Raw genomic sequence first — 144179 nt, forward strand, 5'->3', positions numbered from 1 at the left:
ACCAGGTACACAGGCGCAGAGTACAAAACAAGACCGTGGAAAATATGTTTGACATTTAGGTGGTGAGAATTAGAAAGCTACTTCTGGAGAAGAAGAAAATGGCTTCTTAGGCCCTGCTAAGCAAACAACCTTCTGAGAGAGACAGGAAACCTGTTAAGAAAGGTCAAAATGCCATGAAAATCACGTTGGAAAAAATAAATAATGCGTTGACACAATGTGAGCCATTTTCTAAGAACGCTCATGTTCTCCAACTCAACACATTTGTCATCCTAATGATTTATATGCTTAATGAATAAACAAAATCAATGAATATTAAATGATCACTGACGTATGGGAACTATGTCACCGTCACAGCCTGCGCTTGAACTGCACATAAAAACACTGAGATCTACTGTAGCAAACCCCTGATTTCCACAATGTGCAGAGTGTGATAGTAGATCTATGAAGTTTACTAGCTCCATCCAGTGGCTACTCACAACCGTTACACAGAGGGCCCTATTCTAATGGAGCTGCTGCACACAGAGGGCCCTATTCTAATGGAGCTGCTGCACACAGAGGGCCCTATTCTAATGGGCTGCTGCACACAGAGGGCCCTATTCTAATGGAGCTGCTGCACACAGAGGGCCCTATTCTAATGGAGCTGCTGCACACAGAGGGCCCTATTCTAATGGAGCTGCTGCACACAGAGGGCCCTATTCTAATGGAGCTGCTGCACTGCCTATCATGTGTTATGATAATGGTCATTTAGTATCAAATCAATAAAAGTGTTTTGATGTTGAAATAAAACTGATGATTTCTTTTTTTTAAACACATTCTCTTTCTGCACAGAATGTGGTTAAAGTGCACACAGTAAACGTCAAAATACCAATTGTGATCAAATAGGGCTTTCACCCTGGTCCTGAAGAAAGGTGGTAGGATGACAAACTATTACCATCTCATCCATTTAAATTAGGAATTATAACTTGTCCTGAAATCTATTTGATTTTACCTTCTGGCCTGGACTGAATGGACTTGAAATAGAATACTCTTCAATTTTGTATGAGCACTTTCATAAAGTTTGTATACAAATATATTGACAGTACATATGGTATAATATTGCCATTACCCAATTGCTATTCATTATTACCCAATAATAGCAGTAACTCAAACCCTAATGTTGTTGTGGTTTGTAGTCTACTGTTTAGCGTGCTTGTAGCGTTTATATGTTCTAAGGAATAAGCCTAACGGTACATCTCTGTCAGAACATGTGGCACCCTCAGTCAAAGCACGAAGGCGCCACTTCTCTACAGATGCCACCAATAGGTTTAAAGTTCCAGAAAATACCCAAAGTTGCCACATTATTTCCTATCAAATACCAGGTAAATACCAGTCAAAACAGCAGTGGTGGATAAAGTACCCAATTGTCATACCTGAGTAAAAGTCAAGATACCTTAATAGAAATGACTCACGTAAAAGTAAAAGTCACCCAGTACAATACTACTTGAGTAAAAGTGTAAAAGTATTTGTTTTTAAACTATACTTAAGTATCAAAAGCAAATATAATTGCTAAAATATACTTAAGTATCATAAGTAAAAGTATTAATAATGTCAAAATCATTATATTAAGCAAACCAGACTGCACCATTTATTTGTATTTTTATGTACTTACTGATAGCCAGGGGCACCCTTCAACACTCAGACATAATTTACAAACAAAGCATGTGTGTTTAGTGAGGGATGACCAGGGATGTTCTCTTGATAAGTGCGTGAATTGGACCATTTTCCTGTTCTGCTAAACATTCAAAATGTAACAAGTACGTTTGGGTTTCAGGGAAAATGTATTAAGTAAAAAGTGAAAGTAGTCAAAAATATAAATAGTAAAGTACAGATACCCCCAAAAAACGACTAAAGTAGAACTTTACACCACTGCAAAACAGTACTGCTCATTTTTTTGTGCTACAGATAAAATATGCCTACTCTACACATACAGAAGGTAGAATCATTGAGATATGATGCACTCATTACTCAAGCGCTAATAATTCATTGATATCAACAGGAAATGTGTCATTTCATATTTGCATATCTCAAGTTGGGATTGAATAGTACACTAAATAGTGTGACATGACAGAGTATGAACAAAACAGAGAGGGAGAGAGCAAACCACCCACAGGGCATACACTGGTTGAATCAACGTTGTTTCAACGTTGTTTCCACATAATTTCTATGAAATTTGGTTGAACCAATGTGGAATAGACGTTGAATTGATGTAAAGGACAAACTTTCATGTAGTAAACATCAAGAAAACCCAGTTCTGTCAAGGGGAACTCAGGTAGGTCACATCACAGACATGCTGAAAAGAGAGAAAGGGGGGGTGTTCTCTGATATGGAATGCACTGGATATATGGAAGTGTTTTCGATTCACTCCCCCCTCCTGTCCCCAGTGAAAGTTGTGCCCCTGGATATTTTGAATGATAAAACATTTCATTGCCTTGAAATGAAATGTAGGTATTCTGGAATAACTACCTTCTCTGTTATAAGGATCCTGATGCATTTGGGCTCCAGATCCACTAAAACTCAAGTAAGCTTTATGCAGAAACAGCATGAAGTTATTCAGTTTATGTGAATGGAAATTGCATCACTTGTAATTCTCAGAAATGCACCCCTAATATATTTAGATGACATCAGTGTTTTCCCAGGAAGATTGCATCAAATGGGCTTCCAACAACTATTTAAATGATTCAATGATTTTTTATTTAACCTTTACTTAACTAGGCATATTTAACCTTTACTTAACTAGGCAAGTCAGTTAATTAAGAGCAAATTCGTACATTTACAATGATGGCTCCCGAATGGCGCAGCGGTCTAAGGCACTGCAACTCAGTGCTGGAGGGGTCACTGCAGACCCTGGTTTGATTCCAGGCTGTATCACAACTGGCCGTGATTGGGAGTCCTATAGGGCGATGCACAATTGGCCCAGCTTCGTCCGGGTTAGGGTTTGCCCGGGGTAGGCTGTCATTGTAAATAAGCATTTGTTTCTTCACTGGCTTGCCTACTTAAATAAAGGTGAAATAAAATCTAAATTAAAAAATAAAACCCGGGTCTCACCTGGATGACGCTGGGCCAATTGCGTGCCACCCTATGGGACTCCTGATTACAGCCTGTAGTGACGCCTCCAGCACTGCGATGCAGTGCCTTAGGCTACTGAGCCACACGGGAGGCCATTCATACTGAATATTTCTGACATTTACCCCAAGCACATGAAGTGTCAGTGACTCAATGCGTCAGTTTGACATTTTCTGTTCACTTACTTATGGTTACAAAGCTAGTAACCGGAAGGTTGCAAGTTCAAACCCCCGAGTTGACAAGGTACAAATCTGTCGTTCTGCCCCTGAACAGGCAGTTAACCCACTGTTCCTAGGCCGTCATTGAAAATAAGAATTTGTTCTTAACTGACTTGCCTAGTTAAATAAAGGTAAACAATTAAATAAATGTGCTGCTACACTGCTAATGTTGAGAACCTTAACATTGGACTGACTGAGGGAAAAGTTGGTTTCAACAGTTACATGTATTACTTAGTTATTACATATTAACACTTACAATCACCTGTCAACGTGCCAATTTAACACACATGTACGTGTTGTAACCTGTGTATGTATTTAACAAAACTAGGGATCAAATACTGTAGCTACTAGCTGGAGGTGACAAAATACCCAGGACATGACTAAAGGGGAGGACTGAGTCTTGGGAAATTATAGTTTTACGTTCCATTTTACAAACATTCTATACCAAATGAAATACAATGAGTAGACTGAAAGCAGCTCCAAGTCCCTCGTTGTTTACAGATCCCATGAAACCGGATAGGTGTAAACAATATGGCAGAAGCTCCCCAAAGCCCATTGAAAAGGCTAGATGGTGCCATCACCATTATTGCTTACATTTATACGGCTCCTTCAGATCTGTTAACACAGAAGGGATGGGGGCTAGGGGTTCAGGTCAAACATGTATGTCTCATACATACAACTTTTATGAGGGCCTGATTACACAATTGAGTTAGAGTTCTCTGCACAAGACAACACAGCCTTAAAAACGGTCACAGATTTTAGTCCATCAGAATCCTTCTTCAGATACTTCACTAGGTTCCATCCTGATGCTACATGTCTGTACAAGTCACATTTAGCTGTGGTATTACATTATACTGTGATCACGTAATACTCACAACAACCATAAAAACATTGAACTCTGGCCTTTGTCTATAAACATGTAGGTTTGGTACAGTGACCATTCAATTTGACGTGCTAAGTCACATCTGGATGTCAGTTACCTTGTCATCGTTGGGAATGGGAACCTACTGTAGTTAAATATGTCCCCTCGAGAACTGTCAGTGAGGGTGGGAACCTACTGTAGTTAAATATGTCCCCTAGAGAACTGTCATCGGTGGGAGTGGGAACCTACTGTAGTTAAATATGTCCCCTAGAGAACTGTCATCGGTGGGAGTGGGAACCTACTGTAGTTAAATATGTCCCCTAGAGAACTGTCAGTGAGGGGGGGAGTGGGGACCTACTGTAGTTAAATATGTCCCCTAGAGAACTGTCATCGGTGGGAGTGGGAACCTACTGTAGTTAAATATTTCCCCTAGAGAACTGTCATCGGTGGGAGTGGGAACCTACTGTAGTTAAATATGTCCCCTAGAGAACTGTCAGTGAGGGGGGGAGTGGGAACCTACTGTAGTTAAATATGTCCCCTAGAGAACTGTCATCGGTGGGAGTGGGAACCTACTGTAGTTAAATATGTCCCCTAGAGAACTGTCAGTGAGGGGGGGAGTGGGAACCTACTGTAGTTAAATATGTCCCCTAGAGAACTGTCAGTGAGGGGGGGAGTGGGAACCTACTGTAGTTAAATATGTCCCCTAGAGAACTGTCATCGGTGGGAGTGGGAACCTACTGTAGTTAAATATGTCCCCTAGAGAACTGTCATCGGTGGGAGTGGGAACCTACTGTAGTTAAATATGTCCCCTAGAGAACTGTCAGTGAGGGGGGGAGTGGGAACCTACTCTAGTTAAATATGTCCCCTAGAGAACTGTCAGTGAGGGGGGGAGTGGGAACCTACTCTAGTTAAATATGTCCCCTAGAGAACTGTCAGTGAGGGGGGGGAGTGGGAACCTACTGTAGTTAAATATGTCCCCTAGAGAACTGTCAGTGAGGGGGGGAGTGGGAACCTACTGTAGTTAAATATGTCCCCTAGAGAACTGTCAGTGAGGGGGGAGTGGGAACCTACTGTAGTTAAATATGTCCCCTAGAGAACTGTCAGTGAGGGGGGAGTGGGAACCTACTGTAGTTAAATATGTCCCCTAGAGAACTGTCAGTGAGGGGGGGAGTGGGAACCTACTGTAGTTAAATATGTCCCCTAGAGAACTGTCATCGGTGGGAGTGGGAACCTACTGTAGTTAAATATGTCCCCTAGAGAACTGTCATCGGTGGGAGTGGGGACCTACTGTAGTTAAATATGTCCCCTAGAGAACTGTCAGTGAGGGGGGGAGTGGGAACCTACTGTAGTTAAATATGTCCCCTAGAGAACTGTCAGTGAGGGGGGGAGTGGGAACCTACTGTAGTTAAATATGTCCCCTAGAGAACTGTCAGTGAGGGGGGGAGTGGGAACCTACTGTAGTTAAATATGTCCCCTAGAGAACTGTCAGTGAGGGGGGGAGTGGGAACCTACTGTAGTTAAATATGTCCCCTAGAGAACTGTCAGTGAGGGGGGGAGTGGGAACCTACTGTAGTTAAATATGTCCCCTAGAGAACTGTCATCGGTGGGAGTGGGGGGGAGATCTCGGCAATCAATTCCTGTCCACTCCATCACCTCAAAGGATGTGAACACGCTTTTTAAAGGTTTATTCCATTACAGCCTAACGCTAAGATAAAAGTGTTTTCTTTCTAAAAATGGTGTCTGCAAGATATAGCAGTTCTCTTGCACTGTTTCGAGATCATTGATGGATAAAAGAGCCTACTCATCTCAAATGCATATATACTTAAATGAACATACAACATCAAGAGAATGAAATGTAGGTCTTCTAGTTGAATGTCAATATCCAAGTTAGTTCAATATATTAATACCAGCAGTAACATATCAGTCCCTTCCTTACCTTGAAAAGCTCTATTCACAGTCACACCTGCAAAAATAACTGAGAACAACAATAGTATATAGGTCACGGGAGGCTTGGGGCTAGAGCTGGCTAGTCCCCAGACACTGATCAGGGTCGACTTTGGCATCGTTGTCTGAATGCATCCATTCAACCTGCATATAATACATTAAGAATACATGTACAGTCAGTGTTCGCCCTGTTATGATCATTCATAATAGCGCATGGCACCTTATGACAGACTAGGAGCCGGCAAGTAAGCATTTGGATGGACAGTGTATACCATGTGCATCCTGTAATAACATTATAGATCCATGAATGCCTACATAAAGCATTTCACACAGGTGTTTCACAGAATGTATTTTGTTTTGAACTATTTCTTTATCTGCAAGTTCATATGTATACAACTTTGACATAAAGAAACCAACTACTGTTTCCATATCTATCCACACAGTAGGTATAACATTAAAAAGCAGTCTGATCACTGTTGTGAAATAACAGGTGTTAAAACTACTTTCATGTATGGATTCTCAATGCGAGGTTTCAATATTTGGCATTTTGAGAACCATGTTACAAACAGTCCATTTTGCATGGTGTAGTCTAGTCCAATGAAAGCCTGGTGGAGCTTGAAGGACACACCCTGAATGCTACGCAACGTGTTCTTCGAGGACCTGCTCCAAGGCCCTGCTTCCATTCTTCAAAATGCCTTCTATGGCTGCAGCGTCCATTACTGGGTGCTTTGCGCTGCATTTGTGGGGGTGCTCGCCCTCCGTTTCGAGGAAGGCCACCATCTTTCCACCTTTGACCCTTTTGTCCGCGAGTTCCACCTCTCTGGGGTCTGCACAGAGGAGCATGGCTCGCCCGCCGCACCCACCAACGCCCCCGGCCTTTCCACCATGGCAACAGCAGGGAGTGAGGTACAGGTAGAGGAGCACCAGGACGATGCTGACCACACAGGACGCCAGCGTGGTAAATGCCGTGTTAAAATGCTCCCCGCCGCTGCTACGTTCCTCCCCGCTCTTGCCCAGTCCGCTGGGGTTACCTACGGAGACGGTGACCTCCAAAGTCTCGTTGGAGCTCCGGTGTCGCCCGCGGACTGCCACGCATGAGTAAGTCCCTGAATCCTCCAGGAGAGCCCCTCGGATCTCCAGGGTACCGTTGGTGAGGACCGTGAGGCGGCTGCTCTGACCGTCTGTTACGCCCAGTGCCGGGGATCCATCGCCCGGGGTCAGCCAGAACACCATCAACCCTTCCCGGAGGGGGAGAGAAACGCCAGGGCACGGCACCATGAGCCAATCGCCAGGCTCTGCCTGGTAAGACACTTCTACAGTTCCATGGAACCCACCCTGAGGGTTAGCAGAACAATTCAGCCACTCCTCCTGACCCAGACTGCATGGATACTCCTCCCTGAAGTCTAGTAGGGGACGGTACTGCCTCCTCTCCCAGTACTCCAGCATGGCGCGCAGGGCACAGTCGCACACCAACGGGTTCCCCTGCAAATAGATGCCACCCTGCTGCCAGGTGGCCAGAGAGAGTAGGCTCTGCACGGGCACCTGCCTCACCATGTTCATCGACAAATCCAGGAAACGCAGACATGGCAGAGCCCCATCTCGCTGGTAGAGCTCCAGGGGGAAGGCAGTCAGTCTGTTCCCGCCCAGATACAGCCTTTCCAGGCTGCTCAGCCCCTTGAAGGCTCCCGCCATGGTCTGACTGATGCGGTTTCCAAACAGAAGCAGCACTTCCAGTTCCCCGAGCCCATGAAAGGCAGATGCGTTGAGCCGAGACAGCCCATTGGACGAGAGGTCCAGGTGGCGAAGGTGAGGGGTGGGGGCGAAGGTGTCCGGTGCCAGATGGGTAATGGCGTTTTGACTGAGGACCAGCGTGGTCAGCCTGTCCAGACACCGGTCTGGCCAATCCAAAAGCAGAGCAGATAGGACATTGTGACTGAGGTCCAATCGGGTGACATAGCCAGGGAGGTCAGTGGGAACGGTTGACAGATTGCGACCACTGCAGGAGACGATGTCGCTGGCACACAGGCAGGGTGGTGGGCAGGCGGCCGTGAACGTCATACGGGACAGACACATGGACAGGAGGAATGCCAAGGTAACCCTAAAGCCATGTAAGTGCCCGTCAATAGACACACACAGTGGTTGTGGCACAACGGGACACATTCTACTGTTTGATGGCAGAGTCTCAGCTTGTTGGTGAAGAAGTTGCAAACATCTTATGAGCCACTCTTAAGCGTCCCATTCAAAAAGAGCTGAGAGAGAGGAGAGACACACAGAGAGGGAGAGATGGGTATTAGCATCCGATAATGTCATATGGCAGTGATTAACTTGTTTTCTCTGCAAAATAACCTTAATGCTAGAGTCCTTAATTAAAACAATAAAAAGCGTCCATCCCACTTCTGTTTTGGTAAAAAACTAAGGGATGGACATGGAGAAATGTAACCACTCTCAAATCATAGACAGAGCTGTGGATGTAAGGACTGATGATCCATTATATCAGAATTATAGTTTAACCACGTTTTGAGGCTTTACAGTGTTTGTTTACATTGTTTACAAACATTGGAGTAAAATATGCTTACATTTTGGGTTCTGATGGAGTTATACAGTTGAACTAAACTCATGAGGGATTAGCTATTAAATTTGATAACCATCTGGTTTATGCTCGTTTAGAAGGCAATTTACAGTGGAATTAGCTCGAACCATCATGTAGTAGTACTAGTGAAACTGTTATTTTACCAGCTGAAAATTAGGCTATAAGGGAATAGATTGAGTCTCATAGAAAATACTCCCAGAGAGCTGCAGAACAAAAGGAAAGGTCCAAGCAATAGAACGTTTAAAATAACCACTTACATTTCCAAACGATGAAGATCCTCACAATAATGCGACATCGTTTCTTCGTATTGTGACTAAAACCCATTAACGTATTTCGCTCTCTGGAACTGTTTTCATCTCATACAAGATGCCTAGGCTATATTCCGTTATAAAAAAAAATGGAACCAATACTTCATACAATAAAATACACTTTCTAGTGTATTGTCATCTCCAAACAGAATCCAAAAGCGTCCAAATGAAAGCAGGGCTTGCGGTTGCTCACAAAATAAATATGGCACATCGATAGTAGGCTAAGGCTATTAAACCAATTAGGCGACTTGTTTCTTCGCGTCCCCGACAAATTAAACCGTTGCTTGGATGCCACGGTGTGTCTGGGTAGGTTACGTTATTGCGCAGCATCAGTTGGTCTACAACCCTGAATTGATTTTTATATATATATATATATATATATATATATATATATATATATATATATATATATATATATATATATATATATAATATATATATATATATATAACGTGTGTAAACACAGAATTTGCAAATAAACATGTTTCATTTACAAATAAAACAATGGATACTGTCGGCTGATAGATGGACCTATTATTGATAATCAGGCTGCAACAATTGCATTATAATATTGGCATTAGCGTTATTGACTGAAATGTACAAACATATAAACGCCACATGTAAAGTGTTGGTTACATTTTTTATGAGCTGAAATAAAAGATCCCAAACATGTTCCATAATGTACAAAAAGCTTATTTCTTTCAAATTTTGCGCACCAATTTGTTTACATCCCTGAAAGTGAGCCTTTCTCATTTGCCAAGATAATCCATCCACCTGACAGGTGTGGCATATCAAGAAGCTGATTAAACAGCATGATCATTAAACAGGTGCACCTTGTGCTGGGGACAGTAAAAGGCCACTAAAATGTTTTGTCACACAACACAATGCCACAGATGTCTCAAGTTGAGGGAGCATGCAATTGGCATGCTGACTATAGGAATGTCCAACAGAGCTGTTTCCAGAGAAATGGATGTTCATTTCTCTACCATAAGACGCTGCCATCATTTTAGAGAATTTGGCAGTACATCCAACCAGCCTCACAACTGCAGACCACGTGTACCACGTCACTAACACATCCAGCTTCTTCACCTGTCGGATTGTCTGAGGGGAGGGGATGGGTGCTGAGGAGTATTTCTGTCTGGAATTATAGGGGGCTACTACTACCATATTTTCAATTTTTGTTCCTAAAGGCTAATCAAATGTCATTTGTAACATACAAGTCTAATCAAGAAATGTAGGCTATGAAAGCAAAGAGATCGTTACAGATATTGATCAAATCCATAATCAGTAAGTGCAATCGAAGGTTTTTTCTTGAATTATGTAGGCTACATCCCACTGGGCACAGCTGTCAGTTCAACATCTAGTTTTGATTTATATTTGGTTGAGTTGTCAGCTAAAGTGAATTCAACAACAACAACAAATTCACCATGTCATTGGATTTAGGTTAAAAGTTAGGTGAAAACACCCCGATATACCCTTATGTTGATGACTTTTGGAAAATCCAATCAGTATTCAACTCAACCAGTTTTTGCCCAGTGGGATGTTTCTTTGGCCAAACATGTTATTGCATGTTGTTCATTGAAAGGATCCTGTGTTGACACAATTAGGTGGCCTATCCCATATCTCTCAAGTCTCCACTTTTTAAACCTTTGTTTAACTAGGCAAGTCAGTTTAGAACAAATTCTTATTTACAATGACAGCCTGGGAACAGTGGGTTAACTACCTTGTTCAGGGGCAGAACGACAGATTTTTACCTTGTCAGCTTGGAGATTTGATTTAGCAACCTTTTGATTACTTGCCAAATTAACCACTAGGCTACCTGCCGCCCCACTTATAGGGCCAATCCTCTGTTGAAACAATAACAAAGCGTCAACCCTGCCTCTGTTTTGGTAAAAAGCCAAGGGTTGAGCCTGGAGAAATTTAAACATTCAAATTCATAGAAAGACGACTGACCATACATTACATCAAAGGTGTTGTTTTAACCATTAATATCATGTTTTAACTAGGTTTTGAGGCTATACAGTGTCGAGGCAATACATTTACAATGTTTACAATCATTGTAGTAAAACCAGCTTATATTTGGGTTCAGATGGGGTGTGACAGTTGAACTGAGCTCATGAGGCATTAAGTTATATTCTTCAAGAATGGGTATATATAATTCATTTATGAGTCCAAGAATGGATGCAGCAACTGCAGTTTGCCCCTCGTTCTAACCCTGAGCAAGGCAGTTAACCCAGTGTTCCTGGGCGACGATGACGTGGATGTCGATTAAGGCAGCTCCCCGCACCTCTCTGATTCAGAGGTTGGGCTAAATGCGGAAGACACATTTCAGTTGAATGCATTCAGTTGTACAACTGACTAGGCATCCCCCTTTCCCTTCAAGTCATATGAAGACAGTGGCCTATTTCAATGGGAATAGAGAGTAGCATGGTTATGGAAATCACCACATGTCTTCTACCACAGTCTTTAGTGGAGAAGAGTTTCAACAGACATCCACTGTAACAAACTGGTGCATTGAACTGTATTTGGCACCTGGAAAAGGGAACAATAGATTGATTGTATAAGAAGATAATTACAGGCCTACAGTATATATTAATACCAAATAATCAACACTTATCTACTTTGGCTAAAACATAATATATTTCCTAACTGAATATGAAGTACTCTTACTGTCACAACAAAGGACATACTGTATGCCGTGTCTATTGAACAGCAGTTATTAGGCCTATCTGGCAACGTTTCAAGTCTTTTGGGACAATCTAAAGGCCATGGAGCTTTAAATTCAGCCCATACCCCTGACTCATGTTCCTCATTTCCTGTGACTGTGTGCTTCGAAAAGGTCCCGCTGACATGACCAATGCCTGGTGGTGTTATATTGATGTTATATGCCTCCCACGGGGTAGTATTACCCACATATCCTATTAGGAATAACATTATATTAACACATTCAGTGCATGGTATAAAATCTAACTTTGAAGGGTTTGATCAGCATAGCCAATATGAAACACCTCACCCACCTAACAGCTTTTAGCATTGAATATAAAATATCTGATTAGGTAGAATGATACAACCCATCCTACACAGATTCCCTCCCTAAATATGACATGCTGTGCAGTGGTGTAGTGGTTCCTGGAGAAGTAGATATACTGTGAAAGAAAAATAAATCCAAATGGCCCACCCGGCAACGGAAAGGCACCCTGTGTGAAAACTTCTATGAGAAACAGTGACAAACACTCTGAATGACCTAAAATTATTTAAAAAAATAAAATAATTGGAGGTTCTAAGTCACATTTGTCAAACTCATTCCATGTAGGGCTGAGTATCTGTGGGTTTTCGCTCCACCCTTGTACTTGATTGATTAATTAAGGTCACTAATTATAATAGTAAGGAACCCCTCACCTGGTTGTCTAGGTCTTAATTGAAAGGAAAAAACTAAAACCTGCAGACACTTGGCCCTCCTTGGAATGAATTTGAACCTCCTCTTCTAAGTCCACAACAACAATGCTTAAACCACATCAGGAGACCACCTTTGAGGTCTGAGAAAAAACAAAGAAATTGTTTTTGAGTGTAGTTACCCTTTTATTCAAGTGTGCAAGCACATAGCACTGTTGTTTGGTTAGCGGTGCTTCTATTGCACCTGAGATGGAGTTTTCAAAACAAATGGCCACTGGATTGATGCAAATACTCATGATATCATTCAGTCAGGTAGGCTACTTTGTAGCCGGTTAACATTTAATTGAGAAGGTTTTGGGAAAGCCTTTCCATATACCAGAAGGTGGTTAGTCCCATCAATTGGTAGCATTTACTTTATAAAGACTTCCTCATATGCATACTCCTGTTCTATTGGTTTTCTTTAAACTTCCTTTCATTGTCTTGCCACCAAAGGCATAATCCTAGTCATATTAGCAACCCATGATGTTGCATCTTTAGATCTCCTCTCTTTTAAAATGTCTTACGGATATTTAGATCTCTGTCCATGAAACTGCTCACATGTGCGATGGGCATTTCAGAACAATGTTTTCCCGCAAATTGCATTTTGGAACATTTGCGAGTAGGCCTACCCCCATGTAGCCTCTGCTGACTCCCCTCAAAACTGGACATCTGGTTGTTGGGAAATAGAGCCTGGGATGCGACTTTTGGATGTTAACAAGGTGACGCTCCAGCTTAACTCCTCCTCCGCATGAACTGGATTGGTTGAACAGTACAGAAGAGAACCTTTCCCAACAGATTTTGTCCTTCTCGTCAAGACCAGTATCTAGGGGATCTAGTTTCAGGCATTTCTTTTACGCCTGCTACATTAGGTTAAACTCTGTGTGCACATTGGTGCACTTAAAATGTGAAGAAATAATAGTTTATCAACATTTTAAGATAAAATGGTCTGTTCCATCAGCCTCATTAATTTATACAGCGTACACTGTACCTCCACTACACTAGTCCTACTTTGATATGCATCGTGGGGATTCAAAAGTGAGTATACGTAATGCCCACTGACAAATAAGTGGGTATACGGGCTATACCTGCGTATACCCTCCACTACACCACTGACTGTAGGTTGATTTTTACCCGAACAGCCAAGACAAAATCTCCCTATGTGAAGTTATATCATATAGCTTTGTTTAATCCATCACATTGCCTTTAAATGTCAATTAACTTTGTAGCTTTCATTGCTTTCCATAATGATTGTCTTAACTTTTCAGAGGTTTTGGACAATGTTACAAAGAGTTAAGGGTGAACTCCTTGCCTGCTGTAAACTTGAATGCAGCCTACATCCAAATTGCTGCTAGCTTGCCGGGCAATCAGATCAGATATTCATTTAGATCAATAGCAAAACAGATCCTACTATATAGGTAAACTGGGAGACAAATTGTTTGAAAGCAGGCCTCCATTTTGGATGAAGACAAGTTTAGTCACGACACCCATTGCATGTGCACCGGCGCACCTGACACCGTTGTAGTGTCACAAGTGATGCTTTAGAAAGCAGTGACAATAGTACCTGATAAAACTACAGAGCAGCTTGAGTCCATTTAATTCCCGCACCCAAAGTGAAGTCAATTCCATTAGCCATATGGGAATTGAATGGGAGGCCTACAGGGTAATCCAGACTTGCTCTATAATCACTATGCACTTGTAATTATGAGCTTCCCATCCCGGACACCATGACATACACACTCTGCCTTAGGGACGGTTGTCATGGAAATCATCATCAAAGGGGATGGTCTCGAGAGCTCTGCAAAATGTCCAACCACCACGACACATCGAGGATTGAATGACAGAAATGGGATGATTTGCCCCAGACACCTGCTGCATTTACAGTCTGGTCACACCGAGGGGCGTCTCGATGATCTGAACCTGTATAACTTATCTTTTGTCAGATATAACAACTTTTTGGAAGCCTTGTTATTTCAGATGAAGTTTTATCTTCTGTTTTTCAAAACTTTGGTGATGCTGACTGTACAAATATGATTGAATATAAGGGGAATCCTCATTTTTGACTGGACAGGACCTGATTCAAGAAATCTGTTTCTTAGTTGCCCAAAGAAAAATAATTATCGCTGCCAAGCGGCATTCAGCGTTGTTTTCCACCTCACTCACTATCTTAGCAACAATGAGTACTTGGGTTCATATACCTGTTATTATAAATGTCAACAAACTAAACAAAAGTCTTGGCACATGGACTCACCGACTCTGACTATGGATGAATCCTCAGGTTGGGTGAGCTCTGTGCTCTGGCTGCAGTAGTGGGCCTTTAAAAACAAGCAACAATGGCATATGCAATGTTCTTCCTTCAGCAAATCCACAGAGTACGTACATGTACATGGAAAAGTCAATGAATTGGACTTAGTTGTGAGGAGTTCCTCCAAAGGAATCGCACTAGCTACAGTAAAACATGGGTTTTCCATCATGGCTCACATCAACACCATCATCCCAGACACCCTGGACCAACTCCAATTCGCATACAGCCCCAACAGATCTACAGATGACACAATCTTTACTGCACTCCACACTGCCCTTTCCCACCTGGACAAGAGGAACACCTATGTGAGAATGCTGTTCATTGACTACAGCTCATTGTTCAACACCATAGTGCCCTACAAGCTTGTCACTTAGCTTAGGACCCTGGGACTGAACACCTCCCTCTGAAACTGGATCCTGGACTCCCTGAAGGGCAGCCGCCACGTGGTGAGGATAGGCAACAACACATCCGCTACGCTGAACCTCAACACGGAGGCCGCTCAGGGTTGTTCTTAGTTCCCTCCTGTACTCTCTGTTCACCAAAAACTTTGTGGCCGCACATGACTCCAACACCATCATTAAGTTTGCAGACGACACAACGGTGGAAGGCCTGATCACCGACTTTGATGAGACAGCCTATAGGGAGGAGGTCAGAGACCTGGCAGTGTGGTGCCAGGACAACAACCTCTCCCTCAACGTCAGCAAGACAAAGGAGATGATCGTGGACTACAGGAAACGGAGGGCCCAGCACACCGGGTTCACATTGACGGGCTATAGTGGGGCGGGTCGAGAACTTCAAATTCCTTGGTGTCCACGTCACTAAGGATCGATCATGGTCCACATTCATGAAGAGGGCACGACAACGCCTCTTCCCTCTCAAGAGGTTGAAAAGATTTGGCATGGGTCCGCAGATCCTCAAAATGTTCTTCAGCTGCATCCCCAAGCCATAAGAATGCTAAATAGTTAGCTATATGGTTAGCCAAATAGCTATCTAAATATATATATTGACCCTTTTTGCAATAACTTTGACTCATTACATAAGCTGCTGCTAATGTTTATTATCTGTCACTTATTTCTAGTTATACTATATGTACTATATGTACATATCTACCTCAAGTTACCTCGTACCCCTGTACATCCACTTGGTACTGGTGCCCTGTGGATATAGCCCAAGTTGTTACTCACTGTGCATTTATTATTAAGTGTTTTACTTTACAATTATTTCTCTAATTTTATTTCTCTCTGCATTGTTGGGAAGGGCCTGTAAGTAAGCATTTCACTGTTAGTTTACAAAGGATGTGGTGACTAAAAATGTATTTGGTTTATGCTGCTAACCCTTCCGATGCTTATGGTCTCCCAAGTTGTCCCTCTTTAAACACTTGACCAAATACTCCGTCCCTCCGTCCCATGAAAGTGGCCAAATACTCCTTCCCTAAATCAAACTGCCCACCATCTTTCCCACCTGGCTCTCCTTCTTCTTCCTGTGTTATCGTCCATGCCAAAGAAACCAAAAACGTCAATCAAGCCCGATTGATTACACCTGCTGCTCATTCCTGGTACAGAGTGATTAAAGTTAGTAAGGAGCAAGGGTTCCATCCAATACATTTCCCACCAAACTGAATTGTTGTGGATAAAAATCAGTGTGTGATGATGAAATGCACAGAAAATGTACCTTTTCCTCTCAGGTTTTCATGTACCAAATTCAAATCTAATGTCCAATGTATTCCATCACATTTTCAACTTTACCAATAGTTTTGTCACAAAAGGTGTTGCGTTAAATAAACAAAGAGCCTACTCTGGTCTTGGCACGTGCGCTCTAGCCAACAGCTGTCACGCCCTGACCTTAGTTATCTATGTTTTATGTATTATTTTGGTCAGGTCAGGGTGTGACGAGGGTGGGTATGTGTGTTTTTGTCCTGTCTAGTTTTTTTGTATGTCTAGGTAATGTAGGTCTATGGTGGCCTGAATCGGTTGTTTATCATTGTCTCTGATTGGGGATCCTATTTCGGTTGCCATTTTTCCATTTTGGTTTTGTGGGTTATTGTCTATGTGTAGTTGCCTGTCAGCACTCGTGTCTTATTAGCTTCACTGTTGTTGTTGTGTTTGTTTAGTGTTCTTTGTGAAATAAAAGAATAATGTATTATCACGCTGCGCCTTGGTCTCCTCGTTATGGCGAACGTGACAACAGCTGTCAGATTCTGTGCGGGTAGGATCTGCGGGTATGTTAGTCTGCAATACATGAGATTATTATGGATAAGAGCGAGAATATTTGTATTTGTCAAACAGCAGCCAAGCATTGATTGGAAACGCGTTTACTGTTATGAATTGCAACACTGTCATCTTTTTCCATATAATGCTGCATACTGCACCTCTGGGCTCCCGAGTGGCGCAGCGGTCTAAGGCACTGCATCTCAGTGCTACAGGCGTCACTACAGACCCTGGTTTGTTTCCAGGCTGTTTCACAACCGGCTGTGATTGGGAGTCCCATAGGTTAGCGCACAATTGGCCCAGCGTCGTTAGTTTGGCCGGGCTGTCATTGTAAATAACAATTTGTTCTTAACTGACTTACCTAGTTAAATAAAATACAAATAAAATACAAAAAAAACAACTTTACATGGGTGAATTATCATAGTGAAACATATGGAAGATTTTGAAAACACAGAAATACTGTCAGATTATGATAAACACCTGACTGCACGTGTACAAACCCCTAAGGTAGATGCTGGGTTAAGTGCCTGTGTGTGTGCACTTCTGTGCGTGTGTATTTGTATGTGTTAGTGTTCATAATACATTGGGTCTGGTAAGTAGTGTCTTCTGCAGGTCACGGCTGTAAGGGGATGTGCTACTGGGTTATTGGTATTTCATACATCCCCTCATCCCCTGCAGGTCAGGGGTCACCAAGGCAATGACATTAGAGGTGTAACTTTAGCCCACCCTTCAAAGTTCCCACCTAACTTTGCTTACGACCTATGGAGTGACAGTGAGAGGAGAGACTGTGACATATGTACAATGCACAGGACTTATTTGTGGAGGAACGTAGCTGTTTTTCTGGTTGATTTGTGATGTTTTATTGGTGCTTCCCATGACTGTTTTTTTTGTATTTTAATGTGTGTGTATAATGTGTATATTTATGTTGTATTATACAGGGCACATCTTCCCTGTTAAAATAAAGGTACAAATAATAGTTTAAAAAAAACATTCAGCAAGAAGGAGATGTACGTTCGGAAAGTAAACAAGTAAATGAACAGGTTCGTTTAGCAGGAGATTGTGAAACCGTTGTAGACAAATACATTAGAGCTATAATGGGTCTGCATTAGCAAATTTAGCCAGATCTATAATTTTATATTTATTCACTTAGATTGCTTACATGCTTCCTCTGAAAGCTTTCACGTTTGACATTTGACCATAATGTCTAAATGACATTCAGTTACATGTGCGAGAAAGGTCAGACATGATTGGCTATGAAACTATTAAGCAGCATTTCAAAATGTTTGACTGAGAGAGACGCAGCACACACTATATTATTGTTGATTTATTAACTATGGAACTCATTTCATAATTCGTTTTTTTGCATCAATTTTTAACAGTACCATGTGTTCTTTCAGAATGAAAGAATTTGTACGGTCGGTGGACCTATAAAAGTGAGGGGAATAAGACTCTTGTTGTGACACTATTTCCTAGAACAGGACTGGTAAATGGTGCCATAACATTTCATATAAACAGAAATGGGTTCCATGGACAAGTCAATAAATAGAATGTGGTACCTTTGACCCAGTTTCTTGTGTGGGGAAGGTGAAAAGTGAGGTACTATTGACCTAATTGCCACTTTCACAGGGACAAGCGCCGACAGATTTACCCTTAAAAATGGTCCCTTTCAATGTATTGGGTGCACGCAGCAGGTCACGGTTTGGACAGGATGAGAGTAGCTTTCCACCTCATCAACCGTGTTATTAGACTACATTATTATCTATCCGCTGTTACAAGGGTTGTAGACGCACTTAAGTGTGTGTGTGTGTGTGTGTGTGTGTGTGTGTGTGTGTGTGTGTGTGTGTGTGTGTGTGTGTGTGTGTGTGTGTGTGTGTGTGTGTGTGTGTGTGAGATGGAACAGGCTGCTGTGTCGCTCCAGGCAACCAGTGAGTGGTTCTTTCTCTCCCTTTAGCAGGGACAGAGGAAGACAGTCATACATCTAATCTGTTTGTGCAAACAGCCTGCGAGGAGGGCTCTTTATCAGCAACGTTAGGGCCGACAGCTGGGGCCCTGACATTCAAGGACGTGCACCATGGCACTGTCGCCACGGGAGTGCTGAAATCATTAATGACACATGATAAAAATACAAGACCATGTTAGAAACCAACACACATCAGTTGTGTGTTTCTGCTTTCTGTTGCTCAAAGGGCCTATGCATTATTCTGGCAAAGTTCTCACTGGGGTTGGGAAATGCCTGAGGGACCATTACTGTGATTCAGGTGTGCTTGAGCTTTTTCACATTGACACTGACAAAATATTTTTTACCCGTGAGCCTTGATCTTGGGGTACACAAATTTGACCAGTATCAAACCTAAGTTGTCTGTGGTAGCCCACCAAGCTAAAGCCTTCGAATTAGCTCTAGGAGCTGACATGGGTTTTCAGGTATCAGGCATGGTTGATTGTTAGGCAAGCAAAATTCAAGGAACCACACAAAGCAAGGGGGTCTCTTCAATTAAAATCTGAAAGTCTATATTTGAGAAGAACTCCTATTAAATGCTATTGAACACCAATAAGTCTGGGTATAACATTATGAGACATTGTGTTTGATGTCTGAATCGTGGCTGAGACAGACTGGAGAGGCAGAGTAGTCCTGCATGAAAAAGTATTAGAAAATGAGTTAGAATGGATTGATTAAAAACACTAGAGAGGGATACACATTTGAAAAAACAAACAAAAAAAAACAGACGGGTCAAGGAACACTGGTCACCGGTCTGAACGAAATGGATGAAAATTCAAATGAAGTTTTACAACCCCATCAGACAGTAGCCTGGACATAGAATGAATGTATAGATTATATTTCTATTTGACATAGCTGCCAAAATACAGGATATGAGGCCATGGCTGATATGACTGCAGGATAGCCTTACGCAACTCAAAGCCGGTGTCAGGGATAATCCTCTTAGAGGAGAACATTTGCCTTAATAGAAAACAAACACGCCATGTTTCCCCTCTCCTGTTTTTAATCATCAAAATGGAAAGTTTACGTGTGGATGTGCACCCTGCGCTAACTCCTCCACCACACCACAGTAACCAACCTGAAGGACATGGCACTGGACTACATAGAACTTGCAGCCTCCAATTTGTAGTGATGTGCATCATGTATAAGCATTTTGTTTTTACATCTGCACTGCAGATTACAAGCATTTTGCAAGGGAGGATTAAGCATTTTGCAAGGGTCAGGAGGATTAAGCATTTTGAATATAGAAAATGGAATAATATGGACAAGTTCTAAAGCTAAAAACAATGTAGAAAGATGCCCTTCTGGAAACGGTGGTTATTAGATGATTGGTACATCCATGTATTATTAAGTAAGCTACATCTCTGACTCAGATGCTGATGTGATTTCCAACAGCTTCCAGCTCCACATGTATCAGTTCCAGTCAAGGTCAGACCGTTAGACTAAGAAGGGATACTCTATGTAACCTCAGAATGGCTTTATAATGCTCACACAATATGACCATAGACAACATACTGTAAAAGTGGTTTTCATAAAACATACAGAATGGTTTGGAACTTCCCAGTGGCATTACAAAGCCCTTTTCTCAGGCTTCCAGGGTCAAGAGAGTTGCAAGATGGTTGTGATTCCGTTGGCAAGACAATCAACTTCCAACCAAAATGCTGTCTCTCTTCAATGACATTCAGCCAAGACATTTCCCCCCAACATTTATCGTGTATTTTGTGCTCAAACAGGAACATGCAATTTCTGCTTGAATCCAGCCCTGTGGTTGCTGCTGAAAAAGCCCTTTCAGTGTGCTCTGGTTGCCAACACGACCTTGACTGGCCACTTCAGCCATCTTCTTGTTTTGTCTTATTAGACCCCTGAACCTCAATCATGAATAAATGACATCTTATCCTCAATTATCCTCAGTTAAATTACATCTTATCGTCAATGTAAGTGTTACCTATCACAGAAAGGGATAACAAGCTAGTTGACCTTGATAGGCTGTTGTATTTGTATTATTCCATGTGTAACTCTGTGTTGTTGTATGTGTTGAATTGCTACGCTTTATCTTGGCCAGGTCGCAGTTGCAAATGAGAACTTGTTCTCAACTAGCCTACCTGGTTAAATGAATGTGAAAAAAAATAATAAAAAAATAAAATTGTAGCGCCAGAAGTCTGACAATTCCTACGGATATGAAAGGAAGTGGTCAATATTGAGGCGGTGTTTGGGGAACCAACTGTTGCCCTTGGCAAAATGTGTATTCATATTATATAAATGTACAGGAGAAAGCTGCCAAGCTGTACATATTTGACAGATATTTTATACCAATAATGGTGTAAACCAAACAAGAATTCCACCAGGAGCACAAAAACACTCTACAATGTCACCGTCATCATTGTATTTCCCCTAAATAAATGAAGACACTTCTCAGCATCAGAACATGACTGTGTTTATCTTTGGACACCTGACAAAAAAATGTGAGAACTAACTGTACACCTATTCCCCTCTCTCTCTCTCTCTCTCTCTCTCCCATTGTTTTGATGCCTGTGGCTGCATCAGAAGATAGGTGTATTGGCGCCCCTTGGTGGCCAAGTAGGGAACTGCAGAGGGGAATCAGGTGTTACCACACTAGACACTAGAGGCAGACAGTGGCTGCAGTTACTTGGTGGGCAGCCTCTAAACGAGCTGGAGGAGACATCAGTGTTAGTGATGCATACTGTGTTCTGACAACCTGACCTACCCGCTAAGGATGTGCTAACCTCCATGGAGATTCTCATAGTGGCACATTCTGTCAGATGGAAACATGTTGAGATGGTTTTAAAATGACATCAAAGTGCACATGGGACAATTACAAAACTGGTTTGTAATAAATATGAATTTTTATTAGTCTTGTTAGTATCCATTGTAAAGGAAGGCATTGGATGTTTGAGCAGTCTGTGTCCACTAAACAGATCTGATGGAACATCGTTTCAAAATAACATCTTATTGCAGCACACAATGTAAGCAGAGAACATGGCTGAAGGTTCACAACCTTGTGAAAGCAATTGATCATGATTTCTCATGAGTTTTGTCCTCAAAATAAAAAGGCTAGGATTGTAAACAGGGTTTGTCATTCAACCGCACGGATGACATAATATTTTTCTAAGTTGTGACAATAGAACTGCAAAAGATTGTTTTTGTGTTTCTTTGAAATCTACATTCAGGTTTTGAAGAAATGTATAGTTGTGAGTCCAAAGTAGAAGGATCAATCTGGAAAAAAAGTAGTAAACCCATTGTCAAATGTTCCAATGTATGTCCTCTTTTTTTCCCCTCACCCACTGGCCTCTCGGATTCAGAATGACGTACAGTACGTTTGAACACCATGGCGAGGAGCATGCTGACGGTCCTCTTGGGGGCGCTCACCTCGTCCAGTGGGAGACGCAGACAGGCAGGACAGTCCCTGGCGTGCATGCAGCCAGTTCTCTGTCATTCCCACTCCCTACACCACCGAGCAACAGTGGACACCAGTATGACCTGTGGAGTCATAGAGAGAGTGTCAGTAGATAATCACAACAGTAGTGGAACCTCTAGACAACAGGAACAAAAAGGACATTACTTATTTCACTTCCTTGCCCAACCTGGTCCCTTGTCGTCCCGTGCTTCAATTGGCAAATCTTACTTCGATAACTGATGTGTGTTGAGCATAAAATGACAGCTGTGCTTGAGTGGTGCAACACATTGGTCATGCAGGCGAGTTATCCTTCCTATATATAAATGTAATTCCAATGTGCCACACTCTGCAGCCTGCAAACTGTTATAGATTGTCTGTCTGTATTCCGTGCTGGTCCCTTCAGTGCAGTGTAGTTATTTATCACCTGCTTGTGCATTCAGAGCAATGCGTTATGATGGGCCCTGGAATTCTTCTTCTTCTCGTTCTTCTCCTTCTGCAGTCTCTCTAGCTCGGCCTCGTACATCATCTCCTGGATCAGGTACTTCTCCCGCCGCATGCGGTCACGCAGGTCCTTGGGCAGGTCTGGGATCAGGTAGGCGATCAGGTTCTTGATGGTGAAAACCATGTGCTACAAAAGAACACAACACCAATAGTACAGAAATTACAGAAACATCTCGGCTGAATATTGTGTTACAGTTTTTTTTGAATGGAATGAAATGTACAAACTAACCTCGAAGACTATGATGAAGGCCAGCCGTGCGGCCAGGACATGCCAGAACTGCAGCGTGTAGGAGTATGGTTCACCGGGCGAGTCCGGGGGCTCTCTGTAGTCACGGTACCTGGGGGGTCAAACACAGGGTCGAAAGGTCAAAGGCTATAACTTTTGTGTTCAAACAAGCACAACCATACCAAGACTCTCTTTGGTCACCAAACCTACCTGCAGTACTTCACTGCTTCTCCAAACATATCCGATCCATCTGTCCTGGGCACCGAAGTGTTCTCAAAATCAGACACTCTGAACATCGATAGACTGGCGTTTACATATCCCATCATGCACCTGGAAACAATAAACAGGAAATAATCAAATGTCAGTGCTTTGACATTGTGATGCAGGACAATGCCGCTGCCCTCTATTACTAGCCATAATAATGTCAAAAGTAGACACTTTGCCTTTGTGGTCACTGTGGTCAGGCTCGCTCACCTCTCCCCGGCCCGGCCCTGCCCGGCACACGGGCCATACTTGTATGCGTAGACAAGGCGTGGGATGAAGTCGGAGGTGACGGCGATGACAAAGGCGTTGGTGATGACGGACAAGATACCGATGCCCTCCAGGATGCCGTACCAGATCCCTGGAGAGAAAATAACATGATGTTCTTGCTCCGATGCAAATGATTTATTACAGTTCACCAGCAAGCAGCCCGTCAGGACTTCTTCAAAGAATACTTAGAAAGGGGTTTGAGAAGGATTCCAAAAGTATAAAGCATAACAGACTGGTCGGCTAAAATTGTCTGTCTGTGCTGAAACTAATGAAATAGGGTTCCATTGAATGAAAATAGTTGAGGCACGATTGTTGGCGTAGAACAATTTTGTCTATATGGCATGTTTTGCGTTCCTTTGAAAATGTCCCTACAGTAGGGGATTGTCAGACCGGAAGTTGAGCCTAACCGATGTCTTTGGCTTGAGAGGGCAGGGGTCTCCTCCACTGGGTGACAAACTTGTAGGCGTCCAGGCGGATCTCGATGATGTTGTTGAGGAGGGCCAGGAGCGGGGCCAGGGGGAAAGCTGCCACAAATATGGTGGTGAAGCCAAACTGTAAGACTGAAACACACAGACACAGGGAGTAAAGCGTCACCAGTAGTCCTATTCAAAACCCCATTCAAAAACCCCATTACATTTTGTACAGATGGCCACCCCAAAGCCATATTCACTCAGAAAGGGCGATATGATTTGAGGTTATACCATTCAATGTCACAATTGTTACTGTATGTCAGTGCGTGTGGGCATTGCACAGGACAAAGTTAGCCATTAGATTTTGTGCTTCGTGAAGAGCCTCGCCAAGGAAGTCACAGATGGTAGTACATTGAGCGTAATTACAAATGAGCATTCAAAAAGCCTACAGAGACACCACATAATGGATCTATGCAGCATGATGGGTTAAAATAAACAGTGACACATGCATGTGGACATAGCTGCATGCTGTGTGAAACCACGGAATCCTAGCCTAAGCGTTGCACTGATCTGTCATTGTCATAAATGTCACGGTCATCTGGCATTGTCATACATAAATCTGTCTACACCAAACACATGTTGGAGAAATGCTTCAAGTAACCATTGTGTGATTAATACCTGTCATGTGCCTGCTTTATGTATATCTCACATAATCATACTTAAAGGACAACTCCACCCAAAAATTATCTTTTGGAATTTGTTTAATTAGTCCATTGTTGACATAGTTCCAAATGGTTTTGCTTGTCAGCACTCAAGTTTTCAAGATATGTAACTTTCAAAACACAGAAATCATCCCCGTATGATGCAAAACGCAGCATCATTTAATGCAAAATGCATCATACAGTGATGATTTCTGTATTTTGAAAGTTACGTATCTTGAAAACTTGATTGCTGACAAGCAAAACACTTTGGGACTATGCCAACAATGGACTAATTAAACAAATACCAAAAGATAGTTTTGGCGAAGACTTTTCCTTCAATATGCATGTGGAAAATCTATGTCGACATTAATGATTCACATTGCTGGTAAATAAATGTAAACATGATATATACAGTACATGGCATGTATATAATGGTTTACATGAGCAAACCCAGTATGAATGCTAGTTTATGGTTGACCTTCGACCTCCAGCTCCCATTGGGGGCAAAGAGGATAAATCAGTCATGTAGATCAACTTATTCTGGAATGTAACAACAGCAGGTTAGAGTCCTTTACTGTCCAAACAAGTTCCGTTTTTTATTCAACAGTTCTTAAATATTAGACTGTATTAGAGGATTATAAAATAGTGAAATATTGAAATTGACATTTCAATAATGATCTCCCCTAGTTAGTGAAGTTGGCAGAGGCTGCATGCCATTTTAGAGGATGTCATTCCTGTACAGGTGAAGAGCTTACAGATTGATATGGACATTTCACATGGAGAATTACATAGCATTATACTTCAGTTAACTATGAGAACTTTTCAATAATGACATCATACAAGGGTCCTAACCACTCATTCTTACACCAGTCTTTACTTGGTAAATTACATTCGAGTCATTTGTAATACTGGTATAAATTGTTAGAAATTCTGTATTCTTATGACAGGTGTTTTCAGCCTTATGTGGGCCCTGTGACGTTTAATCTATGAACTGGCCATTTATTCAAGTAGGCTGTATTTCAGTCTGGAATCTCTCAGACAGAAAGGTCATTTCCACCACCCAGAAACTATCCAGGTTAATCAACACCCTCTGAGGTGATCTATAGTCATCAATAGACTCTTGTCAGGTGTGTTATTGTCTTGGCAGCCTGGAGAAAAAGTTGCCACTAACACCAGCACTTTGCCCACTGCAGAACCACCCGCAGCCCCTCATAGGACACTGTTTTGCCCAGTGGAAATCTTTTTTTCTATAGAAGTAATTAGGTCCTAAGCTAATATTCATGGCCTTTCTCCTCTCCATGTGCAGTTTGCCTGGCAAAGCAGAATATGATGGCAAGGAGCGCAATAAACATATTTGGCACATGCATTCATGACCTAACTAGTAAACAACATTTTTTTTCTACAGTACCTTTCATGTTCACTGCAAGCAATCAGGCAATCAGGGAAAAATGACAACGGAGTTGGTGTCCCACATCTGACCAATAGGTTCTCTCAACTTATTAACAAATTTCATTACAATACTCTTATTACTGTTTAATTACTTTTGTAAGCAGTGCAAAAATAATTGTAATTAGTCATTGCTACACTGTACTTACCGTTAGTGTAACTAATGGTTACGTCTAGGTGCTGCTAGGGTTAGTTGTGCTGCTGTAAGTTGGAGTGTAACAATGAGTAATTCAAATACTTGTGACACTGTACTCACAGGAATAATGACACTGTACTCACAGGAATAATGACACTGTACTCACAGGAATAATGACACTGTACTCGCAGGAATAATGACACTGTACTCGCAGGAATAATTACACTGTACTCACAGGAATAATTACACAGTAATAAGAACCCCATGTAAAGTGTTATCCAAATTGTTTAAGGAAATGGTTCAGCCAATTTACACATTGTATTCCTTGCGCTGTAAGAAGTCTAGAGAAAAGGTTAGACATCAATCCATCCTTTGGTTTTATATACCTGACCAGTGGCCACAATTTCCAAATGCTAACATTGTTGTATTTTTGTCCAAAAACCAATGTAACTCAATATCCCCAATATTGGCATGTTTAGTATTTCATGTCCAAATCTTTCCAAAGTGTCTACAATTGAGCCATTTCTAGTCAAAGCGTGTGAACATAACAAACAGAACAGTATAAGCACCACTGATGGGAATGGGACAAACAGAAAGAAGAGGATCTATCGATGACAACACCAACACATTTTTACACCCATCTTACATAGAGGAGTTAGCTATGTTTTCTGCATTTATGTATTAACTGTATACAAGATGATGACTTGTGTATTAACTGTATACAAGGTGATGTCGGCAATGATTCTCAGTGCTCTCAATGCAGAGCAGTGGCTTTCTTGGTTGCTCACTCAGGTCTCACACAGGTCTATATGGCTCGAGCCACACTGATTTCTTCTGATTGGTCAATTGATTTATAGTGAGATAGAAATTATTTGCGGTTTAAAGTAACTGTCCAGTGTTCCAGATTTCTATGGAATATAACTTATAATTAATTACAATACGAGATACTTAATTTTCATTTTTTGGAAGGAAAAATATTTATGTTAGAAGGCAGCTTTTCTGTATTGGAACGGTGTAGCCCAACAACAGAAAGGTGTGGGTGTACACTGGTAAAAAAAATATGTAAAGTAAACCACTGATTCTCCAGCTCCTCCCTCTCAGGAGGATGACATCATCCTCTATGTGGAAATAGCAAGCATTTTTTAAACAGTCTATTTGAGGTGTTTTTTTCTCCTCTTTTTCTCCAATGTATGCTTTGGCCACAAATACAAGTATAGGATGAGTCAACAACATTATTAGGGTATGAGTTAACATAATATTAAGTTTTATATATATTTATTATTTAGTGAGATTTCCATTGGACAGTTGCTTTAAACGTGGCCTCAGGTTCAAAGGGCACATACTCATCTCCAGGTATTCGTCAAACAGTCCGTAGGCATTCATGGGCTGCAGGTTGTAGTCCCTCTCCCACTGCGGGAAGCTGGCCTTGGCGTTGGGGCCGTGCTCCTGCCTCAGCCTTCGCCGCGTCCACCAGTTCTGGATCAGCCTGACAAACAACCAATTATAAAGAGTCACGGGGGGTGACTGGTGGAGATGACACACTAGGCACTAGTTGCGTCTAATTGGCTAAGCCAAGGCCAAACTCACGGGTAGCCCAGCTCCATGAAGTTGTTCCAGGTCTGCTTGAGCACCATGATGATACCCATCTGCATGCAGAGATCTATCAAACAACCACTGGGATGGCACTACACAGAAAGGGGAAACAGTGCCGACACTTTATTCAATCATAACTCCTCAACTAACTATCCAGTAACCCTAGTTTTCTGGTTCATAACACAAGAGGTTAGAGTGAGAATACAGTGTTCCAAGCTACTTTCCACTTAATCTGGGACACCCAGAACTAAAATGCTGGGTATTTGCTGCATAAACTCAATTCAGTTCTGGGCGGAGACGTGTTAGGAAATATACTAAAGAGACTACTGAAGTCTCCACCCCTCTAAACTGAAACTCTCAGACAGTTTCTGGCAAGTCTACGGGACAAAATGTCCCCTCCACTTCCTAGATTTGCACCTGCGAAATTGTGATGTGATCAGCGATGAAAAATCTATGTACTGGAACAAAGTTCCTAATTCGTTGTGGCATCCCACAGTCGGTCGACAGATGCTACATCCATTTATGTTACGTGCATCTGTCCACGAGAGTACTTTTCACTAGAAATGTTCCACGTTGAACACATTTGAAAAGCCTCATGAAAGTTCACTCACCTCTTCCAATTTCCAGCGGTTAATGAGGCGGATATAAGCTCCTGGCCGGCCAGTGAACCTGACAAAGGTGGTCACATCATTTTACTAACTAATCTCTATGAAATATAGTGTGAAATATAGCCGGGTATTATGATTTAAACCATGAAGTAGAGACGTTTCCACACCTGCCCAGGAAAAAAGCTATGTAGAAGGTAGAGCTGTTGAGATTGACAAACTGAAACAGGAACATCTTCAGGGTGAAGCTGTTCTCCCACTCGGACTCAGTCCTCGGCTGCTCTGTGGACACAGAGCCAGAGGGAGAGACAGAGAAACAGAAAAGAGAGAAAATAGAGAATAAGAGAGAAAGAAGAATAAAGAGAGGGCGACGGAAAGAGAGAGATTGTGTATAAAACGACAGCCCCGGCATTATATTGACTGTAATTACCTCTGAGGATGGCATGTTACAGCATGATGACAGATGGAGGAACAGTTGTAGCTTACCTAAATTGGTGAGCAGAAGGGCAACTTTTTCATACAACTGAAAAAAACAAGGTTACAAGTTAATAGGGTTTGTTTTCCATGATTCTCTTGATTCTCATGCTGTTGTACCTAAAACACGATACGCCTTGGCATGTTTTCCATGATTCTCTTGATTCTCATGCTGTTGTACCTAAAACACGATACGCCGTGGCATGTTTTCCATGATACTCTTGATTCTCATGCTGTTGTACCTAAAACACGATACGCCGTGGCATGTTTTCCATGATTCTCTTGATTCTCATGCTGTTGTACCTAAAACACGATACGCCGTGGCATGTTTTCCATGATTCTCTTGATTCTCATGCTGTTGTACCTAAAACACGATACGCCGTGGCATGTTTTCCATGATTCTCTTGATTCTCATGCTGTTGTACCTAAAACACGATACGCCGTGGCATGTTTTCCATGATACTCTTGATTCTCATGCTGTTGTACCTAAAACAAGATACGCCGTGGCATGTTTTCCATGATACTCTTGATTCTCATGCTGTTGTACCTAAAACACGATATGCCGTGGCATGTTTTCCATGATTCTCTTGATTCTCATGCTGTTGTACCTAAAACACGATACGCCGTGGCATGTTTTCCATGATACTCTTGATTCTCATGCTGTTGTACCTAAAACACGATACGCCGTGGCATGTTTTCCATGATTCTCTTGATTCTCATGCTGTTGTACCTAAAACGCGATACGCCGTGGCATTGAAGGGCGTTAGGATTCATTTTTATCAACATTTTGAGCGCAACTGTATTTAACTATATCAAAAAGTGCCACATGACATTAGGGTTTCACCACTGATAAGACATTAATATACACTGAGTGTACAAAACATTAAGAACACCTTCCTAATATTGAGTTGCACCCCCCTATGCCCTCAGAACAGCCTCAATTCATTGGGTCATGGACAAGGTGTCAAAAGCATTCCACAGGGATGCTGGCCCATGTTGACTCCAATGATTCCCCCATGAATTGTTGGTAGTGGATCTCTACTCCATATAGTTTGTTCCGTCTCATCCCACATATGCTCAATTGGATTGAGATCTGGTGACTGGGCAGGCCACTGCATTAAGCTGAATTCATTCATGTTCGTGGAACCATTTCTGGACAATCCTAGCCTTGTGTCATGGGGCATTATCCTGCTGTTAAAAATCTATTTGCAGACAGGTACACTGCTGCCATGAAGGGATGCACCTGATTGCCAATGATGTTCAGATATCCTTTGGCATTCAAATGTTGCTCCACTTTTATCAAGGGGCCTAATGTGTGCCATGAAAACACACCCCACAACATCGCACCACCAGCCTGCAATGTTGTTACACATCAGTGTGAAACAGCAGGAACCAGGATTCATCAGACCAGGCAATTTTTTCCAATTCTCCAGTGTCATCGTTGCTTAGCCCACTCCACTGCAACCACAGATTCTTGTTTTGAATGAAAGAAGTGGAACTCTGTAAGGTTGTCGGCTGCCATTCCCCATTCGTGTCAAGGTACGAGGAGTTGTGCATTCTTTTATGGGTTTTTGGGCACCAATGTTGTACTGGACTGCCAGTTGATTAACTGTAGCCTGTCTGTTGCTCTGCACAATTCGTGTCAGCCTCCACTGTCCCCTTTCATCAATGACCCGTTTTTAACCGCTGGCCTGCTGGTGGCTGGATGTCCTTTAGGTGGAGCAGGTGTTTCTAATGTTGTGTACACTCAGTGTGTGTGTGACGTTTACATACACTTAGGTTGGAGTCATTTAAACTTGTTTTTCACCCACCCCACACATTTCTTGTTAACAAACTATAGTTTTGGGCAAGTCGGTTAGGACATCTACTGTGTGCATGATACAAGTAATTTTTCCAACAATTTATTACAGACAGATTATTTAACTTATAATTCACTATCACAAATCCAGTGGGTCAGAAGTTTACATACACTAAGTTGACTGTGTCTTTAAACAGGTGGGAAAATTCCAGAAAATGATGCCATGGCGTTAAAGCTTCTGATAGGCTAATTTACATAATTTGAGTCAATTGGAGGTGTACCTGGGGATGTCTTTCAAGGCCTACCTTCACACTCAGTGCCTCTGCTTGACATCATGGGAAAATCAAAATAAATCAGCCAAGACGTCAGAAAAAAATGTGTAGACCTCCACAAGTCTGGTTCATCCTTGGGAGGTACCACGGTCATCTGTACAAACAATAGTACGCAAGTATAAACACCATGGGACCACGCAGCCGTCATACCGCTCAGGAAGGAGACGTGTTCTGTCTCCTAGAGATGAACGTACTTTGGTGCGAAAAGTGCAACTCAATCCCAGAACAACAGCAAAGGACCTTGTGAAGATGCAGGAGGAAACAGGTACAAAAGTATCTATATCCACAGTAAAAACGAGTCCTATATCGACATAACCTGAAAGGCCTCAGCAAGGAAGAAGCCACTGCTCCAAAACCGCCATAAAAAGCCAGACTACAGTTTGAAACTGCACATGGGGACAAAGATCCTACTTTTTGGAGAAATGTCCTCTGGTCTGATGAAACAAAAATGTAACTGTTTGGCCATAATGACCATTCTTATGTTTGGAGGAAAAAGGGGGAGGCTTGCAAGCCGAAGAAAACCATCCCAACCGTGAAGCACGGGGGTGGCAACATCATATTGTGGGGGTGCAGTGCTGCAGGAGGGAAAATTATGTGGATATATTGAAGCAACTTCTTAAGACATCAGTCAGGAAGTTAAAGATTGGTCGCAAATGGGTCTTCCAAATGGACAATGACCCCAAGCATACTTCCAAAGTTGTGGCAAAATGGCTTAAGGACAACAAAGTCAAGGTATTGGAGTGGCCATCACAAAGCCTTGACCTCAATCCCATAGAAAATGTGTGGGCAGAACTGAAAAAGAGTGTGCGAGCAAGGAGGCCTACAAACCTGACTCAGTTATACCAGCTCTGTCAGGAGGAAAGAGCCAAAATTCACCCAACTTATTGTGGGATGCTTGTGGAAGGCTACCTGAAACGTTTGACCCAAGTTAAACAATTTAAAGGCAATGCTACCAAATACTAATTGAGTGTATGTAAACTTCGGATCCACTGGGAATATGATGAAAGAAATAAAGCTGAATTAAATCACTCTCTACTATTATTCTGACATTTCACACTTAAAATAAAGTGGTGATCCTAACTGACCTAAGACAGGGAAGTTTTTACTAGGATTAAATGTCATGAATTTAAAAAAAAACTGAGTTTAAATGTATTTTGCTAAGGTGTATGTAAACTTCCGACTTCAACCCTATATATGCCACTTTTTTTAATCTCATAATCCTAAATGCATTTCTCAACAAAGCCCTTACCACATTGAGGAGCATGATGATGCAGAAGTTGATGCACACGGCTGTGCCGGTGGTGGCCACCTGAGAGTTATTCCTGATGAGAGCCCAGCCGAAGGCGGCAAAAGTGCTGACTGTGATCACGCGGTAAATCACGATGCCGAAGACGGCAGCGATCACCACCAGGATCTGTGGTCAATAAAACATTCTGGTCAGACACACCGATAGCAACAAGGCAAATCTGATTGATAGCTCAATGGCTTGATTTGGCTTCCTTGCAATATCACAGTTATGGGTTTGATTCCTGCATGGGCCACTTACTGAAGATTTGAATAAATTCAAACAAAAACCAGTGGGAAACTGGTTTGACAAGCAGCAATCATGAGGCAACATGCAAACCATTTTAATGAATCTGTCCCTACTCAAATTAATTTATTATGAAATATTCACTATACCTACTCCAGGGACTTACCATAAAGAAGATTCCAGAAGCTGAGACGATGAGTCGGCTGTACTTGTCTGTAAAGGCCTGGTACGGCTCAGGTTTTCCAGATATGGGGTTCATCCTCTCCTTTTTTGAATATTTGGCCTCAAACTGGGGACGGATTTCCTCCTGCAGCACACAGAAAGCTGTCTGAGCCACAAACACTCCCAGAATGTTCTGCAAAAAATGTTCTAGGAACATGATCATGACACGTCTCCTTGGCTTTCTTGAAACAGCTGTAGAACACACAACTGTGGGTATTTCAAGAACACAGCAGAGTGTCCATAACCAAGGTTGAAAATATTCCTGGTATTTTACAAATGTTCCATCCTGAGAATAAAACCACTTTTCTCCCGGGTAACCCGGTATTTCCCACTAAAACTGGAAGTGTCGTTCTAAAGTGTTTAATTTTTGGAGTTTGGACTGTGTCACTGTATTATATGGACATCGCTCAAACCATGAAGCTGGGAGAGAAGCTGTTATGCTGGTGCAGGACATGCAGCCTACAAAGCTACAATTATAGGCAAGTGAATTAGATCATTTTTTAAATGTAGTTAGGCCTATTTTACATGAATTAGTAGACTTACACCTATATATACATCTTTCATAATATTTCCCATAATGTTGTGCGACGTGTGTATTAGAGTATCTCCTCGCTTGGGTAAGATTTAGATATCTGCAAAACACATTTGGAAGGAAAATAAGTGGGCAGAATGTATATATTATTGTTATTCAATTAAAACACACATTTTAGAAAGGGGGTGTTTATAAAAAAATATATGATATCAATGTACCTCAACATTAAAAAGAAATACAAAAATACAAAGTTCTGTGCTCCATACTGAGACGGGCTGTCTGTCCCCAACGTGAGCGTTGTTGATTGATCGTGCAGATATGCGATAGCATAGAGAAGATTTAGACATGGCATATCATAAACCAAATGGGAATCTCAAGGCAATGCTTCCTTTTGTAATATGGCAAAGTGGAATGTCCCTCGGACCTTCATGGCATGATTGATCTTTTAAGAAATGTTTTTTTTTTTTAATCTGAAAAGATCTTCTTGCAACACAAACACATGTTATGCCTGGGAGATTATTTCTAATTTGATGATGATCATAATGAAAGTATATTTACCTCCTCTTCCTCCCAGTCAATGAGGTCCCAGTCATATGCAAGGACCGCTCGCCGCCTCTTCCAGAACTCGAGAAACACGGTTGCTAAAATACACAACCAGGTTAGTGTTTGAGGGTTGTTATGGCTTGGTGAGTATGTGTCATATTGAATGTGGGACAAATATGTACACTTGTGTTCAAACTATAAAACAATGTTGGCAATGTGTTACAAACAGAATCATTTAAATTCAACCATCTCTTGCATTGCTGCCAAAAACAGGAACCATTTCAATTCAACCATCGCTTTCTTAGTTGAAGGAAGGTTGTTTTGCATGACTCAATGATTCAATTATCACTTCAAGTAGTTCTCCACATTCAGATTGTAAGGTTCTGTATTTATTTTCTTAGTCAACCTTGTGTTCTGTTTTGTTGTGTTCTTGAACGTAGCCCTGTTTCTTTGTGTTCTTGAACATAGCCCGTCTTTCATTTTTGTTCATTGATTTCACCTGTGTTAGTTACTCACCTGGTCTCATCAGCTCCTTATTAGTACAGTTCATTCTGTTTGTGGCTTTGTGAGGTATTGTTAGTTTTGACTCTACTAAGCCTTTTCCTAGCTCGTTTGTGAGAACCAGTTATAGCCTTCAGTCCTATTTTGATTTACCTACCTGTTTGCCTTTACCTGTGTGTGACCATGATTCCTGCCTTCTGCAAAGGTGAAATAAACAACTGCCGCGCTCTGCGAGTAAATCTACACCTTTTTCTACCTGAGTATTCATTACACAGATAATACAATTATTTTGCAATAGTTGTTGGGTGCCAGGATTCATACTGTTACAGTTGTCTAAAATAATTCACTATTTTAGCTATTTAGGACAGACACTGTGCAATAGGTCATTTCACCAACAAGCCTCTGCTGCCTTTAAAGCACTGGAGAGAGAGGGTAGGTTCTCCTGAACAAAGTCCTTGGCAATGGGTAACCCATCCAAATCTGTTTACCAGTGTGTCACTTGACAATCAGAGCAGAGGCTGGACTAAGATCAGTTTAACTAGTAGCTCTGAATGGAAAGGCACATGTTTTAGTAGTTCCAGACAGTTCCATGATGCCGGCCAGTGACTAGCGGGCTCTTTTGGTGGAAAGGCATGTTTCTGCAGAGATAGCAGCAGGGGAGCACACTTCAGGGGAATGTTAATGAAGCGATTTCAATGGGTATTCTACTGTAGGTGAATGCCAAGAAATAGTCAGTGTTGGACAACAGCAAGGCCCTGCAGCAAGATCCCCTGCTCTCCAGACAAACCCAAGTAGGTTGAGATGTATACTTATTTACTGGCAGTCCAACGATACTGTATTGCAGGAATCCTCAACTAGATTCAGCCTTGGGCCAATTTTTTTCTTGAGCGGATCGTCAGGGGATCAGAACATAATTAGAAATAAATTGTAGACTGCAAAAAGACGGTCCAAACAGATGTTTGACTAAAACATAATCATTTAAAACCTTGCTTGCATTAGTATATGATCAAGTCATGTCTCTCTATTATGCGTGGGAATACTTGGGAACAGATTCCTTAAATTTAAAAACCTCATAGCTGATTAACTGTTCTTTTTTTTACAGTCTTTTCTGTCCAACAAAATCCCCCCCAACATTGTTTTGCTCAGAACTTTGGGGGCCAAATAAATCCACCCTCGGGCCAAATTCGGTCCACAAGCCACCAGTTGGGGAACTATGCAGTACTAAGTATCTTAGGACCTATGCAGTTATTTAGCCTCGATTAATCCCAAATGTATTTTAAATGTTTTGCTTTACTGTCATAATTTTATAGCTGTGGTTCCACTGGTATGCACCTACATGATTATAAGTGGGTCTGGATAGTGTCAGATAAAAGACTAAAATGTAAATGTGAATGTAATTGCACTACAGAAAATTCTTAGAATCTACCAGTTGAATGAGCACTGAATGCAGTTAGGTTGTTTATCACTTGTAGATTTTCCATAATTTGCTCTAGCAACAACTGTTTAACGTTTTCAGCTGATCTACTTTGTTGTATGCATTTGACTGAAGCACAGTTCACGCGATAAATTTGACCTTTGAAGTACTGTACCTTTGTAGCAAGGAGATACCATTGCCAATTTGTTACTGATTAAAGGCATGGTTAGATAAAACATTTTTAGTAGACATTGCACTCAAGAGAATGATGAATTGTGGAGATTTAGTGTAACAATGGCCTGCATTTGACCACATTAACCTATATCATGAACCTCGCTAACACATTAGATAACAAGTTAGATAATACATTAGGGAAGTGATCTGCGATAGGTGAAACTGTATCAATGGACATCCCACCCGCATTTGTTATTGTTTTGAGGAAATGAGCATCCAGCATCATGGTAAAAGTACATCGTAGTACATACTCTGCAGTTCTCTGGCGTGTGCAATGATGTCCGAGGGGAAAAACAATTAGTTGTTTGAAGTAACGTCTTTGTTGTTGTAATATCGCAAACGGATGTGGCAGTTTCACCGCTGGAGTCCAGCTTGAAGTACACATGAAGCCATCACCAACAACCACATGAAGCCATCACCGACCACATGAAGCCATCACCAACGACCACATGAAGCCATCACCAACGACCACATGAAGCCATCACCAACAACCACATGAAGCCATCATCACCATGAAGCCATCACCAACGACCACATGAAGCCATCACCAACGACCACATGAAGCCATCACCAACAACCACATGAAGCCATCACCAACGACCACATGAAGCCATCACCAACGACCACATGAAGCCATCACCAACGACCACATGAAGCCATCACCAACGACCACATGAAGCCATCACCAACGACCACATGAAGCCATCACCAACGACCACATGAAGCCATCACCAACGACCACATGAAGCCATCACCAACGACCACATGAAGCCATCACCAACAACCACATGAAGCCATCATGAAGCCATCACCAACAACCACATGAAGCCATCACCAACAACCACATGAAGCCATCACCAACAACCACATGAAGCCATCACCAACAACCACATGAAGCCATCACCAACTACCACATGAAGCCATCACCAACAACCACATGAAGCCTACGTAAAGCCATCACCAACGACCACATAAAGCCATCACCAACAACCACATGAAGCCATCACCAACAACCACATGAAGCCATCACCAACAACCACATGAAGCCATCACCAACGACCACATGAAGCCATCACCAACGACCACATGAAGCCATCACCACCACCACATGAAGCCATCACCACACCACATGAAGCCATCACCAACGACCACATGAAGCCATCACCAACAATGAAGCCTACGTGAAGCCATGAAGCCATGAAGCCATCACCAACGACCACATGAAGCCTACGTAAAGCCATCACCAACGACCACATGAAGCCATCACCAACGACCACATGAAGCCTACGTAAAGCCATCACCAACGACCACATGAAGCCTACGTAAAGCCATCACCAACGACCACATGAAGCCTACGTAAAGCCATCACCAACGACCACATGAAGCCTACGTAAAGCCATCACCAATGACCACATGAAGCCTACGTAAAGCCATCACCAACGACCACCATAAAGCCATCACCAACGACCACATGAAGCCTACGTAAAGCCATCACCAACGACCACATGAAGCCTACGTAAAGCCATCACCAACGACCCAACGTAAAGACCACATGAAGCCTACGTAAAGCCATCACCAACGACCACATGAAGCCATCACCAACGACCACATGAAGCCATCACCAACGACCACATGAAGCCATCACCAACGACCACATGAAGCCATCACCAACGACCACATGAAGCCTACGTAAAGCCATCACCAACGACCACATGAAGCCTACGTGAAGCCATCACCAACGACCACATGAAGCCTACGTAAAGCCATCACCAATGACTACATGAAGCCTACACCAACGACCACATGAAGCCTACGTAAAGCCATCACCAACGACCACATGAAGCCTACGTAAAGCCATCTCCAACGACCACATGAAGCCTACGTAAAGCCATCTCCAACGACCACATGAAGTCTACGTAAAGCCATCCCCAACGACCACATGAAGCCTACGTGAAGCCATCACCAATGACCACATGAAGCCTACGTAAAGCCATCACCAACGACCACATGAAGCCTACGTGAAGCCATCACCAACCACCACATGAAGCCTACGTAAAGCCATCACCAATGACCACATGAAGCCTACATAAAGCCATCACCAACGACCACATGAAGCCATCACCAACGGCCACATGAAGCCATCACCAACGACCACATGAAGCCTACGTAAAGCCATCACCAATGACCACATGAAGCCTACGTAAAGCCATCACCAACGACTACATGAGGCCTACGTAAAGCCATCACCAACGACCACATGAAGCCTACGTAAAGCCATCACCAACGACCACATGAAGCCATCACCAACGACCACATGAAGCCTACGTGAAGCCATCACCAACGACCACATGAAGCCTACGTGAAGCCATCACCAACGACCACATGAAGCCTACACCAACGACCACATGAAGCCTACGTGAAGCCATCACCAACGACCACATGAAGCCTACGTAAAGCCATCACCAACGACCACATGAAGCCATCACCAATGACTACATGAAGCCTACACCAACGACCACATGAAGCCTACGTAAAGCCATCACCAACGACCACATGAAGCCTACGTAAAGCCATCACCAACGACCACATGAAGCCATCACCAATGACTACATGAAGCCTACACCAACGACCACATGAAGCCTACGTAAAGCCATCACCAACGACCACATGAAGCCTACGTAAAGCCATCTCCAACGACCACATGAAGTCTACGTAAAGCCATCACCAACGACCACATGAAGCCTACGTAAAGCCATCACCAACGACCACATGAAGCCTACGTAAAGCCATCACCAACGACCACATGAAGCCTACGTAAAGCTATCACCAACGACCACATGAAGCCTACGTAAAGCCATCACCAACGACCACATGAGGCCTACGTAAAGCCATCACCAACGACCACATGAGGCCTACGTAAAGCCATTTTAATTTTTTTACCTTTATTTAGTCAGTTAAGAACAAATTCTTATTTTCAATGACGGCCTAGGAACAGTGCCTGTTCAGGGGCAGAATGACAGATTTGTACCTTGTCAGCTCGGGGGTTTGAACTTGCAACCTTCCGGTTACTAGTCCAATGCTCTAACCACTAGGCTACCCTGCTGCCCCATCACCAATGACCACTGATCAACACGTGACCATTTTAAACAGTGACAAAATCATGACTCATGAAGAAGTATGCAATCAGTAACCATAGGTAACTAACTTACACTGCAGAAACATGCATACCCTACTGTCACAAACTCTTATGAAAGAATTATGACAGCCTCTGTCAAGTCCAAAATGTTATCTAAAGCAATCTGTGGTTAACACTACATGCTAATGTCCCCGTCTTGTCTAGACAGGCCCTGGTCCTGTGTAAAGGAGGTGATCGATGGGCCATCCCCAGAATGACAGCTTCTCTCTGGACCTTTCCCAGCCAGACGTCTGGGTCTGGGACACAGAACCTAAGCCAATGGCGGGTGAGTGAATCACATTCGTTGTGGTGACACACGCATATAAATCAAGTGCTATATTTCCATGTGAAAATGGCCTAGAATGCACCTTGGACTATTGCTCCATTGTGTGTGTTGGTTAATTCATTCTTCTTGGTTAAACTGAATCTAAATAGTTGACTTACAGTACAGTATTATATGTAGTGTTTAATGAATACCCGATCCAATGTATGTTGAAGTTAAATCCCTCTATACCATAAATTGCTCACCATAAAAAATGAACGACAGGGACATTTACTAGAGTGGTTTCCATTAGCCCTGAAGACAATGTCTGAATTTGCAGTGCAATCAATAATTGAAAAACTAAGAACTACAGCTATTTTAATGAGTCTAATATGAGTCACAGTCTGGCAGAGCTCACCGCCTGAGATTTGGAAGTTACCAAGCTCTCTGAGAACAATAGAAGATACATCACACAACTTGTATTTCTCATTTGAACTATCTGGAAAATAGAGAGGACTGGTAATATGGATTAGTGTTTGGGCAGCTTACAGTCCGGTATCTACAGTGTATTAAAGCCATAGTTCATGCCTATTGTTCAATTGTGTACATTTCTGGAATACAGATGGAAGAGGACTGGTGTGGAAGAGTAAATTAGATTTGCAATCTCATATGACCTGTTAGACACTGGTCATCCTGTTCTTCGTCTTGTCTTTAAGGTTGTTCTGTTCCCTGATATGTAATATAACCAGTCTGTTTTAGAACTGTTTCTAAACTGCCCTGTTCTAATTTCATGTCAATATTTCATGGTTCTTGTTATCCAAGGATGTATGGGGGAGTGGATATGTCCTTGATATGATTGGTCTTTCTCAAGGTCCACTATCTGTGGTGATAAGTAGAAGTACCGGACGCATTTGAAGGGCATGTGAAACACCCCATCCATCCTTGGTCTGTATAACATGTCTGTGGAGAACAAATGGCGAGTCAAACTGGTTTTCCCTTGCATGCATGCTGGTAATAAAGCTTTTTATATTGAGATCGGACTGCCTTTTCCCACCACACTGGTTACAGTCTACAACGTCTGTATGGTTACTGTGCTATACGTTGCAAAGGGCTTGGCCCTGGCCATTAGGAGAGCTTGTCCAGAGGTGCTTGGTCTAATCCAGGTCCATTTCCCCAGGGACATTTTGGATAAACTGTAGACATTTGATCATCCCTTCCTCCATGTCAGTCTACCAGCTTTGCTCTCTTCCTTTACCTCACTCACTCTTTCTCTCCCTAACTCTTTTCCCCCACCTGTCTTCTCACACAGCCGCCCAGGTCTTCATTTGGCTGGCGCTTCTGTTGGCCTTTGGCCTGCAGTTCTACCTAGCTGTGTTCTGCCTGCTGAAGTGCTGGAGTTTTGACACGAGGCTAAAGCAGGCTCTTAAAAACCTGCCCTCTACGGGGAAGCTCCTCACAACAGGTAGGTCTATTCCAGGGATGTTGCCTTGACACAGTGCAGTGATCCATGAACTGACCATGGCAAATATGTAGTTTGACAAAAACTTTTGTTTTATCAAAACCACTGAGCACTTTCGATCGCACTACATTCTGAAAACAAAAGTTAAGCAGGTTGAAATGTGACCTTTCATTCGACTAAACAGGAGGCAATGTTAATAACACCTGTATTCCATGTTTCAGTCCCTTCCTCCATCATTCAACTTCCAGAGGACTTGAAGAGTGTGAAACCACCGGCTTACTGTCGTTATGACGTAGACGTGGCTGAATCCTCCCTGCCTAGACCCTGCTGCTATGACGATGAGGAGGCCGGGCCCTGCACTAACTCTCCCTATACACCTTTTGCCTGGGATCTTGTGCAATGCTGAGGAGGACCCTGTAACACTTCACTGTAAATAATGTAACTTCAATATAGTGTGCATGGAATCCTGACCCATTAAACTTTTAAGTGAGTTAATTCTTAAACTTTATTTTACAATAAAATAAGATTTGTTTTAAATTGAACCTATACTATTTATACTAAATGATAAAAACTCACCCCACACAGCCATGAATACAGCAAAGAAAACTGTTGCTCCGTTGTCAAAAAGATGGGTGACCTAAAGCCAAGAAACAGATCAATAGCAATTGCTTAGAGAAATGATTTCTGAAAACATGAATTAGGTACAAACATACAGTAGTCACATTTGTATAGAAAGATTACAAAGGAGGGCTGTTCGTTAGATATTTTCCAGAGCAAGCTCACAAAGTAGTCCTGTTTAAGCTCAGTTGGTAGAGCATGACGTTTGAAACGCCAGGGTAGTGGGTTCGATTCCCATGAGGGACCAGTATGAAAATGTATACATTCACTACTGCAAGTTGCTCTGGATAAGAGCGTCTGCTAAATGACAAAAATGTAAAGTAAAAAGATTACCTTGCTAAATGTGTTAAACTTATGTTACTGTGGCTTAGCTCTGGAGTAAATGTTTGTCAAAAAATGCAATATTTTTCTAAAAAAGTATGACAATCACTGTTCCTGGAGAGCTGCAGTGTATGCAGGCTTTTGTTTCAGCCCAGCTCTAACGCAAAATAATTGTGGTCTAAATTTATGACCATTATTAGTTAATCATTTGAATCACACCCAGTGGCTCTCCAGGATCGGAATTAGCCACAACTGCCCTGATGTTTGTCAGCAGTGCTCAGTCTGGGGCAAACGTTTAACATGGTAGTACGGAAGTCACCTTGGCATAGATGCAGCTGTCTGAGAGTCTCAGGTAGGGGCAGTACTCGTCACATATGGGGCACATGATGATGTCAGTGGCCTGGCAGATTTCTTTACTGGAGAATCACAGACAACCTTTAGCCTGGTTCCATACACTCATCAATTCTTAATGCATTTATCAGCCTGTGTCAGTGCTGCCACACGACTAAGGCATTGATAGCATTGGTAATAGACTTCTACCAGACTAAGGACAAATTTACACCAGTGTAAAGCATGTGTCCGTTTGGTATTTTTTCTAGTGGAAGAACACAAGACCAAACATAGTGAAGGATAAAATATGTATAAAATACTAAGATAAAACAATGAGGAAAAACCTAATTAAAGAAGACCAATGAGTATTAGGTGAGCTCACATTACCTGACCTGGCAGTGGTCTAGGGTGAACCAGCCGTAGAGGAAGACCATGAGCCCAACCAGCGCCGCAGGGAACAGCATCCCAGTGTACCAACCCAGCCAGGCAAAATAGAGACCAATTTTCTCCCCGAAGTACCGCCTGACAACACCGCCAGGAGACAAACATCAACAAACAGGTCATTATGTACCACCACTGCAATGATGTGGCTTCATACGTTTTTAATGATCTAGTAAATTCACTCCTTCAATGATTAATTCATGTGGCTTTAATACATGTGGCTTGTGAAGTTGTATTGCTTGCAGGTTCTAGGGACAACCTGCAAGGTGCAGATAATACATTGTATTAGACCTGTGATGTCCTTATAGAGCAGGAGTGTTAACACAGTGTTGTACCTTATGAGGTCCAGTGGCTGGTACTTGTACCACACACCCCACCAGGCCCAGCATTCATACAGCAAGTGTCTGTGGTTCTCTGCCCCATGCGTCCGGATGGAGTTCTTACTTCTGTAGCTCCCCTGTTAACACACACACACACGTAAAGTACCATCATAACTACAGATGTAGGATCTTAATTTGATCACTCTTTGTTGCTGACAGGAAATGCAAACTTGTAGTGTATTTGAGTTTTTAAAATACTTCTAAATTTTGTAATTTCCACTTTGAAATATCAGACTTGATTTGCCCGAACGAAAAATGTATCAACCCCTACAAAAATGTCAATTAATTATAAACCACATAATTCACATTCCCGGTTGCCGCAGGATCATTTTCCTGCTGTAGCGAACTGGCTCAAATGAAGACTCTACACGTGACATTTCTCTGCCAAGCCAATGTGTGAAGTGTCAGTGCATTACCTCATGAAGGGGAAAAGCTGCTTCGTATGAACTATTGCTCAAAAGACGATTCAGCCCTGGAGCATAAACAAGAACATGAAGACACCGTCAATAACTCTACACACCAGAGACATGCTGTATCTCAAACGTGGGACACATCTATCAGTGGACTTGTACTACTTGGAGAGCTGCCAGGTAGCCTAGCGGTTAGGAGTGTTGGGCCAGTAACTGAAAGGTTGCTGATTCGAATCCCTGAGCCGGCTAGGTGAAAAATATGTCAATGTACTCTTGAGCAAGGCACTTAACCCTAATTGCTCCTGCAAGTCTCTCTGGATAAGAGCGTCTGCTAAATGACTACAATGTAAATGTATTAAACAGAGGCCATTTGTAACTGTGTTAGATGATGATGATGACAATCTCACCCATTTTGTCTTTGCCCTCCTCATATTTGACCCTTTGCAAGATATGATGGACGATGCGACTCCTGGTGGCGTTGTTGAAGAACGTGTCTTTGTTGTGAATGGTGAAACTGGAACATAATATAGATACAGAAAAGGATCCAAGATCATATTTCTTCTAGATCGTTGCATTTATTGAGCTTTTGAAAAGCACACCATTTTGGCCTGATGTCATCTCAGTGCATTCTATATCATTTTGCCTCGACGGGCGCTTGTGAGCCCCCCATAAAGGGCCCTAAAATTAGACCTCACCCACAAGGAAATTTAGTTCATTTGTTTACATTGCAAAAATGTGGTACCCTAAAACTAATAATTGTGGTTTAAAGATGGAAGACATTGATTCATCTTCACCTTTGTGTTAGTAAGGAAAAAACATATACCAGACTGGTGGTGGTGGACACACACACACACACACACACACACACACACACACACACACACACACACACACACACACACACACACACACACACACACACACACACACACACTCACTGATGTATTCTGGAGCGACTGAAGGGGGCGGTAAAGCTTTCATTCTCCTCCAGGTCAGGAAGGGTGTTGTTGTCAAACTTCATGGGTTTGCGAGGCAGCCATCCTCGAAATCTGTTGATTCTCTTCTCCATCCTGGATGGTGACAGAAAGACCTCCAAAAATCACACATCACACACAGCCAGAGAGCATTAACATTAGTGTTGTGCCCCAAAATTCAATCAATAAATCAATTAGCACTCACCTACTCATGAACTTGTACCGTCGATGCATGTAATAGATTTTCCTCCTGAAAACCCCCACAACATTATCAACTATTAAACTATAAAAAATCTCAGTGCATTAATGCATTGCAGTGGCCTGGGCGGTCTAGCAGTCTAGGTCACTTATGCCTCGGGAACACATGTACCGGTGCTCACATGTTAGAAACGGACCCCTCTAGAGGCCTATCACCATTCTACCTAATAAAAGTGCATTGCAAATAACTGTAGATTCACAGTATAAGAGAGAGAGAGACAGAGATTGAGAGAGAGTGAGACAGATCGAGAGAGTCAGTGAGAGAGAGAGCAAGAGAGAGTGAGAGAGAGAGACAGGCAGGCAATGTGTGTGTGGTGGGAACCTGTCTGTCGATGTGATTTATGTGTGTGAGTGTCCGGAACTACAGAGGCTGTGTGTTCGTCTCCCCACCTGAACGGCATCCGAATGTTCATAAGCTCTGCGTAGCGACACAGCACCTCCCAGGGAGCATGCAGCTTCAGGAAGATCACATCACTGTTGCACACAGACAACTGTTTAAGGGGAAAAGACCCAGCATTAGAAGTATTATGTCCTGTTGATACTATTTCTTAGAAGAGTTTCTTAGCACATACAAACATTTGAATAATATAAAATCTAATGTTTTAAATAAAAATGTTTCTATTCTAAATCATGTTGCCACACATGTATCCAGCTTCAGTAGAGAGGTTTATGGACTTCATAATTGGGCATAAAGAGGAAAGGGACAGTTGAAATATTGATTTTCTTTTCTCTCTCATCATTTCCTGTGACATCAATTTCCTGTGACTGATCTCAGAACAGTTAACAGACATTCGCTGTCATGGCCGCGGAATAGTTTTTACTAGGATCTTTAAAAGATACCAAACTATGTGAGTTTGATTTCTTCAAAATCCCAGTAGCACAGTTATATAGTCAGTACTGCATTCTCTGATAATTTCCAGAAGAATTCTACCTTGCAACTTGCTGTCATCATAAGCAGTCTGACTATACAGTTTGTAAAAGAAAAAGCTACCCTCGCAGGACCTAAAAATAACAAAGCATCTCCATGCAGGAGAGAAGCAAATGATGATGTTAAAAGAGAGAAGAGGCATAGTCTCTTTGAATGCTCCATATGATGACCTTGATGTTACTGCGTCAGCACACTAGGCGTCAGCCACTCAGACACATGCAAAAGCACACACACACACACTCTCAGCACAATTGCTTCCCTGCTCCTTCTAAACAGGATTGAAGGTGAAACTTGCCATCAACACATTTGTGTTGGTTTATGAGTGACAGGCAGAGCTTCAGTGTCTACTGTAATACTGTCATACTATAATATGGTGTTACTGTAATACTATGTTACTGTAATACTATAATATACTGCAATACTCAGTAGTACTCGCCTCCTTCTCCATCTGCAAGCCCTCGGCCCGGATGTTGCGCTCAAATATTTCCCTCTTCTCCGACTGTGGACCGGACTTCCTGTAAACCAGGATGTAGTCGATGTGGCACTTGCCATCGCTGAAGCACAAGCCACTGGACCTACTTCTCCCTACCTGGGGAGAGAAACAGAGGGAGGGAGTAACCACTATAAGGTTGTTTGACCCAAAGTGACATTAATATATTTTAACATTAGCACTGCTTAACATTTACAGAGGCGGTTGAGCTAAAGTGCTTTGCTCATAAGCACAAGATCTAAATATGCCCTTCCAAGGGTTATATATCACACGACCGTAGTAAGAAACCAATGAGCTCACCCTAAGAAGACTAAACGTCTTTACAGATCCCCCAAGGAGGATAAGAATAACACTGACAGCAGCCAGCTTCAACCCACAATGACCATACGTGCTTTATGGACACACCTGTAATTGACCTCTCACCTCTGGTGCTGGGTCAGTCCTGGTGTTGTCGTCCAGGATGCTACTGGTCCCGGGGTCAAGCAGGGTTGAGTCGCCATCTTTGGACGGAGTGCTCAGCCCCTCCAAACTCTCCATTAACAACTTCACATCCTTCAAAACTGGATAGAACATCAGCAGAAAACCCAGTGTCACTTATCAAACCCTCAATATGTTGTTGATTCTGTGAACACCTAGATTACTTCCTAACTCACTTAATCTAACAAAAACATTTACTGAAGTGCATGACTACCACTCAGATTTCAACTTCACAAAAGTTTTTCTGTCTCATAAAAGTTGCTCTTTAAAAAGATGCTGCACAACAGTTACATTATGGTAATGTTATTTGGTTGAGGTACCCCTTTAACTAAGGAGGTGCCAAATGGCTTACTGTGGGGTGGCACGTTGTCCTGTGTGCTGGGGGAATCAGGAGCCCCAGCCAAGGACACCTCCATTCTGACTGGCGACCTGTTGGGGGGGAAGGAGAAATCCGCAACCTCAACCCCAGGGGCCGGGGCCTGCAGAACTCTGTGTCTGTGGGGGCTCTGCCACTGGAGCTCAGCCCCATGTAGAGAGATACTCACACCTGGGGGAGGGGGGAGGGAGGGAGGGAGGGAGAGGAGAGAGAGAGAGAGAGAGAGAGAGAGAGAGAGAGAGAGAGAGAGAGAGAGTCGGAGAAAGACAGTGAGAGACAGAGAGGAGAGAATTCATCTTATAATCAACCATCAGTAAAGTCTGAGGCCCCACATTTAGTGAAAAACAGAGATGACAGATAAGAGGGTGAAAGGTATTATTATCAGAGCTCAGTAAATAAAGTAAAATAAAACCCACATAGTTAAATAAAAATAAAAAACCTAACAGTAAGGGAGCTGGAACATTTACGTTGTAATGTTTGAGACCTTATCAAACCTTCAGGAGACAACCTCTGTTGGTTAGGAAATAGGAGATAGGGGAATCCAGAGGCTTATATAGTAGTGCTGGGAAATGCCAGGGAGTTCACGATACGATGTTATCATCTCCATACTTAGGTTTCGACATGATAATGTGTGGCAAATCTCATGATTCTATATGTATGGTGATTCTATATGCGATTCGATACTGTGATTATTGTGATTTGATGTTTCAAACATATTGCTCACCATATGTCTGCTGCAGAGAGACGAGCGCCAGCCATGACAAAACTAGTTTTGATCAGTCAGGGAAATAAAAGTGCTGAAACCATGTTGGCTTACTATTTAAAAAGAAGATGGAGAACAAGCTATAGGATGTAAATACCTGAGTTTGGCGCAGGTTGGCGTCACAGCTGATAGCGCTAGCTTACGCTACCTATAGTAGCAACATTTAAAAAAATACTTTGTGTCAAATATTGATATAATATTGTCCCAAAATAATGCACCCCCCATCACTATTATACAGACATGCAAATCATGAGTAAGCTTTACAGTGGCCACAAATAAGATGTAGAGATATATCTATGGCTATACAGTCGTGTCTGAGATGATTTGACACCCTTAATAAAGATGAGCAAAAAATACTGTATAAAATAAACAATACAAACACTGAGGTATATTGTTTGCGAATTGTTGTTGTTGATACTAATGCAATTGATCAGACAAATAAATTGTGTTGCCTGAAGTGATCCTGTGCACCCGCTGAGAGGAGCTATTATCTAACATGGCCTAGTGAGTAGGCAAACAACAACCCCTCTGAAGAGGTCTGCGACCCACTCTTCCATCTGATGAGGCTCTGGGGAAGGTCGTCGCTGGTCTGAACGCTGAATTTCCCTTTGTGGCAGCTCCGCGACTCAGCAGAATTTCTGCTGAGCCCCAGACATACAGAGAAGGAGTGTGAGAGAGAACGCTCAACGCTCACGCCCTTCCCGCAGTGGCTGAGGTATTGAAATAACAGCATGTAATAAAACCACCACAAACTCTTTCTTCCTGGATGAAATCGATGGGCAGGTTCCCTCAATGACTTCAGTTGTAATAAACGTTTCACTCAGCCATCAGCTGCTAGGAGGTATTTTATAGCGTGAGTAGAGGTTACTGCAGCCCCAAAGGAGATGTGAGTGATAAAAGCTAGGGGCACTATAGAAATCGAATGATTCCATCACATTTGAAAGAGTTGTCTAACGCAGCTCTGCCGGTCTGAATTGACACATCAAAGCATATCATTTGCACACTTTAAAATTCCATCTGTGCCAATCAAAATCCAATTGACCTGCTACTTCCAAACACAAGGTCTATATTGTGCTGTTACCACGCCTACCACAGTACCCTCTAAATTCAAGATTAAGTCACAACATTGAGAAAACCACTTTAGATTTAAGATATACTTTACATGATTTATATTAACTAGTCAGTAGATTAGACCCTGGAAAATTATAAATATTGAACATGACAAGATGATTGGCCTACTAATAGACCATTAGGTTGATTTATGTTGGATGATAAGATATGATATAAGCATAGAATTCTAGGTGTCCATAGAGAAACATAAAGCCAATCAATAATTAACGACAGTGTTTTTGTTGCCTCTGAGTGACCACTGGGCAGCAGCACACACACATTTTAGTCATTTAGTAGATGCTCTTATCCAGAAAAACATACAGTAGTTAGAGCATATATTTTCATACTTTTCCAATACTGGTCCCCCCTGGGAATCAAAACCACAACCCTGGCGTTGCAAGCGCCAAGCTCTAACAAGTGAGCCACACGCACACACACATGCACACACAACTTGTTTAGAGACACTGAATGCACAAAACCCAATTGGATTTACACAGAGTCAGACAGTCACAGAGCAGAGACAATGAGCAGTTACACACACAAAATGCCAATTGTCATGTGGTAATCCATGCCATAACAGTGGAGGCCAAGTTGGTGCCAGCATGTTGCTATGCTAGCTATCTCAGGAGGATGTTCAGGCTAAGCTAGTTGGTTTATGTAGTTTTCCACACAGAACCATTGTACAGTCACAAAACACATAATTCTCCTTTTCACTGAATAGTAGTATCATTGATTGATAATAAGAAGTACATCACATTCAGGTGTGCTGCATCACATCAGCAGCTAACTACAGGACAAATAGAGTGGCTCATGGGAAAAGTCTAAATGGGATCCTTGGGATTTCCCAACTCTGACGATACCCCATTGAAGATGACATTTTAAACGGTTAATGGTTAGAGTAAGGGCAGTAGAGTTCCTAGGATCCCAGATAGCACCAACAGTGGCTCATGGCCTCTGCACATGAACAGGAAGCAGTCTTACTTGACAAGTTATTAAGTTATTGGCACGTTAATATGGGTGTTATTTAGTTAGTGATCGAGTCATGGAGGGAAAAATAGGTTTTATTCCTCCAGGGATGGGGAACATTACCAAGATGCAATGGAGTTAGCAGACAGCAAAGCAAAGTATGAAGTTACATTCAGTGGATGTAATGAAATTACACTCAGGAAATGTAACATGGGACAACAGTGATTCTTAGGTGACTTTATTTGCTAATCTGTGAGTAAAGCTGCACCATGTAGCTAACATGATTTCGCTACAGTGGCAACAAGCATGGTCTCTTTTTGTTTTCTTGAGTGAGGCAGCTCCAAAATGCAGGTGTTTCAGCCCAGCTCAGTGCTTTCTGTGGTGGTGGGTCGAGCCAGCAGAAAATAGGAGCATTTCGCCGTGATTGGCTCAGTGTTCAATCACACATGGGGACAATACGTCATCGCTAAGTTTAAGTCCTTAGTAAGAGTAGACATCCAAAATTTCAGCCCTTAGGGTCCTGCCATAGAGTTATATTACAAGTCTCAAGATCATTGCCCACAGATAAAATTATGTCAAATCACGTTATATGTACAGTAGCTTTGATTTGACTGATCATGTCAACATCCTACTTTCAAAGTATTAGCTAGCAAGTCATCCCCACGAATCAAGTCAACAATCTACTGGCAAATTATGTTTAATCCTCGTCATATGAAGAGAAATTATAGATAAAACGTATTAGTGCTCATCGGCCATTGGACATAAAGATTACACAACTAGTTGGAAATCGCAAATTCAACAATGAGTGGTTTGTAAGAAATCAGTGGCTGACTGCAACATTGCAAAGCAACCCCTAGCCTGCTATTCAATGGAGTGGCTGTGTTTTTTCCAGAGTTCCAACCATAAATCCAGAGAATGCCAGACTTTGATGACAAAGTTTGATGACAAAATTTGCCACAAAGGAACCCCGCGCCACCTTCACAAAGTGAGTCCAAAAATGTTTTGTATGCTGCTGCATAAATTATGTAATATGCCAGGGAGATATGTATACTGTAGCTAAGAATGTAATACTAAGTGTATGTTGTGTAGTAAGCTGTTAGTAGCCCATGTGCCTCACCCTAATCACTTGGTTAATTTTCAGCAACGTGGCATTGTAAACACATCATTTGTGGCAGGTGTGTGGTTACTTGCTAACTTCTTTTGTACAGTTTTGACAGTGCTACTGATAGTAGTGGTGGCACTTAGCTTGCACATGCAAATTCATCACACACAACATTCTGTAATAGAATTGTGTTATTTGACGTGTCAAATTAAAAGCTTATTTATAATGCGTCAAATAGTGTTATATGACATGTATATTTTTTGACACGCAAAGACCCAAACAGCGTTCAATGTGCCTCACCCTAATAATTTGGTCTTTTTTCACCTCTTAATTTTGCCTACTGTTGGTGGTGCACAGGTAGCCTATAACCTGTTTTAGAAAAATGTAATAATTGAATATTGTAAGAGCTTTCATTGTCTGTTTATGTGCCCCCTTTATTTATCCTACGGTTCTGACTTGTTGTACAGGGAGTACACTGTAAGAACGGCCCATGTTCTGAATTCAGTCGCTGCACATTTCAAAAGTGCTGAACAAATAGTTAAAATGACTACGTCCGTCGTCGCTCGCTCATTAATGTCTTAATCGAAATTACGGATTGCCTCTTATCCGCTTGTCGTCCTCTTATGCCATAGTTTGTATATCTCAATTGTCAGTAGCAACCACATTTGTTTAAGCAAGTCATCCATATCAGCTATGTTTTTTTAAATGGCAGTAAATGAGGCTGAGTTAACTTTCTTCGCTGCCAGACAAGGCTCAGCTGACAGCCAGGTGTAGCAGTGGTAAGGTGTTGGGACTGTTGTTGGGACAGCTTTAACCCTAACAGTTTGTGGGCACCGTTTGTCACCGTTACAGTGCAATTAATGTATTATTTAGTGTTGTGTTGTGTAGTGGCTTTGCTGGCATGCATCCCACATTTTGTTGGTTTGCCCCACCTAGATTTACATGCTAAAATCGCCACTGTTTAGCTAACATGATTTAGCCTGGCTCACAATTCACAGCAAATTTTATTGGCCACATACACATATTTAGCAGGTGTTATTGTGGGTGTAGCGAAATGCTTGTGTTCCTGGCTCCAACTGTGAAGTAATATCTAACAATTCACAACAATAGTGTTTCCTACAAAATAATAATTCTGTCAAGAGTCAAATAATTTTTCCCTCATTCACATAAATGTCACCTTTCACATGATGAAAAAGAGATTGTTAGTATTGATTCAGAATATTTCTTTCACATTGATTCTGTATGTAATTCTATGGCTTAAACAGTCGGCACTCATTAGATCTGTATCATTATAAGACTCTCTGTCACACCTGCATTTGAGTGATTCCATAAGAAACCAGGACAAAATGCAATAAATATGCCAACTCTAATTAATTATTTCTCAATTACACTTTGATACAAATGTCAAATATGTCAACAATGCTTCCCTCCCCCCAAAATTAAATGAATAAAATTGTGAAAATCCCCCCAAAATCATGGTATTTCTTTGTCCTGGTTTCATATGGAATCGCCACTCATTTGTAACATTAGCTACTGGTGAGGTCACCTCAGCCTTGGCAGCAGAGGAAAACAGACAGAGATATTTTGGGATGGACGCCCACTTTTGGATCTTAATGTCTGGAAACTCGTCAAAAACTAGACCACCGACACAATACATTCATCATGGAATCTACAAGCAATCTAAAACGGTTGAACAGGACAGACAACAGCAAATGTTGCATGATACCCAGTCAGACACACCGATTAACCAACAATCTAGGCGACATGAGAATATTTAAAATCAGAAGTAGGGTTCAAATCAATAGTCAAAGTTAGAAGCACTCTAGTTTCAGTTGCCTTTCAAATAGCTAGTTAGCGGAAATAGTTATTGAGTACAATAAAACTTTTGTTGAATATTAAGATGTTTTGCAACAAAGTGCATGAACTGCTAGTTATGCTGCGAAAATTACTTTTGAATTTAATGAAAAATGCTACAGTATAACAGTATTGCTAGTTGATTTGTAACCCTGAATCACAACAACTGATGATTGTCAGTACGAAAAATTATTCTCCAATGAGATCGCGAGCGCCTCCTCAGTTCATATGACATAACCTTGCCTTAGCATGACAGCTCACAGTAGGCTAGCTGGTTGGGTAAGTGAGTGGAAAATGAAAAGGGGGAGGGGTTGCCCTGGGGACCAGGTATCAGGAAGACAGAGGAGGGTTCTGGACCACTACACCAGCACAGTCAGGGGACAACAGACCTCCAGCTCCGTCAGGCCCCGGGGCAACACAATGGCTGTTTCACGCCTGCCAGATGGGCAACAGAGCTCTGACCCACATCTCCTTCCCTGAACCATGCATAATGGAGGAGTGTTACACCTAGGACACACAGCTCATTTACAACCCTCGGAGTGAAACTGTGTGGGAGGGAGGGCGATACGGGAGAGAGAGAGGGAGAAGGAGAGATGGGAGAAAGAGGGAGAGAGTGTGTGTGTGTGTATGCGCGTGAAGGTCAAATGACTGTACGGTTCAGGAACACAACAGTGTGAAAAGAGAACAGAGTTGATAGACAGTAAAAGAAGAGTACATGTGGGTCATAGCATTTGAGTGAGGGACAGCAGGAGAGGGATCGAAACAGAGGGGGAGGGGGGGAGAGAGTGACAGAGAGAGAGAGAGAGAGAGAGAGAGAGAGAGAGAGAGAGAGAGAGATTACTGCAGCAAAACCACTACAGAGGGGGGACACTGCTGTGGGTCTAAAACAAGTTGCCTGCAGCACTCACCATGCGAGGTGGAGAGGGAGAGAGCTTCAACCTCTCAAATGGTAACAGGAGGAGAGGACGACACAGCTCGGGGGCCGACCCAATGGAGGCTCCGCAAGCGCTACACTAGCTAAACTTGGCTCCCCTACTCCCCGCAGGGGGAAATTGAAAAGGACCTTCTGCAGAGGCAATCAGCTGCATTCCCCATGTTTACCTCCACTCCCGAGCACCGCGGTGCTCTGCTCTAGCTTCTGAGATCCCTCACATACAGACACAAACACTCTGCTCATCCCCAAAACATCCCTCAGATTATATAAACCTCTGTCCAGCCGGCACGAGGCACAGCTCAGGAAGAAACAGATGCAGACCAGCTTAGATCCTCTCTCAGGGAAAAATACAAGCAGAATGTTTATGCAGAGGGAGGGAGAGAGCGAGGGGGAGAGCAAGAGCGCTGCAGACAATCAGTATTCTTAATCAGTTATCCCCATCAGCCAATCCGTGGGAGAGGAGCTTTGAGGGTAGCCAATCGGAGCAGGGCTGGCTCTATCAGTTTGGTTGTTGACCAAAGGAATGACAGTTGCTGCTGCTCTGGGTGTTAATGTGTTTTTTAAAGCCAGCACCTCACACACACGCACACACACACACACACACACACACACACACACACACACACACACACACACACACACACACACACACACACACACACACACACACACACACGCGAATACATAATTGTTGTGTAGTATGTATATTTTAAAGGAGCAATCCCTTAGAAAATTCTACCATTAGTTACCCTACTTGCATGCAACACTCAGAGCGAGTGTCACGCTACTGCAAATGAAACAAACCCTACATATATAATAGCTGGCTGCTTTCCAAAAGTGTGTTTTCAAAAGTCTGTTCGCTTTACCATGTTAGTAACAGTATTTTAACTATTTGTTTTCAGGCAGGATCCAACTGGAACACAGTCTGCTAACCAGTGGTGTAAAGTACTTAATTAAAAATAATTAAAAGTTCTACTTAAGACTTTTTTGGGGGTATCTGCAATTTACTATTTATTTTTTTGTCAACTTCTACTTTCACTTCACTACATTCCTAATGAAAATAATGTACTTTTTACTCCATACATTTTCCCTGATACCCAAAGTACTCGTTACATTTTGAATGCTTAGCAGGACAGGAAAATGGTCAATTTCACACACTTATCAAGAGAACATGTGGTCATCCCTACTGCCTCTGATCTGGCAGACTCAATAAACACAAAGTGCATAATTTGTAAGTAATGTCTGAGTGTTGGAGGGTGCCCCCGGCTATCTGTACATTTGTAAAACAAAATGGTGCTGTCTGGTTTGCTTAATATAAGAAATTTGAAGAGATTTATACTTTTACTTTTGATACTGAAGCATATTTTAGCAATTACATTTACTTGTGATATAAAGACTTCATAGGGCTGCAATCCCGTCAACGGGATTGATATGACAACAGCCAGTGAAAGTGCAGAGCGCCAAATTCAAACAACAGACATCTCATAATTAAAATTCCTTAAACATACACGTATCTTATACCATTTTAAAGGTATTCTTGCTGTTAATACCACCAAAGTGTCCGATTTCAAATAGGCTTTACAGCGAAAGCAGCACAAACAATTATGTTAGGTCAGAGCCAAGCCACAGAAAAACACAGCCATTTTCCAGCCAAAGAGAGGAGTCACAAAAAGCACAAATAGAGATACAATTAATCACTAACCTTTGATGATCTTCATCGGATGACACTCTTAGGACTTCATGTTACACAATACATGTATGTTTTGTTCGATAAAGTGCATATAAAAAAATCTCAGTATGCATTGGCGCGTTATGTTCACTAGTTCCAAAAACATCCGGTGATATTGCATAGAGCCACATCATTTTACAGAAATACTCATTATAAATGTTGATGAAAATATAATTGTTAGACATGGAAATATAGATACACTTCTCCTTAATGCAACCGCTGTGTCAAATTTCAAAAAGCTTTATGGAAAAAGCAAACCATGCAATAATCTGAGAACGGCGCTCAGAAAACAAATAGAGATATCCGCCATGTTGGAGTCAACATAAATCAGAAATAACATTATAAATATTCACTTACCTTTGATGATCTTCATCAGAATACACTCCCAGGAATCCCAGTTCCACATTAAATGTTTGATTTGTTCGATAATGTCCATCAATTTGTCCAAAGAGCTACTTTTGTTAGCACGTTTGGTAAACAAATCCAAAGTCATGAAGCGCGTTCCCTAGTTGCAGACGAAATGTCAAAAAGTTCCGTTACTGTTCGTAGAAACATGTCAATAGATGTATGGAATCAATCTTTACGATGTTTTTAACATAAAACTTCAATAATATTCCAACTGGAGAATTTATTTGTCTTCAGAAAAGCAAAGGAACGCAGCTACCTCATGTGAAATGCGTGTGACCAGCGCGTGACTGCTGGCAGACCTCTGACTCATTCCTCTCTCATTCGGTCCCACCTCACAGTAGAATCCTCAAACAAGTTTCTAAAGACGGTTGACATCTCGTGGAAGCCTTAGGAAGTGCAATATAACCAATATCCCACTGTTTATTCAATAGGGGCTGGGTTGAAAATCGACCAACCTCAGATTTCCCACTTCCTGTTTGGATTTCTTCTCAGGTTTTTGTATACTTTTACTTAAGTATCACAATTGGGTACTTTTTCCACCACTGGTGCTAACCAGAAATACACTGTGTGTGCATGTGTTTGGTTAGAAATACACTGTGTGTGCATGTGTTTTGTGATGTACAGTATGGTATTTCAAATATTGGATTCACAGTCAACCAATAAGGTGGAAAGCATCCTCATATTATTTCAAAAGGTCAGCGGTTGGTTGTTCCACCTCAAAAAGCACAAGAAAGAGGATTTACACCCACCGTCTCAGATTGTTCTGAAATTGTTTCTGTTGTTAGAAACATAAGATTAGCATTCCTGCAACATTAATTTGTTGATATATTAAGCTAATTGATTGCACCCAAATTGGCCATTTTAAATGTATAGGATTCATATAATATTCAATAAATATAGTGCCAAACATCCAATTTGGACCAAACTTTTTCCTAACAATGAGTTAGACATGAGGAATCCAGAGAAATTGTCAAAAGCCACTCACGGACCACCAACACCCCATGCCAATTTATTTGAGTATTATATGAATCCTTTAAATTAAAAATTGCCAATTTGGGTGCAATCAATTAGCTTAATTTCTCAGAGATCAAATTCTATTTCAACAAAGTATATTTCAACAAAATAATGTTGCAGGACATTTTATCTGTTTCTAACTACAGAAATAATTTCAGAACAATCTGAGATAGTGGGTGTCATGGCTTGCTGAAATGTCATGGAACGATCCAGGTGTGTTCATACTATAATGTGATTCCAGGATACTCTCTTCTGTGAATTTCAGAACCAACAGAATGACTCGATATAACTCATCACCATTGGCACTGATAAACACTGTACTGGCCTAACTCCAAAAAGCACAGACACTACTCTCATTATCACTTGAATCAGCACATCTATCCTGAACAAATATATAAACATAACATGTAAAGTGTTGATCCGATGTTTCATGAGCTGAAATAAAAGATCCCCAGAATTTTCCATACACACAAAAATATTATTTCTCTCAAATGTTGTGCACAAATTTGTTTACATCCCTATTAGTGAGCATTTCTCCTTTGCCAAGATAATTAATCCACATGACAGGTGTGGCATATCAAGAAGCTGATTAAACAGCATGATCATTACACAGGTGCACCTTGTGCTGGGACAATAAAAGGCCACTCTAAAATGTGCAGTTTTGTCTCACAACAGAATGCCACAGATGTCTCAAGGTTTGAGGGAGCGTGCAATTGGCATGCTGACAGCAGGAATGTGCACCAGAGCTGTTCAGTTCTCTACCATAAACCACCTCCAACATTGCTGAGAATATGGCAGTACGTCGAACTGGCCTCTCAACCGCAGACCTCCACATCCGGCTTCTTCACCTGCGGGATCATCAGACCAGCCACCTGGACAGCTGATGAAACTGAAGACTATTTCTGTCTGTAATATAGCCCTTTTGTGTGGAAAAAGCTAATTCTGATTGGCTGGACCTCACTCCCAAGTGGGTGGGCCTGGCTCCCAATTGGGTGGGCCTATGCCCTCCCAGGCCCAACCATGGCTGCACCCCTGCCCAGTCATGTGAAATCCATAGATTAGGGCCTAATGAATTTATTTCAAATTAATAACTCAATAAAATCATTGAAATTGTTGCATTTATATTTTTGTTCAGTATACATCTCCTGATGGCTCTCACTACTGCCATCTACACTGATTACAGTCATGCCAAAGGTTCTGAGCTTGGGCAGGATAAGCCGTTTCTAGACGGGATTTTTTGTGACCAAACCACAGAGCTGAGATTAGAATGAAGTCAGGGTTCAAAGTTGAAAGGTGAAACCTTACTTGTGCTGCTATCGCTGATGGTCTCCTGGCTGGCGCTGCAGTGGGATGATATAGGGTTGATTGACAGGGAGGCAGGACAGGACACTGGCTCTTGGTACTCAGGGAGTTGCGGGGCTGCGGCAGCGGAGGCCTCGGAGCGAACCCCATCAGGACTGTCACACAGGGGGTGACCTCTGGGAGGGAATGGACTGTTCCAATGAGAGATGCCAATGGCCACTTGGCCCCCGAGATCAAACCCTGTAGGGAATATTAATATCTCAGAAAGAGTTTCTCAAAACATGGACTCCCTTCCAATAACACATAACCCTGGAAAGCATGTGAATGTGAACACTTGTCCTTGCAACTTGCATACTTAGTTTATTTGTCTTACAGCAATGTCAGGGTTCTTTGTAAATCCTTGATATTGAATAGATCCCAGAAAGGCAGACATTGCAGAAAAATCCCATTCCTTGAAATGGGAAATTAGTGATATTATTCAAATAATTTTGTGTTTCATAATGAAACTAAGGTTGTTGCTCTCTGGAGGATTGAGTTTCCACTTATGATTACATTTCCCATATCTCAGAAATTCAGGGTTCCGCTTCCCTAGTTGAACCAATTTAGCAAAATGCTGACATATTTCGCTCTCCCAGATCAAAATAAAAAATGTGGGTGCTATGTCCATAACAATGCTGCTCTCTAGTGGTTGATGTTGCCAACTCCATGACTGTCCTTTCCCTTGTTTGATGAGTCCATCTTCGTTTCTCGTTTGTCAGTGGTCTACTTCCAAATACATCTTGGCAAGTATCATAACTAAGTATGAGGAGGCTACTTATGACAAAAAAGTATGTTTTGACGGTTGACAACTAAATTTATATTAAAAGGTATGTTGTGAAACATTTCCACCTGCAAGCACCTTTGTGGAAGTCTGTAAATTCTGTAGAATTAAATAAGAAAAATATGGTAACATTGATAGCATGCTGCATAGTGTACATTTAACTTGAATTGATTTAACAGAGTTTACTTTATGCATTTGACTTTCCTTTTGAAGCATACCACATGAAAGTTGCCAACAAACCCAACAATCCTAAAGGCATTGTATGAACTCAAATGTCTCTGTCCACGCTAAACGGGCATCAAACCAAAGAGCAAAGAGAGCCTTCTTTAGCTTTTCTGGAAACACAACCCCAGCGCATTATAAGATACACTTCAAATGAGTGGATTTGGCTATTTCAGCCACAACCGTTGCTGGCAATCTCCATAGACAAACATTGACAGTAGAATGGCCCATACTGAAGAGCTAATAGCCTTCTTATTAATGCTGTGTAAAGCATCAGTAGGCAGTAATGCATAATTCATTGCATTTTTTTATTAGGCTATACATTACACTGAAGCAAGCGGTAAAATGAAAAAAATGTATTGCCTCTTCGGGTGGCAACTATATTACTACTATTTATTCATTAACATAAATCTTTATTCCTATCATTGCAAATGTAGTGGATCCCTGGGAAATCTCAACCTCCATTGCAACTGTATGCTACTTGAAATGCTATAGCATACAAGGTAATCCACACCCATGTGTGCTTCAGGGTGCCCTCTAAAACCATCAATGCAATGAGCTGTTTGAATGATACAGCGTGTTCTAAGCAACATCTCTGTTGCAGTCATCATAAAAATAAATGCCCTGCCTATCTCTCTGAGGACCCTGATCACCACCGCCAGCACTTCCTGCCTCTTAGAGGGACCAAGGTATACTACAATGCAGGTGCCTAGAATTGGGCAATATTTGTATTATTTTGTATTTATTAAGGATCCCCACTAGGCAGCAGCTACTCTTTCTGGAGTCCAGCAACAATAAATCAAATCACATTTTATTGGCCTCATACACATATTTAGCAGATGTTATTGCGGGTGTAGCGAAATGCAACTGTTCCTAGCTCCAACAGTGGAGTAGTATCTAACAATTCACAACAATACACAAATCTCAAAGTAACAAAATAAGTTGCATTAAGGCAACATATACATGACATTACATTTCATAACACTTTTCACAACACATTAAGTATGTTACCTCAGGCTCTACTCTACTCTACTACCACAAATCTACAATACAGAATCCATGTGTGTGTAGAGTGGGTGTATTATAATGTGTAGGCGTGTGTGTGTGTCTCTTCACAATCCCCGCTGTTCCATAAGGTGTATTATTATCTGTTTTTTAAATCATCAGTTACAATGCATTCGGAAAGTATTCAGACCCCTTCCCTTTTTATACACTTTGTTATTCTGAAATGGATTAAATTTAATGTTTTCCTCATCAATCTACATATTGTAGCCCAATATGCCTCTCCTGAGTCCGTACTGAAGTAGCAGCGATGGGACAAGACTGTAACTACCAATTGGATATCATGAAATTGGGGAGAAAAAGGGGTAAAAAGTACTAACAACTTAAATATAAATATATATATATATATCACACAAAAAAATAGCAGAAATACTCAGACCCTTTGCTATGAGAGTCACAATTGTGCTCAGGTGCCTCATGTTTCCATTGATCATCCTTGAGATGTTTCTACAACTTGATTGGAGTCCACCTGTGGTCAATTCAATTGATTGGACATCATTTGGAAAAGCATACAGTACACCTGTCTATATAAGATCCCACAGTTGACAGTGCATGTCAGAGCAAAAAGCAAGTTATGAGGTCGAAGGAATTATCCATGGAGCTCCCAGACAGGATTGTGTTGAGGCACAGATCTGGGGAAGGGTAACAAAACATTGAAGGTCCCCAAGAAAAGAAAATGTGCACCGAATCACATGCACCGAATACAACCTTACAATGAAATACTTACTTACAAGCCCTTAACCAACCATGCAGTTTTAAGAAAATACCCCAAAAAGTAAGAGATAAGAATAACAAATGATTAAAGAGCAGCAGTAAATAACAATAGCGGGGCTATATACAGGGGGTACCAGTACTGAGTTAATGTGCGGGGGCACCGGTGTCGAGTTAATTGAGGTAATATGCATGTACGTAGAGTTATTAAAATGACTATGCATAGATAATAACAGAGTAGCAGCATTGTTCCAGAGGGAGGGGGGAGTTAAATAGTCTGGGAATCCATTTGATTAGCTGTTCAGGAGTCTTATGGCTTGGGGGCAGAAGCTATTTAGGAGCCTCTGGGACCTAGACCTAAAACAGTTTTTCCTTTGTCATTATGAGGTAATTTGTGTAAATTGATAGGGGGGAAAACTATTTAATCCATTTCAGAATAAGGCTGTAACTTAACAAAATGTGGAAAAAGTCAAGGGGTCTGAATACTTTCCGAAAGCACTGTACCTGACGTGGAATAGAGTTCCATGTAGCAATGGCTCTACATAGTACTGTGCACCTCCCATAGTCTGTTCTTGACTTGGGGACTGTGAAGAGACCTCTGGTGGCATGTCTTTTGGGGTATGCATGGGTGTCTGAGCTGTGTGCTAGTAGTTTAAACAGACACCTCGGTGCATTCAGCATGTCATGGATATTATTAATGTTTGCTCTCTGTGTACATTTAAGGGCCCTGTTCTGAGCCAATTGTAATTTTCTGAGGTCCCTCTTTGTGGCAACTGACCACACGACTGAACAGTAGTACAAGAGCGACATAATTAGGGCCTGTAGGACCTACCTTGTTGATAGTGTTGTTAAAAAGGCAGAGCAGCACTTTATTATGGACAGACTTCTCCCCATTTTAGCTACTGTTGTATCAACATGTTTTGACCATGACAGTTTACAATCCAGGGTTACTCCAAGTAGTTTAGTCACCTCAATTTGATCAATTTCCACATGGTTTATTACAAGATTTAGTTGAGGTTTAGGGTTTAGTGAATGGTTTGTCCCAAATACAATGTTTTTAGTTTTTGAAATATTTAGGACTAACTTATTCCTTGTCACCCATTCTTAAACTAATTGCAGCTCTATGTTAAGTGTTGCAGTGATTTCACTTGCTGTAGTAGCTGTATAGTGCTGAGTCATCCACATACATACACACTGGCTTTACTCAAAGTCAGTGGCATATCAGTAGCAAATATTGAAAAAGAAGGGGCCTAGACAGCTACCCTGGGAATTATGTTGGAGAGGAAGCATCTGTGTTCTGTTAGACAGGTAACTCTTTATCCACAATATCGCAGGGGGTGTAAAGCCATAACACATACAGTGCCTTGCGAAAGTATTCGGCCCCCTTGAACGTTGCGACCTTTTGCCACATTTCAGGCTTCAAACATAAAGATATAAAACTGTATTTTTTTGTGAAGAATCAACAAGTGGGACACAATCATGAAGTGGAACGGCATTTATTGGATATTGAAAACCTTTTTTAACAAATCAAAAACTGAAAAATTGGGCGTGAAAAATGATTCAGCCCCCTTAAGTTAATACTTTGTAACGCCACCTTTTGCTGCGATTACAGCTGTAAGTCGCTTGGGGTATGTCTCTATCAGTTTTGCACATCGAGAGACTGAAATTTTTTCCCATTCCTCCTTGCAAAACAGCTCGAGCTCAGTGAGGTTGGATGGAGAGCATTTGTGAACAGCAGTTTTCAGTTCTTTCCACAGATTCTCGATTGGATTTAGGTCTGGACTTTGACTTGGCCATTCTAACACCTGGATATGTTTATTTTTTAACCATTCCATTGTAGATTTTGCTTTATGTTTTGGATCATTGTCTTGTTGGAAGACAAATATCCGTCCCAGTCTCACGTCTTTTGCAGACTCCATCAGGTTTTTTTCCATAATGGTCCTGTATTTGGCTCCATCCATCTTCCCATCAATTTTAACCTTCTTCCCTGTCCCTGCTGAAGAAAAGCAGGCCCAAACCATGATGCTGCCACCACCATGTTTGACAGTGGGGATGGTGTGGTCAGGGTGATGAGCTGTGTTGCTTTTACGCCAAACATAACGTTTTGCATTGTTGCCAAAAAGTTCAGTTTTGGTTTCATCCGACCAGAGCACCTTCTTCCACATGTTTGGTGTGTCTCCCAGGTGGCTTGTGGCAAACTTTAAACGACCATGTGATCATGGGCCTCTTGGCTGCATCTCTGATCAGTCTTCTCCTTGTATGAGCTGAAAGTTTAGAGGGATGGCCAGGTCTTGGTAGATTTGCAGTGGTCTGATACTCCTTCCATTTCAATATTATTGCTTGCACAGTGCTCCTTGGGATGTTTAAAGCTTGGGAAATCTTTTTGTATCCAAATCCGGCTTTAAACATCTTCACAACAGTATCTCGGACCTGCCTGGTGTGTTCCTTGTTCTTCATGATGCTCTCTGCGCTTTTAACGGACCTCTGAGACTATCACAGTGCAGGTGCATTTATACGGAGACTTGATTACACACAGGTGGATTGTATTTATCATCATTAGTCATTTAGGTCAACATTGGATCATTCAGAGATCCTCACTGAACTTCTGGAGAGAGTTTGCTGCACTGAAAGTAAAGGGGCTGAATTATTTTGCACGCCCAATTTTTCAGTTTTTGATTTGTTAAAAAAGTTTGAAATATCCAATAAATGTCGTTCCACTTCATGATTGTGTCCCACTTGTTGTTGATTCTTCACAAAAAAAATACAGTTTTATATCTTTATGTTTGAAGCCTGAAATGTGGCAAAAGATCGCAAAGTTCAAGGGGGCCGAATACTTTCGCAAGGCACTGTACGTTTTTCCGGCAGCAGACTATGATCGATAATGTCAAATGCAGCACTGAAGTCTAACAAAACAGCTCCCACAATCATTTTATTATCAATTTATCTCAGCCAATCGTCAGTCATTTGTGCAAGTGCTTGTTGAACGTCCTTCCCTATAAGCAGGCTGAAAGTCTTGTCAATTTGTTTACAGTAAAATAGATCCATCATGGGCTGTGATCAGCTGACCTGGTCAATAAGTGAATTCAAACAATGGTGAGTGCAGCAGTCAGTATGTTTGACCAGGCGAATATTCTGCATCAATAAATCAATTCAAGATGTAACTCATCGCTTTAGAACACCATTTGCTTGTAATCCAGGAATTGTCCATGGCTATAATACACTTATTCATTTCCAATAATCAACAGCCCTTACAAGAATAAAGACTACAACGAACCAATAAAGTTGAATTAAGGGGGAACTGATTGGCAATTAGCACTTTAGAGGACCCATAGTGATGTAGAGTACCCTATCCTGGCCAAACAATGGGGAAAGATTTTAAATCACGCTCATCCAGGGGGTATATTGACTCCTCTGAAGGCAGCTTATTGAGAAAGGCTATTGATTTGTCATTTTCTGAAGACTAGAGGTGGCTCAAGGTAAAGCATGTGTGCTACATTTAGAATGATCAATCTGTGGATGACTTGTGCCTGGTCAAAAACTCATCCATGCATCCATTAAACATTAGCTTTTTATCTAGGCTACTCTATATCAATTTCATTTGTCAAGAACTCCACATACAGCACCTGAGGAATTGATAATGTGCAGGTGTGAAAGATACATGATATTGGATCTTGTCTACTTCTACCTGAAAGGATAGACGTATTTTTTTAATGTCTGATTTCTTGGTGTGGTCAGCGTTTTCACACAGGGTCTATTTTCCAAACATTTCTGAAAGTTTCAGCGTTACTTTTTCCCGTCAAACCAAATATGGCCTCCCCCTTGCGGTCTCTTTTGGATATAGAGTAAGACATTCTGTAAAGTACAATTACCGATGGTGATCTGACTGACGCAGCTGTAAAAGGTTCCCGTTCCAGTGGAGACGTTGTAACTGCCACTGCTTGGCTCACGGTCTGGAAAGACAACATCATCATTGGTTGCCCTTGATCAGAGCCACTCTCACATCACACTCAACCTTCAAGAACATGTTTATTTTCCCCAGATAATCTGGATTTATCCCATGCAAGGTCACACACAGTAGTCGATTTACTGCTTTAGAGTTTCTTGGAGAACATTTTTGTGTTTTAGAACAGAAGACAAAAACGCCCCCATCAGTTTGATTAGCTAAATCTTGCCAGAGGCTGCTGAAACGTACTAAATAAATAACGTCTGTTTTTGGATGACTTTTGTGTCTGGGTTGGGGAAAGTGATGCAATATAATCAATACTGTACTCAGAGATACATGATTCCTTTAATTCAGGAGGATGTTTGTTGTTGCCACTGAAAATGGACTGAAAACAGTTTTGCCTAACTATCCAATGTGTATTTAAAGTAAAGGCACACTAGATAGGTCCTAAATTGCAATAATGTCTCCACGTCCACTACAAGACCTATGTCGAGTCAGACTGCTCAAAAGATGCAATGGTCATTCATTAGCCAAAAAGGCATTAACATTTTGGAAACGTTACTAATTATATTGAGGGGAAAGGGTGCCAACATTTACAAAAAATGACTTAGGCCTACTTCAGATAACATGATGCAAAAGGTTTAAAAAGACACATCTTGTATTTCCACACTTGGTGTCACATTGGAATACTGGTGTGCATGCATGTCAATGACTCCATAATGGATGAATGTGAATAGGGAGCAGTTTTGCTGGCTACGATTATGAGGGTCACCCAGTCAAATAAAACATTAACCCTGAAACCTATGGCTGATGAGCTGAGAAATAACCAATTAAATCTGGGTCATCAAGGGAAATGAAAATGTTAACGTTTTATTAACTCTAAGAGTTGGCCTATAGAAAAACAATCACATTTAGGCTTCATCAGGACTATACATGATTAATATTAAGCCTCTGTGTGCTTGCTTATGGCTGTTCTTAAATTGTTAATTTAAAGTTAGTGTGGAATGTTAGTGTAAATTGTAGTACACTGTACATTTTGCTACATTGTATCACCACCCATGCACCAACACTTATCTACAGAATCAGATATAAGCGCTCCTGTGTAAAGGGGTATTCGTTTGTTTTCAATAATCTATTGTCGCCTACTTTGAAAACCTTACAATAAAAAATATACAATGCTGTCTTTGGACTTTACCTGCTGTGGAACAGGAGGATAGCCGCGTGTCTGTCGCCAGTGCTGGGCTTCCAGGACACACCCGTTCCGTTTCATCCTGAGATTGCAGACAAACAATATGTTCATTGACGTCTCCAGTTTTACATGCCCGTTGCTGCTCGGTCCCCCCGTTGCATATCCCTGGTTGAATCCTCATACCCTTGTTGAGCTGACGAACCAACCGAACATCAGTCCCAGAACAGTCATGATCCACGAGCATCATCACCAGCAAGTTCAATTCAAAGCCTGGGATATGTTAGCCAGACTACATGTCTCGAGCACACGTGTAGGTAATATTTTAATGACTATAAATAAATACAGATCCTAGCCTACAACTACTCAGGGTATATAACGTTTTATTATGTATAATTTAGTTTGCCAGTCTGGTATCGTCCACCCTGACTTCGTCCTTCCAGAAAGCTTGGAGAATACGGTCTATGGATTTAGCAGTGGGCGAGGAGTTTGGGACAGGCGTGGTTTTCATGCACGTCATCCAGGTGGCACCCTGCCACACTCTCCTGAGTGATCATAGGCTGCAGATCAATAGATGGACGTGTTCCTACAGCAAGAGACTTACAAAAGATGCATCTTTATAAGTTAACCATGAGTGTAGCATATTGCTGTAGCCTAAGCCCATTAAATATATTTGAACCTTGGAGGCATTTTCTGATTAAGCACACAACCTTTTATTGAAAAGTAGCCTACATTTGACTGACATCAAATAACAAATTATGTAGCATATAGCACATTGTGTGTATAATGCTATTATAAAACAATATGGCGGCATTAAGTAGCCTATTTTAATTTCACTAGTTCTAATGCCAGTGTTTGAGTTTTCACCCGAAATGATACGGTTGGGATAGGGATAACGTAACCCGTGATATCACTCTGAGGGTGTCTCAGGTGGAGTTGGGAAATACACAAAAATAGGACAAATAATTATAAGCACCCACCAAATTATTCTTGTTGTAGATCTGTGGTTACATGCAATTACGGACTCTCTCAAAGAGGGGATTATCCTGCACAAAATGTCTACATAAAAATGTATGAATGAGTCAGCAGTCAAATATAAGTAGATTAATGCATCACACATCAACTCTAAATTGTGGATGGTTTGCATGGTACAGTGAGTACAGATGGCTTTTATCATTAACACAGATAAACACCTAGGTGCTGAGCTGGTCCACAGCATCTTTCAGCACTGTCAGATTGTGCTATAACCTTGAGTCTCAATATTTTAGTCAGGATTTCACATTGGAGGGAGCTGTTTATTATGCAACTGTTCCAAAACACTTATGCAATCAAATTTTCAGATGATTCTACCAATGAGGAATACCAGTGTTTATCGACCTGTGGAGTGGTGTCATCAAATTGGTATAATCCTGGATCACCAGGAACTGATCTTTGGTGTTCAACAGGATATCTACAACACAACTGTCGTGATCAAACCAAATCAAATTGTATTGGTCACATACACGTGTTTACCAGATGTTATTGCGGGTGTAGTGAAATGCTTGTGAGTTTGATATGATCCACAACCAATCCATATCCTAAAATGTCCATGTGAATTTCCTTTGTAATAAGAGGTTAATGAGCAAATCTACTTATGGCATCTAGGCTAAGGTCAAGGTCTTTTGGGTCAAGAAGACAAATGTTGTTTCCATGTGTCTGCTCCACCCTTCAGTTTCATGTAGTACAGAATGACTACATGAATGATATGATATAGCAGCTTCTGCCACCCTGTACAGCTTAAAAGCACGATGTTGACTCCTGCAAGTTTGTTAAAATAAATTGTTGGCTACTTGCACTTAAAGAGTCCTTTAAAAACTAGGCTAAAACTTTTCGGTGCAGCGGATGAAAAGTATGTGCATTATATGCTTGCTCAGATGCTGTGAAGTGGAATCTCAGCTAAATCGATGTCTAAAACAATCATGGAGGTATCTAAAATAGATTTTCAGCTTGGGCATAAAAAATGAATTTATAGGACACAGTTTGCATTGCAACATCTTTAAAACAGGAAAAATGTGGAGTATGTTTAATCATTTTTGTGTGTGTGTGTGTTTATCAACTTTGGGTGGAAAAGCTCCTCAGCAAAGCACAGAACTGTGGAGGAAGGCCCTCTGGCCCAGGGGAAATAGCCCAGATCCGTCAGGTCATTACTCATAGGCCGATATCCTCAATGCCGTGTTCTACATTCACAAACATAAGATGAAGGACCCGGGGACTTGAAGTTAGGGTTTCGCCTTTGCAGGGAACTTCTGCAAGTATCCCTCGCTTTACCTTCACATCTTTCAATGTAAAAGGGTGAAAAATAAAGAAAAGTTAGAGCTGGGCTGTTTTAAAGGGCCAGTGCAGTCAAAAACCTGATTTTCCTGTGTTTATATGCTATTTCTACACTATGAGGTTGAAATAATACTGTGAGATTGTGAAAATTATGATAATGCCCTTTTAGTGTAAGAGCTGTTTGAAAAGGCCGCCTGAAATTTCAGCAGGTTTTGCATGGGTGGAGTTTTGGCTTTCCTCCAGGTGGTAAAGTTAATAGACCAAAAACAAACAATGTTCCAAACCTCTCTGCCAATAACAGCTAGTTTTCAGGTAACATATCCTGCTGTATTGGGCCTTTAAGGGTTGAGGGATGGTCTCCCTCACCCAGATTAAGCCTAGTCCTGGACTTAAAGCGTGCTCAATGGAGAATCTCCAAGTAAAGTATTTTTTAAATTCAGGACTAGTAGTCTAAATCTTTGGCTGGAAAACCATCCTTTAATGTTTGGCAGATTATGCTGCCACATGCTTTGCTTCTCTTATGCTGAATTCAGTCAGTACTTCACATATCAGTGTCTACGCTCTTAGAACCAAAAATGGTTCTACCTGGAACCGAAAAGGGTTCCTCTATGGGGACAGCCAAAGAACCCTTTTGGAACCCTTTTTTCTAAGAGTGTATTTCACACAATTACATTCAATGTTATTATTCACCACGAAACAGTTAACTCTCTTCAAAGTACATTTTGAAGAGACTGTTTGGGGTCACTAGCAGCTGCACTGTCACACCATCAGACCCATAAAGAGTGGGATAAGTTTACCTGTCATTTCTGTGAAACACAATTCATAATTTCTGATGAGCTACAACATTATCATAGTCATTTGATATGAATGAAACAAGACTATGGGTTCCTCTTATGTCGAAAAGGGACATATGTCGGTCACTTATATCTGGAAACCTGGCTGTTCCCATAGTACAGCTTCAGTAAAAGGCAACCTGACACTAAATGTGTGTGTATGTGTGTTTGTGTCAAGGTGAGAAACGATCAATGTCAGTCGCTTCACAACAAGCAGCTGCATGAAAACAGCAGTGTCTTTTGTTTGTTTGAGTTGTACTAGGCCTCACTACACAGCTGCACGTCTTCATTTCACTCACCAAGTAGCCTAAAGTGCCTCCTTACAGCCAAAGAGTATAGTCTAGATACAGAAAGAGGCCCAGAAGCCATCATCCTTGAAGCTGGAAAACTAAGCAGTCACAGCTTCTTTGGCTAGCTCAGCCAAACAGTACAAAAGACATGTGACCATGTCAAGCTGCAGAACATGTGTAGTACAAGTTGTTGTGTTGGAAACTTTGACAAGAAACTTTGTTGTAGTTATTGTGTTTGAATTGAATCTGAATCTTATTAGCCACATCAACACAACACTTATGAAAGCCAGTCGTTAGGATGGAGTAGCCCACACACATCAAGCAGGAACCCGTGTGTTACCTAAGAAGAGAGAGACAGAGAGGTGGACTCATCGTTGCCTTTCTATTTGGGTTCACGTGTCTGCAATATGAGGGCATGTTCCACTAAGGCTGTGCGGAGTGCTGACTCAGAGGCTTCCTTCCTCACACTCTCTCTCTGGCAGCAGGGGGTGGGGTTATGCCGGTGAGTAGATGCATAAATAGGCCATGGTGCATGATTCCCACTAAACAGATCTCCAAGGCTATCTGTAGCATGACAGATTCCCACTAAACAGATCTTCAAGGCTATCTGTAGCATGACAGATTCCCACTAAACAGATCTCCAAGGCTATCTGCAGCAAGTAAATGCTGTGTGCCATAGGTTATGAACACGCTTTTGCACATAGCCTACCACCAGGTACTACAGTATGACACTCGTGCCTCTTGTATTGTCATTCAGCAGAGTGATCTTGGAGTGGAATAGGTCTATTGGTATTTCTGAATGATGAGAGCTCGCACTTGTATGTGTTAGCAATAGTGCATTTTTACATTCATGCTAAGACGCAATCATTACCTTGCTCAGTTTGTCTATAAAACACTGTTAATTTTGTAACATTTCTACCGTGTCACCATCTTGAAAGTATCACGTTCGGTGTTCTCGAAAGTGCCCTCATGCACTATTTTACCTGTGTAGTGAGCAGACATTTTTTGGGCTACGTTTTTTGTAAATTAAAATTCCATGACCATTATACACTGAGTGTACAAAACATAAAATCTTCGAGGCATGGTACTCCACTAGGTGTTGAAAGCGTTCCACAGGGATGCTGGCCCATGTTGACTCCAACGCTTCCCACAGTTCTATCAAGTTGGCTGGATGTCCTTTGGGTGGTGGACCATTTTTGATACACACAGGAAACTGTTGAGCGTGAAAAACCCAGCAGCATTACAGTTCTTTACACTCAAACCATGTTGCATGGCACCTACAACCATACCCATTCAAAAACACTTAAATATTTTCTCTTGCCTCTTCACCCTGTGAGTGGCACACACACAATCCCTGTCTTAATTTTCTCAAGGCTTAAAAATCCTTCTTTAATCTGTCTTCTCCATTTCTTTTACTCTGACTGAAGTGGATTTAACAGCTGACATCAATAAGGGATCATAGCTTTCACCTGGATTCACCTGGTCAGTCTTTCATGGAAATAACAGAAGAAGTTCATAATGTTTTGTAGACTCAGTGTATGTGTTGATGTCATTTAAAAAAAAATGTATCTTATTTTCTCAGAGGAGAAAAGCATGCAAGCAATTATGTACATATAATTTGTAATTTGCTAGTGGAGAAGGAGTCTAATTTTATGCAAGCAATTTGTTTTCAAGTTTCCTCTCCTCACCTCCTCGATTACCTTTAGACTTCTTCAAAAGGAGGCAAGGAGAGGAAGGAGGGAGTGGACGTATGGAATCGAGGAAATCCAATTGAGAAAAGGCCAAGGAGGCATCAAGAGAGGAGAGAGGACGTGAGGAATCGAGGAAAGATTAATTGAGAAACACACAATGTCCTAACGCTCTCTATGTGTGTATTGTGATTCTAGTGCCCTCTAGTGCCAGTGCAGGCCTAGGCCCGACACCTGTTGCTCCGTACCTACAGCCTGACCAGCTGCATCGAGCAGGTCCTGACTCACAGGAATGCATTCTAAGTGGTACCTCCTCCTTCCAGAGGAGGTTGGTGAGAGGAGCTACAGGAGGACATGCTCATTGTAATGGCTGGAATGGAATACATGCAAGTGTACAGTATATGGACAGCACATGTTAGACTCAGCTCCATTTATTCCATTCCAGTCATTAAAATGAGTCCGTCCTCCTATAGCTCCTTCCACCAGGCTCCCCATTCCCTTCATAACCTCAGGATGCAGTACTGGCCAGTCATTGATCACATGATCAGCTGTTAGTTTGTCTGTGAATGAGAATTGGTTATCAATCATGAGTTAAATTATCACGAGACTGAGACAAAGATAGTGAGATCTGTCTTTGTGTCAGTCACTCATGCTTTCTTTTACTAAACAATGCAGCATAACTGTCAGTCACTGTCTCACCTGGAATATATGTTAGCTGGAAACATGTGAATGAAGAACCTGTTAGTACATTCTGAAATAATAAATATAGTATTTTGAAAACTCACCTAAGCAGTTGATATGTTATTAGATACAAGGACCCCACTGGGCACAGATTTCAAATCAACATCAATTCCATGTTTGTTCAACGTGATTTTATTGAAATGACGTGGAAACAACGTTGATTCAACCAGTGTGTGCCCTGTGAGAAGAGGCAGAGAGACGTGAGTCAGATTAACATGAATTGTTATAATTTGGTAATGACAGAGGTCATACATCCGGGTTTTGACATTGACTGATATATTATAGGACAAGAGTGCTGTCTGTGGTCTCTTCTGCTTCTATGGAAGACGAGAGTGGTAAGATACTGTTTGTGCTGTTGTATTACACTACCACCACTAGATGGCGGAGTTGTCAGCAGTATGGTGTGTTCTGTCCAGACTTGAGCCCGAGGTGTCACAGTTAGGAAGAAGTGAAGCAAACACTCATGCTGATAACCACTACACTTGACTAGCCTGTTTTCCTTCTATACTAATAACCACCATACTGTGACTAGTCTGGTTTCTAGGCAACAGAGCAAGTCTGTTCGTGGTTAGTTAGGCAATCTTCTTGTTTACATTTCACTCAGACGAGAGATTTACAACCTCCACCTGACGTTTTGTTCTGGAGCACCATAAAACTTTAGTACTGCACTCTGCCTGGGTGATCAGTTTAGAACGGATACAAACCCTGCCTATCCCAGTAACCAAGAGGAAACCCAGTCAGTGTTCTGAGAGTTCTGCCCTGGTTATCGAGTGGAGCAGACGCCTAAGTCACAATGAGCTAGACTTCCTGATCACAAGGCAGGGGTGTGAGGGGCAGGATGTGGGTATGTGAGACTGTTGTCACGTACACACACAGACCCAATTCAAACCCTTTACATGTGCACCTTTAATTTATTTCCTCTTTCCTCTAGGTAAGTCATCTGCAGATCTCACACAATCGAATGGGTGTAAGCAAGGGTTCTGTTGTATAGCTTTCACCCATCCAGTCATATCAGATCATTGATTACCTCAAGGCAATATGGAGTCTTTTTTACTTGAGATCTCAAATTGATATGGTTATAGAGAAATATCTGTTGATATATGGGTAGTGAGGTAACAAGAGTTCAGACTTTGACTCACAGGGAGTCTACCTGTCCAGGCTCACCCAGTGGTTAAATGACACATGCTCATCTGTGGTAATGGCAGCTACAGTGCCTTCAGAAAGCATTCAAACCCTTGAGTTTTTCCATATTTTGTTGTGTTACAGCCTGAATTTAAATAGATTAAATTGAGATTTTGTGTCATGGGCCTACACACAATACCCCATAATGTCAAAGTGGAATTGTTTTTTGGACTCACTCTGTGTGCGATAATAGTGTCTAACATGATTTTTGAATGACTACCTCATCTCTGTACCCCACACATGCACTGAGTGTACAAAACATTAACTCTACAAGGTGTCAAAAGCGTTCCACAGGGATAGTGGCCCATGTTGACTCCAATGCTTCCCACTCATGTATGACTAGTTGTGCATTCTTTTATAGGTCCTTGGGTGCAAATATTGTACTGGACTGTCAGTTGACTAACTGTAGCCCGCCTGTTGCTCTACACAGTTGGCTGGAAGTCCTTTAGGTCGTGGACCATTCTTGATACACACAGAAAACGGTTGAGCATGAAAAACCCAACAGCGTTGCAGTTCTTGACACACCCAAACCGGTGTGCCTGGCACCTACTACCATAACCTGTTCAAATGCACATAAATATTTTGTCTTGCGAATTCACCCTCTATATGGCACACATACACAATCCATGTCTCAATTGTCTCAAGGCATAAAAAATCCTTCCTTAACCTGTCTCCTCCATCTACACTGATTGAAGTGGATTCAACAGTTAATCAATAAGGGGTCATTCACCTGGATTCCCCTGGTCATTCTATGTCATGGAAAGAGCAGGTGTTCCTAATGATTTGTGCACTCAGTGTATACATGTAGTAAGTGGTGATATAATAATAACGCTTTATGAGAGAGACATGTAGGTGTTATTGCTCCACCAATCCGTAAGAGGACTGTCTCTGCACACAGACACAACAAACACACACAGTGTCCTGAGGGTGATTCTATCCCCATCCTGCTCTCACTCTGCCTGATTACTGTAATCAGTAATTATGTTAAGAGAGGGATTGGCTCCAAGCAGCCCAGTCTGGTGCATTAGGACTGTTCCATCAGTCAAGACAATGCATGGGCGATAATGTTTTCTGAATACTAATTCTAGACTGACATTTTGGGACACAGACAGAAGCCAGACAGAACTATGATGTCACCTTATGGACAGTTTGGCACGAGGGCTTTTGTTACACAGGTTAATGTCTCCATCAGACACACTTCTGGGGACAGAGACAGAGAGAAGCCAGACAGAGCTGTGATAAAGTTACCTTGATGATAGTTGGGGACACATGCTTTTGAAAACAACCACCAGAATGGACATACTTAACTCATTAATAACACGAGCAATGGTACATTTTTATTGCAATAATTATTATTTCACACACACACATACAGTTTGTTTCAGAAACAAACAGCTGTGGTCACATTTAGAGTCAGCTATAGTGCAGTACAGTACAGTAACATCACTGGGACAGACAGACAGCTGGTTTACAGTGAAGACAAATGCTTTTATTCTTTAAGGCCTGGTGGTGTAAGTAACACTACAGCTGTGGACATCCTCAGTCCTGGGGACGGTATTGAGCACAGTTATACCCCACCAGTATAGCAGAAGCGTTTCCGCACACTAAGTATCAGAGAATCTAGTCTGGGCAGAAAGGATTCTGCTAGACTGGGAAGGGGTGCAGGAAGGGCAAGGAGGCAGCTCTCATTCAGGATGGAGGGGGGGAGGAATGGGAGAGAATGGAGAGAAATAGAAAGATAGAGAGATCACTTGGTCATACTCTTCACCAGCTCCAGCTCTTCAATGGGCCTCCATTTCTGGTTGATACTGACCAGCTGCAGTTGGGAGAAAACCACACCCACTTACACAACAACAACAATAACACTATCGGTCATAGGTTACTACAAATACTCACCAGCGTTGGGGTCAATTCCATTTAGATTTAGTCAATTGACAAAGTCAAGTAAAAGTTCAAGTTCCAGTTTTCCTCATTGCTTGATTAGAATTACAGTCTCAGTCAACTTCCTGAATTGACAAAATTGAAATGGAATTGACACCAACCCTGCTGCTTCCCACTACATCCACAGTCAATCAATCCCACAGGGCATCAACTCATCCCCACTGCATCTGCCTCCTTTATCAATAGGTCCCCTTGCAAAGAATCAACTGTGAATACAGATGTTTAGATAACAGTTGAAATTACTTTTAGATGACAGTAGAAATGGGAGATGTCCCGCCCCCCGATGGGTGCCCAGCCCTTTATGGTAAGTTATAGTCCTACTTGGCTATGTTGCTCTGTTGTGTGACTCAGCAGAATAGAGGAGGAACCACTGCATTGGCACACAACCTATACCCATAACATTACCCACAGAGTGGTCTCAATACCCATACCAATATCAATATCAACTTAGAGTGGTCCTCTATCAGAAATAACTAGGCATATGAAGAGGGTTCATAATGTAAAGCATACACAGCACACTAATTAAGCCTAAAAAAGCAAGAACATGTCAATACTAACAGTAAGAAATAGACAGACATAAAAAGTGTTTATAATGTTATCAATCACCTTCTGTGGTTTAGATGGGTCCAGTCTCTCCCAGGGTTCAGGGTTTGTGCTTTTATTTAAACTGAAAGAAAGTTAGAGAAATGATTAAAACAGAATAAATCTCTGCCTGCTATGCCAGGGTTTGTCTTTATCGAAATATAAAGTTAAAGGGGCAGGCTTGTCAGAGACTGATAAACAAATTCACTTAATGAAATCAGCATGTGACTACAGTTAAAGCTAGATCATACCAGGTTATAACTTCAAGTTTCTAATCGTACCCATTACTAGAAACACAAGGAAATAGCCACACAAGGAAATATAATGCACATGCAAATAAGAAAAAATGCTTTTATTTGGGTCCAGGAAGGCCAGGTTTATTTGGGTCCAGGAAGCCATAACAATGTACAACAAATACATGATAAAATACATCAAATCTCACATGACATCCTTCTTTGTAAATAGGAAGTAGAGTGAGGTAGAGGTGGCTCCTACAGCAGCCAATGCCACAATGCCGATCAGAGGAATGAGCTGGGAGAGAGAAACAGGTAGCTGTCAGGATAAGGGCCTCATACGTGGATAGCATGGTTGGTCCTAACTCTGTTTGAGAATTGGGTTCTACATACTTTAATTCAGGAAGCAAGGGAAATGGAAGTCCCATAAATAAATACAACTTAAATTATTTATTTGTAATTTAATTTAAACTCTTGCAGGGAATAACCTTGCTAGGATAGGAATAACGAATGACCTTCATCAGAAACCATAAAAACACATATAAGAAATAGAGAGAAACTCACCTCTTTCCTCTTCCTCAGCATCTGAATAAATCCAGACTTCATTTTTATTTTCAAATTCCCTTCAGGTATTTAAAAGAAAACACTTAAGATTGTTTTAAATGATTGAGTCGAATATTAATCTGGTAACAAGTATTATTCTGTCTAGCAAATATTTAATCTGTGTAGGTCCATCCTATAAGGCAACAGGTCTATAGATGCTGTCCGTCTCACCTGCTGCCGCCAGAGTCCCAAGGTCCTTGTGAGCAGAGCATCCTGATCGTCTATTGAAGTAGGCTGCTATCCGACCAGAGGTGATACGAGTTGTAAAGCACTTAGACATTTTCGCTTTTGAAATCCTTCACAGTGTTTCAATTGGCCAGAGGTTGTTCAACTTTCCTCTGTGATGTTCGCCCCCCTGTGGTTTCAAATGTTCAATGAAAATGTCAAGTGCATTTCTGTTGCACGTTTTCTGAGCGTCCTGAAAGCAGAGAACTCTTTCATGTAAATATAATTGTTAGAACCATTTTGATAGAAAATAAAATGTGTTTAAATTGTGTATGAAATGTAAAGAGACTATTATTTAGGGAAAAGAAATATGTTTAGAAAACCCTTATATTTTGATTATTGTGACACCTGATGGTTACCTGTACTGGGCCAACAAATGAATATGTTGCAGTCAGTCATTGATAGACACCAAGCAAACACATCGATTTGAACTACACTGAACAGAAATATAAACTCAACGTTTAAAGTGTTGGTCTCATGTTTCATGAGTTGAAATAAAAACTCCCAGAAATGTTCTAGTCTGCACAATTTGTTTACATTTAAGTGACATTTCTCCTTTGCCAAGATAATCCATTGACAGGTCTTTATGAAACTGATTAAACACCATGCTCATTACACAGGTGCACCTTGTGCTGGGGACAATAAAAGGCCACTTTAAAATGTGCAGTTTTGTCACACAACACAATACCACAGGTGTCTCAAGTTTTGAGGGAGCGTGCAAACGGAATGCTGACTGCCAGAGGGGAGAGGGGTGTATTTCTGTCTGTAATAAAGTGATTTTTTACATTCATGCTAAGACGCAATCATTACCATGCTCAGTTTGTCTATAAAACACTGTTAATTTTGTAACATTTCTACCGTGTCACCATCTTGAAAGTATCACGTTCGGTGTTCTCGAAAGCGCCCTCATGCACTATTTTACCTGTGTAGTGAGCAGACATTTTTTGGGCTATGCTTTTTTGTCCATTAAAATGCATTATACTAATTCCATGACCATTATACACTGAGTGTACAAAACATAAAATCTTCGAGGCCTGGTACTCCACTAGGTGTTGAAAGCGTTCCACAGGGATGCTGGCCCATGTTGACTCCAACGCATCCCACAGTTGTATCAAGTTGGCTGGATGTCCTTTGGGTGGTGGACCATTTTTGATACACACAGGAAACTGTTGAGCGTGAAAAACCCAGCAGCATTACAGTTCTTTACACTCAAACCATGTTGCATGCCACCTACAACCATACCCATTCAAAAACACTTAAATATTTTCTCTTGCCTCTTCACCCTGTGAGTGGCACACACACAATCCCTGTCTTAATTTTCTCAAGGCTTAAAAATCCTACTTTAATCTGTCTTCTCCCCTTCTTCTTCTCTGACTGAAGTGGATTTAACAGGTGACATCAATAAGGGATCATAGCTTTCACCTGGATTCACCTGGTCAGTCTTTCATGGAAATAACAGAAGAAGTTCTTAATGTTTTGTAGACTCGGTGTATGTGTTGATGTCAATTTTTTTATTGTATCTTGTTTTCTCAGAGGAGAAAAGCATGCAAGCAATTATGTACATATAATTTGTAATTTGCTAGTGGAGAAGGAGTCTAATTTTATGCAAGCAAATTTGTTTCCATGTTTCCTCTCCTCGCCTCCTCGAATTACCTTTAGACTTCTTCAAAAGGCGGCAAGGAGAGGAAGGAGGGAGTAGACGTGAGGAATCGAGGAAATCCAATTAAGAAAAGGCCAAGGAGGCATCAAGAGAGGAGAGGGGATTTGAGGAATCAAGGAAAGATTAATTGAGAAACAGACAATGAACTAATGCTCTCTATGTGTGTATTGTGAATCTAGTGCCCTCTAGTGCCAGTGCAGGCCTAGGCCCGACACCTGTTGCTCCATACCTACAGCCTGACCAGCTGCATCGAGCAGGTCCTGACTCACAGGAATAGGGCTACACACACTTGCACAAACTGCAGAGAGTCCACCGCCTAGAATAAAAAAATGTGGATGCAGACTATTTATTCGGCTTGCATTCTAAGAGGTATTTAGAATGCATTCTAAGTGGTACCTCCTCCTTCCAGAGGAGGTTTGTGGGAGGAGCTGCAGGAGGACAGGCTCATTGTAATGGCTGGAATGGAATACATGGAAGTGTACAGTATATGGACAGCACATGTTAGACTCAGCTCCATTTATTCCATTCCAGCCATTAAAATGAGTCCGTCCTCCTATAGCTCCTTCCACCAGGCTCCCCATTCCCTTCATAACCTCAGGATGCAGTACTGGCCAGTCATTGATCACATGATCAGCTGTTAGTTTGTCTGTGAATGAGCCTTGGTTATCAATCTTGAGTTAAATTATCACGAGACTGAGACAGATAGAGTGAGATCTGTCTTTGTGTCAGTCACTCATGCTTTCTTTTTCTAAACAATGCAGCATAACTGTCATTCACTGTGTCACCTGGAAGATATGTTAGCTGGAAACATGTGAATGAAGAACCTGTTAGTACATTCTGAAATAATAAATATAGTATTTTGAAAACTCACCTAAAAAGTTGATACGTTATTAGATACAAGGACCCCACTGGGCACAGATTTCAAATCAACATCGATTCCATGTTTGTTCAACGTGATTTTATTGAAATGACGTGGAAACAACGTTGATTCAACCAGTGTGTGCCCTCTGAGAAGAGGCAGAAAAACATGAGTCAGATTCACATGATTAGTTATAATTTGGTAATGGCAAAGGTCATACATCCGGGTTTTGACATCGACTGATATATTATAGGACAAGAGTGCTGTCTGTGGTCTCTTCTGCTTATATGGAAGACAAGAGTGGTAAGATACTGTTTGTGCTGTTGTATTACACTACCACCACTAGATGGCGGAGTTGTCAGCAGTATGGTGTGTTCTGTCCAGACTTGAGCCTAGGCATCACAGTTAGGAAGAAGTGAAGCAAACACTCATGCTGATAACCACTACATTTGACTAGCCTGTTTTCCGTCTATACTAATAACACTGTGACTAGTCTGGTTTCTAGGCAACAGAGCAAGTCTGTTCGTGGTTAGTTAGGCAATCTTCTTGTTTACATTTCACTCAGACGAGAGATTTACAACCTCCACCTGACGTTTTGTTCTGGAGCACCATAAAACTTTAGTACTGCACTCTGCTCTTGGCCTGGGTGATCAGTTTAGAACGGATACAAACCCTGCCTATTCCAGTAACCAAGAGGAAACCCAGTCAGTGTTCTGAGAGTTCTGCCCTGGTTATCGAGTGGAGCAGACGCCTAAGTCACAATGAGCTAGACTTCCTGATCACAAGGCAGGGGTGTGAGGGGCAGGATGTGGGTATGTGAGACTGTTGTCACGTACACACACAGACCCAATTCAAACCCTTTACATGTGCACCTTTAATTTATTTCCTCTTTCCTCTAGGTAAGTCATCTGCAGATCTCACACAATCGAATGGGTGTAAGCAAGGGTTCTGTTGTATAGCTTTCACCCATCCAGTCATATCAGATCATTGATTACCTCAAGGCAATATGGAGTCTTTTTTACTTGAGATCTCAAATTGATATGGTTATAGAGAAATATCTGTTGATATATGGGTAGTGAGGTAACAAGAGTTCAGACTTTGACTCACAGGGAGTCTACCTGTCCAGGCTCACCCAGTGGTTAAATGACACATGCTCATCTGTGGTAATGGCAGCTACAGTGCCTTCAGAAAGCATTCACACCCTTGAGTTTTTCCATATTTTGTTGTGTTACAGCCTGAATTTAAATAGATTAAATTGAGATTTTGTGTCATGAGCCTACACACAATACCCCATAATGTCAAAGTGGAATTGTTTTTTGGACTCACTCTGTGTGCGATAATAGTGTCTAACATGATTTTTGAATGACTACCTCATCTCTGTACCCCACACATGCACTGAGTGTACAAAACATTAACTCTACAAGGTGTCAAAAGCGTTCCACAGGGATAGTGGCCCATGTTGACTCCAATGCTTCCCACTCATGTATGACTAGTTGTGCATTCTTTTATAGGTCCTTGGGTGCAAATATTGTACTGGACTGTCAGTTGACTAACTGTAGCCCGCCTGTTGCTCTACACAGTTGGCTGGAAGTCCTTTAGGTCGTGGACCATTCTTGATACACACAGAAAACGGTTGAGCATGAAAAACCCAACAGCGTTGCAGTTCTTGACACACCCAAACCGGTGTGCCTGGCACCTACTACCATAACCTGTTCAAATGCACATAAATATTTTGTCTTGCGAATTCACCCTCTATATGGCACACATACACAATCCATGTCTCAATTGTCTCAAGGCATAAAAAATCCTTCCTTAACCTGTCTCCTCCATCTACACTGATTGAAGTGGATTCAACAGTTAATCAATAAGGGGTCATTCACCTGGATTCCCCTGGTCATTCTATGTCATGGAAAGAGCAGGTGTTCCTAATGATTTGTGCACTCAGTGTATACATGTAGTAAGTGGTGATATAATAATAACGCTTTATGAGAGGGACATGTAGGTGTTATTGCTCCACCAATCCGTAAGAGGACTGTCTCTGCACACAGACACAACAAACACACACAGTGTCCTGAGGGTGACTCTATCCCCATCCTGCTCTCCCTCTGCCTGATTACTGTAATCAGTAATTATGTTAAGAGAGGGATTGGCTCCAAGCAGCCCAGTCTGGTGCATTAGGACTGTTCCATCAGTCAAGACAATGCATGGGCGATAATGTTTTCTGAATACTAATTCTAGACTGACATTTTGGGACACAGACAGAAGCCAGACAGAACTATGATGTCACCTTATGGACAGTTTGGCACGAGGGCTTTTGTTACACAGGTTAATGTCTCCATCAGACACACTTCTGGGGACAGAGACAGAGAGAAGCCAGACAGATCTGTGATAAAGTTACCTTGATGATAGTTGGGGACACATGCTTTTGAAAACAACCACCAGAATGGACATACTTAACTCATTAATAACACGAGCAATGGTACATTTTTATTGCAATAATTATTATTTCACACACACACATACAGTTTGTTTCAGAAACAAACAGCTGTGGTCACATTTAGAGTCAGCTATAGTGCAGTACAGTACAGTAACATCACTGGGACAGACAGACAGCTGGTTTACAGTGAAGACAAATGCATTTATTCTTTACAGCCTGGTGATGTAAGTAACACTACAGCTGTGGACATCCTCAGTCCTGGGGACGGTATTGAGCACAGTTATACCCCACCAGTATAGCAGAAGCATTTCCGCACACTAAGTATCAGAGAATCTAGTCTGGGCAGAAAGGATTCTGCTAGACTGGGAAGGGGTGCAGGAAGGGCAAGGAGGCAGCTCTCATTCAGGATGGAGGGGGGGAGGAATGGGAGAGAATGGAGAGAAATAGAAAGATAGAGAGATCACTTGGTCATACTCTTCACCAGCTCCAGCTCTTCAATGGGCCTCCATTTCTGGTTGATACTGACCAGCTGCAGTTGGGAGAAAACCACACCCACTTACACAGCAACAACAATAACACTATCGGTCATAGGTTACTACAAATACTCACCAGCGTTGGGGTCAATTCCATTTAGATTTAGTCAATTGACAAAGTCAAGTAAAAGTTCAAGTTCCAGTTTTCCTCATTGCTTGATTAGAATTACAGTCTCAGTCAACTTCCTGAATTGACAAAATTGAAATGGAATTGACACCAACCCTGCTGCTTCCCACTACATCCACAGTCAATCAATCCCACAGGGCATCAACTCATCCCCACTGCATCTGCCTCCTTTATCAATAGGTCCCCTTGCAAAGAATCAACTGTGAATACAGATGTTTAGATAACAGTTGAAATTACTTTTAAATGACAGTAGAAATGGGAGATGTCCCGCCCCCCGATGGGTGCCCAGCCCTTTATGGTAAGTTATAGTCCTACTTGGCTATGTTGCTCTGTTGTGTGACTCAGCAGAATAGAGGAGGAACCACTGCATTGGCACACAACCTATACCCATAACATTACCCACAGAGTGGTCTCAATACCCATACCAATATCAATATCAACTTAGAGTGGTCCTTTATCAGAAATAACTAGGCATATGAAGAGGGTTCATAATGTAAAGCATACACAGCACACTAATTAAGCCTAAAAAAGCAAGAAAATGTCAATACTAACAGTAAGAAATAGACAGACATAAAAAGTGTTTATAATGTTACCAATCACCTTCTGTGGTTTAGATGGGTCCAGTCTCTCCCAGGGTTCAGGGTTTGTGCTTTTATTTAAACTGAAAGAAAGTTAGAGAAATGATTAAAACAGAATAAATCTCTGCCTGCTATGCCAGGGTTTGTCTTTATCGAAATATAAAGTTAAAGGGGCAGGCTTGTCAGAGACTGATAAACAAATTCACTTAATGAAATCAGCATGGGGCTAAAGTTAAAGCTAGATCATACCAGGTTATAACTTCAAGTTTCTAATCGTACCCATTACTAGAAACACAAGGAAATAGCCACACAAGGAAATATAATGCACATGCAAATAAGAAAAAATGCTTTTATTTGGGTCCAGGAAGGCCAGGTTTATTTGGGTCCAGGAAGCCATAACAATGTACAACAAATACATGATAAAATACATCAAATCTCACATGACATCCTTCTTTGTAAATAGGAAGTAGAGTGAGGTAGAGGTGGCTCCTACAGCAGCCAATGCCACAATGCCGATCAGAGGAATGAGCTGGGAGAGAGAAACAGGTAGCTGTCAGGATAAGGGCCTCATACGTGGATAGCATGGTTGGTCCTAACTCTGTTTGAGAATTGGGTTCTACATACTTTAATTCAGGAAGCAAGGGAAATGGAAGTCCCATAAATAAATACAACTTAAATTATTTATTTGTAATTTAATTTAAACTCTTGCAGGGAATAACCTTGCTAGGATAGGAATAACGAATGACCTTCATCAGAAACCATAAAAACACATATAAGAAATAGAGAGAAACTCACCTCTTTCCTCTTCCTCAGCATCTGAATAAATCCAGACTTCATTTTTATTTTCAAATTCCCTTCAGGTATTTAAAAGAAAACACTTAAGATTGTTTTAAATGATTGAGTCGAATATTAATCTGGTAACAAGTATTATTTTGTCTAGCAAATATTTAATCTGTGTAGGTCCATCCTATAAGGCAACAGGTCTATAGATGCTGTCCGTCTCACCTGCTGCCGCCAGAGTCCCAAGGTCCTTGTGAGCAGAGCATCCTGATCGTCTATTGAAGTAGGCTGCTATCCGACCAGAGGTGATACGAGTTGTAAAGCACTTAGACATTTTCGCTTTTGAAATCCTTCACAGTGTTTCAATTGAGCCAGAGGTTGTTCAACTTTCCTCTGTGAGTGTGAGCGCATCGCCCCCCTGTGGTTTCAAATGTTCAAGGTGAAAATGCCAAGTGCATTTCTGTTGCACGTTTTCTGAGCGTCCTGAAAGCAGAGAACTCTTTCATGTAAATATAATTGTTAGAACCATTTCGATAAAAAATAAAATGTGTTTAAGTTGTGTATGAAATGTAAAGAGACTATTATTTCGGGAAATGAAATTTGTTTTGAAAACACTTATATTTTGTTTATTGTGACACCTGGTGGTTACTTGTACTGGACCAACAGATTAATATGTTACATTTACATTTACATTTAAGTCATTTGCAGTCAGTCATTGATAGACACCAAGCAAACACATCGTTTTGAACTACACTGAACAGAAATATAAACTTAACATGTGAAGTGTTGGTCCCATGTTTAATGAGTTTAAATAAAAACTCCCAGAAATGTTCTATACACACAAAAAGCTTATTTATCTCAAACGTTGTGCACAGGTAATACTGTCAAAGTACACACAGTTACATTGACAACATGCCTAAACATTTTGACAACCTTGTTCGTGAACATTGACTCAATGACTTATCATTCTGATGACACTGACATGATCATTGGCATGAATATTTACTTTTGAGAGATGTACTAAGGATTTTTAGTGACTGACTAGCTTTAGAAACATATCTATTGTATATTGCAGTTTGTACAAATTGTTCTGAGAAATGCACTTATTATTTTGCACATGTTAGGGATGATATGAAAAATGCACCAAAGCGACTGAGAAAAACTGTGATACAGGGCCAATGGTGCACCACGCTATGGGACTCCCCTATGGGATCAAACCCAGGTCTTTAGTGATACCACTAGCACTGCAATGCAGTCCCTTAGACTGCTGTGCCACTTGGGAGGCCATGTTTCAACACATATTTTTTTAAATAACTTATCCAATTATAAAATGTATATATGGGTATATATGAATATATGAATCAGAGACAACGATAAACAGCTGTCTCTGATTGGGAACCAATTCAGGCTACCATAGACCTACATTTACCTAGACAATACCAAAACCCCATAGATATACAAAAAACCCTAGACAAGAAAAACACACATACCACCCTCGTCACACCCTGACCTAACCAAAATAATAAAGAAAACAAGGATAACTAAGGTCAGGGCGTGACACTGGTTCCTTAATATGGGTTTTTCATTGTTAAGTTAGGTAGGCCTACAGGTGTAGGATATTAATTTGATCTGTACTGTCACAGCAAAATAATCCTGCAGCACAGGGTTTGAAAGTTTGGTCCATAATGTTGCTTGGTTGGTGGTTAGGTTATTAGCTGGTCAAAATGAGGCTACATGAAAAGTGGGAAACTGTTAACATAACTGCGTGTCAGTAATGTATGTAAATCACAAAGCTCATCTGCATTGCGGAGGAAAATTCTCAACATCAAAAGAGTGATCAAATTAAGATCCTACATCTGTATAGCCTACATGCACATTTTAAGTGTCTCTAACTGTACAAACTCTGAAGTATACAGCTGTCATGACGTTGGCCTGGGGGGAAGGTTTATGACAGTCATAAATACCTCTTCACCCCTTTTTCCACTCTCTACCCTACTGAGGTTACATTTGCAAAACCCTTGGTTAACATAGAGATTCTGGGAACATCAGAAGGTGGGGGGAAATGAACTATATTCTGGCAATCCGATCAATTGAACATGTGCGGTGGTACTAATGAATATGATGTCAGTTCGGTTGTCATCTGTGACATTCTCATCAATGATAAGATGACATAAACTCTACAGTGGAAAGTCTACACATCATAGTTATCGGATTCACATGGAATTGTTGTTCAATTTAAATGTTTGAATATGAAATTGTTCGTGATGGGATGAAATGTGATTTTAGCTTCTAAAATGTGAGATTTGGGTTTTCATAAGATAGGGCTCTGCTCAATTAGTGGCCCGCCCCTGTGAAGGGACATGGGCTATAAAACTTTTCCATCACGCCGTCCTCTCCCTTGATGACAATATAACCTCCTATTCCGAGGATGTAGCACGACGGTCTGATGTCAGAATGGTTCAGATAATAACTACAGAACGAAGCCAACATCAGCGTGAGCTTTGGTTGCGAATGGTATGAACTTTGAACTCTTATTCACTACAGAAGTGATACCTCCTAACCGTTGAGTTAGCAACAGCAGCTGCAAACGAGGGTTAGGAAGGAACAGACAGAGTATCCTGTCTATCACACAACGACGTTACTACAACGTATCCAATTGACAACCAGAGACATTCTTCAAAGGACTCGGTTGGGCAACACGGCCTTCCATCTACCACCAACCTACCGAAGCGCAGCTCAGAGTAAATATTTATTGCATTTTCCTTTTCCAAATGGGCGGTAATTTAGAATGCATAAGTTACTGTTTTTACGATAGCACAGCTTTGCCTTTGTTCCTCAGTCTTCCCGCTCCTTCACTCAAACCCAGAACCTTTTCTTTTGTGTAACAAGCTGTCGTATCTGTTCTGCCACTAGGGACATTTTCCTTTATGATGTAATTTGTAATCAAGTTATGATTTAATTATTTGTATGTGTAATTCTGTGTGATTAGTTTGGTATTTAGTAAATAAATAATTAGACCCAATTTTGTATTGCTGATTCAACTTGTTAGCCAGGGTGGGTGCAGATAACCAAGAATTTACAACTTTCAGATGAGACTGAATTAAGATGACAATTAATATTGAATGCTATTGATGTAAAATAGTACTAGGTCTTTAAGAGTTTATTCGGAAGATAACAGCTCTATAAATATTATTTTGTGGTGCCCGACTATCTAGTTAATTACATTTACATGATTAGCTCAATCAGGTAATGTTAATTACGGAGAAATTATTTTATAGAAAAGCATGTCATATCACTTAATCCGGCATAGCCAAAGACACGACACAGCAGACCAGTCAATTAAATGTTAGCCTGTGTACACCTTAATACTGTGATGTGGCATAAGCATGCTTATGCACTGCTGTGTGATGTGCTGGAGTTGTTTTAAGCAGTACATTTTGGAACAGCTGAGCTTTTGTGATGTTGCTTGTTGATCAGTGCTCTGTTTTGGACTGTTTGTAAGATGGCCCCGGAGAAGAAGGCAGAAGTTTTACGTGCCCCCAGCCGATTGTGTTTTTTTGTTATTTTATAAGAGTTGTTTGTAACTTATTTTTTTTACTTATTTTGTACATAATGTTGCCGCTACCATCTCTTATGACAGAAAATAACTTCTAGACATCAGGACTGCGATTAATCACCACGGACTAGCATTTTTTTTTCACGACTGACGAGCTCTTACTGAGAATTTATAGCCTATTGAATAAACCCCCACTTCCCTCCATTCTGATAGTGTTATGAATTTTATGTATAATGACTAAATGATGTATACATTTAAAGTAATGATAGGACTATATCTAACAGACTTCTACCGTGTCTCTGTATGATGATGAAGAATGTTTGTCCATAAGAAAAGAGGAACTGTTAGCAGGCAAGGAACTGTGGCAGACAACTTGTGACCAGTGTGAAACTGACAACAGGGAAGGAAGTCTTCCCACCCAGGGAGGGGAGAAACCTTGGGCTTGCAGTAGATTGTGTAACATGTTGCAGGATGTGATAAGCAATGTATGCATAGGAGAAGACTTGTAAACTATATTGTCATTGTCTCAGAGGAGGAGGGACATTTATGACGAAATGGGAGATATATAAACCAATGTACATTATATGATTGGTAGAGCTCTCGTAAATAAACGTTGCTGACTATTGTACACTGGCCTCTGTCTGTTTTATTTCAACAAGAATCTTACAAATTCTTGGTAGCAGACCGAGTAGTTTAATTGAAGTTCGTAAAAGCTAGCAAACGTGCAAACTTTGGAGAATAAAATCGACGAGTTACGTGGAAGATTGAACTACAGCCGAGAGCTGCACAGTGACACGAGCCTAGCAGATGAGGTAAACTACTTCTATGCCCGCTTCGAGGCAAATAACACTGAAACATGCACGAGAGCACCAGCTATTCCGGAAGACTGTGTGATGACGCTTTCCGCAGCCGATGTGAGTAAGACATTTAAACAGGTTGATATTCACAAGGCCGCAGGGCCAGACGGATTACCAGGACTTGTACTGCTAGCATGCGCTGGGCAATTGGCAAGTGTCTTCACTGACATTTTCAACCTCTCTCTGTCTGTGTCTGTAATACCAACAAGTTTACGGCAGACCAGCATAGTCCCTGTGCCCAAGAACACTAAGCTGAAAAGGACCACTAAGGTAAAAGGAACACCTATGTGAGAATGCTATTCATTGACTACAGCTCAGCGTTCAACACCATAGTGCCCTCAAAGCTCATCAATAAGCTAAGGACCCTGGGACTAAACACCTCCCTCTGCAACTGGATCCTGGATCCTGGATTTCCTGACGAGCCACCCCCAGGTGGTAAGGGTAGATAACAACACATCCCGCATGCTGATCCTCAACACAGGGGCAATTCAGGGGTGCATGCTTAGTCCCCTCCTGTACTCCCTGTTCACTCATGACTGCACAGCCAGGCATAACTCCAACACCATAATTAAATTTGCTGATAACACAACAGTGGTAGCCCTGATCACCGATAACAACGAGGCTGCCTATAGGGAGGAGGTCAGAGACCTGGCCATGTGGTGCCAGGACAACAACCTCTCCCTCAACGCAATCAAGACAAAGGAGATGATTGTGGACTACAGGAAAAACAGGACAGAGCACGACCTCATTCTCATCGACTGGGCTGCAGTGGAGCAGGTTGAGAGCTTCAAGTTCCTTGGTGTCCACATCACCAACAAACTAACATGGTCCAAGCACACAAAGACAGTCGTGAAGAGAGCACGTCAAAACCAATTTCCCCTCAGGAGACTGAAAAGATTTGTCATGGGTCCTCAGATCCTCAAAAAGTTCTACATCTGCACCATCGAGAGAATCCTGACTGGTTGCATCACTGCCTGGTATGGCAACTGCTCGGCCTCTGACCGCAGGGCAGTACAGAGGGTAGTGCGTACGGCCCAGTACATCACTTGGACCAAGCTTCCTGCTTCCAGGACCTCTATACCAGGCGATGTCAAAGGAATGCACTAAAAATTGTCAAAGACTCCAGCCACCCATGCCATAGACTATTCTCTCAGCTACTGCATGGCAAGCGGTACATGTCTAGGTCCAAGAGCCTTCTAAACAGCTTCTACCCCAAGCCATAAGGCTCCTGAGCATCTAGTCAGATAGCTACCCAGACTATTTGCAGTGATTTGATTTGATCAACAATCATAGTAGAAGTTGTATAGGCTTTTTTGTGTGTGTTGGGTTGTGTATAATGTGTGTCCGTTCAGATTGTTACTTTAATTTGTGTTATCATGTTCGGCCATTTGTACTTTGGTTGTCTATTTCAGTGCTTCTTAAACCTCTCCTCGGGGACCCCCAGACGTTTCACAATTTTTTTTGTAGTTCTGAACTAGCACACCTGATTCAACCAGTCAAGGGCTTGATGATTAGTTGAAAAGTTGAATCAGGTGTGCTGGCTCTGGGATAGATCAAATACATGAATTCACCACCAGAGAGAGACAAATACCTTGGTATAGAGAGGATGATATGGTCTGGGGCAAGACGACTACGAATGGACATTTTTTATTTTATGAATTTTAAAAAATCTTGGCAAGTCAGAAAAGAACACATTTTTATTTAAAATGATGGCCTACCACGGCCAAAACTTAACCCGGGCGACACTGGGACAATTTGTGCGCTCCCCTATGGGACTCCCAATCATGGCCAGTTGTGCTACAGCTTGGAATCGAACCAGGGTCTGTATTGACACCTCTAGCACTGAGATGCAGTGCCTTAGACAGCTGTGCCACTCAGAAGCACATACATTCATACAGGTAAAATCAAATCAAATGTTATTTGTCACATGCTCCGAATATAACAGCTGTAGACCTTAGAGTGAAATGCTTACTTACAAGAACATTACTATTAGTAATTACATTGTTACACGTTACAGTACAGAACCCACACAGGTTAATAGGATAATCACTTTGAACAGTCATTTTTGAAAGAGAACCTGTTAAGAGATGGAACAGAGCATCTACCACTGTTGGCTCGTCACGTAGGCTCGTTCATGAAAGGAGCTGTTGTCACACATTGTGTGTCCAATGGTTTACTATGAATGTCTTGGTATTGTCAGCTATTTCTGATTCATGAGTTATGTTAGATTGGTCTATGTGTTTCATAGATCAGTATTCAAGCGGTGTTGTCAGTTTGCGGACCTATCGTCAACCTGTGTGTCTAACTCATGCCATCACAATTGATTGGGGTAATAATTGAGCTATGAGACAAAAGTAAGAGATCTGTCTTGATACTCAGACAATTTAATCAGGGGTGGACAGACCACTAGGGCAGGAAGAGCGAGAGACGACCTGAATGCCTCATTAGGCAAAATGTCTCAAGGCCTCAAATGGCTCATTAAATTAGTTTAAAACCCTGTTCTATTTTGTCCTCGTATTATGACATGGTCATGTGGTTCTCCATAGTTAGAAGTGTGACATTTGACTGAAAAAGGTAGAAAGTCCCTCTTAAAAAATAGTTTAATTAAAAGTACAGGATTCTGATGAAATACATTTCACTGGTAGTGGATTTTCAGCCACATTGACATTGAGTGAATTTTCAAAAGAGAAAAGATCAAAGTCTGAATTAAAGTATTATTATTTGTTATACTTTATTGTTACTTTTTTGTATTTTATTTTTTACTCTCATTTATTTAGTAAATATTTGATTAAGGGCTTGTAAGTAAGCATTTAATGGTAAGGGTTACACCTGTTGTATTCAACGCATGTGATATAAAATTGGATTTGATTTGATTCAACATACCAGTAGTGAAATGAGTCAGAAATGATTCAGACAAAGCAAGGCCACCATTCAATATACACCAATCTAGTTGTTAATTAATTTGATCATTTATTTAACAGGGCAATGCATCATTAGTTATTTTTGGACACTTTTGTTCATAGTCCAGGGGCAATACCAATATGGTCCCTGAACGACAGCATGACGTCATGTTGTAATGAGGGCCTTGCGGTAATATTTTAGAACCCAGAGCCCCAAGTATGTTTGAATAGGACCTTATGACTTCAAATTAGTCACCATAGACTTAAACAGGAGACCATTCTCCTGGTTGCCCAAAGGGCTATTGAATTACTGACAGGGCTGTCGAGATTAAAACACTTTCTGTCTTTCTGCATGGACGGAAGCCAGCAAAGTTGGGCCTTTGCACTTGGCCTCAATCAATCTCAGGTAAAACGATAAGCCGCGGTTTATCTCACCCAGGTCACCGTGATGAAAATAGGTCATGGATTCCCTTGTCTGCCACTGTAGATTGCAAACAGCCGCTCTGCCCTTGTGCCCTCCTGAACATTGAGGACATTTCAAGCCAATCAAAAAGTGAGACCTTCTGTGGCTGACCATGACGGTTGTAGGGGGAGGAGGTATATTAGGATGCACGGGGAGCATTTATTGTGCTATAGGCAGATTCAGAAACATTTCTGACTTCCCGCTGAAAGAAACCAGAGCTAAAACATACAGTAGGAGACAGAAAATGATATCCTCATATCAGAATATATAATTTTTGGTGACACTAATAACAACATTGAATTCAGGCCTTTTAACATATTAACATATTTTTGTAATTGTATAGCAATTGAGTTGAGTTTTTTTAATCACACAAGATGGATAGAGTTCCTAATTACAGTGTTACTACACAGGCATTTGTCTGTAAACGGGAGGGGGTGTGTAGCTGGAGGGGGGAAAGAGACATAGGGATGACTGAGACTGTGTGTAGTGTGTGTGTGTGTGTGTGTGTGTGTGTGTGTGTGTGTGTGTGTGTGTGTGTGTGCACGGGGGGGGGGAAGTAGTGTGATGAGGCAGGCTGGTGCTCAGCCATCCAAAATCCTATTGCATTCTCAGAGTTGGAGAGAGGGAGTGTGTGCTGTAATTACTTTGGGGGAGACCGTCGCTGTGCTGGGGTGGAGGGAGCTTGGAGCGCGTAGCTGTGCAGCTTTGTAGCCGTGATCTTTCCATCTCATCTCATCACCTTCGTCTGGCAAATTCCCTCGACGGCTCTGTGAAGCCTGCTGCGTTCAGCGCTGTCAGTCTGGGCCTTCAAATCGATGCCCATCTCGTCCACTTCTATATTTAACCAGGTTCAACGACTCAGGCACTGATAGGGAGCCTCCGCTCCGCTCCAGATCTCTGAGGTTAGATTAGCAGCAGCTCCAGACTGATCAGGGCAGGATAATACACTCTGTAGCCAGATCAGATCAGGCTGAAGCTCTGCGATGCCTTCTGTTACTAAGCCAATTTGAATTTGAATTAGATTGTATGCAGTGGCGACCCGTCATTCAGTGCAGATGGGGCACCTGTTTTGCATGTTATTTTGGCATTAATACGTATCATGTATCAGTTTGCAAACAACGTAAAAAAACAAAAACATTCAAGGAGTTAATAAAGCTGCCTACAAACTTTTTGTTGTTGTTGTTGCTTTCTTGAATAAGGCAGCTCCAAAATGCAGGTGTTTCAGCCTAGCTCAGTGCTTTTTGTAGTTGTGGGGCAGCCAGCGGAAAATACGGAACATAGGGGTTGGCAATGTTCTCTAGTTGCGCCGTGATTGGCTCAGTATTTCCCAAGCTTTAAACATCCCAAGGAGCACTGTGCAAGCGATAATATTGAAATGGAAGGAGTATCAGACCACTGCAAATCTACCAAGACCTGGCCGTCCCTCTCGATGTGCAAAACTGATAGAGACATACCCCAAGCGACTTACAGCTGTAATCGCAGCAAAAGGTGGCGCTACAAAGTATTAACTTAAGGGGGCTGAATTATTTTGCACGCCCAATTTTTCAGTTTTTGATTTGTTAAAAAAGTTTGAAATATCCAATAAATGTCGTTCCACTTCATGATTGTGTCCCACTTGTTGTTGATTCTTCACAAGAAATACAGTTTTATATCTTTATGTTTGAAGCCTGAAATGTGGCAAAAGGTCGCAAAGTTCAAGGGGGCCGAATACTTTCGCAAGGCACTGTATCTTCAGAATCTTTAATTGGACTGACATCATAGTTTCAAAATCTCAGCTAGCAAGCTGGTAGTCATCATCAGGAATCAAGTCGACAATCAACTGACAAATCATTTTCAATTCTTTTCATATGAAGAGAAATAATGAAGAGAAATGATAGATAAAACGTGCTCATCGGCAATTGGACATAAACATTACTCAACAAGTTCGAAACCGCTAATTCAACAATAAGTAGTTTGGAAGGAACTGCAAGCATTGCAAAGCAATCACTAGCCTGCTATTCAGTGGAGTGTGTGTGTGGTCCAAGTCTGGTTTTAAGGGTCTCTTTTCCATGCTTAAAAGGATAAACATTCAGCATTGGCCATGCGGTCAATCCAGCATGACTTCAGCCACGCTCAAAACAACAAGAAACTCAGACCTGGGACATCTCAGACTCTAGTGCGTTCATGACAACTGGGAACTCTGGAAAAAAACAAGCTCCGACTGGGAAAATAAGTTTTGAACGGTCATCTAACTCGGAATTGCAAGTCGGGAGCTCAGTCCTCTTTCTAGAGCTCCGACCTGAAGAGCACTGACGTCATCATGATTGATCTTTGTATTGAAAGCACCACACATTCAGAGAATGCCAGACTTTGATAACAAAGTTTGATGACCAAATTTGTCCACAAAGAACCGCTGCACCAACCTTCCGGTTCAAGTGAGCACAGCATAACAAGGTCCAAAAATGTATTGTATGCTGCTGCAATAAATTATGTAATCTGCCATGGATATATGTATATTGTAGCTAAGAAATTAATACTAAGTCTATTTTGTGTAGTAAGTAGTAGCCCATGTGCCTCACCCTAATAATTTGGTCCCTTTTCCTCTCATCATTTTGCCTACTGTTCTGACAGAACTGCTCGTCATCCTCTTATGCCATAGTTTGTACATCTCAATTGTCAGTAGAAACCACATTTGTTTAAGCAAGTCAGCCATATCAGCTTGTTTTTTTTAAAGGCAGTAAATGAGGCTGAATTAACTGTTTGGCTGCCAGACAAGGCTCAGCTGACAGCCAGGTGAAGCAGTGGTAAGGTGTTGGGACTGCTGTTGGGACTCTGCTGTTGGGACAGATTTATGTAGGCCCTAACAGTTTGTGGGCACCGTTTATCACGGCTAAAGTGCAATTAATGTATTGTTTAGTGTTTTTTTGTGTCATGGCTTTGCTGGCAAAACTTTGGGGGAGTTTGCCCTACCAAGATGTACAGTCGTGGCAAAAAGTTTTGAGAATTACACAAATATTAATTTCCGCAAAGTTTGCTGGTTCAGTGTCTTTAGATATTTTTGTCAGATATTACTATGGAATACTGAAGAATAATTACAAGCATTTCATAAGTGTCAAAGGCTTTTATTGACAATTACATGAAGTTGATGCAAAGAGTCAATATTTGCAGTGTTGACCCTTCTTTTTCAAGACCTCTGCAATCCGCCCTGGCATGCTGTCAATTATCTTCTGGGCCACATCCTGACTGATGGCAGCTCATTCTTGCATAATCAATGCTTGGAGTTTGTCTGAATGTGTGGGTTTTGTTTGTCCACCCGTCTCTTGAGGATTGACCACAAGTTCTTAGTTATCAATTTTGCCTTATGGCAAGGTGCTCCATCATGCTGGAAAAGGCATTGTTCGTCACCAAACTGTTCCTGGATGGTTGGGAGAAGTTGCTCTCAGAGGATGTGGGTGGTACCATTCTTTATTCATGATCTGTGTTCTTAGACAAAATTGTGAGTGAGACCACTCCCTTGGCTGAGAAGCAACCCCACACATGAATTGTCTCAGGATGCTTTACTGTTGGCATGACACAGGACTGATGGTAGCGCTCACCTTCTCTTCTCCGGACAAGCTTTTTTCCGGATGCCCTAAACAATCGGAATGGGGATTCATCAGAGAAAATAACTTTACCCCAGTCCTTAGCAGTCCAATCCCCAGCAGTCCAGTCCCTGTACATTTTGCAGAATATCAGTCTGTCCCTTATGTTTTTCCTGGAGAGAAGTGGCTTCTTTGCTGCCCTTCTTGACTCCAGGCCATCCTCCAAAAGTCTTCATCTCACTGTGCGTGGAGATGCACTCGCACCTGCCTGCTACCATTCCTGAGCAAGCTCTGTACTGGTGGTGCCTCGATCCCGCAGCGGAATCAACTTTAGGAGACGGTCCTAGAGCTTGCTGGAATTTCTTGGGCACCCTGAAGCCTTCTTCACAACAATTGAACCACTCTCCTTGAAGTTCTTGATGATCCGATAAATGGTTGATTTAGGTGGAATCTTACTGGCAGCAATATCCTTGGCTGTGAAGCCCTTTTTGTGCAAAGCAATGATGACGGCACATGTTTCCTTGCAGGTAACCATGGTAAACAGAGGAAGAACAATTATTCCAAGCACCACCCTCCTTTTGAAGCTTCCAGTCTGTTATTCAAACTCAATCAGCATGACAGAGTGATCTCCAGCCTTGTCCTCGTCAACACTCACACCTGTGTTAATGAGAGAATCACTGACATGGGATTAACATGTAATGTATGCTGCTGCAGTAACCAGAACCAGAACAAATAGCAGGCCAAACTATCCCTCTCAGCACTGCCTGGACTGCTCAAAAATGCAAATGCTTTCCGTTTGAGTTATATTAGGTTTATTTTCATCATTCTCAGCTGGTCCTTTTGTGGCAAGGCTGAAATGCAGTGGAAATGTTTTTTGGGGGATTCAGTTCATTTGCATGGCAAAGAGGGACTCTGCAATTAATTGCAATTCATCTGATCAGTCTTCATAACATTTTGGAGTATATGCAAATTGCCATCATACAAACTGAGGCAGCAGACTTTGTGAAAGTTAATATTTGTGTCATTCTCAAACATTTTGGCCACGACTGTACATGCTAAAATTGCCACTGATTGTATGGACACTTTACAGTGGTGTAAGAATAACTAAGCTATAAGCTAATGGCAATACAGTTTCCTCTAAAGACACACTTGAGATGTTTGTCAGGACATTTAGAATGAGAGCCCAAAAGTCAAACTGTAATAAAGGACTTTATCATTATCAGTCAATGGAACATTTGTCCGTTACAGTCAAACGTGGCATTCTGCTGTAATTGCACACGGTAACGTTTGACATTTCCCTCATTAATGTGACCGAGTGTCCTTGGGAAGAATGAAAGCATATGAACAAGGTGGATTTACATCTTGTGTTTAACCCTGTCTCTAAGCGATGGTGAACCCACCTGGATAAAGGGTGGCTGCTAAATTAATGAGTAAGGAATGGGGGAATGAATGAAAAGCGGAGGAACGTGGTGAAGAGCATATTTGAGACAGGTGGCACAGCCAACTTCATCAAGGGACGGAGCTTTCTCTGGCAAGAGATGGGCCGATAGTCTGCTATGCTAATTAATCCTTGGCATCATGGAGATGGCAACAGTGTGTGTGTGTGTGTGTGTGTGTGTGTGTGTGTGTGTGTGTGTGTGTGTGTGTGTGTGTGTGTGTGTGTGTGTGTGTGTGTGCGTGTGTGTGTGTCTGTCTGTGTCTGTGTGTGTGTGTGTGTGTGTGTGTGTGTGTGTGTGTGTGTCAACTAGCTCTCACAGTCTCACGTCAGAATTAGACGTTCATCCATGTTCCTCAAACATACAATTTCGAGGTGTTCCAAATGTCACATTTCAAATGGTTTAACATTAAGGTTAGTCATTAACTTCAAATGATCAAGGTAAGGGTTAAAGTTCGGGAAAGGCTTAAAACAAAAATCTCAAACAACTTTCTATTGCTGGATTGGAACATGCAACCTTTTGGCATCAGAGGCAGATGCTTTGAACTTGCAACCTTTGGAATCAGAAGCAGATGCTTCGAACGTGCAATATTTGGAATCAGAGGCAGATGCTTATGCCCATCCACCATCCCAGTCCACAACGCCCTAGCAAAACCAAAACCTACATGAAGGTAACAGCGCTCACTGTTGCCCCTAGTGGCCGGTTTCCACATCTCCCGACATCCTCAGACATGGATGGACGTTGAGTACTGACTTACGGGTGATCTGGCTTGTGTGTGGCTGGTGTGTGTGTGTGTGTTTGCACTGGTATGTGTGTACTGTTTTGCTGGTTGCTCTGTAAGCCTGTTGCGATCTGAACATAACACAGGCTTATTTTTAGTGTCTTTCATTTGATGATGTCCTCCACTCTACTCTAAGGCAGTTTGTATAGGCTTAGAGTAAGGGAATGAGGGAGGAAATATACTTATTGATTACCAATACAATTAAAAAGAAAACATCTTTGAAACCAGGTAACGGTGAAATTATGATTTTATAAGTAGGCTTAATGCCGAGTTCAGGTGCTAGTCGGAGCTATAGGAAACTCAGAAATGTTCGACTTGCTAACTGGTTGTAGATATAAACATGCCGTGTTCAACCATTTAGTAAGTAAAAAATGTCTGAGTTTTCTAGTTCTGACTAGCACGTGAACATGGCATATGACTGCATTCTTGTGTCAATGAAACATCTGGCTCATTGTCAAAAAACATTTGTAACAAAAAACAGCCTGATAATATAGAACAAATGTTTGAGAATATAACTTCAACTTCTTGTTAATATTCCGAGGAAGCGCCAGATAGTCTCTGTCAACTATTTTTTTTATTGTATTACATTAACAGGCGGTAAATTTATCGTGGTAGAATTTTTTTCCAAATGACCTCCTCTGTGACCTTGGCTGCATACCCAGTCAGTGCTCCTGCAGGCATTCCCATGATGATACCAATCAGTGAGCCACTCCTATTTAACTAATCCCATTCTTTATGTATGATAGTGGTTCTCTGTATTTACAAACCACCCAATTGCAACATAGAATCACTTCTGACTTTTCAGGATCTCTTGGTGGAGAAGTAGGGGTTCTGTGTTACGCTGAATGCTGGAGAAGGAGGGGATGGAAGTAGACCCCAGTTGTGAGCACTGTTGATCATTGTTCTACCATGCTAAATCAGATGACACCTGTAGGGAGGAACACTTGTCGAGTGTTGCAATTGCGTCTTCTAATTGTGGGGCACAGACACAATCAATAGCCCACTGTGAGAGGAAAGTCAAACCCATTCATACGCTGCCATGAGCGTTACGAAAAGTTTGAGAGTACATTTTGTATTAATACACTTTGTTTCAGATCGATTGCAGAAACCAGAGAGTATGTCATAAATAGTCCAAATAGGACAAGAATAAGCTCATATGTAGGCTAACAGGTGTACAATTAAACCACATAATTTGGGTCTCATTATGGCTCCTTTAATTCCATAATGGTTAAGTTTGCCCTGTGGCATTTTGGAATGGCTTATACTCTAGGTAACACACTTTGATTGTATTTATCATGTATGGATTCAGAAAGGTTTATTCTACACTCTTAGAATTTTGTTTTTCCGAAGGGGATCTTCGGCTGTTCCCAAACCTTTTTGGTTTGATGTAAAACCCCTTTGGGTTCCTCTGTGGAAATGGTTTATCATGCAACCAAAAAAGGTTCTACCTGGAACCGAAAAGGGTAAATCAAAGGGTTTTCCTATGGGGAAAGCCAAAGAACCATTTCTAGATGGCGAGTGTAAGAGTATACAGTGGCATGTAAAATGAATAAGTGTTGCAGAATCAGTCAACAGCAGGGGGAACTGTGTCAATTCCAGTCATTACCTAGTATTGGGTTCAGGTGTGATCACTGAGCTGCTTTGCTTATGCACTACCCTAATATATATCTATTTTACTAGGCAAGTCAGTTAAGATCAAATTCTTATTTTCAATGACTAGGAACAGTGGGTCAACTGCCTGTTCAGGCAGGGGCAGAACACCAGATTTGTACCTTGGGGATTTGAAATTGCAACCTTTCGGTTACTAGTCCAACGCTCTAACCACTAGGCTACCCTATCACCCCAATGCAGTGTTGGGGATCTATGTTGACATTAGTCCATGCTGTAGGTAGGTGGTGTAGGTAGGTGGTTGTATATGTATGACACGGAGGGACAAATTGTCTTCAACTGGACATTCAATCAGGTCCCATTTATCTTCAAGCACCTGTTCAGGGGCGAATGCAATTTTTTGGCAGGAAAACCTTTTTGGAGTGGCTATTGGCTTGTTTTATTCAACATGGACCACAACAAACTGGATTGCATCAATTGTGGCTTGGCTGTGAACTGATATTTGAAGTTATTCAGACAGGTAGACAATCATATTTCATCATGCATAGACACGATGGGTTCATCAAATGGAACTGTGTAGCTCTTATGGCAATGTTGAGTTGTAGTAATAACATTCACTTCACTGACCATTAATATGATATACATACATGCTATTAATTCAAGTTCTGGGGAAAATGCAGATTGGGGGATTATTTGTTGTAACTGAAACCTAAAGTAATATAACCCTATAGAAATATAACCTTATAGAAATATAACCCTATAGAAATATAACCCTATAGGAATATAACCCTATAGAAATATAACCCTATAGAAATATAACCCTATAGTAATATAACCCTATAGAAATATAACCTTATAGAAATATAACCCTATAGAAATATAACCTTATAGAAATATAACACTATAGAAATATAACCCTATAGGAATATATATAACCCTATAGTAATATAACCCTATAGAAATATAACTCTATAGAAATATAACCCTATAGAAATATAACACTATAGAAATATAACCCTATAGAAATATAACACTATAGAAATATAACCTTATAGAAATATAACCCTATAGAAATATAACGCTATAGAAATACAACGCTACAGAAATATAACCCTATAGAATTATAACCCTATAGAAATATAACCTTATAGAAATATAACCCTATAGAAATATAACCTTATAGAAATATCTATAGAAATATAAATATATAACCCTATAGGAATATAGAAATATAACCCTATAGAAATATATAAATATAACCCTATAGAAATATAACCCTATAGAAATATAACCCTATAGTAATATAACCCTATAGAAATATAACTCTATAGAAATATAACCCTATAGAAATATAACACTATAGAAATATAACCCTATAGAAATATAACACTATAGAAATATAACCTTATAGAAATATAACCCTATAGAAATATAACGCTATAGAAATACAACGCTACAGAAATATAACCCTATAGAATTATAACCCTATAGGAATATAACCCTATAGGAATATAACCCTGTAGAAATTTTACCCTATAGGAATATAACCCTATAGGAATATAACCCTGTAGAAATATAACCCTATAGAAATATAACCCTGTAGAAATGCAGCAGATATATGAGTATGTAACCCTGTCTGGATGGTTGTGGGGAAAGAATATAGCCATTCCTATCAGGAATGGAATTATTTTCTAGCCAACATTATCCAGTTGTTGACTGAGCAAAACTCTAACATTCTCAGTAATTACAGGTTTAGCTTGGTACTGGACTCAGCAGCAGCAATTTAAGCAATTAATGTTGTTTGAGCAGCTGGGATGCAACACAGCAAAGACCATTAACAAACCATTAAAAAGTCATAACCACTGTGATCACCGCCAGAATGCTGACACACTCGTTTGAGGACCTGGGATAAGGAAGCGTTATTGTGAGATGTCTTGCTAAGACATATTTAGCCAATAAGACTCAGCAGCAAGGTTCACTATAGGTCAAATATGACTAATTAAACTAGGACACAGGCCTTGTCCGAATACCCATACCTACAGTATACTTGGGTTCTAAATACTGTAGTAGCCAATTTCAAAATTTGAGCATGCTTTAAATCAAATTATGCATATAAACCCTGGATTGCTGATGCTATGTATTGGCCAATGAGAGGCTTTGAAGCCACTGGTTGCCACATGTGCCGAATACAACAAGTGTAGACTTTACCGTGAAATGTTTACCTACAAGCCCTTAACCAACAGTGCAGTTCAAGGAGAAGAAAATATTTACCAAGTAGACTAAAATAAAAAGTAATAATAAAAGTAACACAATAAGAAAAACAATAACGAGGCTATATAACAGGGGTCACCGGCACCGAGTCAGTGTAGTGGGTACAGGCTAGTTGAGGTAATCTGTACATGTAGGTGGGGGCAAAGTGTCTATGCATAGGTAACAAACAAACAGCGAGTAGCAGCAGTGTAAAAGATAGGGGGGGGGGTCAATGTAAATTGTCCGGTGGTGATTTATATGAATTGTTTAGCTGTCTAGAGGCTTGGGGGTTAAAGCTGTTGAGGAGCCTTTTGGTCCTAGACTTGGCGCTATAGTATTTCACTAAAATGTTTCAAGGACATAATTACATGTATATATGTATATTCTTTTTGTTGTTGGGACAGTAACATTAGCACACTCTAAAACCTACTTTAAGGAATATGTTGTTATATATTATTCATTTGTATGTCTTATTCACAAAATATAATTGTAAAGTATGCATTAAGGTGTCTGCAATAGAATATACTTGTCAAAAATGACTGTAGACATTAATAAATGCATTTCTGTAGCTTCAGAAATCTTTTTTTACAATGGAGGAGTACCAAAATGGCTGTGTGGTGTCATCCAAACAGCATTCCCCTGTCAGTCATTGTTTAAACAATGTCAAACTAATTTTGGCCTTTCATCTAGTAGAATTGGCTGCATGCTATTGAGGAAGAGAATTGTCTTTTCAGACCCATGTGTGTATGACAACAACTGATAATCCGCTGGCAGGACGGGTTGTACCAACATGAACAAATGGCGGGAAATGTAACTGTGCATTAGATGACACATTCTCAGTGTATGTGGGTCCTAGTACGTTGACATGTTTTGCTTACCGCATCATTTTTACTAAACAGTACATTCAAAAATAGCGTGTACTACGATTAGCAGCCTATACTGTATGCCGTTTCAGTAAAAAGTAGGCAAGACAGATTTCAGACATGACCATTGAGTATCCATTTCTGAATTAATGGGGAAACAAATATACACATGACTCTGGCTGCATTTACTCAGGCACCCCAATTCGGATATTTCTTACCACTAATTGGTCTTTTGACCAATCACCTCAGATCTTTTTCAGAGCTGATCTGATTGGTCCAAAGACCAATTAGTGAAAAAAAGATCAGAATTTGGCTGCCTGTGTAAATACAGCTTAATCCTTCTTTGACTGTCATGGTTTAGGCTACATTTGGCTCACCCTGCAGTTGTTTAGCATGCGTTTCAATCGCTGGGCTCATCTGAATCAATGTTTGTCAGAAGTTCAGGTTTAATTACAAACTCCCCAAACAGACTCCCGAAATTCCACAGATTATCCAATTACCATTTTATTTCGGTGCTGACAAACAAGTGGACATTGCATTCCGCTAATTGCGGTAAAAAGTGGAAGCGGCGCTCGGGGGAAAAGGCTACGAGGAGGAATTGTTGAGGAAAGGAGAAAAGAAATAGAAAAGAGAATGTGTGGTGTGCCGGCAGCTGTCGATTTCCTCTAGTTTCATCATGAAACCACAAACTGGATCCCCCAGACAAATGGCTGGTGTGTGTGGGTGGGTTGCTCCCAACCACAGTGAAGAAGAAAAACATGCTGGTCTTCTATCAAATTTCCACTTTAACTCAATCACTCACTCCAGACTGCTCCGCTCCACTCTGCTGTCACGGTTCGCCTGTCCCTGAAATCACTCAAACTCTCTCAGGCTTTCCCTGACAATCATGTCCGAAACATTGTTTGCCAAGCCAGTGTCAACTTTTTACCCATCAATATTGCCTTGATTTTTTATGGCAACACACTGTCACAAATGTACAAAATTTTCCTTTGACAATTTATGAAAAAATTCAACACAGTGCTCTTACAGGTGTTAGGGGTCAAAGGTCATGATTGGGTGTGTTCTTTAATTTATATTTACATACGAAATGAGTAGGAATTTAGACTTTTTCAACCCCTGCGGCAGCCTTTCAGCATTTCATTTGAGATCCCAAGTTTGTCTAGGTGTTGTGTGTTTGGTGTGTGTGTTTGTATCATTTAAATAACAGTGCAGATGAGCAAAAGAAACAGAACGGTACAGAAGGTTGGCTGAATGCTTAATTTATTCATCAAGTCCCACCATTGAAAATCTTAGAGAAAACAAATGAAGAACGGCAAAACACAAAAGAGCATTATTTATTACAGGAAAATCTACGTCTGCCAGAAGATAGGTTCTTAAAAGACAGAGATGCATGTATATACATACAAAGACTTCATATTAATGCATCAACTCAACTCAGGAAAACAGACAGGCACACGCAGCCTCAGGCTGTAAATCCATTGGCAGTAATCTATTCCAACACATTCTCCCTGAAAGCTTGGAGGTCTATAGAAAACACTGTCAATAATTGATGCTCCTATCATGTGTTGTGATGTAGATTTATAGCGTGAACATTCATGTACATTAGTGAGGGTGTTGAATTATTACACTTCAGCTATGATGGCAGCTAGAAGTAGGTTTTATTTGTCATCATTATAAAGCTCATAGAATAACTTTTCACACTTTACAATGATTCATCTCAGGATTCTAATGTTTAGCATATTTGGGGTTGGGAACCTGGACGAAACTCACCTCAGTTTAGATGGATGTAGTGGACCTACCTTAGCTTGAAGTATTCCATCCATTTGTCAGCAGAGAAATGTCATCCCTTTTCTTAAGGATTTCTTGAACAAGATTGTTTGATAACCAGTGAGTTACAGACTGGTTTTGGACTATATCTTAGGACTTTCTTTGGCTTTGTTACAGCCTTTAGTACTGGGCTTTCGTTGGTGGGTCTTAGAGATTTGCTACTCTGTTTAGGCTACTATGTTTTGGCATTTCTGTTTTGAAGTCACTTAATGGTTGCATGTAGGCCTAGAGTTAGACAGTGAACTCCACTGTAACGTCACCGCAGGCTATTTGCTCTGTGTGGAAAAGGAAGCTTCGGCTCTACTGGCCTGCACGTTGACCTCTCACCGTGTGTTTAGTGGCTTCTATCCCTACATGAACACATCTACCCTCACGTAGGAATAAAAAGCCATAAGACACAGCAGCAATCTCACAGGAGGAGGAGGAGGGACGGACATCACCTGAAGGAGGGCAAGGAAGAAAAGGGGGGGAGGAGGAGGAGGAGGAGAGGAGAAACCGGTGCTCGGAAACTAGTGGAGGAGGAGAAGAACAGTGGGGCAGCAGGAACGGGGGGAGACACAGGCAGGGAAATGGAACTGAGAGTAGGGAGTCGGGACATTAAGGGAACTAGCTACTAGCAGGGAACAGTCAAAATGGACAAGTGGAGGCTTGGCTGGACCGTGTGTGCATGACTGTGCATGTAGATTATCAGTAAAACACTTATCGTCAGATCTCAAAGTGTAACTCATCTCATCTCCCCTGTTTGTGTGTGAGAAACTGCCTATTTATGTGTTGGTCTGTCAGGTGATTGACATGTAGATTTCACTGACCATCCTCACTCAGGACCTCTCATGCTCAAACCATTAGGAATGCACCTCGGTTTCCTCCCTCACTTATGTACCACGACTAAGTTATGCCTGCGTGTGGGTTATTGTGCGAGTGTATTCGTGCGTAAGCCAGGCACACAGCGATAAATATGCATGACTCTGCCGCTGATATCCTGCTTTGTATGGAAATGAGCTTGTGTAAGTTTAATAATGCAATCCCGGTGGATTGGAAAGCCGACACGTTGCAGAGCGGAATTTTAAACAGGGCTCCCCGCCTGTGGGCTCCTCATGGCTGGGATCAGACCTGGCTCTCCGTACAGCAGAGACACCATGAGAGCCTTGCCCTCTGCAGCCCAGGGCTTTGACATGGGGGCCAACGTTAATGAGGGGTACAAGAGAGGGAAGGCCAACTGGATTCTCATTGAAAGCCACTGTCACAACTAAACCGCTGGGTGGAAACAGCAGGACTGAACAACAAGGGACTGGAGTCAAGTTGGTGATGGGAACTGGAGTCATGTGAGGTTGAGTTCGAGCTGGATTGGAGCTTTCAAACTCCTTTTAAACTCCTATTCTTGGGATTCATGGAGAGTGAGCCCAGCATATCTTGTGACCTGTTTTTAGAAAGAGGGGGGATGGGGGGTTACACAATTGCAGGAACAATTATAGACGTGGTCAATGCGTATAGTATTATATAGACCGATAACCTCGCTCTATCTCAATAATAGACATGACTTACCTGTATGTGAGATGGTGGCACCAGCCGACCCACCTGTTAATGTGCTAATTGCTGACATGTTGTTCGCTGAAACAACTTCTTCCAAATGACTGGATTTTGTGGGGCCCTGAAAGAAGAACGGCGGGATAGATTATTATAATTATTATATAAAATAATATACATTTAATGCTGTGAGAGTTACTATCACCATTGCTAAACATCACTATTGTTAACCTCTCTAGGGTACGTGGGAAGGTAGCGTCCCACCTTGTCAACAGCCAGTGAAACTGCAGGGCGCCAAATTCAAAACAACAGAAATCCCATAATTAAAATTCCTCAAACATACATGTATTTTACACCATTTTAAAGATACACTTGTTGTAAATCCAGCCACAGTGTCCGATTTCAAGAAGGCTTTACGATGAAAGCAAACCAAACGATTATGTTAGGTCAGAGCCAAGTCACAGAAAAACACAGACATTTTTTCCAGCCAAAGAGAGGAGTCACAAAAAGCAGAAATATAGATCAAATTAATCACTATCCTTTGATGATCTTCATCCGATGACACTCATAGGACTTCATGTTACACAATACATGAGTTTACATTGGCGCGTTATGTTCAGTAGCTCCAAAACATCCGGTGATTTTGCAGAGAGCCACATCAATTTACAGAAATACTCATAATAAACATTGCTAAAATATACAACTGTTATGCATGGAATTTTAGATCCACTTCTCCTTAATGCAACCGCTGTGTCAGATTTGAAAACAACTTTACGGAAAAAGCACACCATGCAATAATCTGAGTACGACGCTCATAGACCAAAACAACCCAGACAGATATACGCCATGTTGTGTCGTCAACAGAAGTCAGAAATGGCATTATAAATATTCACTTACATTTGATGATCTTCATCAGAATGCACTCCCAGGAATCCCGGTTCCACAATAAATGTTTGTTTTGTTCGATAATTTCCATAATTTATGTCCAAATACCTCCTTTTTGTTAGCGCGTTCAGTACACAATCCAAACTCACAACGCTCGATCACTAGGAGCAGACGAAAAGTCACAAGTTCCGTTACAGTCCGTAGAAACATGTCAAACGAAGTATAGAATCAATCTTCAATAATGGTCCACCCGGAGAATTCCTTTGTCTGTAGAATTGCAATGGAACAGAGCCAACTATCACGTGAACGCGCGAGACTGAGCTCGTGGCTCTCTGGCAGACCTCTGACTTATTCCCCTCTCATTCGCCCCCACTTCACAGTAGAAGCATCAAACAAGGTTCTAAAGACTATTATCATAGTTCTGATTTACTCACAGACATAATTCAAACAGTTTTAGAAACTTCAGAGTGGTTTCTATCCAAATCTACTAATTATATGTATATTCTATATGTATATACATGGGGCGGCAGGGTAGCTTAGTGGTTAGAGCGTTGGAGTAGCAACCAAAAGGTTGCAAGTTCAAATCCCCGAGCTGAAAAGGTACAAATCTGTCATTCTGCCCCTGAACAGGCAGTTAACCCACTGTTCCTAGGCCGTCATTGAAAATAAGAATTTCTTCTTAACTGACTTGCCTAATAAAAATAAAATTCTAGCTTTTATGGCTGAGTAGCAGGCAGTTTATTTTGGGCAAGCTTTTCATCCAAAATTCCCAATGCTGCCCCCTACCCTAGATAAGTTTATTGGCAGCAGTAAAAATTGAGTTAGTAGTACTGCCATTAGCAGCACAATTGAAGCCTCCTCTAAGACCTTATGAACCTCATTTGATAGATGTGCAAAAAATAGGTTTTCTTTTCAAAGTGTCCTATTTTGTTCCAAATAGTTCAGTATTACATGGCACACAATGAGCAGTGACATATTTATTGTAAAATGATCGATTGATCTGCCTCAAACTGACGCTATTGGAGAGATAGATTGCTCAAACATTTTAGCTCCAATAGCACTACATGACAAATGGGCTATTTACACAACAGATGAATAATGACTCACTCTAACCATTAGAAGTGGACTCTGGAACTACCCCAAACTGCACAAAGGCCTTGCCATCTATTAACATGTTGTACATGAATAATTAAACTCCTATGAAGTGCTAATTAACGTGTAATTGATGTACTATCCACAGATTTGATTGGGTTATGGCTCTGATGGATCTTTGGGTGCGATTTCACAGTGGGAACAGATGTATACTCGTACATCTGAGAGAGCTATGGTTGCTAGTGATCATTCCCACCCCACTGAGAACAAAATAGCCCTCATATATCCTTGTAATCTGCATTAGCACTGGAGCGGGAGCCCTGAGACAGCAGCTAGGAAGATGAGTAATGGGCTACTGCTGTAATGGCTGCCCCTGAGCCACACCCCAAAACCAAACCAAACTGCATGCAAGAGAATAGGCGATGTTAGTCGAAGGAATCTCCCCTCAACACTTTCTAACAACCAGCATCTCCATGGCTATTACGACACGTTTCACAATGATACGCCTGTTGAGCTAAAGACCAAAGAACACATCCAAGTCAGAAAACTTCCCTAATACTGTAAGTCCCCAAAAATAATGGAACAACACCACACACAGACGACTGCACTCAATAATTCAACACAACCAAGACCTGGCCTGAAGACCCCTTCCCAACTTAGCCAACAATTCTCTGAAGAGTCTTTCCCTGCAGCAAGATAGGACAGCCATATCTGATGTTGGAGAAGCCAAAGCCAGCGTTTCACCCCTGAGGATGAAATAGCCTTCAAAATGTCATGATAAAATGTTCTTAAAAATCTAATCTGGCCTCCCCTGCAATCTTCCATTCAGCTTCTTTCTCGTTCTCTTTCTACCTCTCATTCTCCGTAGCACTCCCACTCCCTTCGACTCCTCGATAAGTGAAAAGATTTTAGAGTAGGCAATAAAAGGCTCATCAGGACAAGCTGAAATGATTTCTTAATACGATGGCTTTTTAATGAGGACTGAACGAGACGGCCGTGTGGCTGATGGCAGGCCCCTCTTTATCTACGAGGGCAGGGCAGGAGGACTGATGGCACTTAAACACTCTGGCTGGCAACCCTCTCCACGGTGTGTGTGTGTGTGTGTGTGTGTGTGTGTGTGTGTGTGTGTGTGTGTGTGTGTGTGTGTGTGTGTGTGTGTGTGTGTGTGTGTGTGTGTGTGTGTGTGTGTGTGTGTGTGTGTGTGTGTGTGTGTGTGTGTGGATCATTGATTGGCCTTTATTCAGCCTACTCCAGTCATGATTTTTACTCTGAAAACCTGCCTCCTGCATTGTGAGAAGAGAGCTCTGCTATGATATATCTACCATATGATGACAATGTTATGAAAAATATTGCAGTTAAAGCTGCAATATGTAATTTTTTTGGGCGACTGGATTAAATTCACATAGAAATGTTAGTTATAGATCTGTCGTTTTTGCTTCTTTTACTTTCGGTTTGGTACACCAGCTTCAAACAGCTGAAAATACAATATTTTTGGTTATTGAAAATATATTTCATAGCGATTTAGATGGTACAATGATTCTATACACTATCATTGCTTGTTTTGTCACATAAACTTAAATTAGGCAAACTATTATAATTTTAGCAACCAGGTAAATGGCAGAGTGATTTCCACATAATGCACCTTTAAATTGCGCTGCCTGTTGGTGAATGACTCGGCAAGTATAGCATTAGGTTACAACTAACATAACTGTACATACTGCATTGATTCCGACTGGAAAAGTCTAACTTTGTTTGTAGAGTTTTTTCTACACCTTTCTTATATTCTTCCAGCATTCCTGTATGTCTGTCCTTATTCAACGTTATTTCTTATCCTCTCTCACATCGTTCTCTTTCTTTCATTTCTCTCACTCTCTCTCTCATTTCACGGCTCTCAAGGTGGATGAATGGTCAGAGTTGGCTGACTTTGTTATGAAACCTGGAGGTCAGATTAGACCGAAGGCATCGCGAGAGGAATAAGGGGTGAGGAGTAGCAAGACAGAGCAGAGGAGAGAAACCCCCTGCTAGGCAGACAACAAAACCTGTTTGCGAATCACCCGCGTGGGCATCCCGCCAAGCCACCCCCCTCACATAATCAGAGCCTGGTGCGGACACAAGGTCGTTTCAACACCGGCTACGCCTCCCCAATTAGCATGCAGCCCGTGGCTCGGCCTGTCTGGGAGCAAACACGTGCATGGCGCGTCGCTGCCCTAATGAGCTGCCAGTCAGCAAGGAGCAGGCGGCAGGCACAACGTAAAAACCTTCCCGGAGTGTTTGCATGTCATCTCAAGGGCGGAAGAGGACACTCTAACCTTGAGAATACCGTCCAGCCATATACTCTACAGGTCACCCTGTCAGTTCCCTTGGAGAACAGGTGCTATTTTACTCCACGACTCTGCCCAAAGGTCCTCAGAACTGTGTCTGAACCATTACAGCACTAGAACTTCCAAAGCTCTGTCAATAAAGTGACTCCCTGTTTTGAGCCATCTATACAGCAGTCTTCCTGTTGTGTTAGAATCTGTAATACTTTACATCTTGTTTCAGAATACTGTCCTTCAGCAGTTTATTAGTCTGCATCAAGTGATGATGTGATCTACACAGAGTAACAGCAATAACACATTCAGGCCAAGTACACCGGAAAGCCTCTGTAGCTGGGTCTGTCCCTAAGAGACATTATTTACACACAACAAAGGACAATATTTAGACCCAAACTGTCTCTCTCTGTGCTGAGGATCGATGGTAGGAGTCAGTGGGGGATCTTGACTAGATAGAGATGTTTTTGGGGGGTAAGTCAGTGTCAGCTTTCCTAGAAGCTCTGTAAACCGTCTGGAGCGTTCACAATTCAACATTTCGCTAAACAAACACACCCCAAATTGACCACTATTCTGTTCATGTTTTATGTTAGACACCTACTTTGTTAAAACCCTAACCCTAACGTCACCCTTTGGTATGACATACAATACATACTTTGTTTAGCTTTTGAATCCAACAAGGATCTGCGACTATAAAACTTTCAAAGTCTAAAGGAGATCCACCGTAACTCCTGTTATGGGATACATTTTCCAACCGTCTGGCATCATTGGGTGCTGCTGAAATTGATTGAAGGGTGCGTTTCAGTTTTGCCGTCACTAAAGACATTTGCCAATTCAAACAATGAAAAGAACCATAACAACAGCTGTTGGTTTATCAACATGCCGTGGCGTGTTACAAGCATATAGAGAGCTGAATGTAAAGCTATGGCTTGCAGGCCCACCAAGTGTATGCATTGGTATATTACACTGATATATTTTAGTAAGAGAGGGGCTGTAAGGAGGATAATTATCCAACAGGATCTTCTGCTTCCCACACGTTTGTTCCAGATTCATCCTCCACACCAATCTGTCAGGACAATCTGCTCGATCGCCTTGCCCAAAGTGTGATCAAACAGCTTGAACCAGCAGACTGGGAAAGGAAATACAAGAACTCACTAGTTTGATACTCCTTTGAACTCTCAATAAAGCATAGTGTCATTCGCAAACATAATCATTTATTTGTTTATTTGGGCATGAATGACTCAATTCATTAAATCATTTCTTCATCCACCCACTGCAGATGGAAGGATGTTGGAAGATGTACTGTTATCTAATGGGACCATTTCTGATAGACTGCAGCAGGTTTATAACATGCTGACAGCACTGAATAACAAGAGTACAATAACACAACGAGTACAACATTAGGTGCATGTAAGTTTACGTACGGTATTATTAAGATGGACATTACGCCATGCTTAACATTAAGGTGCATGTAAGTTTACGTACGGTATTATTAAGATGGACATTACGCCATGCTTAATGTCCCTTAGGAACCAATGTGTCGGGTCCTTTACTGCTTCAAGTCCTCTGTAACAGGTTCCCATCATTACATAATCACACTACTGAATGGCACATCTACAATCAAGTCTATGCGAAAGCAAGTCACGCCTCGTAAAGCCCCGACGGAGTTCGCTACCTGTCTGTTTTGTCATTGCATCCGCATAGTGCCGGTCCCTGTCAGCAAAGGGGCGTTCTGTTATTGCTGAGCCAATCACTATGCTGACTGTTTGCTGGCCCTTATTTCCATGCCACCAATCTGCCAGCTTCCTGATGCAGCCTCTAAATCAGCTTTCACTCCTGAGCTGCCATCCCATGACGACGCAGGGAGCATCCCAAGGGTGCCTCGCGGAGCAGCCAGTGCCCAGGGTTTCCATGGAGATGTGAGCGTAAGTACACGGATGGGCTAATGACGGCCTTATCTCCACTCTAATGGTTCTGGCAAGAGGCCAGGGTTAATAATACCATGAGATGACCCTAACAAGGAGATCAGCCAATGACATCAGGCCTCTACTGTCCAAATACACCTGCTGTCTACTATGTGTTTTGAGTGTTTGTGTGAGTGACAAAGAGAGAGCAGTTTCAAGGAAAACAGGATGTTGAGGCCTTACAGCTCTCAGAATATATTACAACTCATGTGTTACAAACACAATCATCTTTGATACATGTTATACCAGGGTATCCCAAACTCGGTACCCGGGACCCCAAGGGGTTCAGTTTTAATGGTGTAACACAGGGTATCCCAAACTTGTCCTCGGGACTTCAAGGGGTTCAGTTTTAATGGTGTAGCACAGGGTATCCCAAACTCGTCCTCGGGACTTCAAGGGGTTCAGTTTTAATGGTGTAACACAGGGTATCCCAAACTCGTCCTCGGGACTTCAAGGGGTGCACATTTTGTTTTTTGCCATATCACTACACAGCTTGATCAAAGCCTGATGATTAGTTGATCATTTGAATCAGCTTTGTAGTGCTAGGGCAAAAACCAAGAACCCCTTGGGTTCCTGAGGACCAAGTTTGGGATACCCTGTGTTATACTATTAAAACTGAACTAAGGAATACTTTATCTTCAGAATAGAATTTAGTGTCCATTGGGCTGTAACAGTGTGAAATCTTGTCGGTAAGAATTCCTCCACAGAATCGAATGGAGGGCTTCTCTTACCACTTGAGAGGGAAAAGAGGTGAGAGATGTAGCTAAAAAGTGAATAAACTCATAGGAAGATGATTAATGTGCAACAAGTTACGGCTAGCACCCAGACACACTTAGCCCCCCGTTATCGAGCAGCACAGATGTGCACAGCCACTTCCCAGCCCTCCCCTCATCCACATACATCAGAGAAATGCACCTTGGGAGATTGAGAGGATGGCACCGGCACCAAGCCCACCATCTGCTGTCATTTAGAGATAAATGACGGCCCAAACCTAGAGGGAGCTCTCCATCCGCCTGTCTGGTTCTGCTGCCAGCCCCCGACGTGGTGACGGATCCGCCCAACCTTCGCTTCCAAAATCGATGTTTGAGACCCTGGCTGTCAGAATGGAGCGCACCTCGGAGAGAAACTCAGCCTGGCTTTAGCTGGCCGAGCACAGTCTTTTCCTCTGGAGGGTGGGCAGTTGGAACAGCTGCCACTGATGACACTTTGTAAAGGTACTCACTAATACCTTACAATTGGTCAGGTTTATTAGGCAACATGTTAATATTTTGTGAACTATGCATCTAAACAGCTGTGCGTTAGAACTGTATGTAAGGAGCACCTTGGGGAACATCATTGCTCCAGGTCTAGGAACCCTGGGAAAAGCACTAAAGTTCCAGTTAGCTAAGTTCTCACACTGACTCCACTATGCCACTATGTCACCGAGCCACCAAGCCATAGCAGTCTGCTGATGGGAGGTTAGCTTGATTAATTTCATGGATTTGGAAATGAGCCGTGGTGATAAGGCTATCGCTCCCTCATCTAGGGCTGACGGGGGCGTAATTAAACAGATAGCCAAAGATGATGAGGAAACGGTCTGGAAAGCCTGGGGAATATGAGGGCGGAATCGCCGGCTCGTCTACGCAGGCGGATGATTAGATTGGCGCTTAATTGCCGCTCATGCTATTTTTAGGGGATCTGCTCACATGAGGCGTTCCCCCACTCCGTCATCTGAGCGGTCAAGGTCAGCCCACTGCTCCCCTACTCAATTGTTAAGGCTGTGTCAAAGGGATGGGTGGTAGGCGATATTGAGAAAAGGTGCCGATGAATCTCCACCGACCCCCCCTCATCATGTCTCTGCCGAGATGTCTCGGAGATTGGGGTCAGGAGAGGGTGAACCGCAGCCTAATGGGAAAATCCAGGATGATGGCTTGAAATGGCACGGCGGTTATCTATAGCAGAACTGTGCTTATCTGTGTTCCTTATCGATCTCTGATATCAATCTCTGCTAGAACTGGTGGACCCCTCTCCCGGTCTCACTAAGAGTCTCTATACCCCAATATCGCAATGGGCGTAAGCAGAATCACCTTTTATTTAACAGTATTCCTAGGGTTGTAGAGGCAAGATTTCGTCTACACTTAGTCTACGTTGGTTTTTCTTCCAACCTTATCTGATACACAAGTTGTGCATTATCTTGGTATATGTATATTACATATCCTCTTACACTGTTCTCTATCTAAACAACCAGATACATACAAAATGCTTCCGTCTTGCAATAGAGGAAGAGAAAGTACATTATCAAGCTCCTTTGGGGTGCATACTCAATAGAACTTTAGCTGCCTCTGGTGCTGAAACACACCTTTCTGCAACAACAGAAGAAAAAGTCACTTGGGTATTAGAGCCACACAATAGCACTTATTTGCAAATTGAACACTTCCTATAGTGTTGCAGGAAACAGAAGGTTTGGGTGGTATTACTGAAAGAAAACATTTTGATAAATAGTCCCCTTGGCTAGATCAATATCATAGCCTGGTTGTTGCGCCATAGCATCAAAGATCGCGAGACAGAGATGGATAACTGGATAACGGCGTAGATGCCATTGTGTTATTTCTCACAAAAGCTATTGGATGAGAGCTTCCTGAGCAAAAAGTCATCAGGCAAGGCTATTGGGTGAGGTGATTCCATACATACGGACACATAACATGATTGGAGGGTGCGAGTCTTTCAAGAAACAGAGAGGACGATTGGATGAGACAGATGTGAAAACGTGCTGTAGACATCTGTCTCATGCTCGTGCAGTCTGCCCGAACGGCCATGGTGTCTGTTCTGCATGCCGTTCTCCAAAAGGCTCTGTGAAGCACTAAAGCCGTCCATAAAACCATAATCCCGACTCTGCAGACACAGAAGACAATAGAGCTTTATCGCTTTGGGTGACACTGTGTGTTTCCCAGCATCCTCCGGGCTTATCGCGCCACGGCACCCAGCGTATCGTCCCATTATCCCAAGCACCGGGGCAGCCCTTAGAGCTGGAGAATGAGCCGACTTGTCAGACAGCAGTACAAAGAATCTGTAGAGCCATGGATTAGAGAGAGAGAGAGAGAGAGATAGATGCAGGGAGGGAGAGAGAGATGCAGGGAGGGAGAGAGAGATGCAGGGAGGGAGAGAGAGAAGGTCAGAGGGAGAGAGGTGCCTAGAGAGAAAACGAAAAGGATGTTGAAGGCGAGTTCTACCTTATACCTGTCATGGAAATTCTACACAGGGACAATCACATACCCTTTGCAGTCGTTCAGTGAATTCTGGGCTGACCAACTGAATTGTTGCTAAAGGTAGCAACAATCTTTAATCAATCAAAAAAAACAAGCAACCATTCAATCAATCAAACAGGATGAAAGAGAAAACACTTTATTTTTGCAATAAAATGTGATTGCAGAAAACACCTCCTCTCCCGTCCACAATCACTCACACACACCCGGACGCCAACGCTCGACGAATGCCAATATCACCAAAAAGCTATATGGTGCAGACGAGCACGCACGCCATCCCAAGATCCCACACTTCATTACGTGCCCAGCCAACCTTGACAGGAGTAAATCGATGCAGGATAATAGCCAGCAGACGCCTCCTCCCTCCATCCCACCCGACGGTTTTATCAGCACTGCAGATCATTCCGCTTATCAGACTGGGTCAGTAATAACCCTCCCATATAACTGTCTGTTGTGATCACTGACAGCTTGGCTCTGCTCTGTGTGGTGACAGTATGTATATGTTAAGCTCACACTGCCGTGTGTCAGACTCCTTTCAGTTTGGGGCTGTTCTGTTTGATGTATTTTCAGGTATCTGAGATGTTTGTCTGTGAATGACAAAGAAAAGCCCTGCACAAGGTTAATGCTACCCAGTCTCATGCTCTCTATTTTTCAACAATGACATGGGGTTGGATTTGGATGCCCAGTTGGCTACAATTACAATTATAAAATGCATGTTTATAACTTAACCTATATCGGGACATATCAAATTCTTGGCGTACCTCTCTTTAACTTTCTAATAACCAAACGCAGGGGTTTTACTGTGGAATTAAAAGTGAACAAATCAATTATGGGGGATCTTAAAATGTGATGAGTGAAAGGACGTAGAGTAGAAAAGACAGAGGGGCGAAGGTCAAAATCGCAAAGTTTAGAATTAAATAAAGAAAATGTCTAGTGTGGAGAACCGGTCAGCTCTGTCAAACAAATCATTTTTAAAAAAGACACTTCTTAAAACAAAATACAGTAGTGGGAAAGAAAGGGAATTCAGATATTTCAAAGTGCTGTCAAAAAGCAAGGTTGGCTCAGGTGATGATGACCTGTCAGCGGAGTAATGATCAGAATTATGATCAAAGACGGCATCCTTTCACCTTACCAGTAGGAAGCAAGATCCCAACTGAAGGTCTTAACTATGATGGCGAGCACGGTTGGTGAGTAAAAAAAAATGTTAGTCGTTTTTAGCAGACACTCTTATCCAGAGCGAATTACAGGAGCAATTAGGGTTAGGTGCCTTGCTCAAGGGCACATCGGCAGGTTTTTCACCTAGTCTGCTCCGACATTCAAACCAGCGACCTTTCGGTTCCTGGCACAACCCTCTTAACCGCTAGGCTACCTGATGTACGATCTCATGGTGTCTCAAAGCTCTAACATTTCTTGCAATCCTCATTCCATTCCCTGGCCGGAGCTCTGTGTAAATACATTTAAGATGTACCCTTCCTTTTCCTTTCCCTGAGGTAATCACTGCTAGGCATAACTAGATTGGTGAAGAGCTCTTTGAGTGCCTGCTGCTATAGCAAACACCACTATCTCCTGACAGGACAGGGACTAAATAAATATCAAAAGACTTACAAATAGTCAAATATCCTGTCGAAAGGAAATTCAACTATGAATCAACTGAAAGTCTAAAAACATGTTAAATAAAGCCTACAGCACATAAATGTAAAATAAATACAATCACTCTTCAGCTGTTTGGTAGGTAAATTCCGCTGCAGATGGGCTAGATGTAAGGTAAACCTATCCGAGGCTGGTGTTGATGCAGAGTTAATATTGAAGCAGCTGCAACTCTCAGTGTGGCGGCCATTAAGATTGGGGGTGGGGGGGTGATCAAGGGGGTTCTCCAGGGAGGAGGTATCTAATGAAGGAACATCGCTCCTCGACATCTGCCTCCCTCCATCCCCGTTTACACCCCCCCTCTGCCGCAGCAACCCCATCACCCCATCTCTTCCTCTTCCTGTTAGCTATGTTTGTTTTCAGCTGTTTTTTGTTGGGGGGTCTGGAGAGTATGAAGGAGGGTGCCCCCCCCCCCCCAACACCTTCTCCTCAGGGCTGCTCATAAACCCACCATCCATCTCCATTATGCTCCAGAAAATGCTATTTGTCACTTTGCGGGGAAAAAATAATCAATATGTCTTGTGGGGGCAGCGAGCGCATTAGAGGAAGCAAATTGATGTCTCTCGCCCCAGCGCGCCTCTCCAGCACACTGCACCCCAACTAATGGGAAACCTCACAGGTCTGGCAGACAGGGACACATGGTCAGTGTGTGTGTGTGTGTATGTATGTGTGAGCACGTGACTGAATAATTGAGTTAGTGAGCAGGCCATAGGGAACCGGTAAGTAATGCATTTGGCCAATGAGTTTGGCAGTGTGGCTATATAACATACATCTGTATGTATGTGGCTCCTTCTTCCTTAAGCCTTAGCTCTAGCATCTAGTACCAGATCTCTGGGCCTGTCTCTTTCATTCAGAAGCAGATAGCCCTGTCACAGGACCTCCACGGAGCACCTTAAAGACCACCTCCCAGACTGACACTTCACTGTCAGGGCTAAGAAACCACCTCCCCTGATTGGTGCCTTGCAGACAGGAGTGACTCCCGCTCACGTCACATCACCATGTTCCTAGAGAGCTCACACAGCAGAACCCATTTGGTCTTAGCTCAGGTGGTCGGAATCACAAACGTCCAAGTAGAGCCTGCCAACATCTTTTAGAATCTATCATAATAAGTCTCTCTCCTCTTTCTGGAATGGTGATGGTTGTTTCAGTCAGCTTAAGACACTTGTCTCTAACAGCCCCAACCCTGGGTAGGTTGAGACAAGGTATGTGGTTGGGTGTCTCAAAGATGAAGATTGGTTGCAAAATGAGAAAAGACACACACACACACACACACACACACACACACACACACACACACACACACACACACACACACACACACACACACACACACACACACACACACACACACACACACACACACACACACACACACACACACACACACACACACACACACACAGAGAGAGAGAGAGAGAGAGAGAGAGAATCATTCTCAGAATCTGTCAGAGCTCAGAAGGCTATGTGTCTCATTCCAAGCTCTGGATGGGGGCTGGCACCACAGGATATTCTATTATTCATCTATTCGATGTTGAGGGCTTTAGGGCCTGTCAATCACAATTTACCTGGGCTGTCCACACACTCCCACACCGCCAGCTCCCGCCAGCTCCCGCTAGCTCTCCCCTTCTCAGATACACACACAAACACATCACACACACACACACACACACACAAGCTCTGAACACCTCTATCTTGCACATTTCCCTTAGTTGTAGTCCTTGATCCAAGCAAGGTGATCTAGAGATTACATCCGCCTTACAATACAAACCTGGTTGCCTTCGAGCAGCCAGCAAACAAATTCATCACACAGACTCACAAAGGGTTGACATTGCAAGGTCTTTTGGGAGGCATGTAATAGAGAGGAAATGTTATTTTGTATATTTATGAAGGATACTCTTGAGTATTTACCATTATAAATGGAATATTTTAAATGTTTTAAGCACCATATTATCCAATGACTTTCAGAGTTTAGACAATTAACAACTTTACTTGATTAGAATTTCTAACTTCATGCAGCAACAAGAAAACAGTTCAAAGTTGAATATTTTAAAATGTATGCACACATCCCTACTGAAAAATATGTTTTTTTATGTAAGCACAGATCTACCAGGAAAAAGTGGATACTTTGGCTGTGTTTACTGCTGCTATGCCTGGCAGACAAATTCTGATATATTTTACACTAATTGGTCTTTTGACCAATAACATCAGATCTTTTCACATAGGATCTTTTTCAGAGCTGATCTGATTTGTCAAAAGACAAAATAATGATTAAAAGATTGGCTGCCTGTCTAAAGACAGCCTCGGCTACCCTGGGGCGGCAGGTGGTAAGAGCGTTGGACTAGCAACCACAAGGTTGCAAGTTCAAATCCTGAGCTGACAAGGTACAAATCTGTCGTTCTGCCCCTGAACAGGCAGTTAACCCACTGTTCCTAGGCCATCATTGAAAATATGAATTTGTTCTTAACTGACTTGCCTAGTTAAATAAAGGTTAAAAAATATAATTAAAAAAAAACTTCTTCACAGTTGAAATGAGTTAAGATGATGCAGTAGGTGGATAAATACAGACAAATGGTTTCAGTATTTCAGTATTGATGCACACACCACACGAGGAGCTGAATGGTCCTTGGGGCCTGTTCTGCTCCAGTCGATGTCAGTCTGTACCACACACCGTCCATAGTAGAATATGAACATCAGTCTACCTGCATAACAAAAACAGAAGAGACACATTATCAAAGACAGTGAGACATCTCTTATCTTTATCATAAAAACTGTATACTGTACAATCTTCTGTCTCACACATTTAAACTCAGAACACATTATCTAGCAAGTGCTACCATCTATCTCAAAGGGAGGATGCGAGCAGATTTGGATCTCATTCTCTGGTTCCTGCTGACAGCATGTTTGCATGGCCGTTTGTCTGCCTGTCCCTACCTAACTATGGCAAAATGTTAAGACTGTCACATAGAAACCTGTGCCTTATTGATGATGACAGAATGTTTGGTTTCTTGTCTGTCGTTATGTTCATTGCTGTTGATGATTAATGACAAACAGTTGACTGTCTTGACATATTTGAGATTATAAACTGGGTGGTTTGACTCCTGAATGCTGATTGGCTGACAGCCATGGTATATCAGACAGTATTAGACGTCGACCGATTATTATTTTTCAACGCTGATACCAATTATTGGAGGATCAAAAAAAGCCAATATCGATTACTCTGCCAATTTTGATGTATATTTGTAATAATGACAATTACAACTATACTGAACGAACAATAACCCCTTCTATTTTAACATAATATAATACATAAATTGTAACGGCGTTCTTCTTTAGTTGAAAGAGAGTCGGACCGAAATGCAGCGTGTAAGTTACTCATGTTTAATAGTGAAGACAAACAAACGAACTATACATGAAATAACTTAATAAATACAAAAACAACAAACGGAACGTGAAACCTATTACAGCCTGACTGGTGCACACTACACAGAGACAGGAACAATCACCCACGAAATACAAAGCGAAAACCAGGCTACCTAAATACGGTTCCCAATCAGAGACAACGAGAATCACCTGACTCTGATTGAGAACCGCCTCAGGCACCCAAACCTATTAAACACACACACACCTAATCAGCTACAATCCCAACTACTACAAACCCCAATATGAAAATACAATACATTAACCCATGTCACACCCTGGTCTGACTAACTAATAAACTAAAACACAAAATACTAAGACCAAGGCGTGACATAAATAAAATATATTTAGTCTCAAATAAGTAATGAAACATGTTCAATTTGGTTTAAATAACGCAAAAACACAGTGTGAGAGAAGAAAGTAAAAGTGCAATATGTGCCATGTAAAAAAGCTAACGTTTAAGTTACTTGCTCAGAACATGAGAACATATGAAAGCTGGTGGCTCAATATTCCCAGTTCTTCAATATTCCCAGTTAAGACGTTTTAGGTTATAGTTATTATAGGAATTATGATGTGTCAACTATTTCTCTCTCTACCATTTGTACTTCATATACCTTTGATTATTGATTATTCTTATAGGCACTTTAGTATTGCCAGCCTAATCTCGGGCATTGATAGGCTTGAAGTCATAAACTGTGCATTGCTAACTGCTTGAACTGCTCGCAAACCCGGTAAAGTGCTGTTTGAATGAGTGCTTACGAGCCTGCTGCTGCCTACCACTGCTCAGTCAGACTGCTCTATCAAATATCAAATCATAGACTTAATTATAATAAACACACAGAAATGCGAGCCTTTGGTCATTAATATGGCCAAATCCAAAAACTATCATTTCAAAAACAAAACGTTTATTCTTTCAGTGAAATACAGAACCATTCCATATTTTGTTGGAAATATTGCTGTTACATTGTACAACCTTCAATGTTATGTCATAATTATGTAAAATTCTGGCAAATTAATTATGGTCTTTGTTAGGAAGAAACACAGTTCGCAACGAGCCAAGCAGCCCAAACTGTTGCATATACGCTGACTCTGCTTGCAATGAACGCAAGATAAGTGATAAGTTTCCCTAGTCGATATTACCTGCTAACATGCATTTATTTTAACTAAATATGCAGGTTTAAAAAAATATACTTCTGTGTATTGAGTTTAAGAACAGCATTGATGTTTATGGTTTAAGTACATTTGTGCAACAAATGTGCTTTTTTCGTGAATTAGCTTTTGTTAAATCATCACCCGTTTGGCAAAGTTGAAGTAGGCTGTGATTCGATGATAAACTAACAGGCACCACATTGATTATATGCAATGCAGGACACGCTAGTTAACCTAGAAATATCATCAACCATGTGTAGTTAACTAGTGATTATGTGAAGATTGATTGTTTTTTATAAGATAAGTTTAATGCTAGCTTGCAACTTACCTCGGCTCAGTGCAGCCAGAAGGTCCTTTTGACGCTGCGCTCGAGTAACAGTTGGTCAGCCTGCCACGCAGTTTCCTCATGGATTGCAATGTAATCGGCCATAATCGGCATCCAAAAAAGCAGATTACCGATTAATCGGTCGACCTCTAGACAGTATACCATGGGTATGACAAAACAATTATTTTTACTGCTCTAATTACGTTGGTGACCAGTTTATAATAGCAATAAAGCACCTCTGGGTTTGTGGTATATGGCAACATACCATGGCTAAGGGCTGTATCCAGGCACTGTGTTGCATCATCCCTATGAACAGCCCTTAGCCGTGGTATATTGGCCACACCCCCTTGGGCCTTATTGCTTAAATATAGACTGATGATGATTAGGAGAAGTTCTCACTGGCTGAAAATCCAGGATCAGCTTGTGTATAAGTAACTGTTAGATTGTGTATAAAGCTGTAACTAAGTACAATGTAAGTATTATATAGAAATGTGCAATATGCATTAGTTTGCAAGTAATGTATAATAAATGATGTGCAGTTCAGTTCCAGTGGTAGAGCAGGTGCACATTGGTTTCAGTGAAAGAGACATGGCAGTGTATGTAAGGCTCTAGTTGAAAGAGACATGGCAGTGTATGTAAGGTTCTAGGTGAAAGAGACATGGCAGTGTATGTAAGGGTCTAGGTGAAAGAGACATGGCAGTGTATGTAAGGGTCTAGGTGAAAGAGACATGGCAGTGTATGTAAGGGTCTAGGTGAAAGAGACATGGCAGTGTATGTAAGGTTCTAGGTGAAAGAGACATGGCAGTGTATGTAAGGGTCTAGGTGAAAGAGACATGGCAGTGTATGTAAGGGTCTAGGTGAAAGAGACATGGCAGTGTATGTAAGGGTCTTGGTGAAAGAGACATGGCAGTGTATGTAAGGGTCTAGGTGAAAGAGACATGGCAGTGTATGCAAGGGTCTAGGTGAAAGAGACATGGCAGTGTATGTAAGGGTTTAGGGTCTTGGTGAAAGAGACATGGCAGTGTAAGGGTTTGTGAAAGAGACATGGCAGTGTCTAGGGTCTTGGTGAAAGAGACATGGCAGTGTATGTAAGGGTCTTGGTGAAAGAGACATGGCAGTGTATGTAAGGGTCTAGGTGAAAGAGACATGGCAGTGTATGTAAGGGTCTTGGTGAAAGAGACATGGCAGTATATGTAAGGGTTTAGGTGAAAGAGACATGGCAGTGTATGTAAGGGTCTTGGTGAAAGAGACATGGCAGTGTATGTAAGGGTCTTGGTGAAAGAGACATGGCAGTGTATGTAAGGGTCTTGGTGAAAGAGACATGGCAGTGTATGTAAGGGTCTTGGTGAAAGAGACATGGCAGTATATGTAAGGGTCTTGGTGAAAGAGACATGGCAGTATATGTAAGGGTCTAGTTGAAAGAGACATTATCATTCTAGTATACAACATAAAAAGCTTCTCTCATGTCAAGTCATTTTTATGATTTCCGCATAATTATTTCCGTTCTGATGGAATACGGAGCAATGTTTGGCAAAGGTGCCATTTTCAAGAATACATTTTTTTTCACATCACAGACAGAATGAGATCGAGACGCCGTAGGATAAATCTGAGCTTTGGCTGATGCCGACAGTGAAACTGTGGCAATTAGAAAAACAGTGTGTGAGTTGGCTGGTGCATGCACCGCTGGGCACAAATGAGTCTAGCAGCCCGGGTGACACAGGCAGGCTGTAGCGCAGCCGCCTAAGACACGCCTAAGACTCCCATTGTGCCACGGCTAATCCATTTCCACTCTAACAAGCTGCTGCCTCCGACTGAGTCATCCAACTAGTCGTTTCTCTCCCGTCTGTTGGGCCTCGTTCCGGTCCAAACTCAAGCTGTACTGGGATCTGTGTGACGCTAACATGATGGCTGGGTTACAAAAGGCAAAGTCGCTCCCAGCGAAATAGTTACTGGTTCAGGGACTGTCCACATTTATTGTTAAGTTCAATGAAAAGCTTTAAGGCTGGTAGTGATTACGATTGTAACACCTCAACAAATGTGGGTGTAATATTCGAAGCAGAGCAATACATGTACCATACACAGACTCAATAATAGTACCTTTGAACCGATACCAGCGCAGTGAACATTCTTTAGATGACTGAAATATCCTAACGCGCATTTCTCCAGCATAAGAAGAACATACTTTGTACCTCAGCAGGGAGTTGTGTGAAGGTTACTGACTTTCCTTTCGACGTTTGATGCTGACAGGTGGCATATCAGCCACAGTGCATCCTCAGCCGTTCTGACACATGGCAGCATCAAGTACCCTGCAGTCAATGTGAGATGACGGGAGTTTCTCTCTAACCAGTCTAGTATGAGCATCAAAGCAGCCACAGCAAGCCGCATATATTGTACAGAGAATTAAAACTGCCCTTTCAACTTAACACCATTGTAACTCCCTGGGGAGAACATGGAGAAGATATTAGCACGTCTCCAGTCTGGTATCATGAATGGGATCATGCTCTTCATCGTTTAAGACATATAACCCCATTTATTCATTCTTTCAAACACTGCCACAAAATCTATTATCTACGATTCATTGGGTGATGGAGTGGATTTTGTACAGACAATCTGGTCATAATCGGTAGACCCACTGTCCAAGTCAGTAGTTCCTTTTCACATAGTTTAATAATTCAAACGATTGTGACAAATACCTATCTGGATGTTAGTCCAATACCTCCCATGAATGAATGTCCCTCACTAGAGACAATAAAACTAGCAACATTTTCCCCCATCTAGGTCATGGGGGCTCTAAAGCTGGTTTAAACAGTCCAGAGCAGGGGGGGCTCCGAAAGCCAGGTGGAGGCTTGCAGAGACCTTACAAGGACTCACAGAGAGGAGACATGGGGCTCTCCTAATGAAGCCCTTAGAGACCGACAGGAGTGACATACTGCCTTTAAAATACTGCCATTTTTTTTCATTCTCAATTATTCTATTTTTATCTGCCTCTAGCCTTCCCCCGCTATAGGCCCGTGACTCTGGAAATTAGAAGAAAGTGTTTATTCAATTTTTTTAAACATGAAAACATGGAGGTCCTTTTTCAAAGAAATATGTTTTTTGGACAATTTTGACCTCTCTGTCTAAGCTGGTCCCACTTTACAATAAGTGTCCCTCAGATCATGTAATTAGTTGTGATTAGGATTGTGAGTTAATTTGTAAATCCTTGAAATGGGATGCATGATGCAAACAGGTATTAATGTGTAACAATGTATAACTAAACTGTAGCTGTCTATAGAACGACCATGTAAATACATAGTTACAGTTTGATTGTGGTTTATTCTCTTAAAAAATCAGCAGTAGACCTGGGTTCAACTACTTGTTTTGTTAATTAAATACTTATTTTCTGTGTATTTGAGTATATACAAATAATGTGACCTGAATACACTACTTCTATTGGAAGTATTTTCAAGTATTTTTAAACACTTATTTCAAAGACTATTTTTAAAATACTTGCGTTAAATGCATGGAAGTGTAGTTGAGTCAGTGTATTTGAGTATTTCCAAATACATTTCCAATAACTACTTTTCAAAAAGAAAATCTAAATACTTACTTCCAGAGGTCTTTGAAAGTAATTGAAATACCCAAAATAGTATTTAAATCCAAGTCTGGTCAGCAGTAAAATTACCAACAGACCAACACACTTTAGAAAGCAGTCTCAAACAACATGCTTCTAACATACCAAAATATGACCAAGTGAGAGTTCTCCACATCTCACATAACATCAACAGTCACCACATCTCACATAACATCAACAGTCACCACATCTCATATAAAATCAACAGTCATAGGCTACGCTACACCATCATCTATTGTTTGCTTTTCGATGCAGTGCCCCCTCCACCCACTCCCTGCCAGGGTGTAGTGATATGAGATTATAGATTAACAGGCTGTTCAAAGTGACTGCTACTTGCGACTTTTCTGATTGGCAGAGGGGAAAATCAACAAAATAAACCTCCAGCCAAGGACAAGGCACGTCAATAACTGCCAACCTCGGCTTAGAGGAGCTTATAACAGGGTCTCATTTCCTACTTTAAAACAACGAGCCTGGAGACCGGCTCAGTGCAAACAACAGAACAAGAAGCCAAATCCCACTCACCTTCATTTTGAACACATACAGTTGGTGTTTGAGTCACAGCAAATATTAGCATCACAACTAGTGGGATGCTATCTGACTGTTTCGCTGTAGTTTGGTTTCCAGAAGCCTCTGTTAACAAAAGCAGAAAAGACAACGAATGTACTATTTTCTGTGTATGAGATAAAAAAAAAGGTAACAGCCTAGAATGACACGTCCATTTGTTGTCTATTGCGATCTGGTATAGCCTGGCAGTAACAGCTGTATGCCGTTGGTAAGTTATGGCTATGTATGCTAGAGTATACACCATGAAAGCAAACTCGAGATGTGCTGACATTGTGATCACCAAACACTTGGGATATTACAAATACCAATGTTGGTGTTCTACTTGTGTAGTATCCTGGTGGCAAGCTCTTCCTGTGTACTATACTAGTAGTTAACATAGGCTGGAAAGGCTACACAGTGTGGCTTTGGCTATAGCACCTCGCCAGCTCTTACCTAGTTCTGCCTCTGGTAGAGTTGTTTCTCTGGTCACCCACACATTGTGGAAGGATGAGTTTCCCTCAGTGGTAATGTGTGCAGCGAAGCCTCTATCTGGGGAGCATAGACTTCTATTAGAGCCATAAATCATGTTAGTGGGAGAGGAGGGTGGACAGGGGGAGGTGGAGGGTGGACACGGGGAGGTGGAGGGGGCTCAGGGTCGTAAATCTCATTACCTGAGACTGTTGCTCCCCATTCTCAATCACTCCCATTATCAGCTGACCTTGACCAGCAGCGCAGACACTTACACTCAATCAGGCCTCGGGGAGATGTATGTTTGCGTGTGTTGTGAGTGTGTTGTGCGTGTGTGTGTGTGTAGTGAGAAAATGTCAGAAAGCTTACAGTGCCTTCAGAAAGTATTCACATCCCTTTACTTTTTCCACATTTTGTTGTGTTACAAAGTGGGATTCAAATGGATTTAGTTGTAATTTATCGTCAACGATCTACACAAAATATTCTAATGTCAAAGTGGAATGAAAAATATAACACTAATATACTGTATCTTGATTAGATGAGTATTCCACCCCCTGAGTCAATACTGTACATGTTAGAATCGCCTTTGGCAGCAATTACAGCTGAGAGTCTTTCTGGGTAAGTCTAAGGGCTTTGCACACCTGGTTGGTGCAATATTTGCACATTATTCTTAAAAAATATATTCAAGCTCTGTCAAGCTGATTGTTGATCATTGCTAGACAGCCATTTTCAAATCTTGCCATAGATTTTCAAGCTGATTTAAGTCAAAACTATAACTAGGCCACTCAGCAACATTCAATGTTGTCTTGGCAAGCAACCAGTGTATATCACAGCCATTGTTACTGTTTTAAAGTCACCACTGGCCTCATGGTGAAATCCCTAAGTGGTTCACTTCCTCTCTGGCAACTGAATTAGGAAGGACGCCCGTATCTTTGTAGTGACTGGGTGTATTGATACACCATCCAAAGTGTAATTAATAACCCTACCACGCTCAAAGGGATATTAAATGTCTGCTTTTTCTGTTGTTGCCATCTACCAATAGGTGCCCTTCTTTACGAGGCATTGGAAAACCTGGTCTTTGTGGCTGAAACTGTTTTCGAAATTCACTGCTCGAATGAGGGACCTTACAGATAATTGTATGTGTGGGATACAGAGATGAGGTAGTCATTAAAAAACTATTGCATACAGAATGAGTCCATGCAACTTATTATGTGACTTGTTAAGCAAATTCTTACTCCTGAACTTATTCAGGCTTGACATAACAAAGGGTTTAATACTTGTTGACTGAAGACATTTCAGCAGAATTTTTTTAATGAATTTGTAAAAAATTTGAAAAAACATAATTCCACTTGAAAATTACAAGGTATTGTGTGTAGGCCAGTGACGAAACATCTCAATTTAAATTCAGGCTGTAACACCACAAAATGTGGAAAAAGTCAAGGGGTGTGAGTACACTCTGAAGGGACTGTATATCTGACTAGGCCAGGGTTGTTTAGCCTCCATACAGTATATCCATTAGTTGCAATGTGTCCATGATATTCGTGATCTCCTTAAGTGCATGAGGGTGATAGTTTGTAGTGTGATTTCCTTTACATTCCACTGAAGTACTTAACGGTGGGTCCCCTGCGGGACAGTTGAGCTAAAGTAGGCTAATGCGATTAGCATGAGGTTGTAAGTAACAAGAACATTTCCCAGGACATAGACATATCTGATATTGCCAGAAAGCTTAAATTGTTGTTAATCTAACAGCACTGTCCAATTTACAATAGCTTTTACAGTGAAAGAATACTCTAACAAAGAATACCATGCAATCAATTGTTTGAGGAGAGTGCACAGTTTTGAACATGAAAAGTTATTAATAAACAAATTAGGCACATTTGGGCAGTCTTGATACAACAGAAATGCAATGGTTCATTGGCTCAGACTAAAACTTTTCACATACACTGCTGCCATCTAGTGGCCAATATCGAAATTGCACCTGGGCTGGAATACTACGTTATGGCCTTTCTCTTGCATTTCAAAGATGATGGTACAATTTTTTTTTAAGTTCTTTTATTTCTTTGTATTATCTTTTACCAGATCTAATGTGTTATATTCTCCTACATTCCTTTCACATTTCCACAAACTTCAAAGTGTTTCCTTCAAACGGTATCAAGACAATGCATATCCTTGCTTTAGAGCCTGAGCTATAGGCAGTTCGATTTTGGTATGTCATTTTAGGCCGATCCTTAAAACCTTTTGTTTTAGTATCTCATCACAACAAAATGTGGAAAAAGTCAAGGGGTTGAATACTTTCTGAAGACCGTGTATTATGTGTATGGGGCTTCATGTGTTAGAGGAGTCTTTGTTGTCATACAGATCAGCTGTTACGATGCTCATAATGTCAGTGGTGCGATTGGATCTGGACATGAATGTTCTGTTAATGTGTTTCTGCATTTTCTCATACTGTATGCTGCGTTTCAGCTCGTTTAGTTCTTTGATACATTTTTTGTCTTGACACTACAATCCTCTCTATCCTCTCAGCCGACTTTCTCCATCTGTCGTCTTTATTGGACCTCTCTGACCTTTTCTCAGTCTCTGTCCTGTGCTGTTTGCTTTTCTCAGAGTGGAGTTGCAGCTCTGTGGCGTTGCCCTTGGTTTCTCTGTTGTTAGAGCACTCCTGCCATCAATCTAACAGTGGGGAACACTGACCAAATGAATGTCAGGATTCCAAAAAGAGCAGAGAAGCCAGTCTTGTGTTTCTTACACACATGCACACACACACACATACACACCACAGGAGGCTGCTGAATGGAGGATGGCTCATAATAATAGCTGGAATGGAGTGAATGGAATGGCATCAAACACTTGGAAACCAATGTGTTTAATGTATTTGATGCCATTCCACCACTTCCGCTCCAGCCATTACCACGAGCCCATCCTTCCCAATTAAGTCAACCTCCTGTGAAACACACACTCACACACACGCACACACCGATCTGTATTCACAAACCCAATCTCTCTATTTTTCTTCCCGCTGTTGGCTACTTGCTTCTTTACGTCCTCTTTCAAGCACACGACAATCAATTACCAGGTGCAGGCAAACCGAACTGCAAGTTCACTTAGAATGTTAATGCTGTATCCGGGGTGATGACTACATTCAGACAACATATCCTGCAAGCTGTCCACCAACAATGTCATTGGATATTGAGGCAAAACAACACCTGTCCTAACAATACACCTTCACAAAAACTGTTGTAAACCTATATGATTTTGGGCTACAGTCACCTAGAGCGGGTGCACACACACACACACACACACACACACACACACACACACACACACACACACACACACACACACACACACACACGTCTCGGAGCAGGTCTCATTAAAGACCCCTGCGGGGTCAGAGTGCACCACCTAGCCATCCCACAATCCCCTGGGGCCTCAGCACAAACACAACAAATCACTGCACAACGCCTGCTGCCGGCATCCTAATGCCTGGATCTTTATACTTCAAAAACACAATTATGCTAATGCCAGGAATCATTTGCCATTCTGGGTCTGATTTAATTCACCCTTTTAGCGAGGAAAGCTAATTAGAGGGTTTAATTAACATTTGCGACACAAACCGAGAATGGGGAGGCGAGCCTGTCGATCGTAGAGAGCAACTGGCACTACTGAAGACGAGGGAAGAGAGAGAGAGAAGTCTGAAACCCATGCAGATGAGGAGAGGGAGCACCATAGGGAGCACTAAGTGAAGCTCCTCCATCCGTCTGCCAGGGAATCAGAGCACTGTCTTGTGAAATCTACTGCCGCAATGGTTTGGTAAATATTACAGTGTGACTCAGCCAACGGCCGTCTCAGTAACACACTCTGGGTGACATTTTACACTAGCACTTCAGTCTGGCCAATGAGCAACAGGGGGGAAAGAATCGCAAAACACTACAGCATGGGAGAAGTGGTGACATCACACCCACGGAAAGAAGGCATCCCAGTAATGCACTCTAACCCAGACCAACAGGTGATCACAGATAACCCTGGGAACATGGGAACATGTCAGTCACACACCTTAATGGAGTGTTAAAGGTCCAACAGTAGTAGTTGTGTAACACATCGGCTGGAGTCATCACAATGACACCCTACGATCCTGGCTGAAGCGAGTCATCAACGAGATGAGGGAATTTGACAGGAGGGAGAATGGCACACCTTTGTATGCAGTGCACTCCACTCAGCCTGGGGCAGGAGAATGTTTTCACCTTCGTCTTCATGGCACAGTGCAGCTCCTCGTCTCCTCCACCTGGAAGGACAATCATAAAGAATACATTAACGAAGGATTAACTTCACTCTCTCTCTCTCTCTCTCTCTCTCTTCACTTTCTCTTTTTTCTTTGACATGACCAATAGAGGTCTTCAACATCAAACCTAAAACCATCTTGACACTGGTTCAAGATGTGTCACTTTGGGCACATTTTCATATGGTACTCTTAGAAAAAAGGGTTCCAAAAGGGTTTTTCGGCTGTCCCCGTAGGAGAGCCCTTTTGGGTTCTATGTAGAACCCTCTTTGGAAAGGGTTCTAACATGGAACCCAAAAGGGTTATACCTGTCCTGGAACCAAAAAGGTTCTGTCTAGATCCCCCCAAAATTATTTAAAGGGTTCTCCTATAGGGACACCTGAATAACTCTTTTAGGTTCTAGATAGCACTTCTGTTTCCAAGAGTGTCAGGTGGTACCCTGCCAACACCACAGTCCAGAGATGAACAAAAACAGGAATATCTTCAACTATGAAGCGCATCACTGTAGCGATTGACTTCAACAGTATGTCATTTTGATAAGACTTGCTGGGGTCTCGCTATACGGTGAAACACGGTTTTTCTATGAAGTCAATCAACGGCATTCATCCCCATTTTCAAAGAACTGTGAACATGAAGGCAATGGGAGAAAAAAAACCTCTAACTTCAATCGACAGTCTGCACCATGCAACGCTCATTAAAAAACAATATGAGCCTAGAGGAATAGAACAGCGGCAACAATGGTGGTATACCAGGGTGGTTGGATGTGAGGGCTTTGTAGTGAACCTGATTAGAGGGAAATTGCTTTCTAATGCTCTCAGGGTCTGCCTCCCCGAGTGGCAAAGCTCTTGTCAGCTGTAAAGGTAGAGTTTCAGAAACTATTCTGTCAGTCAGAGATACCCAATATGAGGTGATGCTCCTGAACTTGTCTGCTGGAGAACAAAGAACGAGGAGGTTCTGATGATGCCTAACAGGATGATGGGTTAAATGGGTGTTGAAGAGGGGGACTTTGTTTGAGTTCATATACGCTTGATGTTTCACTTGACACCAACGTAGGCAATCCAAGTCACCTCGACCATCTGGGAGGTTTCCTCCAATGAGCCTCAACTCCTCGACTCGCAAATAACTACAAAATATTCCAGATCCTGGTGGTCTAACGTAACTGACAATTCTTCTGAAAAATAATTTTGGCAAATTGGGCTATCAAGTTATGATCAGTTAATTAAGATGCAAGTCAAAAGAGTGTTTGGCTGATGTTTGATTGATGTCGTAATTAAACTGAGTGAGCACTCGGACCCGTGTCTGTAATGCATTCGTGTCTTTGCATTCGTTAGACTGTGTCGACTAGTCTCTAGACAGGAGATATGTCAGTGACTGAGCCAGGACAGGAATCCCATGGCAACACTCATCCCACACGATCGATAACCACTGTGACAACCGCCGCATCCGCCTCGCCCTCGGTCGCAGTCCACAGAACAAGCCATCCTGGGGCCTGAGACTGACGATAACGGCCCCTGAGAGGCAGCTTAATTTACGACCGTAGTACCAAGATTGAGGCACCCCCATCCACCACAGCCGCCCCCACAAACGACCTGCCTCCAGTGGGGCTTAGCATGATGCTCACACCAGTCTCCCCACCTCCACGCTTGTCCACCCTCCAGTGTCTGTCTGTCTGCCATTTAACATGGCTAATATGCAACATAGCTCAGGTTAAAGTACCTGCCCTGGAGGAGTCTGGGTAATCAAACTGTCATTTTCTGTGTTAGAATGGACGTCACATAGGGCAGATAAGAAGACTCCATTTTAAAGGGTAAACAGGAAGGAGAAATTAATATATCCCTCACCTCGATTAACTCGACTGCCCAAGTTAAGGGTGTGTCAGTCTGTTGGCCAAATGGAGCTATTCGCAGATGTTGTCCCATACCTCAGCCCCCACCACCACCTCCTACCCAGCTACCCACGACCCCCCTGTCCTGTTCATCAGCGGAGGTTGATGAGCGATTGAAGACGCTCTGCCTCCATCTCTCTCCCGAGCCGTATCAATATTCATGGGGCTGTCGGGCGTGTGTGCGCTGCCTGTCTCGTTACCCTTTGATCCCCCTGCGAAGGCTGTCGGAAGCCCAGCCGCACCAACAACACAGGCGGCGTTTGAAGTGAGGAGAGAACAGCTGCTCACATTGATCTCCGAACACTCTCTCTCTCTGCAGCACCCCCACACACATATAAAACACATACAAAACACATACGAAACACATACGAACACATACGTTCAGTCCCACCCGCGGGCATGCACAGCTACGCATGAAGCAGATTGAGTCTGTGATGAAACATCAAACACAAGTGAACAACCTCTATGTAGACACCCCACTGTGCCAAACAGAGTATTAGAAACAGTACAGCCATGACAAGTGCCTTGTTAATTTACTCTTCCATCATATTGTCACAACGAACTAATCAACGAATTACCGTAGTTGCGTGAGGTCATTGCTGTATTTAAACACAGTAAAGAAAAAGCAGGAAAACTAGTTGCTCATAAATCATTCCGGTTTAGTTAATATCAATTATATTATTTAGATCCCCTTAGATTCTCATTACAAATGCAAGTCCACATCTAAATATATTATATTATATTTCACTTACTTCTTTATGCCCTTTTAACTTCGTAATATCTAGCAATTAAATTAAATAAAAATGGGAAGAAGTTGGTTCATTTGAACATTAATTGGTTTGAAAAAGTAAATGGACATTTTTATTTGCAGTGATTGGTTCTTTTAAATTCAACTCTCCATAGAGAGCCGACGTGTCGTCAGAAATAAGTAACCTCAGGTTCGTCCAGCCATTTCTATGGGGGAAATGGATGGAGAAAGAATAGGATTTTGCGATAATAAGGTCTGTGGTTAACATAGGCTTAGGAGATCTATGTTTTGTTCTATGAGATAATATTAGCCAGTTAACATGACTTTTATGAATTATGAAGCCTTTATGGGCTTTTTTTGATGACATAAATGTGAAAAAATTCACAAAACGTGACGTTCGCTGATGAAGATGATCTCATAGAACAAAATTTATAAGATCTCTTAAGCCTGTGTTTACCACAGACCTTATTGTCGGTGTTTATCCAAAAACACCTAGAAATAAATCCATTCATTTCCCAATAGACTTTGACCAACAAGCCATGCCTACAGTTAGAGTTAGTGCCTACAAAAAGACTCCTATGCTATTGCTCTCTATTGCAGTCAATTGTACACGAATTTCAACCTAGAATTTAAATAGGTCTCTGACTTAATTTGCAATACTAACCAACTCAAACTATGATGACAACATCTACAAAAAAACATGAAGATTAAAATAATACATCTATTATAATACTTTTAAATGAGGTTTATTGTCAAATACAATCTGGAAATCAGGCAAACTAGTAAAATCAATACAGTCAGTTATTACAGTGGATGAGAATGATATTATCCAGGCCAAGGGGTGTAATCAATATGACACACTATCAGACATTTATAAACCCGGCAGGGTAGCCTAGTGGTTAGAGCGATGGACTAGTAACCGAAAGGTTGCAAGTTCAAATCCTGAGCTGACAAGGTACAAATCTGTCATTCTGCCCCTGAACAGGCAGTTAACCCTTCCTAGGCCATCACTGAAAATAAGAATTTGTTCTTAACTAACTTGCCTAGTAAAATAAGAACTGTAGCCTCTGCATGACTCCATTTTATTTTATACTCAGTACGTTCTCATGCTCTCTTTATATCTTGTGTCATACCTCATAACATACACATTGGCAAATGATTGTTATGGACTATGTACATAGAAACACATATTTCCCATTGTTGTAACCATTGGTTGTGGTGTTGGTTGGAATTGCTTCACAAAGACTGAACAGAAATAAGAGGTCAATCTAATTTGACAAGCCTAGAAACAAATCAAGTTTTTTGTTGAGAACACCCTATGAAAACACTCTATGAGAACACCCTATGTTAACACCCTATGAGAACACCCTGTGAGAACACCCTGTGAGAACACCCTGTGAGAACAACCTGTGAGAACACCCTGTGAGAACATCCTGTGAGAACACCCAATGAAAACACCCAATGAGAACACCCTACGAGAACACCCTATGCTGATTTTGTTCCAGTGACCAAATAACCTCAGTAAGTCTAGTTAGTTCATCAAATGGATTTTTCAATTCATGATCACATAATTGAATAAGCTAATTATTTCCCATAGGCCTGGCTCGCTAAAGTAATACGATGCACCATTTTCAGCCTTGTATGTGAAGTTAGATGATAAAACACAGCTATTTGTCTGACATTCTCGAGAGAAATTCAAGGACAAATCATGGGTCTCGATGCAAAATGGCTCTTTCACTGTTTTTGACAGCACCTTGAGTGTGCCTTGCATGTCAAAACGTATCTTTCACAGGGAGTGCTCACCAAATTGTGGTCACCAGATCACCCATGTAATATTGACTGCACAGTCCCATTCACTCAGAAGCAAAGCAGAGAGCTGTAAAACACATCTGACCTATTCAAAAAGAGGGCATCGCAACAGTGCTATGGTAACCACGCTGGTAATATTAAATGTATTTTATCTACGAGTGGAAATGCTCATGGAAAACAAGACAAGTACAAGTTCTTAACAATGCTCTTATCGCAAGAGAGTTGGATGAATAAGGACAGGGCAAGGTGGGGGAAGGCGGGGCTACAGTAGTATACAAGGTTTACTAAAAATTAGAATACTGTGTTGACCACACTCTTTTTTTTCGATCTATAATACAGCCTGTTAGGAACTGATGGTACAGTGAATCATGGGAAACCCACCAGGGATGATCCCCCGGAGAACGACATGAGATGAGAAAGAATCAGCTTTGAGGAATACACCCCACCTAGAAGTTAACCCTAAGTACAGACCTAGGATCAGCTCTAAGGAATACACCCCAGGTGGAAGTTAACCCTAAGTACAGACCTAGGATCAGCTCTGAGGAATATTCCTCAGGTGGAAGTTATTCCTAAACTTACCAAATGATCAGTGTGATAAAAGCATCTTAACGCATTAATACAATATATGTCACTTGGTTTGTTAAGATGTTAAATTGAGAATTACTGAAAAGCTGCATTCAGATCAGCAAATGCATCGTCCATTGCTCCCAGAGGGAGAGGTTGGAGATCGATACAGCCAATCTTCAGAATAACGTTAGCCACTTCCTAATGGCGCTAATGAAGAGAGCTGTCTACAGAGAGCGAGGAAAACCTTTCTCAAGGGACCCACAGTTACCCATGATCACATTACGAGAGACGGGCAGTAAAACAGATGTAACATATTGAGCAAACACACACCTAAATACACACACACACATACACACACACTACAAACACACACACACAAATACACACACACACATCTACAAACACACACCTAAATACACACACACACATACACACACACTACAAACACACACCTAAATACACACACACATCTCCACACACACTACAAACACACACCTAAATACACACACACCTCTACACACACACTACAAACACACACCTAAATACACACACACATACACACACAGTACAAACACACACCTAAATACACACACACATCTCCACACACACACTACAAACACACACCTAAATACACACACACATCTACACGCACACTACAAACACACACCTAAATACACACACACACATCTACACACACACTACAAACACACACCTAAATACAAACTCGTTACAATCACTCATACTCACTCAAACATAAGCCACATGTGAGCCTGATACAAAATGACACAAAATCCTATATATGCATGTTAAACTTTCCACTATTTAAGCATGCCTCTTAAAGAATTAGATTTAGAATTAATTTCTCATTATGTTCAAACATAATACTCTCCCATGTGATAAGGCCTTTATAGCACTACATATACAGTAATACTCTCCCAAGGCACTGGCATCTTCAGTGCTCTTGTCTCTCTTCTGAATTTCAAATATGTGTATTGATTCCTTCCGTACAGCTATATTCAACATATTCCTCAGTGTTTACATGACCTTCACAGGACTAATGAGGTGCTTTTGTCCCAGCCTGATCACTAGAAATAGACTTCGATTTGAAAAGGTCCTGAGAACATCGATATCTGCCTTCCTCTGCGCTCGCCCAGCACTGGACACAAACTCACGATGCTCAGAGCCGGAGCGTGTTGCTTCGACCACCGCGTCACCACAGTTCACAATGCTCTAGCAAACCGTGAGAATACTTGATGATAGTTGATGGAAACAGGGCATTGTTTTTTATTATTTTGTTTTAAACCTGCTCCAAACCATAGCCCTAACCTTAACCACTCAGACTTAAAGTCTAAACTGTTAACCTTTGAGTTGTTTCTGTTTTAACTCTGTAACCACACGGAATCAACCCATGTATCCACGCAGAATTAATGCTTCAAAAATAGACGTTCATCCATAATAAGTCGAATTTCAAAGGGAAACTATGAAATGTTGATATTTTGTCCACCCACTGAATTACACTGTGCCCTATGATGACTGTGGGATTGTGTTGGCAAATTGTTTGACTGCTTGTAGAACAGTTTCCATAACGACTGATAGAAAAGGTATCATGACTTTTTTAAAATAACATGAGCAAAATGCTGTGACAATTACATATATTTTTTTCACAAAGTAAAATCTCTGTCCATTTGGAAACCGCCACAAGGCTTTTCTTGGACATATAGCTGGAGCTGATGAATACAAATAGAGAACAGAGCTGATGAATAGAGCACACATGTACGTAAATTCATCCGATGAATAGAGCACACGTACGTAAATTCATCCACACTTAGTAGAACAACATGGAAGGATAGCAACCTGGCCGCAGGAGGACGGTTAATGTCAGTGAGCTGGCTATGTGACTAGCCTCACTCCGCATATATGCACATTGGTTAATATTTTTTTTGTCACTGCTCAACCAACTTTATATGAAATCTTTCAACGTATTTTACCTAAGACCACAAAGGCAACAACCACATGTGCTATCTAGTAATATATGTTTAGTATTATACATAGCAGCATTCATCCTGTTAAAATGTACACAAAATATATCCACAATCACACAGGTTATAAATCAGCAAGCATAACAGTTAGAAGTCAAATCAATTCTCTCTTGGCTTAGAGAAGCACGTACACCACTGACGTAATGTTCAAACTTACCATGTCTCTCTTGAACGAAACACAACACAATAGCTGAAAATGATGCAGACTCTCACAAAACCTACTGTAAACCTCCTGTAAATCTCCTGTAAATCCAGTGCTTCCTTTGTTGTTGACGTAATGCAGTAAGTACAGACAATCTGCTCTCTTTTATTAGCCGACTCAAATTATCTAAAAAAAAGTGCACCTGGCAAACTTTCCTTTTTGACACACTTGCACACGCGGACACACACACACACACACACACACACACACACACACACACACACACACACACACACACACACACACACACACACACACACACACACACACACACACACACACACACACACACACACACATTCCTCCAACCTGCCATTGACTAGCCTGCTTTGTACTCGGTAGAGTTTGTCACTCCCTCGCTATAGAGCTAAGCACACAAGAGCCCATCTGATCTGAGCTAAGTGTAGGCAGTCAGTACAGCTGAGGGACATAGTGGGAACACTACAGAGAGAGTAGAGCAGAGAGAGTACAGCGGAGACAATAGAGCAGAGAGAGTAAAGAGGAGAGAGTAGAGCGGCGAGAGTAGAGAGGAGAGTGTAGAGCGGAGAGAGTACAGTGGAGACAATAGAGCAGAGAGATTAAAGAGGAGAGAGTAGAGTGGAGAGAGTAAAGAGGAGAGAGTAGAGCGGCGAGAGTAGAGCGGAGAGAGTAGAGCGGAGAGAGTACAGCGGAGACAATAGAGCAGAGAGAGGAAAGAGTAGAGCGGCAAGAGTAGAGAGGAGAGTGTAGAGCGGCGAGAGTAGAGCGGAGAGAGTACAGTGGAGACAATAGAGCAGAGAGAGTCGATAGGAGAGTGTAGAGCGGCGAGAATAGAATGGAGAGAGTAGAGCAGAGGGGTACATACCTATAAGTCTGTGCCGAGGCTGTGGAGTCGCAGTGGTGAGATTCATCTGGACGAGCAGGACGGATGGATGGATCAGTGCTCCTCAACGGCTCTCAGAGCAGGAAGGATGGATGGATCAGGGCTCCTCAACAGCTCTCAGCTGAAGACTTGGCATCCTTTAACGGGAGAGGAGCTGTTTCCTCTCTTCCCTCCCTCTCTCTGACTCGCTTCCCCACTCTCTCTGCCTTACATCTCGCTCCCTCCCTTCCCCTACTCCCCTCATTCTCTCCTCCCCTCATTCTACCCCCTCTACATTCCCCCCTTTTCTAGCCAACACTTCCTCTCTCTCCTACTCTGCCCACCTTTTTCTTTACTTGTCTCTCCCTCCCTACACAACACTACTCCTCTCAATCTTTAGAATCGCTTTTATCCCTATGAAATTCTGATGTTCTATGAATATTTGAGAATTATTTAGAGGTGGAGGGAGTTGACTAAGTATCGCTTGTCCCTCTGCATACGTAGGATGGAAACCCTTTGTCCAGGCCTGAGTGTGTGTGGTTTAGGAACAATGAATTAAGTATAGAAACAGGTTGAGGTGTGCTGTGTGTGTGTGTGTGTGTGTGTGTGTGTGTGTGTGTGTGTGTGTGTGTGTGTGTGTGTGTGTGTGTGTGTGTGTGTGTGTGTGTGTGTGTGTGTGTGTGTGTGTGTGTGTGTGTGTGTGTGTGTGTGTGTGTGTGTGTGTATAGGCTTATGGCCTGTAGCAGTTGAATGGCAGAGTAGTGGAGTGGTCTCTTCACATACACAGAAACACACTCAGAGGATTGAGCTGATGATGGCAGAAAAGGTGAAGTGCTCTCCCTGCCATTATCAGTGCCAGAGGGAGAGCGGGTGAGATCATCCCTGGACTCTGACTGCAGTCGGTGTTCCACCTTCCACCCCCGTCTGTTTTGTGCTCTTCCCTTCACTACGAAAGAGAGCTCTCTCACACTTCCTCATCCCCTGTTTCCATAGTGACTCTTTCCCCCTCTCAGGCTCGGCATAATCTAGAGAAAAGGAGTGGGGAGGGGAGTGGAGTGTGGCGGGGGGGGGGGGGGCAGGGAGAGTGAAAGAGGAAGAGAGATGAGGGAGGAAGATAGGAAAAGCAGAGGGGAGAGAATGAGCACATGGAGAGAAGAGAGAGAGAGAAAGAAAGGAGAGGGGAGAAGCAGGCTGCAGAGGGAAAGAGAGAAGAGAGTGAGGAATGGGGGAGGAGAGGGATCTAAGAGAAGGGATTTCGTAGTTGAGTGAAGGAACTAAGGGAATATAGTTGAGTGAAGGAACTAAGGGAATGCAGTTGAGTAGGAACTAAGGGAATGTAGTTGAGTAGGAACTAAGGGAATGTAGTTGAGTAGGAACTAAGGGAATGTAGTTGAGAAATACTGTATGCAAAGATTGTTTTGGCTTGTGTTTAAAAAAAGCTTTTAAATTGGTTATAGCATTTTCTCTGGCACCAATGTCAAATGTACCCCTACCCCAGGTGGTGAGGGTAGGTAACAACATCTCCACCCCGCTGATCCTCAACACTGGGGCCCCACAAGGGTGCGTTCTGAGCCCTCTCCTGTACTCCCTGTTCACCCACGACTGCGTGGCCATGTACGCCTCCAACTCAATCATCAAGTTTGCAGACGGCACTACAGTGGTAGGCTTGATTACCAAAGGAGATGATCGTGGACTTCAAGAAACAGCAGCAGGAGCACCCCCCTATCCACATCGACGGGAGAGTAGTGGAGAGGGTAGTAAGTTTTAAGTTCTTCTGCGTACATTTCACGGACAAACTGAATTGGTCCACTCACACAGAGAGCGTGGTGAAGAAGGCGCAGCAGCGCCTCTTCAACCTCAGGAGGCTGAAGAAATTTGGCTTGTCACCAAAAGCACTCACAAACTTTTACAGATGCACAATCGAGAGCATCCTGTCGGGCTGTATCACCGCCTGGTATGACAACTGCTCCGCCCACAACCGTAAGGCTCTCCAGAGGGTAGTACGGTCTGCACAATGCATCACTGGGGGCAAACTACCTGCCATCCAGGACACCTACACCACCCGATGTCACGGGAAGGCCATAAAGATCATCAAGGACAACAACCACCCCTGCCACTGCCTGTTCACCCCGCTACCATCCAGAAGGCGAGGTCAGTACAGGTGCATCAAAGCAGGGACCGAGAGACTGAAAAACAGCTTCTATCTCAAGGCCATCAAACTGTTAAACAGCCACCACTAACATTGAGTGGCTGCTGCCAACACACTGACTCAATTCCAGCCACTTTAATAATGGAAAAATTGATGTAAAAATGTTTCACTAGCCACTTTAAACAATGCCACTTAATATAATGTTTACATACCCTACATTACTGATTTCATATGTATATACTGTACTGTGTACCATCTACTGCATCTTGCCTATGCCGTTCTGTTCCATCACTCATTCATATGTTTATATGTAAATATTCTTCATCCCTTTACACTTGTGTGTATAAGGTAGTTGTGAAATTGTTAGGTTAGATTACTCGTTGGTTATTACTGCATTGTTGGAACTAGAAGCACAAGCATTTCGCTACACTCACATTAACATCTGCTAACCATGTGTATGTGACAAATAACATCTGATTTGATTTGATAACGAAAACAGACATGCAATGCCAGTTATGTCAAATAAACTGTTGATGTAACATTTAAACGTCCAAATCCTCTCACTGAGTTGGATCCTAATTATCCGAATATACAGGATCAAACGGATGTCAATCTCCACCTTTAAAATCTGAATAAAATTGTTCCTGCATTTATGACAGAGTGTCCAATTGGACGACCACCTGGATCAGAGTGATCGCAATCTTATCTTGACGTTTTGAAACACCTAATTGGAACGTATAATCAATCATGTGAAATCCCACAAAAGCTTCTTTTTTAAAACAGCCCGTGGGCATTAAAGGTAAATCCCACCTGCCTTAACATTTATTTTTTTCAAGATTCTCCATTGAATGCACTTTCGTAATTGAGGCTTAATGTGTCTCTTGGATACCAGCCCTCAGAATATGCCTATGGCGGTATCACGGTGCTGTACTCAGAGTACCAGACCCTGTCTGCCTCTGAGAGGATAACCACAACTCTATCTCTAGGATGAACTTGTTGGACTCTTCTGCTGTTATCCCGGGTATTAGTTTGGTTGCAGGAATGATTGACAGCTGGCTGATTGGGAGCTGTGGTTTCTCTGCCCTAAAGCCTTGGTTATCGGTGAGATTCAGCCAATTACAGCTCAAGGGCATGGAGACAGGGCACGGAGGGATGCTACCAGTGAAGGTGCTTCTCTCTGCCACCCGCACTCACACAGGAGGGCCATCAGCGCACAGGCAAGCACAGAGACAGAGACACAGAGACAGAGCACAGGGATATCCTTGAAACAGGAACAGAGAATGCACTACAGACAGAGAGAGATGGATATTGTGTTGTACACAGACACAACATGGAGAGAGAGTCAGACAACACATGCTTTATGAAGACATCAGTTAGGGGAAAATGTGCAGTGAATCAGAGGACAGACACGAACCAAACACACAAACACAGTGAACGTTGGTAGAAGGTGGACAGAAACGTAGATACGCACAATCAGGCACAGCGATAGGGGATGACGGGAGACACAAAACAAGGCACAGAGATAAAAAGGACAGTCAGACACAACGTTGTAGAAGGGGAAAAAAGACAAATTCCTGTGAAAAAACGATCTGCGTCTAGTGTGTGTGTGTCTGTGTGTGTGTGTTTGTGTGTGAGTGTCTGTGTGTGTGTGTTTGTGTGTGAGTGTCTGTGTGTGTGTGTTTGTGTGTGAGTGTTTGTGTGTGAGTGTCTGTGTGTGTGTGTTTGTGTGTGAGTGTCTGTGTGTGAGTGTTTGTGTGTGAGTGTCTGTGTGTGTGTGTTTGTGTGTGTGTGTTTGTGTGTGTCTGTGTGTGTGTGTTTGTGTGTGAGTGTCTGTGTGTGAGTGTTTGTGTGTGAGTGTTTGTGCGTGCGTGCGTGTTTGTGCGTGAGTGTTTGTGCGTGAGTGTTTGTGCGTGAGTGTTTGTGTGTGAGTGTCTGTGTGTGTGTGTTTGTGTGTGAGTGTCTGTGTGTGAGTGTTTGTGTGTGAGTGTTTGTGTGTGAGTGTCTGTGTGTGAGTGTCTGTGTGTGTGTGTTTGTGTGTGAGTGTCTGTGTGTGAGTGTTTGTGTGTGAGTGTTTGTGTGTGAGTGTTTGTGTGTGAGTGTTTGTGTGTGAGTGTCTGTGTTTGTGTGTGTGTGAGTGTGTGTGAGTGTTTGTGTGTGAGTGTTTGTGAGTGAGTGTTTGTGTGTGTTTGTGTGTGAGTGTTTGTGTGAGTGTTTGTGCGTGCGTGCGTGTTTGTGCGTGAGTGTTTGTGCGTGAGTGTTTGTGCGTGAGTGTTTGTGCGTGAGTGTTTGTGCGTGAGTGTTTGTGCGTGAGTGTTTGTGCGTGAGTGTTTGTGCGTGAGTGTTTGTGCGTGAGTGTTTGTGCGTGCGTGTTTGTGCGTGCGTGTTTGTGCGTGAGTGTTTGTGCGTGAGTGTTTGTGCGTGAGTGTTTGTGCGTGAGTGTTTGTGTGTGAGTGTTTGTGCGTGAGTGTTTGTGCGTGAGTGTTTGTGCGTGAGTGTTTGTGCGTGAGTGTTTGTGCGTGAGTGTTTGTGTGTGAGTGTTTGTGTGTGAGTGTTTGCAGGCACTTGAGTGTGTGTGTGTATAATATATACACACAGTACCAGTCAAAGTTTGGACACACCTACTCATTCCAGTTCACATTTTTACTATTTTCTACATTGTAGAATAATAGTGAAGACATCAAAACTATGAAATTACACATATGGAATCAGGTAGTAACCCAAAAAATGTTTAACAAATTGTCACGCCCTGACCTTAGTTATCTATGTTTTATGTATTATTTTGGTCAGGTCAGGGTGTGACGAGGGTGGGTATGTGTGTTTTTTCCTGTCTAGTTTTTTTATATCTATAGGTTTTTTGTATGTCTAGGTAATGTAGGTCTATGGTGGCCTGAATTGGTTCCCAATCATAGACAGCTGGTTGCCATTTTAGGTTGCCATTTTCCATTTTGGTTTTGTGGGATATTGTCGATGTGCAGTTGCCTGGCTGCACTTGGTTTATATAGCGGCATGGTCGTTTTGTTACTTTGTTTAGTGTTTATTCTTCAATAGAAGAATGTATTCATATCACGCTGCGCCTTGGTCTCCTCAATACGACGAACATGACACAAATAAAAATGTATTGTATATTTTAGATTCTTCAAAGTACCCTTTGCCAAAGTACCCTTTGCCAAAGTAGCCACCCAGTTTCATGAGGTAGTCACCTGGAAATCAATTAAATTAACAGGTGTGCCTGCCTTCTTAAAAGTCAATTTGTGGAATTTATTTCCTTCTTAATGCAGCCCAAATAAATGGTTCACAGAGTTCAAGTAACAGACACATCTCAACATCAACTGTTCAGAGGAGTCTGCATGAATCAGACCTTCATGGTCTAATTACTGTAAAGAAACCACTACTAAAGGACCCCAATGATAAGAAGAGACTTGCTTAGGCCAAGAAACACGAGCAATGGACATAAGACCTGTGGAAATCTGTCCTTTGGTCTGATGAGTCCAAATGTGCGATTTTTGGTTCTAACCATTGTCTTTGTGAGATACAGAATAGGTGAACGGATGATCTCTTCATTTGTGGTTCCCACCTGAAGCATGGAGGAGGAGGTGTGATGGTGTGGGGATGCTTTGCTGGTGACACTGTTTGTGATTTATTTAGAATTCA

The 144179-nt window shown here is 41.9% G+C and overlaps 4 protein-coding genes across 7 annotated transcripts; all 4 read right to left on the reverse strand.

The window, feature by feature from the left end:
• Positions 1 to 6097: 6097 nt before the first annotated feature.
• LOC135514569 (amphoterin-induced protein 2-like) lies at positions 6098 to 8229 on the reverse strand. Its single transcript, XM_064938002.1, has one exon. It carries the CDS (start codon positions 8197 to 8199, stop codon positions 6763 to 6765), a length of 1437 nt encoding a protein of 478 aa, XP_064794074.1. The 5' UTR covers positions 8200 to 8229; the 3' UTR covers positions 6098 to 6762.
• A 13574-nt stretch (positions 8230 to 21803) lies between these two features.
• LOC135515040 (anoctamin-4-like) lies at positions 21804 to 66566 on the reverse strand. 3 transcript variants are annotated; one of them, XM_064938846.1, is made up of 30 exons: positions 66318 to 66566; positions 66141 to 66216; positions 64872 to 64952; positions 58191 to 58427; positions 46982 to 47176; positions 46576 to 46712; positions 46099 to 46251; positions 45125 to 45225; positions 44682 to 44726; positions 44441 to 44572; positions 43910 to 44016; positions 43509 to 43564; positions 43048 to 43169; positions 42659 to 42793; positions 42261 to 42357; positions 41579 to 41639; positions 33973 to 34055; positions 32827 to 32967; positions 32379 to 32543; positions 29012 to 29048; positions 28696 to 28807; positions 28532 to 28589; positions 27915 to 28012; positions 27671 to 27813; positions 24042 to 24194; positions 23578 to 23725; positions 23314 to 23433; positions 23107 to 23215; positions 22801 to 23004; positions 21804 to 22459 (listed from the first exon to the last, which is right to left on the reverse strand). In XM_064938846.1, exons 1-29 carry the CDS (start codon positions 66363 to 66365, stop codon positions 22813 to 22815), a joined length of 3342 nt encoding a protein of 1113 aa, XP_064794918.1. In that variant the 5' UTR covers positions 66366 to 66566; the 3' UTR covers positions 21804 to 22459; positions 22801 to 22812. The 3 variants fall into 3 exon arrangements, with proteins under 3 accessions (XP_064794918.1, XP_064794917.1, XP_064794919.1); XM_064938845.1 differs by having other exon boundaries at positions 66141 to 66566; XM_064938847.1 differs by lacking the exons at positions 58191 to 58427; positions 64872 to 64952; positions 66141 to 66216; positions 66318 to 66566 and adding an exon at positions 53709 to 54064.
• A 7924-nt stretch (positions 66567 to 74490) lies between these two features.
• On the reverse strand, positions 74491 to 76813 carry LOC135515041 (normal mucosa of esophagus-specific gene 1 protein-like). 2 transcript variants are annotated; one of them, XM_064938848.1, is made up of 5 exons: positions 76706 to 76813; positions 76496 to 76554; positions 76141 to 76229; positions 75723 to 75783; positions 74491 to 74991 (listed from the first exon to the last, which is right to left on the reverse strand). In XM_064938848.1, the coding sequence occupies exons 2-5, from the start codon at positions 76535 to 76537 to the stop codon at positions 74923 to 74925; spliced, it is 261 nt and encodes an 86-aa protein (XP_064794920.1). In that variant the 5' UTR covers positions 76538 to 76554; positions 76706 to 76813; the 3' UTR covers positions 74491 to 74922. The 2 variants fall into 2 exon arrangements, with proteins under 2 accessions (XP_064794920.1, XP_064794921.1); XM_064938849.1 differs by having other exon boundaries at positions 76496 to 76516; positions 76706 to 76785.
• A 4930-nt stretch (positions 76814 to 81743) lies between these two features.
• Positions 81744 to 84082, reverse strand: LOC135515042 (normal mucosa of esophagus-specific gene 1 protein-like). Its single transcript, XM_064938850.1, has 5 exons — positions 83959 to 84082; positions 83749 to 83807; positions 83394 to 83482; positions 82976 to 83036; positions 81744 to 82244 (listed from the first exon to the last, which is right to left on the reverse strand). The coding sequence occupies exons 1-5, from the start codon at positions 84065 to 84067 to the stop codon at positions 82176 to 82178; spliced, it is 387 nt and encodes a 128-aa protein (XP_064794922.1). The 5' UTR covers positions 84068 to 84082; the 3' UTR covers positions 81744 to 82175.
• Between the last annotated feature and the right edge of the window lie 60097 nt (positions 84083 to 144179).

The sequence above is a fragment of the Oncorhynchus masou genome, chromosome 26 (assembly GCF_036934945.1).
Source record: "Oncorhynchus masou masou isolate Uvic2021 chromosome 26, UVic_Omas_1.1, whole genome shotgun sequence".
NCBI classification, from domain to species: Eukaryota; Metazoa; Chordata; class Actinopteri; order Salmoniformes; family Salmonidae; genus Oncorhynchus; species Oncorhynchus masou.

Coding starts and splice junctions, on each gene's coding strand:
- LOC135514569 (XM_064938002.1), bottom strand. CDS start 8,199: ATGTGTCTGTCCCGTATGACGTTCACGGCCGCCTGCCCACCACCCTGC.
- LOC135515040 (XM_064938845.1), bottom strand. CDS start 66,381: ATGATGCTCGTGGATCATGACTGTTCTGGGACTGATGTTCGGTTGGTT. Junction 32,968..33,972: donor TTGACTGGGAGGAAGAGGAG/GTAAATATACTT, acceptor TGTGTGCTGCAG/GAGGAAATCCGTCCCCAGTT. Junction 29,049..32,378: donor TCATCATGCTCCTCAATGTG/GTAAGGGCTTTG, acceptor TGTTTTTTTCAG/TTGTATGAAAAAGTTGCCCT.
- LOC135515041 (XM_064938848.1), bottom strand. CDS start 76,537: ATGAAGTCTGGATTTATTCAGATGCTGAGGAAGAGGAAAGAG. Junction 76,230..76,495: donor TGCTGAGGAAGAGGAAAGAG/GTGAGTTTCTCT, acceptor TCTCTCTCCCAG/CTCATTCCTCTGATCGGCAT. Junction 75,784..76,140: donor TTTACAAAGAAGGATGTCAT/GTGAGATTTGAT, acceptor ACTTTCTTTCAG/TTTAAATAAAAGCACAAACC.
- LOC135515042 (XM_064938850.1), bottom strand. CDS start 84,067: ATGTCTAAGTGCTTTACAACTCGTATCACCTCTGGTCGGATAGCAGCC. Junction 83,808..83,958: donor TGGGACTCTGGCGGCAGCAG/GTGAGACGGACA, acceptor AAATACCTGAAG/GGAATTTGAAAATAAAAATG. Junction 82,245..82,975: donor ACCCATCTAAACCACAGAAG/GTGATTGGTAAC, acceptor TCCCAACTGCAG/CTGGTCAGTATCAACCAGAA.